General features: G+C 45.3%; 4 protein-coding genes and 1 long non-coding RNA gene across 14 annotated transcripts in view; 2 read left to right on the forward strand and 3 right to left on the reverse strand.

The window, feature by feature from the left end:
* Positions 1 to 1,201, reverse strand: part of LOC103162142 — a 15,130-nt gene extending 13,929 nt beyond the window's left edge. The window contains exon 1 of the long non-coding RNA XR_004770979.1: positions 1,050 to 1,201. This is a non-coding gene — a long non-coding RNA (uncharacterized LOC103162142). The remainder of the gene's footprint in view (positions 1 to 1,049) is intronic.
* A 497-nt stretch (positions 1,202 to 1,698) lies between these two features.
* On the forward strand, positions 1,699 to 27,310 carry Bid (BH3 interacting domain death agonist). Its single transcript, XM_027429326.2, has 6 exons — positions 1,699 to 1,836; positions 16,638 to 16,703; positions 18,302 to 18,509; positions 21,701 to 21,840; positions 23,257 to 23,469; positions 25,282 to 27,310. Exons 2-6 carry the CDS (start codon positions 16,692 to 16,694, stop codon positions 25,291 to 25,293), a joined length of 585 nt encoding a protein of 194 aa, XP_027285127.1. The 5' UTR covers positions 1,699 to 1,836; positions 16,638 to 16,691; the 3' UTR covers positions 25,294 to 27,310.
* Positions 27,311 to 31,114: 3,804 nt separating this feature from the next.
* Positions 31,115 to 79,762, reverse strand: Bcl2l13 (BCL2 like 13). Of its 7 annotated transcripts, XM_035448579.1 has the most exons (8): positions 79,623 to 79,758; positions 78,437 to 78,478; positions 71,794 to 71,955; positions 57,726 to 57,833; positions 55,759 to 55,915; positions 51,742 to 51,811; positions 45,931 to 46,074; positions 31,115 to 33,464 (listed from the first exon to the last, which is right to left on the reverse strand). In XM_035448579.1, the coding sequence occupies exons 3-8, from the start codon at positions 71,903 to 71,905 to the stop codon at positions 32,754 to 32,756; spliced, it is 1,302 nt and encodes a 433-aa protein (XP_035304470.1). In that variant the 5' UTR covers positions 71,906 to 71,955; positions 78,437 to 78,478; positions 79,623 to 79,758; the 3' UTR covers positions 31,115 to 32,753. The 7 variants fall into 7 exon arrangements, 5 of the variants coding, with proteins under 5 accessions (XP_035304470.1, XP_027285118.1, XP_027285120.1 ...); XM_027429317.2 differs by lacking the exon at positions 78,437 to 78,478 and having other exon boundaries at positions 79,623 to 79,762; XM_035448580.1 differs by lacking the exon at positions 78,437 to 78,478 and having other exon boundaries at positions 33,319 to 33,464; positions 45,939 to 46,074; positions 79,623 to 79,762.
* On the forward strand, positions 79,137 to 108,921 carry Atp6v1e1 (ATPase H+ transporting V1 subunit E1). 4 transcript variants are annotated; one of them, XM_027429325.2, is made up of 10 exons: positions 79,910 to 80,041; positions 84,163 to 84,340; positions 95,019 to 95,084; positions 97,894 to 98,003; positions 99,133 to 99,199; positions 100,211 to 100,300; positions 100,936 to 101,004; positions 103,064 to 103,158; positions 105,889 to 105,976; positions 108,433 to 108,921. In XM_027429325.2, the coding sequence occupies exons 3-10, from the start codon at positions 95,028 to 95,030 to the stop codon at positions 108,493 to 108,495; spliced, it is 639 nt and encodes a 212-aa protein (XP_027285126.1). In that variant the 5' UTR covers positions 79,910 to 80,041; positions 84,163 to 84,340; positions 95,019 to 95,027; the 3' UTR covers positions 108,496 to 108,921. The 4 variants fall into 4 exon arrangements, 2 of the variants coding, with proteins under 2 accessions (XP_027285126.1, XP_027285125.1); XM_027429324.2 differs by lacking the exons at positions 79,910 to 80,041; positions 84,163 to 84,340 and adding an exon at positions 90,395 to 90,553; XR_004770996.1 differs by lacking the exons at positions 95,019 to 95,084; positions 97,894 to 98,003; positions 99,133 to 99,199; ... (3 more) ...; positions 105,889 to 105,976; positions 108,433 to 108,921 and adding an exon at positions 90,368 to 90,512 and having other exon boundaries at positions 79,137 to 80,041.
* A 68-nt stretch (positions 108,922 to 108,989) lies between these two features.
* Positions 108,990 to 117,681, reverse strand: Slc25a18 (solute carrier family 25 member 18). The gene is made up of 9 exons (XM_035448581.1): positions 117,653 to 117,681; positions 116,098 to 116,220; positions 115,884 to 115,939; positions 114,102 to 114,192; positions 113,097 to 113,215; positions 112,260 to 112,425; positions 111,851 to 112,005; positions 111,330 to 111,405; positions 108,990 to 110,833 (listed from the first exon to the last, which is right to left on the reverse strand). Exons 1-9 carry the CDS (start codon positions 117,670 to 117,672, stop codon positions 110,692 to 110,694), a joined length of 948 nt encoding a protein of 315 aa, XP_035304472.1. The 5' UTR covers positions 117,673 to 117,681; the 3' UTR covers positions 108,990 to 110,691.
* Between the last annotated feature and the right edge of the window lie 4,215 nt (positions 117,682 to 121,896).

Here is a 121,896-nt window from a genome sequence, read left to right on the forward strand (position 1 = left end):
TCTTAAGCACTCTACCCCTATCCTAAAATGTCAGTGATCTGAAGTGGGAGTGAGAGCCAAGCAGTGCTAAGGTTCAAAGTTTTCCTAGTTACAGGAATTTGTTAGAATTTAAACTCCTCCAAGCAAGGATATGCATCCAGAGCCTGCAAACAACTTCTGGAATACGGTTGGGTCTGTGTGATCCTAGAAATATTTAGGGACAAAGAACATTTTAGCTTGTGTGAACCAACCTCTGATGGCTGGGTGGATAGCGTGGACCAGACAGCATAGAGCCTTCCCCCTCTCCCACCCCAGCCCATCCCTACCCCTTTCCGCCATAGAAAGTATGGAGCTGGAACCACCAAGGTAATTGTTCTGTGATCTTAAACATCCAGGAGAGAAATTCCCCCTTCACACCAGTCCCCTCTGGAGGAAATATATTTATTTTAAGGAAGCTGCTTCTGTTCAAAGTTTCTCTAGCATCCATGTAAAAAGTCTACAATCCCATCATTGGAGAGGCAGAACAGATGATTCCTGAACCTACTGGCTAGCCAGCCTGGGGAAATCAGTGAGCACTATGTACAGGGGGAGATCCTGTTTCAAAAAAAATAAGGTGGAGAGTGATTGAGGAAGACACTGATCTCTTGCTTACACACACACACACACACTTGCTTACACACACACTCTTGCTTCACACACTCTTACACACACTTGCTTACACACACACTCTTTTATTTTATTTTTATTTTTTTTGGTTTTTCGAGACAGGGTTTCTCTGTGTAGCTTTGGAGCCTATCCTGGCACTCGCTCTGGAGACCAGGCCGGCTTCGAACTCACAGAGATACTCCTGCCTCTGCCTCCTGAGTGCTGGGATTAAAGGCGTGCGCCACCAATGCCTGGCTACACACACACTCTTACTCACACATACACACACACACACACACACACACACACAAACAGGCACGGGAATTGGCACTTACATGCACAAGCAAACATTTGTACACACACCACACACCCAAAAGAACACCCCTGTATTATGCTAATATAACCACGTGATTTTTGTTGCTAACCTCCTTTTTTGTCTTCTTAGATCCAGTTTATCTGCTCAAAAACAGCAATTCTCTTGGTCCTGTTTACTTCTTCATACTTCCCAGAAATTCACTTTCTTGTTTCTCTTTCTCTTTTGTCAATGTCACGTGTCTGTCCTTTGGGGCAGTCGCTGGCACTTAAGCATAGCACTGGGGCTTCTCTGGACATGGGGACTAGCTAGCAGTTTGAGATTATCTGCTATCCTCCTGACTCTTTTCACATTTTCATCTTTGCTGGCCCTTTACATGACTGAGGAAACAAGCCCCAACTCCCCCAACAGTTTATGGGTCTTGAAAGCGGCTGCCTAACGATTCTGACAGGGCCACTAGCCTGGGTGTGACAACCGTGCTATGTATTGAACCAAGACAATGCCATTTTTCCTTTGACTGCCATGTGCGAGAGGCCAGGATCCAATATGACACCCATCATCGCGGAGACAGGGAACCCAGGCTTTGGTGACTAGGGGGCGCGCGCGGGCTCTGGGTGAACCTCCCTTCCTTCCTGTCTGTCCCCCGCGGCGAGGGGTTGGACCCTCAGGTTTCCGCAGGCTGCGGCCAGGCAGAGGGCGGAGCATCCGGAGGCCGGGCGGGGCTGCAGGGGGCGGGGCGGGGCTGCAGAGGGCGGGGCAGGGCGGAGTGAGGCGGGGCGAGGCGAGCGCCCGGCGGGCACGAGGAAAGGAAGGAGGCGTGCAGGGCGCGTCGAGTGTCGTTCGGCCAACCCTGCCTCAGCCTGAACGCGGCCGGCTCCCCGCGTCGCAGCGTCTGCGTGGTGAGTCCGCCCACCCTGTTGGGCGCACCCCGGCCCCGCGTTCCCCTCCGGGGGTCCGCGCCGAGCTCAGTTTGGTATCCGTTCGGTCCTTCGCGGTGGCGGGGCGCCTGCGCCTTGGTGCAGGCGGGGTGGGGGCGCCGGCCGCCCGGTGCCACCGCGGAGCTGGGGGCCAGGCACGGGAGGGCCTGGGGCGCGTGCTTGGTCCTGGTCTGCTCCGGGGGCAGGCTTCCTGCTGGACCCCGCGCTCCACTCGGCAGGTGCGCGCGGAGTGGGCAAGGCGGGCCCGAGGTCCCAGTGCGCTCGGCTAGCCTCTCTGCCGTGGCCACCCGCAAAGATGAACAAGGGACGGCTGCAGCCCACACAAGGGGCCACTCGACAAGCTCGGAACCCCAACCCGGACACAAATCTTGGACTCCAGCGAAGGGCACCTTCCCTACACCTGTGGACGCCACTGAGCCCCACAGCTCACACTCGCGCCTCAACTGGAAAAGTGGCCGCCCCCTGCCGCATCTCCAGTACACAAGTGGTTTGAAAATATTGATAGAGAGTGGCTTGTATGTTTGTTTGTTTAAAGTTTGTTGAATGGTTAGCCAGATAACCCTGTAGGATTCTGGAAGAAATGTGCAGCCCTCAGCCACCAAGTGGCTGAGCCAACAAGGATTCACTCATTCATTCGTTTATATCCTCAACAAACGAATATGCACAAGGGGCGGCTCCGGGTGGAACTGTTGTGAGCGGTGAGAGGTCGGACTAAAAGGCCAGGTATCGTCGGTTCTAGGATGGGATTGGCCCTCGTCTGATAAGCCTTAGATAAGCAAAGAAGACCAGTCTAAGTACCCAACCCAGGCCTCCCCGACTTTCCCAGGCTACTGCCCGGTGCCAGCCCAGGCTTGCTTGCCCTTCCTGGAAGTCTGCCTTGAGGCCAGATCTAGGGTGACCTAACTATGGAAGGGAGTTGGGGGAAAACTGCAAGGGTGATGTAGATTTTCACATGCCATCTCCACCCAGCCATGACACTGCCAAGTCCAGAGTGCTCCCCTGAGCGTTGGGCAGCGCTATCCTGGACAAACCCTGGCAGTCAGCTTTGACTGTTCCCTCAGGGGAGTCGGTCTCCTCCTGGGACAACATTCCAGAAGCTTCAACTCCTGAGTGGGTTGAGCTCTTGTAAAGTTTTGTAGGTAGGGAGAATCGTGTGTAGGTAGGAATTGTGTGTATCCTCGCCTCTGCTGGCCCTCTTGCCTAGAAAAGGAGTGGCAGTGGGGTTGGCTTGTCACAGCTGGGGTTAGCAGACATGTCACCCACTGGGTGCAGGTTCCTGAGGTGCTATCTCCTGGCTACTGGTGTAATGTAGTATTGGGTACCAGCTTTGGTGATGGCCGATGCAGAGAGCCACCAGGATGTGGCATGTACTCAGTTCTAAAGAGATTTGGGTAGGTCTGAAGTGAGTGGGGGCTCTGAAGGATGAGTTGAGGGTATACCTGAAAAGGGAGTGATTAAGCCAGCTGCAGAGGATGCTGGGGTAGAGGAGGCAAGGTTCACAGCTTGAGGTCACCTGGTTCCTCTTATTTACAAGGAAGAATAGCCTACTCTAAGGCTCAGCAGTGCTGGGTGCCTGGACTCCGGAAGTAAGGCTCGATGACACAGCCTTTTAGAGCTCTTGAAGGGTAGTACAGGCTGTGGCAGCTGTCCCTTTTCTCTCTAGTGAGAGATTGAGGATTGGTGACCCAAGGCCATACAGCCATTCTCATCAGGGATACAGTGAATCTGGTGGTTCCCAGATGTTAGCTTGAGACTGCTGGTCTGTGAGAAACTTCTGCTGTGGGTCTGTGGTCATTGGACATTTGTTCTGTAGCTGCATCTCTGGCCACCATTTGCCAGGCTGTGGCCGTGGACGGCAGCTAGTGTTTCTGGTTCGGGCCACTCTGCCTGGCTGGGCACCCTCATAACCCACTTGTATCCTTCCCCATGGTCACAGACCTGAAGAAGACAGCTGCAGGGTGGGGGATGGCAGTGGTCAAATACCACACAGAGCTTTCCATGCCTGATAAGCACATGGATGCACTTTGTTTTCTTCACAATGTTTTTGGTTTTTGTTTTTTTGTTTTGTTTTGTTTTTTGAGACAGGGTTTCTCTGTGGCTTTAGAGGCTATCCTGGAACTACTTCTTGTAGACCAGGCTCTTTACAATTTTTAAAAATTTATTTTATAGTTTTTCAGGACAGGGTTTCTCTGTATAGCCTTGGCTGGCCCTAGAGCTTGAACTCATAGATATCTGCCTGCCTTTGCCTCACAAGTGCTGGAATTAAAGGCATTCATCACCAACACCTGGCTGCAAATTTATTTTATTTTTTTTTTAAGACAGTAGGCTGCCCAGACTTGTCTCTAACTCCTACTCAAGAGTACTTCCTTGCTGGGCAGTGGTTGCACTCAGGAGGCAGAAACAGGTGGATCTCTGAGCTCCAGCCAGGGCTATACAGAGAAAACCTGTCTCAAAAAACAAACAAACAGGATATTTGCTGCCTCAGCCTCCTAAGTCCTGGGACTATAGTGTGCACCATTTATATTAATTAGCTCATTTCATATTACCGTAATTAAAGACTAGATTATTACTCCCTTCCTCAGATGGATAAACTGGGCAGAGAGAGGCTGATTAACTTGCCCAGGGTCTCAAAATCAGATTCAGAACTCCCAGCTCTAACCACACTACATGCTTTCCCAGGCCATGCTCCACATTCCCAAGGGGGTGCGTTTTGGGGCCTGCACGACCTCAAGGGGAAAGGAACAGAGAGAATGGCCCTAGACTCGTTGTTTTTCAGGACTAGGACAAACCCAGGGCTGGGTGGGTGCCAGATGTGCTCTCTGCCACTGAGTCAGACCCCGCATCTCCCTTCATGCAGACTCCTCTTCCCTTCCAGCAGCCAGAGGGAGCCAGGGCAGCTAATGATATGAACAGAGAAGCTGAAGCCTCAGTGCTAGGAACCTTCGCGGTGGGGCTTCCCCCCAAGAACCATCCTGGCAGATGGCCACAAAACACCAGGGAAACCACACTCTAAAGTCCTTACTGGGCTGATCATGGGGAGCATGTCCCTCCAGGAACATATCTCATTAGGCAAGGCGATTGTGCTGGCATCTTACCCGTTGTCCATCCTGTTGTAGGCTATTGTCCCTGATGTAGGCTATTGTCCCCTTAACAAGTGAGGAACGGTCACTTTCTAGTAGGGTGTGGGAGACAGGAAGCTGCTGTGCAGTGCAGGCCCACTGCCAACTCTGGCCCCTGAGTGTGGTGCAAGCAATCCAGTCATCTTTTCATTGTATTTTCTGCTGGCCTGGGTACCCCCATTTCCTCCATGACCAAGCTCAAAAAAAAAAAAAAAAAAAAAAAAAAAAAAAAAAAAAAAAAAAACAGTGAATCATGGGGGTAGGGAGCAGAAGGCAGAGGTCAAAGACAAGACAGACACTGCAGAGTGGCCTCTGGGGCATCTGCCTATCTCCTGCTGGCTCACCCATGGGACATCTGACTCCCTTTCTAGACATCTTGCCCCACCCAGTGCTTAGATCTTTCACAAGCCCAGATCCTGGGCAGGGAGGGAAAGCCGGGGACTATATCTGAGAGGCTTCAAGTATCCAGAATGGCCAACTTCTAAGGGCCTAGTGGAGCCAGAGCCACAAGCGATGGGAAGCTCAAGTTACATGGTATACAGGCCCCTCTCTCATACCACCCTTCAGCTACATGTACTTTTTTTTTTTTTTTTTTTTTTGGGCAATGCTTGTGGTTAAATGCAGAATCTTGCCGGGCATTGGTGGCGCACGCCTTTAATCCCAGCACTCGGGAGGCAGAGGCAGGCGGATCTCTGTGAGTTCGAGGCCAGCCTGGTCTCCAGAGCGAGTGCCAGGATAGGCTCCAAAGCTACACAGAGAAACCCAGTCTCAAAAAACCAAAATAAATAAATAAATAAAAATAAAAATAAATGCAGAATCTTTTTCCTGATAAGCAGTGGCTCTACCACTGAGTTACAGTCTTTTTCTTTTTCTTTTTTCTTTTTTTTTTTTAAGACTTTATGTATTTATTATGTATACAACATTCTGCTTCCATGTATATATCTGCACACCAGAAGAGGGCACCAGATCTCATTACGGATGGTTGTGAGCCACCATGTGGTTTCTGGGAATTGAACTCAGGGCCTCTTAACCTCTGAGCCATCTCTCCAGCCGTTCTTTTTCTTTTTTAATATTTATTTAGTTAATGTACATTGGGCTTTGTCTGAATGTATGTCTGTATTATGGTGTCTGATCAGGAACTGGAGTTACAGTTGTGAACTGCCATGTGGATACTGGGAATTGAACCCCTGTCATTTGGAAGAACAGCCAGTGCGCTTAACCTCTGAGCCATGTCTCCAGCTCTATACTCTTGTTCTTCTTTTTTGTTTTGTTTTTTTGAGGCGGGGTTTCTCTGTGTAGCTTTGGAGCCTGTCCTGGCACTCACTCTGTAGACCAGGCTGGTCTCAGACTCACAGAGATCTGCTGGCCTCTGCTTCCTGAGTGCTGGATTTAAAGGTGTGCACCACTGCCCAGCTACACTCTTGTTTTTAAAATCATTATGTTGCTGGTGTGATGGTTTATGTCTATAATGCCAGCACATGGGAATCCAAGGCAGGAAGCTGAGAACAAGTTCCAAAGCGAGCCTGCGCTTGTCTCAAAAACCCAAATAAGGGGCTGAAGATAAAGTACAACTGGCAGAGTAGTTAGTTCAATCCCCCCAGCACAGCATAAACCAGGCAGAATGGTGCACATCTGTAATCCCAGCACTTGGGAAGTGGAGACAGGAGGATCAGAAGGTTACATCCTTCTCACCTGTATACCCAGGCCAACCTGAGGTCCACGCTAGGCAAGCATTCTACCAACTGAGCTGTGTTCCCAGTCTGTATGTGGGTGTTTTGCTTGCACCACTTTCATGCCTGGTGCCCATGGAGGCCAGAAGAGGGTGTCAGATCCCAGAAGAGGGTGTCTGAACAAACCATTGTGAGCTGTCATGTGGGTTCTGGGAACTGAACCCAGGTCCTCTGGAAGAGCAGCTAATGCTTTTTAATAGTTGAGTCATCTTTTAGGCCCCTACTCTTTTTTGTTATGGGACACACCACAGCATGAATATAGAGAGAAGATGACAACTTGCTGGAGTCTTTCCACTGTGTGAGTCCTAAGGTTAAATTCAGGTCTACAGACTTGGTACTCGAGTCATCTTACCAGCCACTTCCATATTCTTGCTACCTGTCCCTTGTCAAGTGCTTTGTAAAACATTTCTCCCTAGGCTGGCTTTGAACTCACTATGCAGATCAAGCTGTCCTCAAACTTGAAGAAATCCTCCTGTTTTAGTTTCCTGTGTATTTCGATTATGCTTTATTTTCTTACACATTTTATCTTCCCAGTAGTATCTTTTGAATCATAAAAGGTTCCAATTTTGAAGACTAATTTATATGATTTTCTCTTTTGTTACTTGCTTCTGGGCTGTGTCTAAGATATTGCCTAGTACAAGGGAATTGAGATTTCCTCCCATGCTCTCTCTTTAATTTTATTTTAAAAATTATATGTGGGTGTTTTGATTGTATGTATGTCTGTATACCATCTGTGTGTCTGGTGACCTCGGAGGCCAGAAAGGGGCATTGGATCCTCAGAGACTGGCACTACAGTTGTGAGCCACCATTCACATGCCATGAGTCAAACCCAGGTTCTTTGGAAGAGCAGCCAGTACTCTACCTGCTGAGCCACCTCTCCAGTCCTTTGTGTTCTCTTTAAAGTGTTATAGATTAGCTCTTACACTTAGGCCTATCCCTATTTTTTTTTTCATTTTCTTTTAAGAATTTGTTATTCAAAGCCAGGTGTGGTGGTGCACACCTTTAATCCCAGCACTCAAGAGGCAGAGTCAGGCAGATCTCCAATGGAGGCCAGCCTGGTCAACATAGTAAGTTTGAGGACAGCCAGAGCTACATAGTAAGACAGTCCTAAAAAAAGCTTATTTGGCCGGCGGTGGTTGCACATGCCTTTAATCCCAGCACTCAGGAGGCAGAGGCAGGTAGATCTCTGTGAGTTCGAGGCCAGCCTGGTCTACAAAGCTACACAGAGAAACTCTGCCTTGAAAACAAAACAAAACAAAAAACTATTATTTGAGCTGGAGAGATGATGTTCCAGCAGTTAAAGGCACTGGCTGCTCTTCCAGAGGACCCAGGTCTGATTCCTGGCATCCACATGGTGGATCACCACTTTCCATAACTCCAATTCTAGGGGATCTGACACCCTCTTCTGGCCTCTATGAGTACCAGGCACACGTGTAGTACATAGAGATACATGCAGGCAAAACACCATATACACACAAAAATATAATTTGTTATCGTTTAATGAACCTTTCTGTGTAGCTTCAAGTCGTCTCCTGGGACCTCCAACATCCCAAGTCATCTTAGCTCTTCTGAGCTTGGCTTTCACCGAAACAGACTGCCTAGGGGGTGTGTCAGGGGGCCAGAGACACCCAGTTTGCCACCTCCTGATGGGAGGAGCAGCTGCAATCTTGTTTGTGGCATCATTTGACCATGTCTGCTCACTGACAGTTGGGCTCAGTTCCTCTTGTCTTCGGAAGTGGATCCTCTGGTGATGCCCTGACCCCATGTGCCCTGTGCTTGCAGATGCTGTCCCGGCCCAAAGTTTCCCTGTCTTCCTCAGTCTGGACAGTATGTCTGATAGGGAAAACCTCTATCATCTATTTTTTTTCAAATTTATTTATTTAAAAAAATTTAAACTTATTTACTTTTATGTGTATATTTCCCCTATATGCATGTCTGTGTATCACATGGGTGCCTGGTGCCTGTGGAGGCCAGGAGTCAGATCCCCTGGAACTGGTGTTGAAGACAGTTGTGAGCCACCATATGGGTGCTGGGTATCAAACCCAGGTCCTCTGGAATAACAGCCAGTGCTCTAACTACTGAACCATGTCTACAGCCCTCTAGCATCCATTTGGAGATCTTTTGTATGGACCCTAGGCAGAGGTACAGATTCATGCCTTTGCTGGTGGATAATCGGTTGTCTCAGGACGGTGGCTCCACAGTCAGCAGTTGATGTACGGTCGAGAGATGAGTGATCTTGGGGTTGTTCACTGCTCTCCGTTTCTCTTTAACCAGGCCCACACTGTCATGACTCTCTAGTGTTAGAGTAAGTTTTGAAATCAGGAAGTAAACGTCTATCTATTTTGTAAAGATCGGCTATTTCTGAAAATGTCCTCTGCATTCCCTTATGAGTTTAGGAACTGCTCGTCACTTTCTGCAGAAAAGGCCAACTGGGGTTTCTATAGGAACTGCACTGAATGTGCCGGTGATGGGGGAATACTGTGGTCTGCAGCATTGTGTCTTCCCACCCCACCCCTGGACAGATGCTAGCCTCCCATTTTTTATCTCTCAACAATGTTTGTAGTTTTCGTTTACTGTCCAGGCCTGACACTTGTATTAAATTTATTTGTAAGTATTTTAAATGCTTTGTGTGTGTGTATTCTTTTTTTTTTTTTTTCACAGAACTAGGGTTGATCTCAGGCTCCTGGTAGACATGTGTTCTCTACTGTGGAGCTACAGGCCCAGGTCTTGGTATTTTCTATTTCTTTTTTTTTTTTCCATATTGGAAGTTTTATTGAGGAGGAGGTAAGAAAATAAGGTAAAGAGACACAGAGACAGGACAGAAGTGGGGGTGGGGAGTGGTGCAGAGAGACAGAAGTACTGTCTGCCCTCCAGAAGATCAGTGAGGAAAAAGAAAGCAGTGTTTTTGTATTTCTTGGTGCCATAATAACCATCTAATTTTATTTTTAGTTTATCAGTAGTGTGTAGAAAAACAGCCCTAACAGGTGCTTTCTTCTTTGCTGCCTCGCTTTCCTAGAGAATTAGTTCTGGTAGCTTTTTTAGTGGATTCCTTGGTTGCCGTGTGTTTGTGTGTGTGTGGGGGGGGGGGGGTCAAGTCAGATCGTTATGTTCAAGGGCATCCCTGTAGACTCCAGCATGCAGCCAGGCTTGCAAATCACCAACTGGGTTGGGCACCTCATCATCTGCCGGACATCCCAGTACCTGGGAGGTAGAGGCAGGAGTGGAACTTGCTGACCAGTGTGCCTGGCACCCCTGCCTTCCATTTTGGAATTTGTCTTGGTCCATGACTGGGACATGACAGGTGAGGCGGTCTCCTTGTTGGCACATCAAAGATTCAGTTTTATGTCTTAACATTTGTTCATCCTTAGAATGGGTGACGCGTCTGTTCTCTGCTGAGAGAGAGCACCTGTCGCAGGACTTGAGCTCAGTTGAACTCAGTTTTTTGTCTAGTGGGAAGAACAGCATTTGTTATCTGGCATGTGAGTAAGGGTTAGGGGTAGGTTAGTGTGTGCGCCCCTTGAATTCCTGCCCTGACTTCGCTCAGTGATGGGGTGTGACCTCAGAGGTATAAGCCAAAATATGTACTTTTGTCCCCAACTTGGTTTTGGTCACGTGTTTTATTACAATAGAAAGTAAACTAAAACACACCCTCCCCTACCCTCCATGGTGAACCATGGTACTGGGATTAAACCCAGGGCCTTGAGCAATCTAGGCAGCCTTGTTTTATATTTGTGTTAAGACAAGGTCTCATTAAGTAGCCCAGGCCAGCCCTGAACTTGTGATCCTCCTGCCTCAGCCTTTTGAGTAGCTGCTGCTTGAGTCTGTGTCTGTAGTGGAGAAGGGCCTTTGCTCTCATGATCGAAGAGTTGCTTTGATCATTGGGGTTTCAGCCAGGGCATGAGTGCCTCCACTGGAGTAGCACTATCTGCAGTTATTTGTATAATTCACGCAGGATTATTTTAAAAATTGGGCTTCTACATTTGGAGTATGAATGAAAAATAGGAATCATGTCAATGTGCTAGAAAGTTTAGATTTTTTTCTTTTTGAGGCAGAGTTGTGAACTGGGGATCTTGCTCGTACTGAACAGGTACACAGGTGCTCTGTCGCCCAATCCCACCCACCGCCCAAAAAAACCTCCAATAGAAACAAATTCAGGAAAGTTTGAAGGTTCTAAACTCACATAGTTAAGATATTACAAGAATTACCCATACATTTTATTCTGCCTGCCTTCCCCTCTTACATTTTTGCAGGTTTGTTTATGAAAATAGCTAACATTTTTCTTACATAATATTTACCTCTAGGAAAGATTGTAAGTTTGTGTTTAGATAAATCACTATTCTTTTTTGTCTTTTTGTTTGTTTGTTTTGGGTTTGTTTTTTTGTTTTGTTTTGTTTTTTCCAGACAGGGTTTCTCTGTGAAACAGTCCTGGTTGTCCTGGAACTCACTTTGTAGATCAGGCTGGCCTCGAATTAACTTGGCTCTTGAAAAAATTTTAAACAATTTATATATTTTTTATTTTATTTATTTATGGCCAGGTATGGTGGTGCACACCTTTACTCTCAGCACTCAGGAGGCAGAGGCAGGTGAATCTCTGTGAGTTTGAGGCCAGTTCCAGGCCATTCAAGGCTATACAGTAAGATTCTGTCTCAAAAAAAAAAAAAAAAAAAAAAAATTGATAACTTCATGCGCGCGTGCGCGCACATACACACACACACACATAAATAACATCTTTTGATCGTTTGCTATGTTTTGCCCTATGTTCCCCCATGCTGGTGTAACTCAAGTGATTCTCCTGTTTCAGCCTCCCCAGTCCCTGGGGCTGTGAGTCTGCACCACCGTACCAGGCTTAGGGAGTCAGTTAGGCCTCACTGTTTCTTTGAATAGGGTCTCTCCACTGTCTGGGATTTCCTGAACCTAAAAGTGATCTCAGTGGATAAAGACATTTGCCTGGCAAGCCTCCTGACCCGCAGTTTGATACTTGGAGCTTATATAGAGATATAAAAAGATTACTACCTCCACAGAATTGGCCTCTGACCTCCACACATGCTGCGGCATCTGCCACCCCTGTCATGTTTACTTGTGAGCTCTTGCAGGAAGTGGACCTGTGTGTGCGTTCTTGTGAGCACAGACACACACGCGCGCGCACGCACACACACACACACACACACACACACACACACACACACACACACACACACACACACACACACATCGATAATAAATTTTTAAGGTGATTTTCTTTTCTAGTTTGCACCAGAATTTGAAAAGAAAGTGGAATCCAGAGGTTAGAAAAAGGATTTTACTGTTGTGGTTTATAATGCCTTGGTCTTGCTGAGCCTGCTGCTGACATAGAGTTGTCTCTCAGAGGCTCCTCTTCACTGCCGTGTAACGCGCCCGATTGCAGTGACTCTGGATAGATAAGTGCCTTTTGCTGCTGCATGTTGATTGACTTTAGACCTCGATGGGGCAGGGTGGGAGGGGACAGAACAAAGCTTGCTGCTTATGAGAGTAAAGGTTTGTGTCATTAATGGATAACCAAATCTGTTCTCAGGTCATGAGGGCCTGTTTTAATCACCCAGCCCTCCTGCTGCTTTATGCTTCTGACCACACTTGATGTTTGTCCTTTTCTAAAGTTAGACCCTAGATTTAGAACAAAATAACTGTATTTACTTATTTGTATTTTGCCTGCTGGGGATGGAATTCTCGGGGTCTTGCTCATGTAGGCAGGTGTTCTACCATCAAGCTTTGTTCCCAGCCCTTTCAGGATCTTTACACCTAAAGCTATGCTGGTAACCCTGGAAAATCTCAGATTTGGTCATTTGTCTTGGAAAAGAGAAAAAGAAGGGAGGGCTGGGGAGATGAGTACTGAGAACTGAACCCAGGTCTCTGGTGGGGCAGCCAGAGCTCTTAACACTGAGCCATCTCTCCAGTCCCCTTTACTCTCTCTCTCTCTCTCTCTCTTTCTCTCTGTCTTTCTTTCTGTGTGTGCACGTGCGTGCGTGCGTGCGTGCGTGCGTGCGTGCGTGCGTGCGTGCGTGCGTGCGTGCGTGCGTGTGTGTGTGTGTGTGTGTGTGTTGTGTGTCTGTCTCTCTTGCCCATGGAGACCTGAATAGGAAGGACATCAGATTCCCCTGGAGCTGGAGTTACAAGTGATATATGAACCATCTGACCTAGGTTATGGGTTCTGGGAGCCAAACTTGGGTCCTCTGGAAGAGCAAGAAGGACTCCTAACGGCCAAACCATCCCTCCAGTTTCCAACCAGTCCCTTAAAACATACTTTGTTTTCGGGTTGTCCAGGGTCTAGCCCAGGCCCACAGGCATGCTAGGCACTGCTGAACCTCTGAGCCACACAGCCACAGTTTGGTGTTTTAGCCGTCGTACCCTTTAGGTTACTGCTACTCTGTAAAACACAGATATCGATGCAGGCATCCCACAGACCTGGACAGGAACTTAGTCCAGTGGAATGCAGCTGTTACCTTACAGCTACAGCCAACCTTGCAGATGTCTACAAGTCCTTCTATTTCCCATCCTCTGTGAACGCGGTTCTTTGACTCTTGAATGGTTTTTATTTATTTGTTTACTTATTTTTATGGAGACATGGTATCATGTAGCCCAGCCTTACCCAGCATACAGTGTAGAGAGGATGACCTTAAACAACTTCTTCTTTTTCATTAATTTATTTTATGTTCATTGGTGTTTTGCCTACATGTATGTCTGTGTGAGGGTGTGAGGGTGTCAGATCTTGGAGTTACAGACAGTTGTGAGATGCCATGTGGATGCTGAGAATTGAACCTGGGTCCTCTGGAAGATCAGTCAGTGCTCTTAACCATTGAGTTCTCTCTCCAGCCCAGAGTTTTCCATCTTTTTAAATGAACAAATGTTAAATATTTAACTCATTACCCAATAGGAAAAAAAGCCACACAGTACCGTGTTAAAGCTGCTCACAGGCTGGAGATGTAGCTCGGTTGGCAGAGTACTTGCCTCACTTTCGAGAAGCCCTGGGTTACAAGGTGTGATGACACACACATAACCCCAGCACTCAAGAAGTAGAACAGAAGACGGGGTCTTCAAGGTTGGCGGCTGGAGAAATGGCTCAGCGGTTAAGAGCACTGAGTGCTCCTCCAGAGGACCCAGGTTCAATTCCCAGCACCCACATGGCATCTCACAACTGTCTGTAACTCCAAGATCTGACACCCTCATACAGACATATATGTAGACGAAACACCAATGTATATAAAATTTTTAATTTTTTTAAAAAGATGGAAAACTCATTATGTTTTTCTGGTCATTTCTTGGGCATTCATCAGCCCTAAATAGATCTTATCTTGGTGGCATTCTGTGTTCTGCTTTGCCCCTGGCACCTTGGACACTTGGTGAGTGACTGAGTGAGTGTTTACAGTAGGATGTGACTTTCTCTGTAGTGTTACCACATTTCTGTTTGTTAGTTGTGTAGATAAACTTCAGCGGGACGGACACACACACACACACACACACACACACAGCGTTGTACGTAACTGCACTTACGTGCCTTGCTGTCTTCCCTCCTTGTGTGGCGTGTGTCTACACTCTGCGCATGTAGAAGAGGGCTGAAGTTCAGGGTGTTCAGCTACTTCAGGACATTTGGCTTCCATGGTACAAGAGAAACTCTTGGGGCACCAGGAAAGTGAGGTGGTGTCTGAGTAGACGCATGTTTGTTCATCTTTCTCATGACACATCTGGCCCAGAAACAGCTCTCCTGCCCAGAACTCCACCTGGTGGCTTCTGGAGGAAGTGGCCTCTGCTGTTCAGTGACTGACAGCCATACCACCGTGAGGCGCTTGTAGAGTGTTTTCACACCTGTGTCTAATAACACTTCTGAGTGCAATGGGAAATGCCAAACAAGGTGGGTTTTTTTTAAATAAATTTGTTATTTATTAGTGTGTGTGTATGGTGGAGGCAGGGCACTTGGGTGTAGAGGTCAGAGGAACCTGGAATCGGCTCTGCTCTGACCTGTCACACCCTTCCAGGCTGAAACTCAGGTCAGCTGCCCTGCTGGCAAGCACATCTGGCCTGCCCCTGGTTTTAGCTGATTGAGGAACCTCCATACCACTTTCCATAGTAGCCATACTAATTTGCATTCTCAGTAGTAGTGTATATACAGTGGATGGACATATTTTTCTTTTATTAATCCTGCACCAGAACCTTTATTAACATTGTAAACAGAGATTCAGCTATTGCTGAAACTTTTTTTTTTTTTTTTGTGTGTGTGTGTGTGTGTGTGTGTGTGTGTGTGTGTGTGTGTGTGTGGTGTGCTTTTTTGAAACAGGGTTTCTCTGTATAGCTCTGGCTGGCTGTCCAGGAACTTGCTTTGTACACCAGGTAGGCCTTGAACTTAGGGATCCACCTATCTCTGCCTCCCAGATGTTTGAATTAAAGGCATACATTGGCACACCTGCCTATTACTGAAACTCGTAATTTCTAAACTTAAATGGGGGCAGATGGCTTTAGTGTGCAGCAATGCCATCAGTGCCCACTGGAAATCCAGGCTGAAGAAGTGCCAGCCACCCCTCAGTTGGAAGACCAGGTGCAGTCTTGACTCTTTCTGGATCAGAAAGAGTGGTCAGGTGCTTGCCTGCAGAGATGGGCCTCTGCTGTCATTGGGAGGTGCTTCCTTATCCTGGACCTTTGACCTTCACATTCTCTGTGGTATCAGTGGGCTCCATCTCTAGGGTGACAGTCTTGCTGATCAGAATCTTCACAGAGATTTGCATCTTAACCTGATAATAAAGGTGCAAACTGCAAAACACATCAAAACACCTAGTCATAAGAACCTCCACCCTGGACAAAGCCGCTGGTCTGGATATGCTCCTTTTTTTTCCTTTCCTTCCTTCTCTTCCTTCCTTCCTTCCTTCCTTCCTTTATTTCTTTATTTCTTTTTCAAGACAGGGTTTCTCTGTGTAGCCTTAGCTGTCCTGGGACTCACTCTGTAGACCAAGCTGGCCTCAAACTCAGGTCTGCCTGCCTCTGCCTCGCGAGTGCTGGGACTAAAGGTGTGCTCCATCACCCATCACTGCCTGGCTGGACATACTTCTTAAATTCACCTCTCCTTCTCCTTCTCCTTCTCCTTCTCCTTCTCCTTCTCCTTCTCCTTCTCCTTCTCCTTCTCCTTCTTCTTCTTCTTCTTCTTTTTGGTTTTTCGAGACAGGGTTTCTCTGTGTAGCTTTGGAGCCTGTCCTGGCACTCACTCTGTAACTCTGTAGACCAGGCTGGCCTCGAACTCACAGAGATCAGCCTACCTCTGCCTCCCAAGTGCTGGAATTAAAGGCATGAGCCACCATAAATTCAGTTCTTAAGTGGCTTTGGTCCAGTCAGTGTGTGGTGGGCCAGAGGCTTGAGTGACAGACACATTTTACCAGCCAAGCTGTCTTGTCGGGTCCAAACTGTATTTTCTTCTCATTAAGATGGAACGCACACTGTCTCCTCTGCCTCATTGTGTGGGTGCAAAGAGGAAATGAGTTGATGATGTTGAAAGGCCCTGATCCTGTAATGTAGATGACCTGCAATCTTGTAGGTGTCTGTGACTAACTGGGAAACTCACTAACTGGTGTGAGGATTAGCTATAGGAATTCATGTGGGTTGCGCTGATTGGCCTGATCAGTCTCCTGAGTGTGGGTAGCAAGGCTGAATTCTGGGGAACTGGCTTGGGGGTTCCCATTGGAGAACCACCTGAGGCTGCAAGGAGGAAGATTGCAGACCTGACTGACTAGATTGCTGCTCTGGTTCTGTGTGGAAGCAAACAAAAGAGCAGGCTGAGAGCCAGTGGTGGCGGATGGGCGTGACCTCGGCTGCAGCTGTAGGAGCGTCCTGATGGGGGCCCCACAGGGGCATCGCTTCAAGGAACAGCCACCTATACCATCTTTGTGTCCTCTTTCAGGTTGTTTCCTGGACTCTGTGAGCCAGCAGTGTCTGGAGCTGCATTGCTTGTACCATGGACTCTCAGGTTAGATTCTGGCATCTTTTCATTTTGTTCTTCCTGAATGTCCCTGTTAATGATGCAACCTGACCCCTCATTTGACAGGTCTGCAGAGATGCACCATGGGTATCCAACAGAATTGCTCTCTATTGTCACCTGATAGGAATTGGTGTGCAATGGAGAATGACCTTCCAGAAGGATGGACTGGCATGATTGTCAGCCTGGTAGACATGGCGGGGGCAGCACAGAGGCTAGTTGTATGAACAGAAAAGACCTGGGCTCCCACCTGCCCCGGTGAGGGGATGAACAGGCTGTGGGCAGTAGTGGTCTCTGAGCCTCCCGAAGTCTCCCCTTCCAGTGGCCACAGTCTGCAAGTCAGGGCTGTTGTCTCCTGCTGTCCTGTAGGGCCCCTAGAGAGTGGCCCTCTCCTGCCATCCCTCCTGCTGTTGTCCCTTCCTTTTTACCTTTGGGCTGGAAAGCTGAGGCACAGAAGTTGGGTAGCTTGCCCACAGGGTTGACGCCACAGTGAAATGTTGACATTTTCTCCTTGTCTGGGCATTTGACCCCACCCTCATTGGAACTTGTATTTTTTTTTTTGTAATGTTTCTGACTTTCTGAATTTTTTAGTACAACTTTTTATAGTAAAATAACATAAAGTTAGCTTTTTTTTTTTTCAAGACAGATTGTCTCTGTATAGCTTTGGAGCCTGTCCTGGCACTCGATCTGGAGACCAGGCTGGCCTCGAACTCACAGAGATCCACCTGCCTCTGCCTCCCGAGGGCTGGGATTAAAGGCATGCACCACCAAAGCCCGGCAAAGTTAGCATTTATTGCATCTGTTAAATGCACAATTGAGGGACGTTAAGTAACCTCAAGTGTCATTTGTAAGCTTTCTTGTACTGCAGGGCCTCATTGCAGTCTGAGAGCTCCTCCCCAGTGCTCCTCCCCACTGCTGCTTCCCAGGGCTGCTTCCCAATGCTCCTCTGTAGTGATCCTCCCCAGTGTTGCTCCCAGTGTTGCTCCCAGTGCTTCTCCCAGTGCTCCTCCCCGGGTGCTGCTTTTGGATACACTGTAGGTCTGCAGTGAGGAGCAGAGAGGCCTGTGAGCAAGACCCCCCCACACCAGCTCTGGGGGTTTTTGATTATGCACACATCCCCCTGAAGTGGAGTGGGGGGGCAAGCAAACGTAGAGTCTGACCTGGGTCAGCATTCCCCAGTGTTTATTGAGCATCCTCTGCCTGCCAGGACCACCATGGGCTCCTGAAGGGAATGTGGAGAAGAAGTACTTGTTGGTGGGAACAGAGCCAGTGCAGTCAGGCCCAGCTCTGTGTGTCAATACGGATGGAATTGAAATGATGACATTTGCCTGCTTCCCCGAGAAGGCGTGCAGGCTTTACCCTCGAAGTGGCTTCCTCAGCAGATGTTTTCAGGAGTTCTATAGATCACCCTTTGGTGTCTATGGGCGACGTTAGTTGGAGAGGGTGCTGCAGAATATGCCTCCACTTCCGGCCTCTTACTAGAGCTTTTAGATCCTCAGAGTTATTGGTTCTTACAGGTAGTGAGCCTCAGGTCCAGCTGTACCCTGACCCAGCTTCCATGAGCCCTCCTGACTCCCTTTTCATCCTAGGTCAGCAACGGCTCGGGCCTGGATACTGAGCACATCACAAACCTGCTGGTGTTTGGCTTCCTCCAAAACTCTAAGTATCATTTCCACCGAGAGCTGGAGGTACTGGGTCAGGAACTGCCCGTGCCAGTTTACCTGGATGCGGACGAGGACGAGCTGCAGACCGACGGCAGCCGGGCCAGCCGTTCCTACCATGGAAGAATACAGCCAGGTAGGCCCTGGCCGTGTCCCCTTAACCCCATATCTAGGCTTTACTGCCCCCCTCCCCCAGAAGTTACAGGACTCAGTCTCTAACCCTGCATTGTCAGGTTCTTCCATGTGTGCATGTCATGTGACTTGTCTTGTGATCTGTGCTTGATTTCGTCCAGTCACATCCAATTCATTATCCGTTTGGGGACTGACTGGAAAGTTCCTCCTTATGATGAGCCCTGAGTTCTCTTCAGGTCGGGACTCCGGTCTCCTCTCTGGACCAATAATGGAATGTGTTTTTAACCATAAGTACCAAGCAGTTACATACAGTGTTGCCAAGAGGAAGCTGGTGGAAATTTTATAACCCAGAGGTGCCACTAGCTTCAGCTTGGGAATTTCAAAGACCTGGAGAGGGCTGGAGAGATGGCTCAGAGGTTAAGAGCACTGACTGCTCTTCCAGAGGTCCTGAGTTCAATTCCCAGCAACCACATGGTGGCTCACAACCATCTGTTATGAGATCTGGTGCCCTCTTCTGGTGTGCAGATATACATGGAAGCAGAATGTTGTATACATAATAAATAATAAAATCTTTAAAAAAAAAAAAAAAAAAAAGACCTGGAGCGTCATTCCTCCTGCCATTCATCAGATCTGGGAGGTCTGGGACATTGCTAGTCCGGTCCCAGCCCCCAATCGACTCTAACACAGCCCCACAGCACCTTGTGTTGTAGGCTAGTTGAACTCTAAATCCAATGAAAACCCCTACCTTTATGGTCATTTTTGCACCCTTTATGGAACCGTAACATATATGACTTGCTGTTACCTTAAGAGATAACCAGAGCACTGAAGAATTCTGACCCTCATTTCTGGGTAAGGAAACCGAGGCACAGCAGAGGGAGATGATTAGCCTCAGATCTAACTGCCCAGGCTGCAGGAACATGGCTCAGCCCCCTGCTGACCTGTGTCACTCTGCCATCTAGACTTTGTCTTTCCCTGACCTGAGCTCTCTTCCCAGCTTCTGTCTTAACTTCTCTCTGTTCTACTGTGTCTACTGTGTTTGCAGTAGAGGGAGGAGACTTTCCTAAAGGCTGGGATATGTCACTTGCTCAGAGCACTTGTGGGTAGCGTGCACTTTGGCGTTATGTGGGAAGTTCTTCAAAGTGTGCAGACCTGGGGCTCTGCTCACCAGTGTGTTCCTGGGCTGGAGACTGCTGGGTGGTTTTTTTGGTTTTTTTCTTTTAATTCATGTCTGTCTAGGTATGGGGGTATGCACATGCCATAACATACCCCCATATATAGTTTAGAGTCAGAGTTGGTTCCTTCCTTCCACCATGTGTGACCTGGGCGGGGGTCGAACTCAGGTTGTCAGGCTTGGTAGCAAGCGCCTATGAGCCAACTCACTGGCCCTCAGCTGATTTTTGATCCTTGTTGGAGTCACTGCTCTATAGGCCTCCGGGACCTCCAAGCCCTAGACCAAGGCCTTCCAAACCTGCAGGCCAGGGGCTGGAGGTGTGGGTTAGAGGTAGAGAGTACCTAGCCTTTCTAAGGCCCTGGGTTTGCTGCTAGCAAGCAAGCAATCAAGCAAACAAAAGACAGCCACCCTCTCAAGCTAGACTTGGTACCTGTTGCTAAGCCCAGCTTCCCTGACCTTGGCATCTTGGGCACAGAGGCTGCACTGCCCTTGATTGGTTGTAAGGGAGACTAGCAACTGCTTTAGCCTCTTCCACCACACCACCCCTGCCCCAGTTAATTAAATTTTTTTGAGACAGGGTCTCACTGTATTACCCTGACTATCCTGAAACTTGCTGTGTAAGTCTTTCCCCTGCTCCTTTCTACTTCTGACGTCAGAGCCTGGCTAAACTCACAGGGTGTCAGTGAAGGCGACTGTGGGGCTGACACTTGATCTCGCTGAGGCTTTGGAGAAGTCTGGTCTGATAGGACTTGGAAGAGGGGCAGAGTAGAAGCCTCAGCAAGTGAATGAGCAGGAGGAGAGGTAACATTAAGTCACGGGGAACCAGAAGCCAAGTAGTGACATGTCACTTCAGCAGAAGTGAGAAGCACTGGAAAGGCCTCGAGGAGAGCAGTGTGGTGGTTGTGTGACATGCATCAGCTGAGCGAGGGCCAGGTGTACATAGGCTGAGTGCTAGAGTCGCTCCCTTGTGAGAGCAGCAGGGACACGGAAGCGCACAGGACAGACAGAAGCCGTCTTTCCCTCACTCCTGTTGAGTACCTTGGGCCTCTAGCCACTTCCTTAAAGTGAGTCCTCTTAGAACCAGCTCACTGTAGCCTCTTCCTGGTTCTGAGACACAGGGTGAGTCTGCATCGTGAGGTCCAGTTTGACAGCTGACCGAGGGAGGGAGCACGTCCCTGTCGGGATAAGTGGAAAGCCACGGGGTTCAAACAAAACTGCAGTGATATTTACCGAGCACTTTTTAGGTTACATACAAGTCTGTAATTCATTCATTCGCTTACTCATAAAATCACTTAACTGAGCACCAACTATATGTCACTCATGTATTGTTCTTAAGTGTTGGCTATCTGACAGTAAACCAAAGGATTTTAAAATTAGTTTTTTGGGAACTAGAGAGACAGATTGTGACTAAGAGCATGTTACTACTCTTGCAGAGGACACAGGTTCAATTCCTCCATGCACATGGTGGCTCTCAGCCCTAGTTCCAGGAGATCCAATCCCCTCTTCTAACCCCCATGGATACCAGACACATAGGAGTTACACAGACGTGCAGGCAGGCAAGACACTCATACACATAAATAAACAGAATTACAGTTTTCAGAAGCTTAGGTTTAAGCAGCTGTGTCAGACAACAGACATGGATAAAAGCGCATAGTGCCTAAAAAAAGAAAGAAAGGGAGCAGCCTGGGACAGAGACCACACAGTAGGGCTAGGCAGTAGAGAGGCAGGGCAACATCAGAAACCACAGAAGGGGCAGCTTGAGAGGAAACAGGGCCGGCCAGACTGGCCCCAGGCTCATCTCAGCGGTGCCTTTGGGGATGCTGCAGCTCTGGGCCTTTTCCCAGCAGCAGCAAGTGTATAGTCTTGGACAGGCCTGCTTCTCCAGCCAGCCTCAGGCCTTCCCTGGACTCAGGCCATCGGTGGCCAGTCCCCACTAGGGCACGTGTGGTGATAGGAAGTGGCATGAAGCTGTTGACCCGGACCATTGCTGAGTCTTGTTTGTGTATTGCTGCCTGAATGTTCAGATTCTGAAAGCCAGGAAGATGTCATCCAAAGAATTGCCCATCATCTCGCTCAAGTAGGCGATGAGTTGAACCACAGCATCCAGCCCACACTGGTGAGACAGCTGGCGGCCCAGTTCATGAACGTCAGCCTGTCGGAGGAAGTAAGTATGTGACTCCAGCCCTCTAGCTTCTCTTCAAGGGCACTTGGGATGTGTGGGGACATTTCCCTTTGTAGAACCACTCTGTCAGGAAGTGAGTCCTGTCCTTGACTGCCACCAGCATGGTCTCTCCAAAGAATTCAGTCGGTTGAGATGTAGGATCTGGTAAGTCAGAGTCCAGGACTTAGAGGATCAAAGTGCCTGATCCTTATAAGAAGACTTGGTCTTCACTTTGGAGAGTCAGGTAAAGATACCAGTAAAGACCTCGATGTCATTTTCCCCAGGGCGGCAGTGTAGCCTGCTCCTCTGCTTGGCTTTGCAATTATATCAGCACATAGAAACTGACAAGACTCTGCCAAAGCTTGTTTCTCAGTACTGTGTCCTTCCGGAAGGGAAGAGAGAGAGAACACCAAACCCCGAGCTGTGATGTCCCTGCCTCTGGAAAGGATAGAGGAGGGAGACTATTCTTTCAGCTTCCACCAGCTGAATCCTGGGTGCCCTCCCCATCTAGATTCCTTGTGCCTCCATGCAGCCTGTCTTTATGCTGGCTCACTCACTCTCAACACCCGCCATTCTCCTGCCGCTGTCATAGGACATAGAGCCATCTGTCTGGGACTCCTCCTAGGGGGGAGATTTTGAATGTGAGCCACAGAACCTGAAGATCTCTACTCCCCACCCCACCCTTTTCTTTCTTTCTTTCTTTCTTTCTTTCTTTCTTTTTTTTTTTTTTTTTTTTTTTTTGAGACCGGGTTTCTCTGTGTAGTCCTGGCTGTCCTGGCACTCGCTCTGTAGACCAGGCTGGCCTCAGACTCACTGAGATCCACCTGCCTCTGCCTCCCGAGTGCTGGGATTAAAGATGTGTGCCGCCACCGCTCCATCCCCTTTCTGAAAACATTTAAAGTTAATTACAAGTCTCTCTGTGTGTGCCTTGTGTGTGAGTACATGCACATGCTTGTGATGCAGGCAGAGACATCAGGTCCTCTAGAGCTGGCCTTACAGGCCATCGTGAACTCACCGTGCCTATGGCTGCTGAGAACTGAATCGGGTCCTCTGGAAGAGCAGTACATGCTCTTAACCTCTGAGCCATCTCTCCAGGTCTCGTGGTCTAGTGTCTGCCTTTCCCACTTAAGGAAAGATAACGTAGTCCCCAAAGCCAAGCACACCAGTAAGATGAGCCCCAGACACCCTCCTGAACAGCCAGATCTATAAGAGCTGATTGCAGGGAGCACTCAGTAGTGTGCACAGGCTGCTCGGTAAACTCGCCTTGGTGGGTGAGTGCCCCGTGGCCTCCCCACCATTCCCTCTGCCCGATGCTCTTAGCTGTGTAATCACCACTCCCTCTAAAAGGCTTCTCTCCTTCCCCTGGTTCAGTCCCTCTGAGGGAAGAGCATCAGTAAACAGTCTTTTTCTCACGTGCAGGACAGACGGAACTGCCTGGCCAAAGCCCTCGATGAGGTGAAGACGGCCTTCCCTAGAGACATGGAGAATGAAAAGGCCATGCTGATAATGACCTTGCTGCTGGCCAAAAGCGTGGCCAGTCATGAGCCGTCCTTGCTCCGTGATGTCTTCCGAACGACAGTGAACTTTATTAACCAGAATTTATTCACCTCTGTGAGGAACTTACTTAGGAATGTAAGGACCAGTGACAGCAGCTCCTGGCTTCTCGTGGAGGCTCATGGTCCCTGCCTGCTTTCCTACCCTATTCCCTTGACTGTTGAGAGTCCAGCAGAGCCCCCTGCTGAAGTCCTCTCTCCCCGTCTCATCTCCTTTCTCACTGACCACAGGCTGTGTTCAGATGAGAGGCAAAGGCTGTTTCACACACGGTGGGACCCGAGCAGAGTGGGGAGACATGGAGTGAGAAGAATGATGGCCAAGGGCCCAGCTCCCTTGGGCTACTCTGTACTGTCACAAACCTAAGCTTAAGTATGCGTGTGGTGTGCGCATGAGTGTCAGCATGTGTGGAGGTGCTTGTGGAAGCCAGAGCACATTACCAGGTGTCTTCTTTTGTCTTGTTCAACCTGTCTTTCTGAGGTAGGGTCTCAGTGAAGCTAAACTAGCTGGCCAGCGAGCCCTGGGCTTCCCCCTGCCTCCCTTCCCTCCCCAGCACTGGGTTACAGATGAGTGCCACCACTTGCTTCTGGTTTCTATGTATTGGTGCCTTACCTATGTGCCGTGTGTGTGCCTGATGTCGGCAGAGGCCAGAAGAAGGTGTTGGAGCCTCTAGGACTGGAGTTGCAGTGGTTGTGAGCTACAATATTGGTGCTGGGAATTAAGCTAGAGTCCTCTGGAAGAGCAGCCAGTGCTCTTAAGGACAGGTCCATCTCTCCAGCCTCCAGGTCTGGTTTTCACGTGAGTGCTAGCAATTTGAACTCAGCTCTTCATGCCTGCATAGCGGCTCACTGCCCCATCTCCACAGCCCCAGGCATAATAGAAGTAATCAAAAAGTTCCTACATTAATTTGTATGTGTATGTAGTTTGTGTGGGGGCATGCCTGCCACAGCACATGTGATCAGAAGACAACTTGTGGGCACCGTTCTCTTCCTCTTTGTGGTCCCAGGAATTGAATTCAGGTCATCAGGCTTGGTGATATACGCCTTTATCCACTGAACCATCTCACTGGCTATAATTTAAATTCTTTAAAAGTGTGCTTCCCAACTGGGCAGTGGGCCTTTCATCCAAGAACTTGGGAGGCAGAGGCAGGCGGATCTCTGTGAGTTCGAGACCAGCCTGGTCTACAAGAGCTAGTTCCAGGACAGCCTCCAAAGCCACAGAGAAACCTCTCTCGAAAAAACAACAACAACAACAACAAAAAAGTATGCTACCCAAGGATGATGGAGAGAAGCTAATAGGGATAATAAATGATTGTGAGAAAGGCTACCCGAGCTCTCCAGTGACCTGAAGACACATCCATTGCAAGGGTAGCCATGCGTTTTTATTTTGGTGGCACTGGGAATGCACTCTGGGACCTTGTGCATGCTAGGAATAGTACTTACATCAGGCTAAGCCCAAACTCAGTCTTTCTGCTGCTCAGAAAGGGCCAAGTGTCCTTAAAGTCCCATGCTCTACTTCCTCAAACCCAAGTGGAAGCTAGATGGATAGATGTAACCTGTAATAATATTTGCAAATGTTTGGAATTTTAGAACATGTCAGAAACACTACCCAGGAGTCCCTTTTTGGGGGAGGAGGTTGTTTGTTCAAGGCAGAGTCCACACTCCGTCTTGAGAAGACATGTGAGGCAAAACAATCTTCCTGCCTCAGTTCTCGAGTGCTGGAACTTCAGGCATGCACCACCCACCACACATGGGCAGGGAGCTGGGGATTGAGCCCCGGTCTCTGCGTGGACAGCCATCAGTTTGATGAGCACAGCCAGGGCTGGGCGGGCGGCACTTGTGTTGTAGAGCACTGAATCCTAGAATGTGACTGACTCCACTGCTCTCTTGTCAGGGGATGGACTGAAGGAGGCCTGCAGAAGCTTGACTGCCTGAGACCCAACATGGCAAGAACAGTGAAGCTTCCTCCAAAGGAACGTGGCCATGTAAACACATGTTGGAGTGAAGACAGCTCCCAGATAATGGCTGTCTCCCTGTTTTCAGGACAATGTTTTGAGCTGGTGACTTACTTAAAATTTAGTCTAATGAAGATGCCAGTATGCGTGTATCTGAAGGGCTCATGCCAGTTCCTGCACCCACACCTTGTACCTTTATCTGATCAGCTGTACAGGTTCCCTCTTGGAAATTAAACGTAAAAGCAGGTTGTAAGGCAGAAAAACTTACTTGTAATGTGACGTTACTGTTCACAAGAGGCTAGCTCTGGGATGTTGTCTTCATCATGCAGACGGGCTTCTGTTTCAGAACAGTGCTAGGAGCGGTGCACTGGCCCAAGAGTGAGAATTCTACCCAGTGCTCAGAAGGCCACAGCCTTCCTTTGTAAAAAGCCGAATGGCAATGAGGTTTGAGACTATGATTCTGTTCTCAAAACCATGAGCAGCACTGACCACCCTCCGCACCCACCCATACATAAGGGTTTAGCTGTTTCAGGGGACTGTTTGCTAAAGATTTCCATCCCAGTGGGAACAAACAGTTGTGCACACAACTCGTCTGTGTGTGTAATTTACAACCAGTTCCTTGCTAGGGAACACATTTACACAAGGAACAAGTGTAGTAGCAGAGTCAACCAGAATGAATAGGAGAGAGACCTAAAACAGCCAGTAATCCAAACAGTAGCATCGTCACCTCCCACTGGGCTTGCAGTGCAGCAGGCCACCGTCTTAGTCAAGCTCACAGAGGTGATTTCCAGTCACGGCTGATACACTTCCTTGGTGGTAAAGCAAAATTGTGTTCTTTCTCCCCAGGCCAACATTCTCGAAAGATTCCATGTATCAAAGCCAAATGTCCCTTCTTTGCTTTTGTATTTGAAAGACAAGGTCTAACCATGTATCCTCAAATGCAGGTTGACTTTTCTGTTAACTTTCCTAATGCTGGGATTGCAGGCATGAGCCACCACTACCTGCTAAGTGTTCCCATGTTTTTAATTCATCCCAGCCATGACGGTTTGGTGTATCGTGGGAACGGGTAGATTTTTCTTTAAACATGATCCTTGTATGGGTATAATTGAGGGATGATTTTAATTCAGAGATATTTTTCATTCTGTTCTAAAAATATGTGAATTGGTTTAAGTGATAGAAATTTGCTTCTTCAAAATAAAGGCTTTCTTCTCTAAAGGATGCTGGCATAGCGACATCTCCTAAATGATGGAGTGCATCAGGTTACACCGCTCCTGACCTGACCTTCAGGATCCAGCATAAACACCAGTGTTTGGGGTCACAGTTCCTAAGGCTGCCTTTACTCCAGCGACTTCACTAACTGTGCTCACCGGCAACTGAGACGTGATTTTGAATGCCAGGGTTGTGTTTTCAGAACTGAGCGGCAAACCAAGAATGCACACACTTTAAGTATGGAAGACTACAAAATCAAGAGTAGTGGACAAAGATGAGTCACCGGATACCATAAAAATCTCATTTTATTGTCACCTCCAGGGTGATTGCTCCAGACATTGCTTCTGACTGAAAGCAGTTTGTAGACTTTTGTCACTTCCCATAAAAAACAGATTGGGCACAAAGTAGACAGCAGGATGGGAAAGGAGCCAAAACAATTCACAATAATGAGTTGAGCAAGTCCGACAATTGCGGTCAGAGCTGACAAGCACACTGGAAGTGATTGCTGCCTGAGTCAAACGCTTAACGATAATTTTTGTTTTTGGCTTTTTGTTTTTTCCGAGACTGGGTTCCTCTGTATAACAGCTCTGGATGTCCTGGAACTAACTCTGTAGACCAGGCTGGCCTTGAACTCACAGAGATCCTCTGCCTCCCGAGTGCTGGGACTAAAGACCTATGCCACCATGCTCCATGGTAATTTTAATTAATTTATTTTTAAAAATAGGATCCCATGTATTAAAAGCTGACCTTTAGCTCTTAGCCAAGTTTGGCCTTGAACATCATCTTCCTTCCTTTACCTGAGTGCTGGGATTACAGGTATGTATGCCATGCCCAGTTAATGTGGTGCTTGGATTGAACCCAGAACTTCATGTACCCTGGGCAAACATCTTAACAGCTATATTTGCCTGACTCCGCTATGTTAATAATACCATTCCAGTACTTTGGGGAGGGTGGACAACTAGGTACTAGAACCAGTAACAAACAGTGTAACCAAGGAGTTAAGAGAAAGAGGCACTTTTAATCTGAAGGGAGAAAGATTACAAGAGCAGGGAAAACACAGGTTGAGGAAAAAAAAATTTCTTTTCCTTCCGTGCTGGCCAACAAATGGCCCATGTACACGGGGACCAGACAGACCTTTGTAGCCTCACTAAGGGAAGATGTAGCTCACCTTCCTGGGTGAGGAAGGCCTCCACAAACCTTTCATCTCAAAATGACAAAATGCAGTGCTGGCAAGATGGCTCCATGAGTAAAGGTGTCTCCCACCAGGTGTCGGGACCCACATGACCAAAGGAGAGAACAAACTGACCTCCAGGTCATCCTCTGACTCACAAACACACACACACCTAGATAAATTAATAGCTTTTCATGTCAAAATGTTCCCTGGAGGAATGTGTCCAGCAACCAGGTCCTTCTGTGATGCAAAAACCAGGTCTGTAGAAGCAGTGTCTAAAATACCCTCTTAGAGAACAGGAGAATCCCAAGCTGGCTGCTCTGACTTGGGTCACGGCCTTGCAAGTATCCCTGAGACAGTTCTGACCTGAGCAATACTGAAGCAGCCGAGGGGCTGGGCCTTGTGTAAACATGGGCATGGGAAGGGCCCTAACTGGCAAATGGGACATGGCAAGCCAAGATGGGGCTTAGGGAAGGCTGTGTGAAGAAGACAGTGTGTTCATCTTCAACAACAGCTTCTAGCTCTCCATGCAACTCTACTTAAAGATTACATAGCTGTAAAACCAGAGTGGATTCTGATGGACGCAGCACTGTTCTGTGGTAGGATTTCACTGGAAAGCACTCTTGTCAAATGAGTAAGATGGAAGACTATCTGGTCATCCCTGAGTCAGAGTGCCAAGAATCCAAAATCCTCTAGGTGTCCCTATGTACCTCCATATGCCTACCCTGGACTGATTGATGGCCACCACAAGGGATCAAAAAGGATCTGGGCAGTAGTGGCACATGCTTTAATCCCAATACTTGGGAGGTAGAGGCAGTCGGATCTCAACTTTGAGGCCAGCCTGGTCTACAGCGGGAGTTCCAGGACTAGCTCCATAGCTACTGAGAAATCCTGTCTCAAAAAAAAAAAAAAAAAAAAAAAAAAAAAAAAAAAAAAAAAAAAAAAAAAAAAAAAAACAACCAAAAAACCTGCCAAAAGGGAGAGATGTGTCAAGTGGCTGCCTTCACCTGTCATAGTGCATGTCTGGTGATGGCAGCTGTGTCAGATAGCCTGACCTTGTTCTTGGCAAGGAGACAGCACATTAAATAAAAATGCTACTGAATAATCATATGTGGTAGGGTAGCCCTGAGGCACCTCACCCAATGGCTAAAGGGACAACGGTGCAATCCGAAGTCTGTGTGTATATATATATTCTTTAGATTTCTGTATTCAGTGAGTTCAGTATAGACTAGCCTATATGGGAGCATAGGCTGCACCTTGCCTGCTGTGTGCAATAAACTGAGACAGCTATTGATGGGGACTCCCCAAAACTAGTGCAGTCACTAGGAAAAGCACATGGCCTGGAATCAGGAATTTTCACTCACTGCCTTGCACCTGATAAGCTAGGCAACTGGATAAACCGGGGGTTCTAGGTAGATTCCTACTCAGTGAAGGATGAACGGCTCCTAGGACCTGAAGGAGCTGTAGGTATGAAAGTCCTCCAGCCTCTGGCATGTATTCCTAAGCACTCAATATCAGCAAAAGGGGCAAAGGCCCCCACAAAGCTCACTTAGAAGGTATACTACTGAGGCACACTACAGTCACCTCACAAATGGAGGTTCTCAGTGCTGTACCGTTGCTAAGTGTGTGTGGGGGGGGGGCAGGGCTGATCATACTACTGAGCAGAGCTCGAGGAATTAATGAAGACCTAAAATAAAGGACTTTTTTCTTAGCTAGAAAGTGTAGTCTCTATAAAGTAGCTCTTAAAATGTCAAATGCCCACGTCACCTTGGGAACAAAAGCCAGAAGGGGCACTGTGTTCTGACTGACTTCACACAGAGGTGAAGAGGAGCAGTGGCAGCTGGGGTTTCAAGGGCGAGGCTCTGAGGACTTCACTCCCCCTAGGACAAATGATCCCTTCAGGGACTGGAACACAGGCAAGAGGGCCAGGACGATTTGGGTGAGGTTTACATGAACCAGGCCAAATGAGTGTGCGAATCTAGAGCAGGGTTCTCAACCTTCCATGTTGTGAGGTGACCTCCAACCATAAAATTATGCCCATTGCTACTTCATAACTGCAATTTTACTACTGCTATGAATTGTAATGTAAATACCCGATATGCTGGCTGATATTGGGCACTCACACACCCCAAGGGGTCTTGGCCCCCCAAGTTGAGAACCGCTGATCTAGATAATCTTCTAGAAGGCAGTGATGATCAGGCTAAGGCACTCTGGACTCAGATTTGTCACTTCGGTACGGAAGATTAAGTTGGTATCCTTTAGTTGTGGTGTTTCTGTCAGGAAAACCCCTCTGGCTTTTGGCTAAGTGAGCATCAGTCGTTTCACTGAGTGGAGCAGTTAAGATTTCTATGAAGGGTTGCGGTGTAGGAGGGACAGAGCACTTGGTTGGTATGCAGCAGTCCCAGCACGAAGTACGCACAGAGGTGACAATCTGTCTCTACAGAACTAGTCAAATGTCCCTCTAGTTCACAAAGACCAAAGGAGCTGTGTTGACTGGATTCTGATGCTGTGTGTTCCCTAATCAAGTTGAATATATTCTGAATCGGTAGTCTGGGGCAAGAACAGCCTCCCACTATCAGTCCCCCTGAAGAAAAGGACTTGACAACTAATTTTAAAGTAACAGCAAGACCAGGTGTGGTGACACATGCTTGTAATCTCAGTCCTGAGGCTAGACTACAAGTTCAAGACCAACCTAGGCTACATAGGGAGCCTGCCTATTTAATTTATTTAAAGTAATGGCAAACCTAGCAACTGTGGTGACAGAACCACCCTGTGGTGGCTACTCCGTCCCACTGCCAAGCACAGGGCAATGAAATACCACATGCCTATCTCCCAGGGATAACATTCCTTGTGGAGAGAGCCATTGGGAAGTTACCTACTTACCATCACCCAGAAAAATACACCTGGGTAAATTAGGCTAGTGTTCACAGGGAGTAAGACACAGCAACAAGCCGTTAGCTCAGAATCACATTTGCCCTGTTCCTGACTTCTTAGTCACTCCACATGAACGAGGCTGTTAGCCCTTAAATGGGCCACACCAGTGGGTGTGAGAAGCCAAAGCTGCAAAGGGCTAACAATAGAAGAAAAATCTTCAACAAAAAAAATCAAGCTCACCCACCAGTCTCTGACCCATGAGACAGAATACAGGGCCATGTCACCTATGAGAACTGAAGAAACTACTCCCATCATCTCCACTTTCACTAAAGTCCTTATACCCATCACTCCCTACATGGGACACAAACTCGCAACAAGGCATCACTGTGGGACACATGGACAGGACACACATGCTGTAATCTCATCTTCATCAACTCTTTGAAATACTTTAGGGATAGTTTTTTAAAAAAAATAATTTAAAAAAAATCAAGCACATTTAAAACATCAGCTCTCGGTGATCAGAGTAGTTAAAAGTATTTTTATTATAAATTTCAGGATCTAAGAAGTAATGTTACATGACTAAGTTAAATCTGAGGAGACTTCACACCAAGCACGAGTACCTTGCAGGTGGCACTGTGGCCCGCAGGCATGAGAGGGGCTGGTTCCACCCCTCCTTGAGGGATGGGATCAGCCAAGTGACAGAAGGTCCTGCCGAGTCCCACTAGCTAGAGTGAGTGAGTGCATGGATCCTCTTGGTCGGTCACCCTGGCATCAGGCTGACGAGAGTTCAGACCAAGAGGTCTCCTCTTGAACTCAGAAGACCAAACCAGTGCCTCAGCAACAGTTTTGGTCTTAAATTCAAGTTTCTGTCCCACTTTTCATTAAGTGATACCTAATAATAAATGATAAAGTTTTATCATTTATCTGAATGATTTACACTGAATAAAGGTTATGATCCAATTTGTTCTGTAAGCCAAAGGATGACACTGCTTCCTTCATGGCAGGAGACCCACATAGAAGCTGATGATGCCCCAATGTCCAAGGTCAGGTACTGGGAAGCACACTAACCCAGGGTTCCAGATGGTGCACATGCCATCAGAGGTGTCACTGCTAAGTCATAGGCACGTGGGGTGGCTGGCTACACCTGTAAGAGGTCGAAGCGACCTTGACAGGTGTGTAGACCACCTTCATGCCTCTGTGAACAATGTCTGCAGCCTGTAATCTGCGCTGGCAATCAGACTAGGAAACCCTAGGTCTCCTACACAGCCTCAGTGTATTTATCTTTTCTTGGGACAAGGTTTCACCATGCAGTCCTGGCTGGTTTCAAACTCAGTATGTACACCAGGCTAGCTTTGAACTTGTGATAATCGCCTTGCCTCCACTTCCTAAATGCTGGGATTACAGATGGTGCCACCAAACCTGGCCTGAGTATTTATCTTTTAAAAGGTTCCTACAGGCAGTATCTTTGAAAGATGGAGCTGTGGGAAGCTTGGGGCTTTGTTGGGTGTGAAGGGGGTACAGGATGAGACGCACTGCTGCGGTACCTGAGAGGTGGTGCAATGGGGGAGAGCCTCACTCTACAGAATCGGGGACCAGGAAAAAAGGAGCTGCAGACAGAGCACAGCAAGTTCACCTGTTACGAGAAAGTGCAACAGGATGAACAGCTGGCTGTCCCCAGCTGCGGCTTCCTCCCCCAGATTCTCTTAATTAAACCCTATCCCTTAAAGCAGTGGCCCTCAACAGGGGATGACTTTGTCCATAGGGGACATTTGGCAATGTAGGAGACATTTCTGGCTGCGCTCACTGGTAGTGGGGTGCCACTGGCATTTAGTGGGTAGAAGCCAGAGATGTTGCCTGTCATTACGTAATGCACAAGGCAGCCTCCTACAGAGAATTACTGAAGGTCCAGGGTGCCCAAGTTGACAGGCCTGCTCTAGATGGGAACTTCACTCTTACCCTTCCGAATCTAGCAGGAGCCAAGGCCCTCAGGATGACAACCAGGCCAATGTGAACAATCTATCTCAAGCCACTGCCACGCTGAATAGAAAGCCCAATTCCCCCAGTGTCCTGTAAATGTCCACTCAGCTGTTGGCAGTCTATGTTCCAGTGAATACAACTAAAGCCGTAGGTCCTTTTGTCTTCTTTCTGAAAAAGCTGTTACTTCTTTCTTAGAGCCAACGCAACTCCAACTGCCACTGCCAGGATGGCCACTGCAGCAGCCCCTCCAAATAGCAGTACAGCCTTGCCCTCAGAGGGCATGGCACCCTTGGCTGCCCCAGCAGTGGTGGGCTCCCCGGTGTGGCTCTCTTTCCTGCTCCCAGCCCCCTCCGCACTCAGCTGGACGGCCTGCTCCGCCCCCTCCAAGGCAGCAGGTCTCACGGCCGCTGCTTCCAGCTCCTCCTCCCCAAACTCGGCAAACACAGATGGAGTGGGACTGCCTTTCTCCACTCTCATTTCTGTGGCCTCCTTGGCAGTGGTCTGTGGGAGCAGGGGAGCAGCGGCTCCTGGGAACGCCTCCTCTGGCACCTCTTCCTTCTCCACGTGCACAATGTCAGAGTTAGAAGAGTTGTTCTCACTCTTCTCCCCAGCCCCACTGCTGTCCAAGCTCTTCACTTCTTCAGGGTCCATGGCAATCTGCTGCCAGGACTCAGGCCCAAGGGACACCGGGAGGCTTTCTGTGTGCCAACTCTGGCTAGCAGACAGTGAGACAGGTAGGCTCTCAGACTGCCAAGATGTTGTCACCGTTGGGGACTCCGGGGGACTAACTTGTCCGGAGTTGTCACTGGGCAGGATATAAATGTCATTACTATCTTCTGCAATGATTCCAGGGTATTCTTCTTCCTCGGACTCAAGACTAAAGACAGTACCCTAAAAAAGAAGAGGGAGAATCCACAAACAGACTCATTAATATTAAAAACTGTGTCAACCTAGGGAACAATTCTTGTCTAACATCAAGTTTCCAGAGTAAATACACGGCCTCAACCTACAGCTTCTGAACACAGCACACTTTTGCACGTCAGGTAAGAGCCAAGAACTTTAATTTTTCCTCTTTTTGGAAAAGGTGCACTTCTTCCCAGGCTTCTCCCCCTCATATATGTTTTGGGTTTTCTTGTTTAATTTTTAATTGAAAGAATTTTCCTGTACACTATGAGCACCCCTTTCCTTTCCTCCCAGTCAAAAAGCTTTTAGAATCCTGCTTTGGCCTCCTGAGTGCTGGCATCACAGACCTGCACCACCATACCTTGCTAAAAGGGAGAGTTTTTGTTTTGTTTTGAGACAGGGTTGAAGGGGTAAGTCCTTCTGTATATATGTTTGTCTTATTGGTTGATAAATAAAGCACTGTTGGCCAATAGAGAAGCAAGTTAGGCGGGACTAGGAGTCGAGGAGGATTCTGGGAAATGTAGTAAAAAGAGGAGTCGCAATGTAAGCCCACAAAGAGGACACATGCTGCCGGTGTCCTCGATCAGGTAAGTTTTTATAAAATATATCGATTAATGATTATGGTTGATAATTAATACTCAGCTAGCATATAAGAAACCCTAGTCATTGGCCAGCAGCACTGTACCTAATATAAGTCTCTGTGTTATTTTGGCCACCCATGTGGTGGCGGGGCTTGGGCGGCTTGGCAATAAGATTTATCGTTACATAGGGTTTCTCTGTGTATCAGTCCTGGCTGTCCTGGAACTCACTCTGTAGACCAGGCTGGACTCAAACTCAGAGATCCACCTGCCTCTGCCTCCTGAGTGCTCGAATTAAAGGCACGTGCCACCACTGCCTGGCTAAAAGCTGGAATTTTTGACAGCCCCACTGTACATTATATACAGCCGATTAACTCAGAACAGCAGAGAAAATGAAGACAAGATCTTGCACTCTGGGAATCTGTTAGTAAGTACAGAAACACTGCCATGGGTCAAAGGCTAGTGAGTTTAGAGCAGAATGGTTCTTTGGGTGTGAGAAGGCAGGGAGGGTGATGGCAGAAAAATCATAGAATTCTGGCAATCAGGAAGACACAGTAAAAGGCAGGCAGGACAAGCAAACTGTTTACTCTGCACTGTGTACATGAGGAGTGCAAAGTTCAGCCATGACTGACAGACTAACACTAGGGACTTTATTCCATAGCTACTGGTTAGTCACTGAAAAGTACAGTCAGAGCACTGCTTTAAATATTACTCTGGGCCAACTTGATGGCCAAGCAAAGTAAAGGTGCTTGCTGTGAAACCTCATGACCTGAGTTCAATCCCCTGAGGCCATACGGTGGAAGGAGAGAACTAATTCCTGCAAGTTGTCCCTTACCTCTACACACACACACACACACACACACACACACACACACACACACACACACACACACTCACTCAATCAATCAAATTTTGGTGTTGGTGACATAACACTTGCATTGTCTTTAGTGGGGTGCAGTGGTATGTGTCTGTAACCCCAGCTCTCCAAGAAGCTGAGTTAAAGGATCGCTAAATCTGGAAGCTCAGGCCAACCTGGACCATGAGGAAGAGACACTAGAGACCCAGGAGCTCCTGCATCTTTCCTTCAGGGATCAATAAAGACCAGCAGTGTGGGCCTTCATCCATGTTCAGCAGAACCGCCTAGCAGGTGCTATTTTAGGGACTGGGGCTGTAAGAAGGCAAAAATTAAGACATGGTAAGAAAGGCAGGAAGAGAACCAATGGGATGCAGGGTTACAGAGATGCAGGGAAATTTCACACAAAAAAGATAGCCAACACTCAAATGCAGCAGAAAGTTTGAACAGAATATATAAAGCAGATTAACTGACTGCCTGTTTATGATTACTGCAGTTCATAGTCATCTGGGCTATAATAATTTTCTTCTAACAAACAAAGTTGTGCACACCAAGGATCCATTATATCAGGGACTCCTTGATCAGCCCCACCAAAAAGGAAATCCAGAAATACAAATAAACGAATCCCACGAGTCAACATTCTACCACTGACTTCTAGCTCAGCCCTTGCCCCAGCCTCCACAGGGAGACAGATGCCTGTGGCTGTGGAGTAAGCAGAGGGGAAATGTGCAGTCTTTAAAACAAAATCTGTAAGTAAGAAAGAACCAGTTTGAATCCCAGCTCTGAGGGCACCAGCTGTGCACTTGGAAAACGGATGCATTGCCCATCTTTCAGACTTCAGTTTCCTCATAAATAAAATGGGAATGACAACCAAGGTAGCTTTGAGACCTAAGTATAAAGGTGGGCATGGTGGTGCAGTCTTTAACCCCAGCACTCGGGAGGCAGAGGCAGGAGGATCTCTGCAAGTGCTCTGTGAGTGTGAGAACAGCCTGGTCTACAGAGTGAGTAATAGGCCAGCCAGGGTTACATAATGAGACCCTGTCTCCACAAGACCAGAAATCAGACATTACATTAGTAGGGTAGTGAGATGGCTCAGTGGGTGGAAACACTGTATTCAAGCCAGCTAACCTGAGCGGACTTCAGAACCCACGCAGAAGGAGAGAACCTTCTTGGTTCTTGAGTCCCGTGTGCATGCTGTGGCATGGCACATAGGAGGCGTATATGTGCATGCACACAAAATTTTTTAAAGTTACAATGGTATGTAGAGAAATATGTAATATATATTAACATGATATATTAACATATAATAAACAACTATATTATTTTATAACACAGTACACAATACTATACAGGAAAACTGGAGGGGCTTTAAAGACAGGCTTCTAGGAAGCAGGCTGTGATGGTACACCTATGACCTATGACCTATGGCCCATGACTCAGTGGCTAAAGGAGTAATGTGATCTGGACTGCACTGTGAGGCTTTCTGCCTCTCAAAAACAAACATGGAACAATAATGATGTTAAAGGGGGAGGTGCTTCTAAGCCTCAGTGCTTCTGAGGATGAGCCTAGCCTTTGCAAGGTCCCTTTGAATCTAAACTGCTCAGGTATCCGGAAGAGAAGTACTAGGTGGGAAAGAAAAGACAGGAGAGGGGTGGAGAAAGGGAACACACTCAGAATAGGGGGTAGTTGGTTCAGTTCAGGAAGAAAGGAAATGAAGGCCTTAACGAGTCACTATAGGACATGGAAACTAAGAAAAGGGGCTAGAGAAGATGCCTTAGTGGTTAAGAGCACTGCCTGCTCTGCCAGAGGACCCAGGTTCAATTCCCAGCACCCACATGGCAGCTCACAATGCCATCTTGTGGCCTCCACAGGCACCAGGCACAAAAGTAATGCACAGACATGCATGCCGATACAATTAAAGTGAAAAAATGTAAAATCTGGGCTGAAGACATGGCTCGTGTTAAGAGCATTTGCTACCCTTGTAGACAACCCAGGTTCAATTCCCAGCACCCACACGATGGCTCACAATCATCTGTAACTCCAGTTCCAGGGACGTTGACATCCTCTTCTTGAAGGCATACATGTGATATGTAGACAAAATACCCATACACATGAAATAAAAAAAAACATTTTTACATGAAATAAAAACATTATTTTAAAAAGGTGTAAAAACTAAGCAAGGAGCCGGGCAGTAGTGGCACCTGATGTTAATCCCAGCACTCGGAAACTGATCTGAATTTGAGGCCAGCCTGGGCTACAGAGTGAGTTCCAGAACAGCCAGAGCCACAGAGAAACCCTGTCCCAAAAAAACAAACAAACTGAGCAAGTATTTTCATATGCAATTTTTTCTTCTTTCTTTTTTATTGAAAATAGATTCTTCTCTCATACAATATATCCCAACCAGTTTCCCTCTGCTCTTCCTAGCTCCCCCTCCCATTCTTTTCTTCCTTCCTTCCTTCCTTCCTTCCTTCCTTCCTTCCTTCCTTCCTTTCTTTTTTTTCTTTTTTATGCTAGGGATGGAATCCAGGGATGGAATCCAGAGACTCATAAATGTCAAGCAGGCCCATGGGACAACTGAGTTCACCTCGGCCCATTTGAAAGTTTTTGTTGTTGTTGTTGTTTGTTTTTGTTTTTAATGTGAATGTATGTCTGTACATTGCCTGCAGAGGTCAGAAGACGGCATCAGATGCCCCCAAAGTGGAGGTAGAGCCGGTTGTGAGCCACCATGCAGGTGCTCGAAATCGAACCCAGGCCCTCAGCAAAAGCAGCCAGGGCTCTTAACCACTGAGCTCTCCATTAGAATTATTCTTAGTATGACAGGGTTTGAAAGAAAATTTAATACCTTTCAGAAAGGTCAAACACATACAATCTGAGGGCTGGAGAGATGGCTCAGCGGTTAAGAGCACTGGCTGCTCTTCTAGAGGACCTGGGTTCAATTCCCAGCAACCACATGGTAGCTCCCAACTGTCCGTAACTCCAGTTCCAAGGGATCTGACAAACATACACACCGGCAAAACACCAATGCACATGAAATAAAAATAAATAAGATTAAAAAAATACAGTTCATCCTACTTAGTTATTAAAAAGCCAAGTCTGCTGTAAGAAGACCATACTGTACAGCATACATATGCTATACAAAACTACAGTATTATCGAGCAAAACTAAAGCAGTCTAAGTAAATAAAGGGCTATATAGTTTGTTCACAGGCAGAACATGAAGGGTGTTTTAAAATGTTAATTACTTCCCAGACTGGCATGATGGGGCCTGATGGAGCACATCTTTAATTCCAGTACTCAGAAGACAGAGGCAGGTGGATCTGAGTTCAAGCCTAGCCTTATCTACAGAGCAAGTTCTAGGACAGCCAGGGATACACAGAGAAACCCTATCTCAAAAATAAATAAAAATGTTAATTATTCCCCCAATGAAACTACTATAAATGTAGTTTCAAGTATACAATCCCACCAGGCTTTTTCTTACAGAAATTGACAGCCTGAGTCTGAAATTTATGCTATAGGATGATATCAAGACTCACTAGGGCCAAGTGTAGTGGTGCCCCTTTAATCCCAGTACCCAGGAGGCAAAGCTAGAAGGGTCTTCGTGAGTTTGAGGCCTGCCTAGTCTACACAGCAAATTCCAGGACAGCCAGGGCTATAGAGACCCTGTCTCAAGACAAACAACAAGGCCAGTATGAAGGTAGACCGACAGCATGAGAGCTTCGCCTTGGGCATGCCTTCTCCCTCTCTGGGTGAGCTCTACTTCTATCACTAAGCAGAGGACTCTGATCCAATAGGTTGCTCCAGGAAAAATAAGCTGAAAATCTCCACGTGTGCTCCCCAGACTTATCTGCACCTGTAACACAACACTCAATATAGGCTAGGAAATTTGAACTATGTGCAAAGAATTAGTGGGATGTCTAAATTTTGCAAGTCTCAAACAAAGGGCAAGGCATATGGAAATACTATCATAAACTGGTATTCTTTTAAGTTTTTAATTCATTTAAAAATGTCTTATCACGCCGGGCGTTGGTGGCGCACGCCTTTAATCCCAGCACTCGGGAGGCAGAGGCAGGCGAATCGCTGTGAGTTCGAGGCCAGCCTGGTCTCCAGAGCGAGTGCCAGGATAGGCTCCAAAGCTACACAGAGAAACCCTGTCTTGAAAAAACCAAAAAAAAAAAAAAAAAAAAAAAAAAAAAAAAAAAAAAACCAAAAATGTCTTATCACAATGTATATGTGTGAGCATGCGTGTGCTTGCACACGTGCACAGATGAGACTTCATATGACACAGTCAGAGGATAGTGACAGGAGGAGATTTTTCTTTCCACCATGGAGGTTCTAGGGATCAAATTCAAGTCATCAAGCTTCACGTCAAATGCTTTTCCCCACTGAGCCATCTCACTAGTTTTTAACCCTTTTTTAAGAATTCAGATTCATAGTGTCTTATAAATCCATATAACATAAAATTCATCATTTTCAGTATACGGTTCAATGGATTATAATATGCTTGAAATGATGTATACGATCAAAAGCATTTATGCTAATTGTAAGGATCTCCTCTTTTCTTCTTAAACAAGACTGCCATGTAGGTATTCAAACAACTAGTTTGCTTATAATTAGGTTGAGCCTGAAGAAACCAGGGATAACCAAGTTCCTGAAAATCTGTACTGTGATAATTTTTTGCAGTACTAAAAATAGAATTTTTTAGCTGTGATGAGTATGGAACCCAGGACTTCATAGAGACAACACATGTACTCGGCCAGAGCTGCATGCACCCCAGACCCAATCGTGCTGTATATCTTTTAGCTTCAGATCATGTCTCCCCTTAATGCCGTTCCTTATATGGATCCTTGTCCCAGGCGAAGATCCACTCCTGTGGGAACTTTTCAAACTCATTATGCCTCCATTAGCATGAAGGTAATGTAAAACTAAGCAACAGTTCCAACCTTCATCAATAATGAATGTTACAAAAGGCCCTTTAAAATCAAGAAAACTACCATCAGTGGCAGAACTCATGAATTATGGGCAGCCAGAAAGGCTAAACGCTGAGAGAGAGCACCAAGTCTACCTCAACTCTCTCCTCTCTCATTTTATCATCTTGCTGCCCCTTAAGTGTGTCTCTCTTGTTTTGTTGTTGCTTTTGAGACAAGAGCTCATGTAGTCTAGGCCAGCTGTGAATTCAATGTGAGAAAGATGGGTCAGTGGTTAGAACGCTTGCTGTTCTTTGTAGCACCAGGGATTGAGTCCCAGTACCCACATGGCAGTTCAAAACCAACCACAGTTACAGAAGATCCTACACCCTCTTCTGGCCTCTTCAGACACCAGACACACATGATACACAAACACATATGTAGGCAAAACAGACATGCACATGTAAACAAACAAAATATGCAGCATTTGTTTGTTTATTTGTGTCAGTGTCTATGTGACCCGGCTGGCCTCAAACTCACAGAGATCCACCTGCCTCTGCCTCCCAAGTGCTGGGATTAAAGGCACAAAACTTAATGTTTCTACATCTTTTTAATTATGTGTGTGTGTGGGGGGGGTGATGGGGAAAGTCCGTCTGTGTATATGCTTGTCTTATTGGTTGATAAATAAAGTACTGTTGGCCAATAGGAAAGCAAGACAGGTGGGACTAGGAGTCGAGGAGGATTCTGGGAAATGTAGTAAAGTCTTGTGATCCAGGCAGGAAGTGACATAGCAGGCAGACTCAGAATATAAGCAGGGACAAGCAGAAAGTCGTTCTTTTCCTCTTTCTTCTGCTTTCTGCTCTGGAGTCACTATGTGATTCCAGCAAGAGAAGACGCTTGCTGCTGGCATCCATTAAGATAAGTCTTATAAAATATATAGACTAATAATTATGGTTGATAATTAAGACTGAGCTAGCAAGTAAGAAATCCTAGTCATTGGCCAACAGCATTGTACCTAATATAAGTCTCTGTGTGTTATTTTGGCCTCCCATGTGGTGGGCGGAACTTGGGTGGCTGACAGAAAGACTTATCATTACAGGGGGCATTTTGTGTCACGGAGCATGTGTGAGTGTGAGGTCAGAGGATAATCTGCATAAGTACAGGAGTTAGCTCTCTCCCCGCACCATGTGAGTTCCAGGGACTGAACTCAGGTCACTGACAGCAAGCACCTTTACCCACTGAGTTGTCTCTCTAGCCCTGAACTCATGATCCTCCTTCTTCTGTCTCCTGAGTGCTGGAAATACAGAAGTGTGCCACAAAGTCTGGCTCTGTTTTGTAGCCTGAAATGGCCTTGAACACATAGCCCAGGCTGACTCTGAACTTAAGATCCTCCTGCCTCAGCCTCCTGAATATTATAGGTATTGTACAATCTCATACATATACATATACATATACATATACATATACATATATATATATATATTCTCTTTTCTTTGAAACAGTCTCACAATGTAGCCCTGGCTGGCCTGGAACTGGCTATGCAGACCAGGCTAGCCTTGAACTCACAGAGCTCTGCCTGCTCTGTATCCCATGTGTTGGATTAAAGGTGTAAAACACCAGGCACAGTTTCTAAGTGTAAGTATTGTATTCTAAGTATTGTAATGTATCTAAATACAAGTTTTTCTTTCTCTGAACATTTTCTGCTATTTTCTTAAAATGTTTATATTTATTTACTAACTGGATTTGCATACCACAGCATGTGCATGGAGCTCAGAGGACACACTACGTGGGTTCGAGGGATTGAACTTGAGTCATCAGGCCTTGTAGCAAGTGCCCTTAGCAGCTGAGCCATCTTGGGGGCCCCCAACTGCTTCTTCTCTGTCAACAAAACTAATGCAGGAACTACTGCCTGCCTATCAACTAATCCGGAAATGAAAAAGCATCATCTTGCCCAGTGTGGTGGCATAGACTCATCCCAGCCACAAGCTAAGGCAAGAGGATTAAGAATTTAAGAATAGCCAGTTGTCTTTTGAGACCCCTGTCTCCAAAGAGAAAGGGGGGCAGGCTGCAGTAATGGGAGCCTTTCTACAAACAAAGGCCCTGAGTTTCATGCCCAGCGCCACCAAACAAAAAAGGAAAGATGCCAATAAATGGAAAGCAAAATGTCATGTCTGTTTGGATATCATTTTGTCAGCTCATAACTAATATATTAGCCTTCACTGTTATCAGTCTAACAAAGACCATAGCTCTCTTGGGAAATCAGTTCAACTCCCTGCCTCCACTCCAACCCCTCTTACAGTCAGTCCATCAATACCTCAGAGCAGAAACCTGACTCTAACGTATTATCTAGCCATCAGATAAAGGCACCGTTCAAACAGAGTACTGCTAATTACCTGACTCTTCCAGTTAAAAGCCAAGAGGGCAAGGCCATACAATATTCAGAAGACACATCATCCTTCCTGAGCACAGCTATGCTTTACTCTCAAACCAAACACAAAATTTTTAAAGGCACAGTACTATTAAATGAAGTGAACAGAGATTTCCTCCCTATTCTTAGGGTCATTTTTTTCCTTTTCTCTTTCTTTTGCAGCACTATGGACGGAAGCCAGGGCCTTGTGCATCTCAACCAACCATTCTGTCCTTAAACTACATCCTGAGCCCCCTAGAGCCATCTTGTAACCCCATTTTTTCTTACCCATGTTCTAGGTGCTCTGTGAGGAGCTTACGTAGGCCCTATAGCTCTGTACTCACGGTCCCCTGTGAGCACTGTGCTAAACTGTCAAGCCTCGCTGCCCAGGGCTTTAAGGATATGGACTCTCAAGCTGGGCACAGTGGCACACAAACTTAGACTTGTCTGGGAGGAGAGGATCTCACTGAAGAACCGCCTCCATCAGACTGTCCCCTGTAGGCAAGCCTGCAGGGCATTTTCTTGATTAATGTGGGAGGACCCAGCCGACTGTGGACAGTGCCCCCCTTGGGCAATGGCCTTGAGTAATGTAAGAAAGCAGGCTGAGCAAGCCACAGAGTAAGCCAGTAAGCATCTTTCCTCCATGGCCTCTGCTTCAATTCCTGCCCTGACTTCTGCTGCTTTGGGCCATGGTGTTTATCACAGCAATAGAAGCGCTAAACAACTGTAATAGAAGAATCTGGGTAAAGACTACAGGGGAATTCATTATTTTTGCAACTTTTCTAAAAGCTTAAAATTAGCCAAGCAGTGGTGGTCCACGCCTTTAATCCCAGTACTCGGGAGGCAGAGGCAGGCGGCTCTCTGTGAGTTCCAGGATCGCCAGGGCTGTTTTATACAGAGAAACCCTGCCTCAAAGAAAAAAGAAAAGAAGAATGCTTAGAACAGCAATGATTCTAATAGCAAAATAGAAATATCCACTGTCAAGACTGTAAGTGAACACACTGTGGTACATTTACACAATGAAAACAAAATCAGACTCGATGTGGATAACATCAAGGGCGAAAACTATTTCAGAGACAGGGGACATCTCAAAGGGCCATAGCACATAAACATATTATAATTTGATAAGGGTAATTAATGACTCTCTTGAGAGGTCTGCACCCCTCACACTTGGGTATGTACTGACCTTTTCCTAAGTTAACTTTCTCCTTTAAACTTATATTAAAATCCCCCCATCCCTCTCCCTCTGTGTGCACACTCAAGTGATCACTGGGGCATGCGTGTGTATGTGCACATGAGAGGTCAACCTCCAGTGCTGATCCTGAGGACAGCTATCCATCTTGCTTTTTGAGACAGGGTCTGTCTGTCACTGGTACTTACAGTTTGCTGATTTGGCTGGGCTAGCTGGCCAAAGAACTCAGGGACCATCCTGGCTCCGCCTCTCCAATGCTGAGAGTATAAGTGTGTACCCCCATGCCTGATTTTATTACGTGGGTTCCAGGGGTCAAATCTGGGTCTTCATACTTGCTTAGCAAGCACTACACTGGCTGAGCTATCTCCAGCCTCTAAAACTTTTTTTTTTTTTTTTTTTTGGTGTGGATTTTGAAACAGAGCTCCTCTGTGTAGCTGTGTATGTAGCTGTGTAGCTCTGGTGTCACTCTGTAGAAAACTGCCTGCTTCTGCCTCCTGAATGTTGGGATCAAAGGCATGCACCACTATGCTTAACTGTATAAACTTCTCTGAATAAACTTCAACTGCGCTTGAAAACTTTTTCTTTCTTTCTTTCTTTTTTTTTTACTTTTATTTGAGATTTTATTTATTTATTATGTATACAGTCTTCTGCCTGCATGCCAGCAGAGGACACCAGATCTCATTCTAGGTGGTTGTGAGCCTCCATGTGGTTGCTGTGAATTGAACTCAGGACCTCTGGAAGAGTGCTCTTAACCGCTGAGCCATCTCTCCAGCCCTTTTTTTTTCTTTTTTTCTATGTAGCTTCAGAGTCTGTCCTGGAACTTGCTTTGTAAACCAGGCTGGGCTTGAACTCACAGAGATCCACCTGCCTCTGTCTCTGCCTCATGAGTGCTGGGGTTAAAGGCGTGCCCCACCATCACCCGGCCAAAACTTTTTTTTCTCCATGGTGGGAGAAAGCTGACTAAAAAGGATCCTTGGCAAAATGATAATGAAAAAAGGCTAAGAAACAATGAGCATAACATTGAATGGAACATGCAAGTCACAGGAAAACACACAAAGTATGATACTGCACACAAAATTCAAGGCAAAACAATTACTGTCCTTAGGCAGTATACACACATGCAAATTATGATTTTTAAAAGTTGAGAAAATCTGGCTGGAGAGATAGGCCAGGGGTAAAAAGCATGCACTGCTCTTCCAGAGGATCAGAGTCCATTTCCTAGCACATCAGGTGGCTGGCTCACAGGCACCTATAACTCCAGCTCCAGAGGGACCCAAGCCCTCTAGCCCCTGTGGGCACCAGCATGCACGCGCACACACTCGCGCACACACTCGCGCACACAGGCGCACACAGACACACACACACACACACACACACACACACACACACACACACACCAACTTAAAAATAACAAAAATGGGGCTGGAGAGATGGCTCTGGCCATAAGAGCACTGCTCTTCCAGAGGTCCTAAGTTCCAATTCCCAGCAACCACATGGAAGCTCACAACCATCCATAAGGAGATCTGATGTCCTCTTCTGGCCTTCAGACAAACATGCAGACAGAACACAGTATACATAATGAACAAATAAATCTTTAACAACAACCACAAAAAGTTCAGAAAATCTGTTACCCTTAAGAGGTAATAGATAATAGGAACATATCAAAATCCAGCAGAGGAATATAAGGAAAATCCAAAATGGCAACCATGTGGGCTGGGGATATAGACAAATGTTACAGAACTTGCCAAGCACACGTGGTCGGACTTCAACCCCTAGCAGCTCTCATCCCCTCCCCCTAGAGCATTAGCTGTGTTCTTTATTAGGGGCGACAGACACACGCACATGGGTGTTCACAATACTGTTCTTCAGCTCTTAGTTATTCTGATTTTTTGTTAGCATTTAATGTTTCGTGACTAACAACTATTTAAAAGTACCACATATCAATTTATTTAAAATCTAGTAACTTAAAATTGTATGAACAGCTTTTCTGCTTGTCATCCACTACCAACAGAATGGTTTCAACACCGTTGAAACCATGAAAGGCATGGGCTAGGGATGTAGCTCAGCACTAGAGTACTTGACTACTGTGGCGATATCTTGCTTGTACAAACAAAGGTGCCAAAATGTAAATGGAGTTCTTAATTGATCTAAATAATAAAAACCCAGAGTCAGAAATAGAAGAAAACACTGAGAGATCAGAGAGAAGGAACAAGCCAAAGCCACCTTTACCTCCTTTGCTTCCCAGCAGACAAGAGAGCCAGTTCCTGCTTGTTCCCACTTATACTCTCTCTCCACCCAGCCATCTCACTTCCTGTCTGTCTGTAAAGACCTCCTGACTTCTACGGTTAGCTAGAGGCAAGCTCCATCCCCTGATCTTCAGACAAGCTTTATTTGTATGAGCAAGATATCACCACAGACTACCATGAACAATACCATGAACCCCAGAAAATAAAAAATTATTTAAAACTTATAAAAACAGGCTTAATTATTTTAAAGACAAACAATACTAAGTAGTTCATACCCAGCCACCTTGTTGAATGATAAACTCTGCTGCATGGTCCTCCAGATACGTCACACCAAACTGCAGCAGGGTACTGAGGGGCTCTTGACCACGCCGTGTCAATTCCAAAAGCATTTGTTGCAGCAAAACGAGAGGCACCAAAATCTTCGATGCAAAGATGAAACCATAAAAAGACATAAAACTTGAAATTCTTATAACAAATATTATGTTCAACCATTGAAACTTTTAGCCAGGCAGTAGTAGTGCACACCTTTAGTCCCAGCACTCGGGAGGCAGAGGCAGGTGGATCTCAGAGAATTCAAGGCCAGCCTGGTCTCCAGAGTGAGTTCCAGGACAGCCAGGGCTGCTACACAGAAAAGCCCTGTCTCAAAAAAAAAAAAAAAAAAAAAAAAAAAAATTAATGCAGACACGATTGTGGTTATCTCATTCTTACTATGATAAAACAGCAACTGCTAGAAATGTTCAGGCCACTGCATGTGCAGTTCACAGAAGAGGGGGAGAAAAAGGTATTATGTAAAAATAACCATGTATGAAACATACATAAACATAAATTCATAAATAATTATAATGAAAGAATGCTGAAAACAATTCAACAAAGACTAAAAACTGCAGCCACCCTAGCTGTTAAAAAAACTAGACTGCTCACACACCAATTACCAAAATGTAAGTCAACACTCATACATATATGCACACATATACCTATGACTTACAGTGTCTCTGAAAAAAAAAATATACAAGAAACTAGTAATAGCAGTCACTTAAGGGAGCTTAGTGACTAAGGGCAGGGCGAGGGAAAAGTATTATCTTTGACTCTAGTATTTTCTTTGTTTTGTTTTGTTTTTTTTGAGTTTTCGAGACAGGGTTTCTCTGTGTTGCGCTGGCTATCCTGTAACTCGCTCTATCTGCCTGCCTCCGCCTCCCAAGCGCTGAGATTAAAGGTGTGTGCCACCAGCCTTATTTCTGTACTTTTCACATTTTGTACCAAATGCTTTTTTTATCTATTTGAAAACAAATTTTCATTGTTGCTTTTTTGAGACAGGATCTCATGCTATCACCCAGGCTGGCTTCACATCTTGGCAATTCTCTTGCCTCAGTCCCCCAAGTGTTGAAATTATGGGCGTGAGTAGTCACACCTGGAAAAAAATAGCTTAAAAATTATGAACTACCTTATGAAAGTCATCAAAAATCAAATACAAAAAGAGGCATTATAAACTATATCTAATAATCCTGTGGCTCAATATCTAAAATAATCATAATTTACAACAGAAACAAACTAGTTTATTGCCTTCCTTTCAAAAACAAACAAAAAATGCATTTAGACAAAAACCAAAAACAAAACCTAAAAGGCAGAGGACACCTGCAGAGTACCAGAGGCACTGGTTCTCTCCCTGACATCTTAAAAAGCTAGAGATGGGGAGGAGGAGAGGGAAGAAGAAAAGAAAAAGAGGGAAAATTAATGTCAGGTAGCCATCTGCATGCAGGCTCTTCTGTCTAAAACATCAAAGTCTCTCCATGACCTAAGAAAGAATGCAAAAGGAAATAAGCCAATTTCAGTTCCTTATTTCTGGACTACCAAGGAAATAACAAATGACAAAGTATTTCCTCAAAAGAAAACGAACCTTAAAAAAATGAATGCTTCATACTAATATTCTTTGGCTTTTACTTCAGTAAAAGCAGCCTAGAGGGAATCCACTTTGAAGTCTGAATGGAAGAACACAACACACATCTTCATCTTTCAACATTCTCAAAGAACTCCAGCTCAAAATATACTAAAAACCTTTTCTTACCACTAATGGAAACAGGGCTATGAAGAATAAGAAGATAGGCCTTTTCCATAAGAAAACACATCAAGCTGTTTACAACAAAAACAAAATGATTGTTTATCTTGCCCCAGTACTGTGCCTTGGGCAGGAACAGGTAAAAGATGGCTTGAGATTCCATCTCGCAAATTCATATCGCAGCAACTTCAAAGGCCTGGGATGTCCTGTACTACAAAGCACCCTAATTTCCTATAATAATCCATAACTGTGTCACATTTTTTTGTTTTTGGCTTTGGTTTTTTTCGAGACAGGGTTTCTCTGTAGCTTTGGAGCCTGTCCTGGAACTCGCTCTGTAGATCAGGCTGGCCTCTGCCTCCTGAGAGCACCACCACTGCCGGGCGAACAGTGTAACATTTTAAGGCTAGGCATGCTTAATCTCCTATTATTAATTGGGGAAATGAATTACAAACATTTTATGAGCCACTGCATAAAATAAACATTTTCTTTCATTTGTTACAAATTACCTCTTCCATATTTTCAGAAAGTAGCTATCTCACTTTATATATAACAAATGAGTAATAAATATGAGAAGCTTTCTTCCCCATGGCTTTTAGCTTTGATTAGTCTTCCTGTCCATCACAGATGCTTCAGTCTGTCATTCAACCTGTCTCTTCTTCACCTCGCACTGGTCCAGTGCTTCCATAATCTGAGTTTTTCTTTCCATTCTAATTAATCTTGGATGGCAGTAACCAGAATCTAAACCCTTCAATTTATGGGACTGTAGCATTTTCTCTTTGTCTGGTAATGTTCTTGTTGATACATGTCCTAGCAGATATGATTCATTTCTTCCCCTTTCGTTCCTCACACTATTTTGATTTTTTTAAAATAACATGTATGTGTTTATGGGAAGGGGTTAACCTGAGAGTGCACCATGGGGTGTGTGTGAAAGTTAGAGAACAATACTGGGGAGTCCATTCTCTCTTTCCACCACATGAGCCCCAGGGATCAAACTCAGGTCATCAGGCTTGGCGGCAAGCACCTTTACATGCTGAGTCTTTCTGCCAGTCCTGTTTTGTTTTGCTCGAGAGAGGGTCTCCTGTAGCTGAGGCTGGCCTTGAACTACGGCTCCTCCTATTTCCATCTCAAGTGGAAATGCATATGTACCACCACACCCAGCTCATAGTAATTATCAAATGACTACCACACCAGGCTTACTTTTCTGGCAGACCTTTCCTAATGGACCATCAGGCCCACTCACTTCTGTTTGTACTTTATTTATATGTTTTGTTTTGTTTGAGATAAAGTCTCCTGTAGCCCAGGGTAGGCTGGAGATCATCACATAGCCAAGGATGGTCCTGAACTCCTGATTCCTTGCCTCTACCTCCCACTGCTAGCATCACAGACACAGCACCAAGTCCAGTTTAGGAGCACTAGTGTAGATTATCTTTACTTTCCTGCATATGAAACATCAAGATTTACTCTAAAGAGGGCTAAGGATGTAGCTCAGTTGGTACAATGCTTGCTTAGCAACCATGAAGCAACATATAAAACTAAGCAGTGGTGGGATTGCATGTTAATAACAGGAAGTTTAGAAGATCCAGCTCATCCCTGACCACATAGTTACCCTGAGGTTAGCTTGGGCTAAAATGAAACACTGTTTCAAAAAGCAAAAACAAGAAAAGTTAAGTTACCTTTACAACTCATTTATACCAACTGTATTATCCACAAGTATTCTATACAATCTAAAACCCAATTATTATTTTTAGTGTTCTGTATTTTTATATTTTTTAACGTTAAAAGAATTCAGAGCCTAGCCATTCCAAGAAACTCTCATTCACATTTCTAGTTTTAAAAATTAAGGGAGGAGTAGAAATATAGTTTAGCTGGTAGACTAGCGTATGAGTGAAGTCCTGGGTTTGACCCTGAGCACTATATACACCAGCCATGTGGTACATGCCTGTAACCCTAACCCGGAGAAGGAAGAGCCAGCAAGATCAGCAGTTGAAGATCATTCTCATTTACACAGTGAGTCCCAAGGCAGCCTAAAGAACATGAAGCCCTATCTCAAAAACTAAATAAAATTATACAATAAAGATGAAGCAAATAAGGCTGGGTGGTGGTGGCACACTACTTTAGTCCCAGCCCTCGGGAGACAGAGGCAGGTGGATCTCTGTGAGCTCGAGACCAGCCTGGCCTACAACACAGGTTCCAGGACAGGCTCCAAAACTACAGAGAAACCCTGTCTCAAAAAACCAAACTAACAAATAATAAATAAATGGATGAAGCAAATAGTCTTGTCTTCTTATTATTATTCTAAGTGATTTCCTCACAAGACAACAGCATTCTGCACAGGAACATTTCCCTTAGAAATTTCTGCAGTGGAATGTTTAGGAGCCTTTCCCCATCACAGAGGACGACGTCTACTGGCTCACCTTTATTCACATATTTATCTAACTCCCTGAGGAAGAATGGGGAAGAAAGACATAAAAATGTGCAGTGAGGAGTATAAACAAATATAAAGTTCACCAAAGCGTGTGTGCAAGAGAGGTTTTATTTTTTTTAAATTTTTAAAAACTTTACTACAATTTATAAGTGCTCTATATGTACACCTGCAGGCCAGAAGAGGGTATCAGACCCCATTATAGATGGCTGTGAGCCACCATGTGGTTGCTGGGAATTGAACTCATGACCTCTGGAAGAGCAGACAGTGCTCTTAACCACTGAGCCATCTCTGCAGCCTCAAGGTTGTAATTCAGAATGACAAACTTCCTGCTCTGCCCTAGATGACAACAGAGGCATTCCGAGGGCAAGCAAGATCCCTTCAGTTCAAGGCACCAATTTGTAAAAAAGCTTATCTGTTTGAAAGCAGACAGCTTGAACTAAGAATACAGATTAAGGAGTTCCTTGCTCAAAAACAATGACCTTGGCACACACAAACTATTGCAGCTGTGATCCAAAGGGCCAGTGGGCTCCATCTGGAGTTGGCAGCAGAACTTGGCAGCATCATCCACATAATACTGGTTTTGCACGCAAGAAAGATGCAAGATTGAGAGACTTGCATCGTGGAATCTTGTCCATGGTTCCAGAATGTTGCTGAAGCCAGACAACTGCAGTAGATCAGAGGTTCTGAGAGGCTATTGTGTGAAGATGTAAAAATGAAGCCTAAGTTGCAATAGAGCCCCTGGGACATTGGAGACCATTAAACAGCCACCAAGGAAAGATGCAGGCATGAGTGCAGCTTGCCCATGAGACAGACCATGTGTGCTGTAGACAGTAGGGCTGCCCATGCTATACTTCTTCACAGTCCTCTCTCACACTCTCCTTTGCAAGGAAACAGGCAGGCGACACAGTGTAAGACGATGGTTAACAACATGACACAGTGGAAGGGCCAGAACCAACAAATCTGAACTGGTTGTCAGTCAAGAGAGCCTACACAAGTTATTTAACCCTTCCCTGAATAGCCGTCAACCTAAAAACACAACAAAAGCTCATTATGCTAGAAATGCAGTTCACCAGGAGAGTGCGTGCCTGGCCTGTGCAGAATCCAGGGTTCCATACTAGATCAGCAGGATCCCACCCCTTTCCAGCCCCAAAACAGGGCAATAAAATCCACTGTCCATTCTTCAAAGAGTTTGGAATGATCAGATGAGACTCCACATGAAATACACTACTATATAAACTATAAAAACACAAAGGGCATTAATCTTCAAAAGAACCAGAAGAGGTTATCTATTAACTAAACATCTATCTCATTCTTCTCCAAGACATGTTAACTCACATGGTAACAAGTAACTATCCAGAGACAAATGTCTAACACAGAGAAATCAAGAAATGACAGGAAACTCAAAAAGAAGGGCAACATACTACAGGGCACATACTTCTGAGGTACATTGTAGAACCTTGCAGCATTAATTAAAAAGACATTAAAGTAGAAATATCTACTTCACATAGTTTGGAATTACACATTAATTAGTGCTAACAGTTCTATGCTGTGTGATGCTAACAAGTCTTTCTATACGTTATATAAGAGCAAAGATAATTTGGTTAATACCTTATTCCATCCGCTGGCATGAACTGCAGTCTCCACTGTACATTCACGGTATGCCTGATATGTCACTGGCCTGTAGAGATTTTTTTTAAAAGTATGTGTCACAAAAAAAAGGGCTTCAATTTCAGATGAATAAATATACAGAAATTACTATGTTTTTTTGTTTGTTTGTTTTTTTCGAGACAGGGTTTCTCTGTGGCTTTGGAGGCTGTCCTGGAACTAGCTCTTATAGACCAGGGTTGTCTTGAACTCATAGAGTGAGTTCCCCAAGTGCCAGGATTAAAGGCATGCGCCGCCAGAAACTACTATGTTGCTGAACTTTTTGCTAACATGACTACAATTGTTCAACATATTGGTTTTGTTCCCCCCCCCCCCAAGATACGGCTTTTAATATTCGGCATCTGTTTTTTCCCAAAACATTCTCTATATTGCTGGGGAGGTTGTTATAGTTTATCAAGATATATTCTACTCGTTATTTTTAATTACTTGGAATTTATATTCTATGTTGCAGATAAATGCCTGACTTACAGATACAGAATCAGAGTACAGATACAGATATAGAATTGAATAGTAACATGTAAAACTTAACTCAGTTAAATGAAAACACAATCTACCTTTTTTTTTAAAGGCAAAAATCTAAACCAGGCAGTGGTGGCAACACCTTTAATCCCAGCACTTGGGAGGCAGAGGCAAGTGGATCTCTGAATTTGAGACCAGCCTGGTCTACATAGTGAGTTCCAGGACAGCCAGGGTTATGTAGAGACCCTGTCTCAAAAAAACATAAATATATAGATAAATAAAACAAGAAAATAAGAAGTGGGAGGAGTCTTTCATTTATAGGTTTTAAAAATTCAATTCCAGCCAGGTGTAGTAATGCACACCTTTAATCCCAGCACTTAGGAGGCAGAGGCAGGCAGATCTCTGTGAGTTCAAGGCCAGCCTGGTCTATAGAGTGAGTTTCAGGACAGCCTCCAAAGCTACAGAGAAACTCTGTCTCCAAAAACAAAAGCAAAAAATCCAATTTCAGAAGCATTTTCTGTTCTGACTACTCTAGTCTGTATTTCTTAGCTGATGAATATAGAAAAACAATTAACAACTAATACTTATTAGTGCCTAGTATATCAGGTTTTATATTTTTCATATTTATATTTTACCTTACATCATATATCATCACTACACATCAGGAAGGCAAAGTTAGAAAAAGCTAAGAGACTACATATCCCAAAACCATGCCTGGCAAACACCCAATTGGATCTGGCTCCAACAGCACACTATTTCTATTTCAAGTTAGAATTGTTGTTTTGTTTTCAGACAGGGTTTCTCTGTGCAGCCTTTGCTGTCCTGGAGCTCTCTCTGTAGATCAGGCTGGCCTCGAACTCAGAGCTCCATCTGCATTTGCCTCTGCCTCCCGAGTACTGTGATTAAAGACCACCACCAGGCTCAAGTTAGGATTTTGATGTATGCCACAAAAATATCTATATGTCTTATGTAGCTAAAAAGAATTTGAAATGTGGCTATTGTGTTTAAAATATTAACACACTCTGTATTTCAAAGAGTCAGTAAGGAAAAAAAAGAATGCAGAATATCTCACTAATAATTTTTGAGTTTTTACAATATTTTGACTATAGTGATTTAAATATATTAAAATTTTCATTAATGCCATGTCTTATGTGTTTGCCAGATGTTTTTACCCTCCCCATAGCTACTGAAGAGCACCAGACTAAAGATGTCAGGAACAGCTCTGATGGCGCAGCTATACAAATCAGAATCCACTGCCTCCTGCAGTGCCGCCAAGGGTGACCTTCTAAGCATGACGTACACAAGACCGCTCCCTTGCTGACGTCACACTCCTGTTAGTGCTTAGGACTCCGTTACAAGTACTGGGCTGCAAACTAGAACCCTGTCAAACTGAAATTTCACCAGATACTACACCATCCACCTACCTATAGCTCCCTGAATCTTCACTTTCGGCTATCATCCCTTCACTTCCTTTCCTGAACTGATGCTGGTGTGGGTCACTGAAGTCCTTATAGGTAGTTTGGCTATCAGGCTAAGGACTTTACCATCCTTCAGAATGAAACATGTTTTAAACATTATATGTACACACACACACGCACATGAAAGATGTAGCAGGTTAAAGCACTCGTGTTTTAGTACACAGAAGAGCAAGTAGCTGAATAGGCAGCCTTCCTTAATAAAGCAGAGAAGAAAGGGGCTACCTTTAGAAATCAAAGGTATTTCATATAAACAGCTCAAGATTAACCTCCCACTTCAGCAAAACCATTTGGAGTAGGAGATATTTCCACCTTAAGACACTATCTTCAATCTGTACAATAACTGCATTGCTTCCAAATGTATTAGTAACATCTTAAAACTTTTCAAAGTAAGACTTTTGAACAAATTCTATTTGCTATACAACCAACTTCAGAAATAATTGTATCACAATTTAAGGTTTGGGGGAATATTCATCTAAACCAGCTTTCTCTTAAAGAAAAAAGAAGCTCAGGGATTGGCAGCACAACCTGTCTCTTGAAAAGTGGAGGCAAGGTGAATCTCTGTGAGTTCCCAGGTCATCTAAGACTACATAATAAAAGACCCTGTCTCAAAAAGCAAAATTATGCCATTCTGTTCATTAAAGAGTTGGTAATACCCCAGCCAAGTTACAAGTAATAAGTGGAGAGACTGACATACGAAGAATGAAATGACTGGAGAGATGACTCAGCAGTTAAGATTAGGAGCACTCCCCAGCCTGTTCAGTTCCAAGTACCCACAATGGGGCCTCTAATTCCTCCTGGCCCAGGGGACTCAACTCCTTTTCCTGGCCTCCTGGGCTTCAACATACATATAAATAAAAATTAAAATTAAAAAAAAAAAAATCTTGAGAGCCAGGCATCATGGTGGCGTGTGCCTTTAATTGGCACTTCAGAGGCAAAGGCAGTGGATTTCTGTGAATTCAGGCCACGCCTGGGCTACAGTGAGACCCTGTCTCAAAAAAGACAAAGAAAAGAAAACAGAATTTTTTAAGGTTGTAATCTCGGCATATACAATATATGAACATAAGGACAGAGAGTCTTAATGAACCTTGCTCAATCCTCCTTAGGCCCTCAGTGCTCAGGGCAGCAGCAGCAGCTCTTCGAACACTCTTAGAAAGCCGTTCTGTGAACCCTCATCTCCTGCTTAGGTTTACGTCCTGGCCTCTTACACTGTCCTTTCCACATTTCTTTATGCTTGTGTCTGAGGGAGAAAATCCAACTATGGTTTCATTTCACTGAGTGTAATTAAGGATTTTATATATGCTCCTTTCACCAGAATACAGAGAAACTTCAATTACTTCCTGATAAAAACACAGCAAACTGTAAACCCTGACTACAAAACAGTAAGGAAATTCCTTACTGTAACAGCGATTTGCCATCTGAATTTTAAACTTTTGGTGAGGAATACATTTCCTCCTAAGTGATCCATCTTCATCAATTCATACTAATGCTGTAATTCATATTAATTCCTCAATGATTCTCATCATAAGTGAATTGCTTCTATTTTGGCATGCTTGAATTTTCACTAGCTTCTCAGTTTTAGCTTTACTATGGTGAGGGCCATAGCTGGAAAGGAGTTCATTGCAGGAATACAGAAGTAGCTTCACAGACAGATGTGCAACCCCAAAAGATACAGATAAAATACTAAATACAGACACCTAAAATACAAAGATAATGCTAATCACACATTACAGTGCACAAACCCCCAGCAACTACAGCTATAACTACACATGGCCACTAAATGGAACAGAGAAAAGGAGTGATTAGGACAAGGGCAATAACTTGTGTTTATAACACAGTAAATGCATCTGCTGAAACCTGACAGCTCAACAGGTAAATAAAAACCATCAGATCTCTGTTGGAATGGTTAAACCCCTGCTTTGAGGCAGATCTGGCACTCAAAACAAGCCTCAGCCAACCCAGCACCACATGCCACCCAGACACTGCTCAGAGAAGAAGAGCACTCCACTCGGTAGCTGCAACTCACTGGCTGAGAATCACTTGCAATGCTTTATTCAAAGGCTCTTTCAGATCCCGGGATACTCTTTCTCCAAGATGGGCCAGGCAGTCTTCTATTGAGCTTTCCGGGTTAGCAGGGCTAAACACAGGTGAGGTGTGACAGTCAAAGCCTGTGCTGGTGAAGGCTGAAGACAAGATAAAAGAAAGACCAAAATTCATAAATGGTGCTGGGGCTAGAGAGATTGCCAGTGGTTAAGAGCACTTGCTGCTCTTCCAGAGGACCAGGGTTTGATTCCTAGCCCCCAGGCCCGGGGGTGTGGGAGTGTGGGGGTGGGGGAGTGGGTCCAAAGCCCTCTTCTGGCACTCCATGGGCACAGCATGCACATGGCACAAAGACATACATTCAGACAAAACACCCATACACATTAAATAAACAAATAAAAATTAAAAGAATAACAACACAGTGAGTTCAAGGTCAGTTGGGTTACACAGCCGGAGACTGTTTTTTTTTTTTTAAAAAAAAAAAAAAAGCTGGGCATGGGAACACACTAAGGAGATGGAGGGATGACTGGGAGTTCAAGACCAGCCTTGGCTACATAGTGAATCTGAGGCCAACCTGGGTCCTGGGATCCATGTGCCTCAACTCCCCCCCCCAAAAAAAACAAAAAAAAAGAAAGGGAGTATCTTTATGAGAGTCCATGAAACTAAGGTATTTACTGTTAGGAACAAGAGTTTTAAGGTACTTGGAAAGACCATTATACATATTAATCTTGACTGGAACACAAAATTGACAGATCCTAAATTTTGAGGTTTTATTGTTTTGTTTTTCAGATGGAAGTCTCCCTAAACAGCCCAGGTTGACTTTGAACTCATGATTCGCCTAGCTCAGTCTCTCAAATGCTGGGAAAACAGGCATAAACCACCATGAATTGTTTATTTGTAAACTTACTTCTCTCTCTCTCTCTCCCTCCCTCCCTTCCTCCCCCTCTCTCTTTATCTCCCCCCCACCCAGTGTTTGTCTCATTGTAACCTAACTTCACATAGTGTTTACTTTGTAGCCCAAGATGAACTCAAACTTATAAGGATCTTTGTCCTTCAGTCTCCCAAGTGCTAGGACTACAAGCACAAAGCAGCATGCCCAGTTTGTTCATCAATTTTTATTCATTCTCTTTCCCACCTAACAAGGAACTTATTTAAAACACAATCTATCGGTTATTATTGAAAGTTATTAGGCTTTATATATTTAGGAATACACACAAACAGGTGACATGAATTTGAAGAGAGAGCATGGTACATGAGAGGACCCGGAAGAAGAAAAGGAAAGAAAGGGGGAAATGATGTAATTACGATGTTTTCAAAATAAAATATAATTTAGGGGCTGGAGAGATGGCTCAGAGGTTAAGAGCACCGACTGCTCTTCCAAAGGTCCTGAGTTCAATTCCCAGCAACCACATGGTGGCTCACAACCATCCGTTATGAGATCTGGTGCCCTCTTCTGATGTGCAGATAATCATGGAAGCAGAATGTTGTATACATAATAAATAAAGAAAATCTTAAAATATATATATATATAATTTAAAATGTATATGGAGGGGGCATGCAAATCATTTTCTGATGGGAGGTGAGGTCTGCTCCATGAACACTGAACACACAAATACATACATCTTTGGAGAAGGCAACAGTGGCAGCTGCTGCCAGATGTGGGGGTACACATGTTTAATCTTAACACTGGAGGCAGAGGCGGTGAGATTTCTGAGGGTTCAAGGCCAGCCTTGTCTACATAGTCAAGTATCAGGCCAGCCAGAGTTACATGGTGAAACCCTATCTCAAAAATGAAAACAGAAACAACAAGGAAGGAAAGAAGGAAGGAAGGAAGGAAGGAAGGAAGGAAGGAAGGAAGGAAGGAAGGAGAGAAAAAAAAAAAAAACAAGTAAATCCACAATAACCACAGCTGACAGAATCTGCTCATTGCTCAGGAAAAAAGAGGGAACAAACCTTCAGAGACTTCTTTGTCCAAGGATTTCAGTTCTTCTTCAATCTCAGATTTAACTTTTAATAAAACTTCTGGGTCCAAAGACTGTGGAGGAACATCTAGTTGAACTCCTGAAACAAACAAGAGAAAACAAGAGAGGTTACTACAGAGAGGGGCAGATGAGCCATTAGACAGCCAGTGGTGGTACCACATGTGGAGGCTGTGGTAGGAGGGTCACTTTAGATCAGTACAGAGCCAGTCTGGGCAACACAGTGGTACACTATCCCGAAAAAGCAACCAAAAACCAGAAATTAAGTATTAAGTCAGAAAATAAGAACTCAGATTTTATTATCAAGGCTAGAAGGTATTTTTTTGCAACAATAAATAACCAAGCTGAGGTGTATGTAGATCAGTAAAGAGCACATGCGCAGTGGAAAACACCCTGACTTTGATCCCAGAACTGAAAGGAAAAGAAAAAGCAAGGAAGAAACAACAATTAGAAGTGGGCCTAACTACTGAGAGTAAATTCTAACACAGAAGAGAAGCCTCTGTACATTTCTGGCTCCAGAAGCATACACCAGGAGACGGGAAGAGAACAGTATCAACATGCGTAGGTTCCCTCTTCCTGCATTCAACAGTCTGCAAAATAGAATGTGTGAGCCAGGCTTTACCGTCCTGAGATACTCTCAGTGCTAAGAAAAACTGGGCACACTGGTTTATGCCCATAATTCCAGCATTTGGGAGGCAAAGGCTGCCAAGTTTGATGCCAGCCTGGTCTGATTGCAAATTCTAGGCCAGTCAAGACTACGTATGTAGACAGGCAGTGGTTACACACAACTTTTTAATCCCAGCATTCAGAGGCAGAGACAGGCAGATCTCTGTGAGTTCAAGACCAGCCTGCCTACAGAGTAAGTTCTAGGAAAGCCAGGACTACACAGAGAAACCCTCTCTGGGGGTGGGGTGGGGAGTGGGATGGAGGAGTGACAGAGTGAGCACCTGTGTCAGGAGTAAATGAATAGAAGTAAACAAGAACTTCTGAAGAACTGTGCTCAGCCCAGATAAAAGCCTTAAGAGCTTCCAGTGACAGATAATAAGTATCTCTCTGTTCTTGGCTTTGACTAAGAATCAAATTCACTAAGCAAACTGCAAGTGCGACCATCTAGGACGTTATGGATAACACAGCTTTGATGTCATTCTCACTGTGGAAATCGACAATGCTCCTACTTCTCGTTTTATTCCTTGGATTTTTCCATTTTTCCATGGTGTGCGTGTATGTGTGTGTGCGTAGGGGCGTCTACAAGCATGAACACAATCATACATGTTAAGTGAAACATAGGGTTCCTTTCTCAATTGCCTTCTAGCTTACTTTGTTTGTTTGTATGCATATGAGTGTTTCACCTGAATGAATTTCTGTATACCACAGGCACACCTGGTGTTCATGGAGGCCAGAAGAAGACACTGTGTTCCCTAGAACTGGAGTTGTTGTGAGCTGCCACATGGGTGCTGGGAATTGAACCCAGGTCCTTTAGAAGACCAACCAAGCGTTCTTACTTGCTGAGTCATCTCTCCAGCTCCTCCACCTTATTTTTTGAAACAGGGTCTTTGCGGAACCTAGAGCACACTACTAGCCATTGAGTTCTAAGGATTCACCTATCTCTGCCTCCCCTATATTGGGTTACAGACCAGTGACACTGCATCCAGCTTTTACCATGTGGGTGCTGGGGACCCAACCTCAGCACCTATGTTTGCACAGTAGGCACTTTACTAACTGAGCTATCTCCTCACTCCCATTACACACTCTTTTGAGAGGAAAGGGGTTGAAACAATGTCTTACTAAATAGCCCTGGCTGGCATCCAACTCATGATCTTTCTGATCCACATTCTGGGTGCTGAGATTTCAAGCATGTGCCATGATGCCTGGCTCCATTGGGCATACAGTTAAGCAACACTGAATTATGTATAATGAATTTTTTTTTTTAAAGCAACCCACGCCGGGTTGTAGTGGTACACATCTTTAACCCCAGCTCTCAGGAGGCAGAGGCAGATGGATCTCTGTGAGTTCGAGGCCAGCCTGGTCTACAGAGCAAGTTCTAGGACAGCCAGAGCAACACAAAGAAACCCTGTCTCAAAAAACCAAAAGGGAAAAAAAAAAAAAAAAACCAGCAACCCTGTATGAATTCACTGCCAGTTTCTTTACTATTCAATAAATAAAACACACCATACTTCATTTTTACCTTATTGCCCTTCTTTTTCTTAATTATTCCTCCGAGGACCAATTTAAGTCTGTTTCTCTACCACATCTTCAGTCTTTAGTGATTCTTTTTCTTGAGATAGGGTCTCAAGTTTCTCAGGTTGGACTTAAGCTCACTATTATGGCCGAGGGTGACCTTGAACTTCTGACTGGGTGCTGCCGCCCAGCTTTAGGTAGTGCTGGAGATGGAACCCAGGGTTTTATGCATGCTAGGTATACACTCTGTCAACTGTGCTATATTCCTACTCTTAAGTGACACTTACCTATGCTGGAGATCAGTAGAAGACTTTCAGCATAGACCTTTCTGACCTCATTACCAATACTGTGAGACACTTTCTTTGTCTAAGACTATGTCAAACAGGACTAAAGGAACACAAATACTTGACAGTGGTGGCTGTTACTATCTACTGTGGTATGGACCTAAAGGATCACAGTGGGTACAAGAGTGTACATAAAACAACCTTACTGCATTCAATAGGTACACAGGACAAACCGCTGGGGGAAAAGACCCACACAAAAAGAAACTCGACTGATTTCTGTAACTTACACAGAAAAAAAAAAACAGTTCACATAGGCCAGACGCCTTTAATACCAGCACTCAGGAGGCAGAAGCAGGTAGATCTCTGTGAGTTCAAGGCCAGCCTGGTCTCCACATCGAGTGCCAGGACAGGCTCCAAAGCAACACAGAGAAACCCTGTCTCGAAAAACAAAAAAACAAAAACAAAACAAACAAAAAAAAAAAATAGTTCATATATAAATGTAGAGAAATAAAAAGCTATTTGCTACTGCTTTGAAACTACTAAAATGGCAAAAGTTAAAGAAGTAAGGAAATTGAGAAGTGATTTTTCTACAGGAGAATATGAAAACTGACTAACCACAATCTACAAGGCAATAAATACATCATTTATTTATGTCAATGAATGGAGACAGAGAATACAAAAAAAGGAAAACAGAATCAGACCTCAACTACTACCTCTACACTAGAGAACTGTACTCAATAACCAAGGCATAAGATCTGTAATCAACCAGTCCTCATCATTACTTGCCCACACACTAATAATCCATGAAGAAACAATAGTTGAAAACAGATCTTCCACCTGGAGTGAATCATGCCTGTAATCCCAGAATTTGGGAGATTGAAGCAGAAGAGTTACAGGTTCAAGGACAGAAGGGCGGGGGAATATCATACTGTTAAGTGACTTACTAGTGAACCCTAGTAAGTCACGTAATTTTTGATGCACAGTCTCAAATAGAAAATAAACAACGCCATCTGTCATCAGCCTCTTTCTAGAAGACAAGCACATCCAAAACATACACAGCCCCTAGCACCACCACCAACCCACACAGTAAATGACAATGTCTTGGTTACCATATGCCTCATACCCCACCAGATTAAAGAGAAATAGCTGATTAGAGGAGTGCTGTTCCCATGAAACTGACATGATGCTGATTACACATGACAAGTTGTCATACTTGATAATAAGCCATGTGGAAAGCCTAAACTATAAAAAGGCTACTCTGTTAGGATACAAAAGGCTATCTAGCTAGCTACCCAAGGACAGACAGATTCAGTGATCTTCATCTAATTAATCCTCTCCACCCAGACATTCAAAATCACAGAACTACACAGCAGGGCCAATGTAGCATAAATCCTGTTCAATGAACCCAGGGGAAGTATTTCAAAGATAAACAGACGTGAGCACACTAAAGTGCACCCACTTCAATCCAAATGAGGAGTTAAGTGAGTCGGCAATCAGCGTATCTCAGCTCTGAAATTTATCCAGTGCTTTCAAACTGAATATGACTAACACATTTTGGCCAACTGAATGCGCTAAATCAAAACCAAGTAAATCGAATGTCTAAAAATCTCCAAATAGAGGCATATTAAAATTACCTATAAGAGAGAGAGTGCTGGAAAAATGGCCTTTTGCTGCTCTTGCAGAGGGCCCAGTGCCCACATGGTGGTTTACCATTCATGACTACAGCTCTCTCTCTCTCTGATACACTCTTTTGATCTTTGCAGGCACCAGGTGTACTACAGTACTCATACATATATCAAGGAAAACACTCAGATGCGTTATATAAAATACATAAATCTAAAAAATAAATTTTTAGGCTGGGCATGGTGGTACACACCTTTAACCCCAACACTCAAGAGGCAGCAGGAAACAGATCTCTATGAACTTGAGGCTAGAGTCTATATAGTAAATTACAGGATAGCAAAAGCTAGACTGCCTCTAATTAATTAATTAATTTTGAATTAAGTGGCTGGGTGTGGTGGTACACTCCTCTAATTGCAGCATTTCAGAAGCAGAGACAGGTGACTCTCCTGTGAGCTCCAGGCCACTAAAGCACAGTGAGACCCCAGGGCTGGTTAGTTTTTTTGTCAACTTGATACAAGCTAGGGTCATCTGAGGACAGCCTGTCTCAAAAACAAAGAAACAAAAAACCCACAGGCTGAGCAAGCAGGAGCAGCAAGCCAGTAAGCAACATTCCTCTATGGCCGCTGCATCAGTTCCTACGTCTAGTTTTCTGCCCTGCTTGAGTTCATACTTTGGCTTTCCTGAATGATGGACTGTGTCCAAAACATATAATCCAAATAAACCCTTTCCTCCCCAAGCTGCTTTTGGTCATGGTGGTTATTTATCGAAGCAATACCAAGTAAATTACGATTAAAAAACAAAACAAACATGAACCTGAACTAACATCAACTACCAATTTTGTAAGTTTTAAAGAGTTACAGCAAGAAGTCCTCTGTACTGGACTCTCGTTGTCTAGAGGACGAGGGTACTTACTACATGAAACTGTCTCAGAAACAAGAAAGATAGATTATAATAAAACATCCAGAATTTTATTAAAAACTAGAACTATATACACTTATGATTAAAGATTTGACATTTTTGTAGTCTTTAAATTTTCTTTAATGATTTATTTATTCTTGTTTTATGTACACTGGGGTGTTTTGCTTGCATATGTCTGTGTGAGGGTGTCAGATCCCCTAGAACTAGAGTTATAGACAGTTTTGAACTGCCTATGACTCTGGGAATTGAACCCAGGTCCTCTGGAAGAGCAACCAGTGCTCTTAATCACTGAGCCATCCCGTAGTTATTTCTTAAGACCAAATCTCACTATGTTGAAGCCTGGTTGGCTTCAAACTCACCATCTTTCTGCTTTGGACTCCTAAAATTCATATGGAATTACAGGTGTGTGCCACATCTCATCCTGTCAACCGACTTTTGAAAAGGGTATCAATAATGTTCTCAATACATGGTCTAGAACAACTAAATATTCTAATGCAAAGGAATCAATCAACTATTACTTCAAACACACACACACACACACACACACACACACACACACACACCAACCAACCGGAGTCCTAATGTAAAAGACAAAGCAATGAAACTCTAGGCAATGCTTTCTGAAGTAGCATCAAAGCACAAGAAATAAAAGAAAACAAACACTGAGCCTCATCGAAATGAAAATTTAGGAGCAGGAAGGAAACCACAAAAGTAAAAAGAACAAATCATAAAATGGAAGAAAGTACCTAGAAACAACATATCTGCTAAAAGTTTGGTCCCTGAAGCCAAGAACAAAACGATAAATAACCTACTCAAAAATGGAAAAAGGATAATGTGATGGCTACTCTTGGTTGTCAATTTGACTGTATCTGGAATGAACTATAATCTAGAAATGGAGGGCACATGTGTGATCTGGATCTTGAGGCAAAAAGACAACAGGCCTTTAACCCAGACATTGAGGTGGAAAGACACAAGCCTTTAATCCAGACCTAAATGCTGGAAGGGACACCTTTAATCTGGACCACACCTTCTGCTGGTAGACTGAATAAGGACAATGAGAAGGCAGGGTTTGTTGTTCACCTGCTTGCCCCGCCTTGTCAATACATCCATTCCTTCACTGGCACTGGAGACCACTTCAGGGTTCCAGCTTATGCACAAGATCAGCTGAAACACCTCGCCTGGTTCGTGGGACTGAGTTCCATTCACAACTAGCCATTTTTGGACTGCAGTTATGCATACATACATACATACATAGAGAGAGGGGGAGAGAGAGAGAGAGAGAGAGAGAGAGAGAGAGAGAGAGAGAGAGAGAGAGAGATTCCCTCTAAAACCTCTAAAAACCCTGACTAATACAGACAGGAAGCAGCTATTTCTCCAAAGATACACAAATAGCCAGTAAAGTACAGACTAAAACATACTACAAGGGCTGAGGGCTAGGGATCTATGAGATGACTCAGCAGGTAAACGCTATTGATGCACAAGTTTGGTGACCTGAGTTCAATCCTCAGAACCCACACGAAAATGGAGAGAACCAACTCCAGAACATTGTCCTGTGACCTCCATGTGCCCGCACACGTGTACACACACACACACACACACACACACACACACACACACACACACACACACATGAAGTATGGTGGTTTGCACTTATAATAAGAGGACTGCCATGAGTTTGAGGCTAAATTAGGCTACATAGTGAGTTCCAGACCAGCCTGAGCAATTGAGACCCAATTTCAAAATTTCTAAATAAATAAATAAAATTTAAATATATAATTACATATGACAAAGCAATCCTACATCTGGATATATGCCAGACAGAATTCAAAGCAAGAACCAGGATATGGCTCAGTTGGTTGAATACTTGCCTGGCAAACAAAGTCCTAGGCTCCATTCCTAGTGTCACAGAAACCAGGCATGATGGCATACACCTACAATTCTAACACTCAGGAGGCAGAAGCTGCAGAGGACTTCAAGATCATCTTCAGCTACACGGAGAGTTCAAGGCTAGCCTGGGCTACATGAGAACTAGTCTCAAAACAACTAAAAGAATTCAAAGCAGGAACATAAGCAGATATTTGTACATCCATGTTCAAGGTAGAATTACGATAGCCAAAATATAGGGAAATTGAAGCTCCATAAACAGACGAATAGATAAACAAAACGTGGTATATACATATTTTCAGCCTTAAGAAAGAAAAGAGATTTACACACACCACTGTTGCAATTTAAGAAAAGTAGCTCTCAGCCAGGCATTGGTGGTGCACACCTTAAGTCCCAACGCTCGGGAGGCAGAGGCAGGTGGATCTCTGTAAGTATGAGACCAGCCTGGTCTACACAGCAAGTTCCAGGACAGGCTCCAAAGCCACAGAGAAACTCTATCTCAAAAAACCAAAACAGAAAAGTAGCACTTGAGAGAAAGATGCCATGAAACAGGATTCAAGCAGAGGGGTTTTTTATTAGGGAAAGATATCACAAAAAGGGGAAAGTGATGGGGAATGTCCTCCTGTGTATGTTTATCTTAGTGGTTGATAAATAAAGTACTACGGGCCAATAGGAAAACAAGATAGGTGGGACTAGGAGTCGAGGAGGATTCTGGGAAATGTAGTAAAGAAGTCTGTGACCTAGGCAGGAAGTGACATATATAAGCAAGGGCAAGAAGGAAGTTGTCCTGCCAGGCATTGGTAGTGCACGCCTTTAATCCCAGAACTCAGGAGGCAGAGGCAGGTGGATCTCTGTGAGTTCGAGGCCAGCCTGGTCTCCAGAACAAGTGCCAGGATAGGCTCCAAAGCTACACAGAGAAACCCTGTCTCAAAAAACCAAAAAAAAAAAAAAAAAAGAAGGAAGTCATTCCTTTCTCTCTTCCTCTTCCTCTCTGTGGAGTTGCCATGTGACCCGGGAAGGGAGAGAGAGAGAGGGAAAGAGAGTGAAACAGAGAGAGGGCGAGAAAGAGAGAAAGAATGGGAGGTGGGCAGGGCCCTTTTAAAAGGGAGCATAGTGAATATGCACAGGTGGTACTCTTAGTGGCTGCAGCTGAGGGCGCATCCTGTCAGAACCTCAAGGACAGACAGTACAGATGCCTGAATACTAACAACCACAATATGAAACACCAGCCACAAAATGACTAATACTTTATATGAAGTACCAAAAAGAATCAAATTCATAGAAAATTAGAAAAATAGTTAGCAGGCACTAGTAGTTTAAGAGGGAATAATAAACCAGTTATATACAAATGTATTTTACTGCCACATTACTATTGGCAATGTAACTATCATTCCAAAAAAGAACTATATGAAGCTGGGGCTGTAGCTCAGAAACAGGATGCACAATTCATACTCATGAGGCCACGGGTTCAACCCGCAGTACTGCACGCACACACAATGAAATAGAAATGCCTCCTTATTAAATTCCTACTAATGTCACAGCAACAAGGGGGTCTGTGTTAATATATGCCAGGTTAAATGTAACAAAAATTATCACTTGTTATAAAATATGCAAGCCAGAAGGATTTTAACCAAGTATGGTAACTGGCACTGGTAATCCCAGCCTTGATCAGAAGCGGCCAAGCGACATGAAATCCTGTGTCAAAGGGGAAAAAACACAGAAGAGGGGAGGGGAGGGGAGGGGAGGGGAAGGGAAGGGAGGGAGGGGAGTGATTCAAAAACTAGCACAGTACAGAAGACTTAACTAGTTCAGAAAAAGTGTGAAAGAATTAACCACTCACGGAAAAGTCTACTCGCAGAGTATGACTCATTTAGGAAACAATGAAAAATGTATAATGTGACAGAAAATCCTCAGTCATGAAGAGAATGACTTACTTAGCCACTTCTCACATTTATTGTTCCACCAACTTGAAACTAAACTCTCATTGGTGCTATAATAAATTCTATCCATAGACAATGACAAAGGAGTGAGTTCTACATCACATTTCAGAGAACAAACAAGATAACAAGATAGCAATAAGAGTCTGCCGGGCGTTGGTGGCGCACACCTTTAATCCCAGCACTTGGGAGGCAGAAGCAGGCAGATCTCTGAGTTCGAGATCAGCCTGGTCTAAAAGAGCTAGTTCCAGGACAGTCTCCAAAGCCAGAGAGAAACCCTGTCTCAAAAAACAAAACAAAACAAACAAACAAAAAACAGAAAAAAAAAAAAAGATAGCAATGAGAAACTAGTGCTTTCCTTTAGGAAGGCTACCCTAAACCCTACTTGATGATACAAACCTGTAATCACAGCGCACAGAAGTCTGGGGCAGAGGGATCACACACTTGAGGCCAATGGTGGTAGCCTCCAACTCCACTCCTAGACTCCAAAAATATAGCTTCCTGAGGCTAGAGGTGAAGCTCAGTGGTAGAGTATTTAGCTAGCATAGCAAAGTCCTCAATTTGATCCCAACTACTGTGATCCACTGCTGGGATTAAAGCTGTGCGCCACCACCACTCAGCATGAAGGGTTAAATTTTAAAAACAAAGAACTGGGGCATGTATGCAAAATCAGTTATGAAGGTGGGAATATCAAGAATCTAGAAAAAGAAGTTAACAGAGCTTTAAAAAATTATGAGACCCTGACCAACACACCTGACTTCTGTTTTTATTAGACAGGTGATAAAGGGGGCACAGTTGTCATTTTAGTATTTGTTTGTTCCTAACATTATGGGTTTAGTCTCAGTACTATCAAAATGAAAGGAAAGAAGGAATAAACAAACAAATGAACAGGAAATCCAAGGCCCAAAGTAAAACTGAACTGGAGCCGGGCGTTGGTGGCACATGCCTTTAATCCCAGCACAAGGGAGGCAGGGGCAGGCAGATCTCTGAGTTCGAGGCCAGCATGGTCTCCTGGAACACAGCCACACTCATACATGTGCAGTCCGGGGCTATTTCAGGCCAGCAGAGATGACAGCTGCAACCCAGACTTCCTGTGTTTTCTGGCTTCACACTGCTGCCCATCACAAACTGCAGTGATACAACTGTAGCTACCCACCATCCAGCCGCTATGCCAGCTAACATACGCCAGCTAATATAGTACAGCTTTCCCACTATTTCACCTGTAAATACCAATGTGTCAGAGAAGAGAAGAAGAAAAGGAGTTTCAATATTCTGGCTTTATGGCACAATGGTGTAGATTATTTTGTTATCAGAAGGAGCAAAGTGTAGTGTTTACTACCCTGAAATAATAGAAAAATCATAAATATCACCAGACTATAATAAATACTCCCAATTTACACAGAATCAATGATAAGAAAAGTGAGAATACTAAAATGTGACGTTCAATATCAGCAGTATTTCTTTTCTTTTCTTTTCTTTTTTCCTGAGACAGGGTTTCTCTGTACAGCTTTGGCTATCCTGGATCTCACTCTGTAGACAAGACTGGCCTCAAACTCACTGAGATCCACCTGCCTCTGCCTCCCTAGTGCTGGGAATAAAGGCCAGGCTCAGCAGTATATCTTCAAAAAGAAAAAAATATAGAGAAGCCCTGTCTCAAAAACCAAAATAAAGAAAACCAGCCGGGTAGTGGTGGCTCACCTTTAATCCCAGCACTAGGGAGGTAGAGGCAGGTGGATCTCTGTGAGTTCGAGGCCAGGGTGATCTACAGAGCGAGTGTCAGGACAGAGCCACACAGAGAAACCTTGTATTGAAAAAATAAATAAATAACAACAAAAAAATGAAAACAAGACAAAGAAAGTAAGCTTCAAAGTGGTTCAGTTGGGAGCCAAGCAAGAATGATTAATGATGTTAATTAATCAGGCTGCATGCATTTAATAAGAACACAATAGAATTAAACTAGGAATCAGTAATTAAAAGACTAATGAAAAGAAAATCCCTGAGTGCCTGGAGATTAGTTAGTACACCTGTAAGTGACACAAAAGTCAAAGAGAAAAATCTGAAGAAAAAGAAAGCACTATTTTGATCCAAATAAAAATACAAGCCATATGTGGTGACAGAGGCAAGCGATTTTAGGCAGTGGAAGGCAATGGCATAAGTAAGCAAATCTAATCAACCAAGAACAGCTTGATAACCTGAGCACTTCTGACTACCCACGTGGCATTCAGTGTGTAGAACCTGTAAACTCCAAAGTTCCAGCAGTCTATCCACAACTGCATCCCTCCAGAAGGACTTAGGAAGTCTTAAAAGTACAAAGAGAAAGTTGGGAATGCTGGCCTAGGCCTTCAATCCCAGCATTCAAGAGATAGAGGCAGCTGGGCGGTGGTAGCATCGGGAGGCAGAGGCAGGTAGTTCTCTGTGAGTTTGATGCCAGCGTGGTCTCCAGAGTGAGTCCAAGGACAGCCAGAGTACACAGAGAAACCCTGTCTTGAAAAGAGACAGAGAGGGAATGGGGTGGGGGGTGAGTCTCTGCATTTGAAGCCAGCCTGTTCCTGCCAGGGCTACATAGACAGACTTTGTCTCAAAAAAAAAAAAGAAAGAAAGAAAGAAAGAAAGAAAGAATGAAGAAAAGAAAAAAGGGGGTGGGGGTGGGGGTACGACAGGTAGGACAAGAGCAAGACAGGTTTTGGGTTACTTTTGGTATTTTTCATTTGATGTTTTTACTTATTGTGTATGTGCACGTGTGTATACGTAGATATGTATATCTCAGCTCACATGCAGAAGTGGATGTTTTTCAGAGATCAGTTCTCAGGTCACCAGACTTGCACCACAAGCATCTTTATCCTCTGAGCCATCTTCCATCTTGTTAGCCCCAAATAATGTTACTAACAAACCCACTCTCACAATAACTAATCTATTCCCATGACAACCACCTGAGTTCCATCCCTGGTACCCATGGAAGGAGAGAACCAACTCCCACAAAACTGTCCTCTCTCTCTCACAGACACAGACACAGACACACACAGACACAGACACACACACACACACACACAAAATGTAATTATTTTTATATAAAGATGGGCACATACATTATACTACAAAGATTTATACTAAAAATAGCTTCTACCAGACATCGGATTTTTTTATATAAATTTAATATTCAATAGTCAATTAAAACTTGTTTTTTTTAACATAGTATGTCTGTGTGTAAGAACAGCATGTCACATGTCTGGAGTGTAGAGGACACTGGTTTTCTTTCTACCTGTGGGTTCCAAGGACAGAACTCAGACTGGCAAGCACCTTTCACCTACTGAGCCATTCCTCAAGTGTCTTGTTGACAGGATTGATTGCAGCTGCCAGGCTTCCAATTCTCTATGGAGATAAAACTGGACTTGAACTCCTGATCTTCCTGTTCCCACCTCCCAAGTGGGATTATACGTTTGTGCCACTACATTAAGACCAGTTACAACAACAACAATAAAAAAACAGGACCAGGCATTTGGACACAAACACACTGAATCCCAGCTTTCAAGCAGCACAGGCAAGTGTATGTCTGTAAGTTCAAGACCAGCATGGTCTTCATATTGAACTGAGCTCTGCCAAGGATACACACTGAGACCCTCTTACAAACAAAGGTGGAAGGAGAGAATCAACTACCAAAAATACTGTCCCCAACCTCCACATGTGTTTGCATACATGCACATACGCACACATGGTAAGAGCACTTGATGCTCTTGTAGAGATCTAGGTTCCATTTCCAGCATCCACACGGCAGTTCACAACCATCCATAACTCTAGTTCCAGGGATCCATTGCTCTCTTCTGACATCCACATGCACGAGACATGCACACGGTATACATACATGCACTCAAGCAAAGCACTCATACACATAAATCTTTAAAAGAAAAGAAAAAAAAGCCAGGCGTTGGTGATGCACACCTTTAATCCCAGCACTCAGAAGGCAGAGGCAGGTGGATCTCTGTGAGTTCAAGGCCAACCTGGTCTACAAGAGCTAGTTCCAGGACAGCCTCCAAAGCCACAGAGAAACCCTGCCTCAAAACCCCACCACCACCAAGCAAGCAAACAAACAAGCAAACAAAAGTCTGATGAAATGGCTAAGTAGGTAAAGATGCTTGCTGTGGTGGTCTGAAAGAAAATGGCCCTTGTAGGGAGCGGCACTATTAGGAGATATGGCTATGTTGGAGTAGGTAGGGCCTTGTTGAAAGAAGTGTGTCCCATGAGGGTGGAGTTTGAGGTCTCCTGCTCAAGCTATGCTCAGTGTGACACAGAGTTCCTTTGCTGCCTGCAGACCATGATGTAGGACTCTCAGCTCCTCCTCCAGACCATGTCTGCCTGCACACTGCCATGACCCACCATGATACTGGACTAAACACTGAGGCTATAAGCTAGTCACAATTAAATGTTTTCTTTTATAAGAGTAGCTGTGGTTGTGGTGTTTCTTCACAGCAATAGAAACCCTAAGACATTTGCCAAAAAGCCTGATGATCAGAGTTGGATTTCCAGTACCCACAGAGTCAATAGAAAGCATTGACTCCCAAACGTTGTCTTCTGACCACCACACACACACATCTTGGAATGTACACACCTGCACAAATACACACTTGTAGTGGCTTCTTGCTTTGCCAGTGAACTTGTGGTGGTGGCCACACCCTCTGAGCATGGTTTCAGGTTTAGACGTGACCCATTATAAGGTAGAGGAGGAGCTGGCTCAAGCTCTCCTGGGTTGCAGTGAGAGCATCAGAAGGGCAGAGGCGGCATCTTCTGGAGCAGTAAGACTGAGGCAGTTATTTCCTCTGTGCAATGCTTCGCTAATAAATACCTATTTATCATTTAGCTTGGGTCTGGTGGACTCATTTAAACCCTGCCTTCAATTTTTCTCTAAATCCAAGCATGTTGTTAACAGAAAAAGTCAGAGTTCCTGTCTCATATCAGCTGCCAGTAGGGTTTGCTGATGGAGGTGATGCCACTGCACACATACTTCAAGTAAATAAAATAAAAGTTTTAAAATGAAACAAGCCAAAATCAAAACAAACACCATTAAAAGAAGTTGCAACTAGAAGTAGGGTGGGATGGGATGATTAATTATTTCTATAATTAAAACTGCTTGATCTTATACATATAAATTACTTAGATGCAAATACTTCTACAGATCAAATCCTTATCATGAGCCAACATAACCACCATAAACCAAAGACGGTACCTTGGGATGAGGGACCTTCTTGTTTCCCCTGAGAGAGAAGTCCCAAGTAGCTGAGAACAACATACTTTGTTTCATAGTGAAATCCTAGAGGCACTGTAGTAGAGGACGCCATTGAACTGGCTGAAGGAGCTCCAAAGAGGTCTATTTATGGATGTTGGAAATCTAAAAACAAAAGGTTTCTTTCAGTTTAAAGTTGACTACAAACCAAGCAAGTTCCCCATTGATCCCAATTATTCATCTAACTCCCAAAGTAAATGTCACAACAGTTTTCTTTCCAATAACCTTTAAAAACTTAACTTTAATTTCTATACAAACAGTAACGTATTCAAATAAAAGATAAATTTTCCTTTGCTAGTTTTTTTTTCTATTTATTTGCTTTTGTACTGTCTTATAGGTGTCCATGTGGAGGTTAGAGGACAACTCTGTGGAGTCAGTACTCTACTCCCACCCTTACCTGGTTCTGGGAATGAAACTCAGGTTGCCAGGCCTGCATGGCGAGCACTTTACCTACTGAGTCATATCACTGGCTCTTCCTAATTATTTCTACACAACTGGCAAACACATAGGAAACATCCTGAACCCCATCACCACATGTGTTTCCTCATTTCTTTTAATAATAAATCACATAGCCGTGGCCTTTAATCTCAGCACTCAGGAGGCAGGGAGCTCAAGACCAGCCTGGTCTACAATATGAATTCCAGGACAGTCAGAGCTGTTACACAGAGAAACTCTGTCTCAAAAAAATCAATCAAATGCATCTTCTTAAAACATTAGCTGGACCCATGCTACACTGGAGAAGCCAGCTTCCAGCCCTCTGTTCCACTTGATGTGCTGTGCAGCTCGTCTGAGCAAGAGGGGCAGCTGTGTGTACAATTTGTGTATTTAGTTATTGGGTTTTTTTTTTTTTTTTTTTTTTTTTTTTTTTTTTTTTTTAAGACAACAGCTCATGCAGCCCAGGTTGGCCTAGAACTTCCTATGTAGTCAAGTACTGGGACTATAGGCAGCTGTCACCATGCCCAGCTAAAATTTAGTTTTTGGTTCTTGTGAGGTATGTGCAATTTGTGAATCTTTTCTTTTGGGAGATGGGGATGTTTTGTTTTGTGTTTTTCCAGACAGGGTTTCTCTGTATAGTCCTGGCTGTCCTGGCACTCACTTTGTAGACCAGGCTATCCTCAAACTCACAGAGATCCATCTGCCTCTGCCTCCCAGGTGCCAGAATTAAGCTATGTGTGTTGTAGTATTCCCCAGGACTCAGGAGGCAGAGGCAGGAAAACTAAGAGTTCTAGATCACTCTCAAGCCAGGAGTTGGTGGTGCACACCTTTGATCCCAGGGTAGGCTCCAAAGCCACAGAGAAACCCTGTCTTGAAAAAAACCAAAAAACCAAAAAACCAAAAAAAAAAAAAAAAGATCACTCTCAACTATATATTGAGTTTGAAGTCAGTCTTGGATACATAAGACCCTGTTTCAAAAAAACAAGTTGTTAATGGCCACGCTGGCAGCACACATTTTTAATCACAGTACTTAGAAGTAGAAGACAGATCTCTGTGAGTTGAAGGCCAGCTTGGTCTACATAGCAACTTCCAGGCTGGCCAGAGGTACACAGTGAGATCCTGTCTCAGACAAACAAAAAACAAATGTTTAAATATACAGATGGCTTTCTGAGTGTAGTGGGAGGTTGTTCTGAGGATCAAACAGAACCTCACATATGCCAGGTGCTCTATCCCAAGCTCATGTATGATCTTCTGTTTGGGTGTTTTTCTTTTGGACACGGGGGTCCTGCAATGTCACAGTCCTGGGACTTGTCGTGTTGCCTAAGCTGGTCTTGAACTTGCAGTAACACTCCTGCCTCTGTCTCACAAGACCTAGCATTACAATCTTGTGCTACCACACTCAAATTTTCCAGATATGATCTTAAATTCAAACAAATGGCAAATTCTAGGATCAGTAGAGGCTGGAGAGAGTAAAGGTATTGTCTTAACACAGCTAATACCTGTGTTAAGGATTTGAATACCCAGAACCCACATGAATGTGCACACACAAAACACACATACACATGAACACACAAACGAAAACAATCCTCCTGAAAAACACCTGAGGTTGAGCTCTGGCCTCCACATGCATGTGCACACACATGCAAAGATACTCATATGCATACATACATACATACATACACCCACAGACATACACACAAAATTAAATTTGTAAGATTGCAAAAACTATTCCAGTCAGCTGCATTGCTACAGTGAGGTGTCAAGTTAAAAATGCAGCAGACACCACTATTATCCTAGTGTTGATTGTCCCTTTCCAGTTAAAACATGCCTAATGGAACACTCTGGTTCAATCCTCTGTTAACAACTGCCCCAAATATCTGTACTCAGCAGTTGGCATTCACAGATAAAGCACTCACGGGGGAATTCCTAATATGAAACCCTACCCCGTACACACAGATTCTGACTTTCACAATAAGTATTTTAATCTTCCCATATAACAGCAAAACAAAATTCAGATACAGACTGCTTCATTCTAGGTACATGCTAGAGAAATGTAAACATGTCTACCCAAAATTTGTACTTGAATGTTCAAGGTCACTTTATACATAATAGCCACAAAGGAAACAGCATTTTTGTTGTTGTTCTTTTGGTTTTTTGAGACTGGGTTTATCTATGTAGCCCTGGCAGTCCTGGAACTCACTTCTTATAATCAGGCTGGCCTCGAATTCATAGAGATCCAACTGCTTCTGCCTCCCGAGCGCTGGAATTAAAGGTGTATGCCACCACTGCCATCTGGCAGGAAACAACTTTCAATTTATTTAAAAAATAAGGGTAGGTAGGTGTCTCAAGAGGTGACTTAATGTTTAAGAGCATGTATTATTTTGCAGAGGATCTAAGTTCAATTCCCAGCACTATGTCTAGCAGCTCACAGTGCAACACTGTGCATATTCCAATCCCAGGAAATTCAACACCTCTGCCTCCTCAGGTGGATACACACACTCACAGAGACACTATAATTAAAAGTAATATTCAGAATATAAGTCACATAAACTAGATACTGAGGTATAAACCTCTATGTCTAGATACTTGGAGAAGATGAAGTATGAGGGTCACCTGATATAAGTTTAAGGTATTGTCCAGCCAGGCAGTGGTGGTACACACCTTTAATCTCAGTACTCAGGGGAGACAGAGGTAGATGGATCTCTGAGTTCAAGGCCAGCCTGGTCTATACAGACTAAGTCCCAGGACAGCCAGGGCTACACAGAGAAATCCTGTCTTGAAAAATCAAAGCAAAACAAAAAAAGACTGTCTGAAAAATAGAAAATATTGGCTAGAATTGGGGAACACGCCTGTATTAGCAGCACATGGGGAGAAGGAAACAGGAAAATCTCAGGTTTGAGGTCAATGTAATCTACACATCAAGGTTCCATCTCAAATCTTTTCCCTGGAAAAAAAAACAAAACACAGTAACAAATGGTATAGTGGTGTATACCTTTTAAACCTAGCACTCAGGAGGCAAAAGCAGGCTGTTTCTGTGAGTTCCGAGCCAGCCAGGGCTACATAGTTAAGTCCCTGCCTTAAAAGGCATAGTGAAGAACTGAAAATGAAGGGGAAGCTAAAAAGAAAAGAAAAGTTCCCTAAAATGTCATATGTCCACACACTGCCAAATTCTACACACTGGAACATCATTTAGCTTTGAAAAGGAATAGCCAGGTGGTGGTGGCGCAAGCCTTTAATCCCAGCACTGGGGAGGCAGAGGCAGGCAGATCTATGTGAGTTCGAGGCCAGCCTGGTCTACAAAGCAAGTTCCAGGACAGCCTCCAAGCCACAGAGAAACCTGTCTTGAAAAACCATAAATAAATAAAGAAATAAAGTAGATGGCTTGAGAGTTGTTAGGAGCACTGGTTATTCTTCCAAAGGACTCAGGTTCAATTCCCAGCACCTACAAGGCAGCTCACAACTGTGTGTTGTTCCAGTCCCAGGGGATCAGACACCCTCACAAAGACATGAAGGCAGGCAAAACACCAACACATATAAAATAAAATAAATCATTTTTTAAAAAAGGAATAAAGTAATGGCTCACATTTACAATCTCAGTACTTTGGAGGCTGAGGCAAGAGGACTGCTAAGAGTTCAAGGCCAGCCATCAGTACAAAATGAGAGCCTGCCTTAAAAAGCAGAAAAGAAAATCAGTGGTTGTATGTGGTAAAGAAGTGAGAGGAGCAGGAATAAAAAAATGGCTACCGCCAAGCATGGTAGCATACACCTATAACCCTAGCAATGAAACTGTGGCAAATGTATCCAAAGTTCAAGCCTGGGCCACACAGAGATTTTTGTCTCAAAAAATAACAGAAGAACCATTGCCAAGTGGTATGGGGTTTCTTTTAGAAGTGATGAAAACTCCAATAATGGTTGCACAACTCTGAATGTGCTAAAAGTCATTACATTACACAACTGTAAATAGTATAGTAAATTAATTATATCTCAGTGAAGCTGCTAGACAATGAGCTGCTCTCAGCCAGCCATAGTGGATCACAACTGTAATCCTATCACTCAGAAGGCTAAGCAATATCGCCACCAATTTGAAGTCAGACTGAGCCTCACAGTGAGTTCCAGACCAGCCTGAGCTACATACAGTATGAGATGCTCTCTCATAAAAACAACACAAAAATTTCAGTTACTATTGGATTAAGTGTGTAGCTCAGAAGTAGAGCACATAAAAACCTGAAGACCTGTATTCTATGACCAGCACCACAAAAACAAAAAGCAGGTAACAACAAAAGGGGCTGGAGTGTATCTCCATGAGCTCTCAGCATGTAAAAGGACAGTGGTTTGATCCCTAATATAAAAACCCAACTTCTGAAAATATTACTCTTGACCCAGATTTGGGTGGTTCGGGTCTGTAATTCTAGCCACTTAGGCTGAGACAGGAGGATCACAGTTCAAGACCAGACAAGGACTATATAGGGGCACCCTATCTAAAAAATTCTTGGTGTTGGAGCTGAAGAGAAGGCTCGGAGGTTAAGAGTATCTGCTGTTCTTGCAGAGGACCTGGGTTTGGTTCCCAGCACCCACATGGTGATTCACAGCCGTCCGACCTCCGGTTCCTGTAGGTGTTCCCTATTCTGACCTCTGCTGGCACCAGGCACGCAGAGTGCGCATAGACACAGGCAAAACACTCACATAGAATAATTTTATGTCTAAAATATTTCATAAGAAACAATGCAGAAAAACATTTGATAGTGTGACAAGATGGCTCCATTGTAAGTAAAGCTGCTTGCTGCCAAGTCTGACCAATTCCCAGAATCCACACGGTAGAAACAGAGAACCAACTCACCCCTACATCAGCTTGTGATACATAAAACCCTGTCACACACACCCAAAAAAAAATAAAGGAAGAAAAAAATTTTAAAGTGTGTTAAAGGACATGAATACAAGTGCCCACAAAGGTCAGAGGTGTGAGACCCCCTGGAGTGAGGGTTACAGGCAGTTGTAAGCTGTCTGATGTGGGTACTGGGAATCAAACCCAGGTCCTCAGGAAAAGCAGTATGTGCTCCTAACCACTGAGCCATCTCTCCAGCCCTGTTTTTTTTTTTTTTTCTTACGACAGGGTCTAACTTTTAGCCCAGGGTGGTCTCCCAGCAATCTCACCCAGCCTCCCCAGTATTTACATTCCCAGGAGTGCCTGCCTTTTATAAGATGAAAAAGCTGTTTAGTGAGAGCAGTACAAGAATGAGAAGTTAAAAGGAGTGAGGGTAGGAATGACAAAAACAAACTACATACTTATGCAAAATTGTCAAATAATAACACTTTTTAAGATGGTTAGATTTGCCATATGGTGGTGGCATACACCTTTAATCCCAGCACTCAGGAGGCAGACCTCTGTGAGTTTGAGGCCAGCCTGGTCTACAGAGAGAGTTCCAGAACAGGCTCCAAAGCTACAGAGAAACCCTGTCTCAAAAAGAAAAAAAAAAAAAGATGGCTGGATTTAACCTTACACATTATTTGGCTGAATTCAATTTCCAGGGCACACTTGAAGATACAGGCCATTTAAGGTAGGTGTGGCAGCCTCCCCTGGAATTCCAGCACTAGGGAGGGTGATTTAGGAGGACTACTAAAAGTTCAAGGCTAGCCTGAAGCACAGACTGAAACAGTCTCAAAACAAACCAAGGGCTAATGAAATGATTCAGCGTTAAAAGCAACTTGAGTTTAATCTCCAGAACCCATATATAAAGATGGAAAGAGAAAAAGAACTACCAAAGTTGCCTACTGGCTGTGGATGGTGGCACAGGCCTTGAAAGGTAGAGGCAGGCAGATGTCTGTGACTTTGAGGCCATCCTGGTCTATACAGGAAGCTCCAGGAAAACCAGGACTATATAGAAAACTTTCCTGCATCCCCCCACTCCCCCAAAAACAATGTTACCCACTGCCCTACACACGTGTATCCAAACATACATCTACATCCACAATAATAATACGTTTAATTCAATTTTTTAAAGGGACAGACATGGTTGGGTACTCCTGGATCTCAATACAAGGGAGGAAGGGAGGAGGATGAGTTCAGCTGGGATACATAAGATCAAAAAACAAAACAAAACAAATGATATTTTAAGGACTATGAGCTATCTGGAAAAAATATTTAGAATAGTACCTGATTATTCAGAGCAGGGGAACCTGCGAAGTCCTCATCTGCCTATTATATACAGAACAATAGTTTAAGCATTTTCAATTCACTGTTATAAACATGAAGGATACATTAATCTAATTGCATGTATGAAATATAAGTGGTTCCCTACCCACAAACTTGCTTAACTTTCCCGTGTGTTAAAAAAAAAAGGTGGAGGGGGAGGCATCTCAAGGGTGTGGCAATTCATGTAAGGTCACACAAGTTAGGGCAGAGAGCGTCAACATTCTGGTTTATGCCAAGCCTCCAAGGGAAATATTAGAAATTTTGCAAAGCGTTTTTTTTTTTTAAACATCAGAAAGAAGAGGGGCCTGTCATCATAGTTCAAAACTTTTAAACACTGAGTGTAAGACAGATCTTTGAGATAAACACTTGTTCATGGGAATGGTGAATTGCTTAACAAAGCTATCAGCAAAGAGCATATGAATTGCTGGGCAGAGTCGTCCAATTTTTACCCCTTAAAGTAAAAGCCCGGGCTTAAAAAGTCCAGGCTTCCTCCTGCACGGCGCTATACTATAAAGGCAAGAAATGAGGGATCCCGTGGGGATATGGGGAGGACTTTTAAGAAGGCAAAGAAGAATGAGCGTGAACGGTTATCCATCGCCTCCACGGGGTTAAGAAAGCCTGTTGGTTGTGGTGTCCTGGGGTTGGGGGTGGAGTGGGAACGGGTGTCAAAACTGCAGCGCTAACCCTGAGAAACAGGACTCGGAGCGCTGTGGCAAGAAAGCACTAGCGAAGCTAATCTATAATCGTCCTAAGTGAACGGCACACACTTCCCTCCTCCAAGAACGAAGGCACGTCTCCCAGTCCAGACCCCCAAACGGACCCCGGTCCTCCGAGCGAAGGTCTGGGTGAGGGGCAGAATGGAGAGCAAGGGTGAGTCCCTGGCGCCGCAGGCAGCCAGCCACACAGCCCGTCCAAAAGCCACCCACCGTGGGGGCACGCTGGACAGGTCCACCAGCCCCGAGCAGTGCCCACAAGCCCCGACAAGCCCCGGCAGAGCAGCTCGGTCCTCGCTCCCTCCCGCCTGCTCTCCCCGCGTCCGGGGCAGCACCGGGCGGTCGGCTCGGGGGGTCTCTAGACCCCCTTCCTCCGCGGGCGAAAACCCGCTCCGCCACCCAGCAGGACCTTCCCGGAATCCCACTCCCCTCACCTGGCGCCAGCCCTGCCCCAGAAGGGATGAAGGAGACGGCGGCCGCAGCAGGTGCTTCCCACAGGGTCCGGGAGCGGCGGTGGCTGCTTCGAACCGCGGCCCTAATCTACCGCCACCGCCATGTTGGACGGTGAGGTCACCCCTGCGCGCTTCCGTCACGGCCCGCGTGGGGGAGCGGGGCTGGGGCGCGGAGCCGAGCCGGAAGTCCGAGGCTCGGTCCGCTGGAGCGGAAGCGGTGACCCTGCTGCCCGCTGGTCAGTCCGCGCAGGCGTGACCTGCGTACGGAGCTGTCCCTCGGCCTCTCTTTGCAGGAGCCGGGGGAGAAATAGATTCCTGGACTTCAGAAATGCCTTCGCTAAGTCATTTCCGGTGCCGAGTAGCGCTAAGATGAGGTAGACACCGCCCGCCTGCTCAGCCCGGTGTGGAACGAGCGGCTGGTGGCGTCGCAGACCTGTGCATTCCGGGAGTGCCCAAGCCCGCGCGGGTTGCCTGTCAGTACAGCAATCGCGGGCGCTGCCGGGTTCGGGCTCTCAGCCACCTACCTGCCAGGAGGTTGTCCTGAAAGTTGGAAAAGCAACTTAAAAGACAGGACTGACAGACGGGTCTAGAGCCCAGACACCGTGGTGGTAAAGGGCTCTTTTAGTAATAATACATTTCTACTTACAAGGCCTAGCAAAGCTGCCTGGGATGAAGTTCGTGCTGATGAATGCTTGTTTTCTGGGCTTCGTGAAAGCATGTAGCAGTCCAACCTGTGCTCCGAGATAAGCTGTGAATGCTTCCCACCCCCCCCCCAAAAAAAAAAAACATAATAGATTTACGTAAAAGATGAGGGGGTATGTGTAACCTGATTATCTAGTTTTCAGAGTATGAACTTTGCAGAAAGCATCTGTGTCTCAATGTGAAAAGATCAAGATATCTAGGTTAAAAGACGAGCATCCTGCTTTTGTTCTTAAGATGAAGTAACAAAGACAGCATGGAAGATTAGGAGTTAGGAAAAAGGCGGTTGTAACCAATCAGATCAGAAAGTGATAAATGTGCCCAGCTGCTTGTACAGGCCTGTAATCCCAACACTCAGAAGGCGAGGTAGGAGGATTGCCATAAATTACAGGTTGATGGGGTCTCCAAAGCTATTTCCAAGCGGTCAAGACTACATAGTGTAGCCGTGAGGTGGTGGCGCCCGCCTTTAATCCCATCACTTTGAAGACAGATGCAGACAGATCTCTGTGAGTTCAAGGCCATCCTGGTCTACAGAGCAAGTTCCAGGACAGCCAGGACCACACAGAGAAGCCCTGTCTCAAAAGAAAAAAACAAAAATCACAGTAACAATGGCAGCACAATTACAAGCATACTGAATTCTATTTAGTGGTATGCTTTTGTTGTTGGTTTTCTGGGACTGTGTCCTATGCTGACCTCAAACTTGTTCTGTAGCCTAGCATGACTTTGAATCTCATCCTGCCTCTGTCTCCTATGTGCTGGAAACTCAGGTTTATACTAGCATGTGGGTGCCTAGTGTCAGAAGAGGGCGTTAGATCACCTAGATCTGGATTTGTCAATGTTTGTGAGCTGTCATGTGGGTTCGAAGAAATCAAGCCTGGATCCTTAGGAAGAACAGCACTTAGAAGAGGGCAGGAGGGCCAAAAGTTCAAGATCATCTGCAGCTGCATACCGAGTTTTAGGCCAGCCTACACTACCTTGTCGTTAACAGAAATGGATTTGCCTGTTTTGCTGACTTGCTCCTGTCCACCAGCTTGGGAATAGGTGAGAACAGTGAGCATGCAGATCCATCGTTTGTGAGTAACCTGACAGGAATTTAGGCCAGCAGTTTTCATAGACGAAAGCAAATACAATTACACAAGAATAGACTTGTTTCTTAAAATTCATTTGAAAATTTGTTTTAAATAGTTTCTCTACGAGAACCAAGATAAGACTGGGTTTAGGAAAATATGAATTGGTTAATACTTGCAGGTTTAGTATGCTCTTAGATTTAAACAAAACACTTTTTTTGAGACAGTCTTACTGCTTAAACCAGGCTGGTATGGAACTTTACAAATCGCTGCCTCTACTTTCCCAAGTGTTAGGATTATAAGAGTATACACCTGTTCTGTACTGTCTGAAGAACGAACGATCTGTGCTAGCGGTGCTGTCAGTTTAGAATCAGATATTAAAATATCATTGAATAAGTAGTTTTCAACATCCAGCAAGGGACAACTGAGATAGCATGATTGAGAAAGTAAAAGGTAACTCACAAGCATCCAGCAAGAATTGACTGGGGAAGTTGAGGCAGTCAGCAGGAATTCCCAGTTAAAATTTCTCTCCATAGGTGAATTGTCTATGGAACACATAGCTGAGCGTCCAGCTTCCAGGTCCTACTGAAGGTATTTTTATATGATGGGAAACAGTAACCTCTGTTGGAAATTATTTACCTTCCAAATGTTCTCAAAGGACATGATGTTTTAATTCAGTTGCTTTAATGGTAACTTACCTCATTGTCAGAGCTAGGGGGCCAGCCTGCTGAAGAAAGAGGTGTTTTGGAGAACAGTTGAAATAAACACGCTGCACCCCGAGAGGATGGCCTCTTTAAAGCCCCCTTTCCATAAGTACATTTCAGTCACTGTACCTGAATTATGTGGACTTTTTCATAGCATTGTTCTCAAAACAAAGTAACACAAAAACTACTTACTTAGCACTTACATTGTAATTGGCATTAAAAGTAGTATAGAGGGGGCTGAAAAAAATATTTACTAACCCAGAGATTATCTCTACAAAGGTACCACATCCTTATCAGGCAAGACTTGGCTTGCTCCTTGATAAATCAGCAAATGACTGCCCAACTAGTTGTTTACAAGCCTTAACACTGGGGAGAAGGAAGCTACACAAAGGGAAGAGATATCACATCTGCAATTCCATTTAATTTTATGTAGCTCAGATGCTTGGAACTCACCATCTTCTTACTTCAATCTTCCAAGTGCCAGGATTAGTATGTGCTACTGTGCCAACATTCTATTCTGTTGGTTTATTTTGGTTTGTTTAAGTTTGTTAATATCCTCCAGCTTCAACCCCTCAATGTTGAGATTACAGGTGAACAACACCATGCCTGGCTATTTATTTATTTAGGGTATGTTCCCTGAAGCCCAGGCTGGCCTTGAACTTGCTATGTAGATGAGAATGACTTTGAACTGTTGGTTCTCCTGCCTTTGCCTCCTAAATGCTGGGATTACAGATATAAGGATACTACCCTAACTTAATTTGCTTCTTTTTTTTTTTTTTTGCACCCCCCCCCTCCTACCAGATAGGGTTTCTCTCTGTGACTTCTCTGGCTGTTCTGAAACTCACTCTGTGGAATAGGCTGGCCTTGAACTCTCAGAGATCATCAGCCTGTCTCTGCCTCCTGAGTGCTGGGATTAAAAGTGTGTGACACCACCAGGCAGCTGACTTAATTTACTTTTAAAATAAAGTGGTGAGTGTCAGATCTCAGTGCATATGTTCAGAAAGGGCAGTCTTGGCTCCACCCAGGCTAGACTATAGGATTTCTTGGCAGTTAGATACAAAGTCTGCCGAAAGGGGTCGTTTCCCTTGCCTCTGGCAGAAGGGACTTGTGACTGTCGTTGGCAAACTCCTGTGGTTACATGTCAAAGCCCATGCTGCCTAAACCTCCAGGCTCCCTAAACCCTTGTTTAAACTTGTTACACATCTCAGAGTCTTGGCCTTTCTCACCTCCTACCCATCCTCCTTATATGTCCCATGATTTTGCCATGTCAGATTCCCTAGTCCTGGCCGTGTCCAGTCTGCTTCTTTTTCTCTCAGCTCTGGACTCTTCCAGATGCCCTTACCCTTAAGCGTGGAGTAACCACTCTCTGGGGTTTCTTTACCATCCCCTCACTTAAAGTGAGCACAGTGGTATGTGCAGGAAGATCATTTCAGCCCAGGAGTTCAGAGGCAGAAAGACCTCCTCTCTAAACTAAGGGATAAACAAGAAGTCTTAGGCTGACAAGATGGCTAAGATGGAAAAGAAGCATTTGCAACCAAACTTGACAACTGAGTCAGTCTCTTCTTGAGACTTTATGCATGGCAGGCATGAATCATTAGGGGGTCAAGTTTCTGATGGTTTGAGCCTGTTCCTTAAAAAGAGGAACTTTCAAAAGGCACTAGGTTGCATGCAGCCAGGGTTTGTTAAGCAGTTTGAGGTCCTGCTCAGAGGCAGCAGGGGGCTACTGTGAGGCTAAAGCAGCCTTAAAATAGATTACCACAGCCGTCCATCTCAGAATAGCATCTCCAGTCTCCAGTTTGAGGCCAGCCTGAGCTATACAGAGAGATCTTGTCACCAGTAGAGTAATCCAGAATCTAAATTTTAGACAATTGTGTACCATGTTCTGCCATTCCAAAACTGAGCATTAACACGGGTCACATTTACCTAAAGTTTCTTTCATTTCATTTATTTATTTGTGTGTGTATGGTGGTGATTGCCTGTACACTATGACTTTCATGTGGTGGTCAGAGGTAAACTTTCAAGAGTTGATGGTTCTCTCCTTCCACCACACAGGTCCCAGAGAGAAAAAAAATGTATTCTTCATCAAAATGAGTTATCTGCCTAACCATAAGGATATGAACCCACACGGTATCTATCAGTATCAGGTGAAACCACCCGATAACACATAAGAACTATCCTTTCGCTGGGCGTGGTGGCACATGCTTTTATTTCCAGTACTCAGGAGGAAGAGGTAAGTAGAACAGTTTGAGTTCTAGGCCAGCCTGGTCTATAGACTGAGTTCCAGGACAGCCAGGGCCACACATAAAGAAACCCTGTCTCCAAAACAAAACCACCACCAACAAAATATTTCCTCTTAACTACTGTCTTAGTTAGGGTTTCTATTGCTGCAACAAAACACCATGGACCAAAAAGCAAGTTGAGGAAAAGAGGGTTTATTTGGCTTCCACTTTCACTCTGCTGTTCTCCACCAAAGGAAGACAGGACAGGAACTCAACAGGGCAGAAATCTGGAAGCAGGCAGAGGCCACGGAGGAGTGCTGCTTACTGGCTTGCTCCCTGAGGCTTGCTCAACCTGCTTTCTTATGGAACCCAGGACCACCAGCCCAGGGATGGCACCATCCACTATGAGCTGGGCTCTCCTCCATTGATCACTAATTGAGAAAAATGCTTTACAGCTGGATCTCATGTAGGCTCCTTCCTCTCTGATAACTCTAGCTTATGTCATGTTGACACAAAACCAACCAATACATTAAAAAGAGCTTTCTTGCCAGGCATTGGTGGCTCACACCTTTAATCCCAGCACTCGGGAGGCAGAAGCAGGCAGATTTCTGTGAGTTCGAGGCCAGCCTGGTCTATAGAACGAGTTGCAGGACAACCTCCAAAGCAATACAGAGAAACCCTGTCTTAAAAAACAAAAACAAAAAGAGCTTTCTCTTCCCCCCCCCCCCCCAACTCCCAGGCAGAGCAAACCCTTCCTGGTGAACTTGCCTGTTTGTTTTTTGTTGTTGTTGTTTTTTGAATAGGCTTTGGAGCCTATCCTGGCACTCACTCTGTAGACCAGGCTGGCCTCGAACTCACAGAGATCCGCCTGCCACCAATGCCTGGCTAAACTTGTCTGTTTTTGCAGTATCTCTTTAAATCCCTCTTTTCTGTCAGTCTGGTCTTAATTCATTCTCAGCTTGCACAGCACTGGCCTGTCAGTGTTATTCCTGTGGCAAAGATCTCCATAGCTGAGCTTCCTGAATGCAGGGGATGTAGGAGTCAGAGACAGGCCTAGACAACATAGAGATGTCTCATCTAAAAAAATAAAACTTGATGGTATACCTGGCAGCACTCCTTAAAAATCAGAAGATACTCAGAAACAGAGGTCTGCTGTTCCAGCCCAGTTGGTTAGAGCACTTGCTTTGCATGCTCAGGGCATATGTTTAATTCCTAATGCCACATAAATATTGAACAGAGCCGTATCTGAAATCCCAGCATTGGGGAGATGGAGGCGGGAAGGTAAAGTCAATGTTATCCTTGGCAACATTGCTAGTTCCAAGGCCAGCCTGAGATACGTTATACCCTGTCTTAAACAAACAAAAAACCTTTCTGGATTGAGGGTGTAGTGTAGTACTATAAAAAGTTTTAAGGAAAATTTCTTAGTCCAATTATAATTTGTAACTTTAACATACCAAAACCAGAACAACTGGTGTAGTGATATATTATTTATGATCCATTAAAGCAAAGTCAGCCACAAACCATAGCAGCCAGGCACACACCTTTAATCCCAGCAGCCAAAAGCTAGGATGTGGTGGTACACACATTTAATCCTAGGACTCTGGATTAAGAGGTAGATGGATCTTTCTGAGTTCAAGGCCACCCAGAGATACATGAGATTGAATCTGTCTAAAAGAGTAACAGATCACACATCTTTTATCCCAGCACTAGAGGGCTATAAAAGATAGAAGCAGGGTCTTCAGTATTGAGGTATTCATTCTCTAGCCACACTGAGAGGCAGCAGAATCAGCCCATTCAGCCTGAGGTAGTGGCAAGATCTAGTGGCCTGCTGCTTTGCTTTTCTGATCTTCAACTTGAAGTTTGAAGCCCAATATCAGTCTCTGGATGTTTTGTTTTTTTATGTTACAACTGGGAAATCCCCCAGATCCCAGATACAGAGCGGGTTCTGAGACTCCAACCAACAGTGTCATCAATAGCACATAGAAAAAGGGAAGTGAAGCTGGGCATGATGGTGCGGACATCTAACCCTAGCATTTTTTAATGTTTTGTTGGTGTTTTGAGACAGGGTCTCGTGCAGCCCAGTCTGGTCTCAGGCTCACCCTGTAGCTGAAGGTGACCTTGAACTTGTGATGGGATTGGACAGGTTCAGTGTGATATGACTGTAGACAGATCTTAGATTTGATTCTCCTGCCTCCCCCTCCTGAGTGCTGGGACTACTGGCATGAGCCACCAGATCCAGTTTACTAGGTGCTGGGGATTGAACCCATAGCTTGTTCAAGGTCATCTTCAACTATAGTGTGTTTAAGGACAGTGTGGACTACATGAGATTCTGTCTCAAAAAGGAAGGGCCGGGGAGATAGATGGTTCAGTGGGTAAAGACGCTTGCCACCAAGCCTGATGACTTTAGCTCAATTCCTAGAACCCACACGGTGGAAAGAGAGAACCAGCTCCCCCAAGTTGTCCTCTGACCTCCACACTCGAGCTGCAGAACACCAGTGATGACACACATACACACCACAACTATACACATATAAATAAATAGATGTTAAACAACAACAAAATATATTGAAAGTTTATGGGCTACAGCTTAGTTTACACATTTTTAATTGTTAGCCTTTGTGTGAGAGAGAGAGAGAAAGAGAAGGGGGAGCTCTTGAATGCTGCAGTGCATGTATGGCTGTCAGAAGACAACTTTGTGGAGTCAGTGTTTTCCTTTTACCTTTCTGTGGATCGAGGAATTGAACTCAGGTCACCAGGCTCATACCTCAAGTACATTTACCTGCTAAGGCATCTCACTAGCTTCTGGTTTCTTTTTCTTTCCTTTTTAAAAGATTGATTCATTTACTTTTACTTATATGAGTTTATGTGCAGCATGTATGCAGGGGCCTACAGAGGCCAGAGAGTGTGGGATCCTTTGGAGCTGAGTTATAAGCAGTTGTGAGCCACCTGATGTGGGTGCTGGGAACTGAACCTGCGTCCTCTGGAAGAGCAGCAAGTGCTCTTAACTAACCACTGAGCCAACTCTCTATTGTATGCTCAAGTGCGCACACCCACCCCACCCACCAAGTTTCTTAAAATGTTGTGACTCTATTTGGGGTCTTATAACTAAAAGTGTGGGTCACAAAAATTTTGGCAATGGTAAAAGTTTTTTGAACATATAATGCTCAAAACTTTTTTTTGGCGGGGGGTGGGGGGTGAGACAGGGTTTCTCTTTGGCTTTGGAGGCTGTCCTGGAACTAGCTCTTGTAGACCAGGCTGATCTCGAACTCGCTTGCCTCTGCCACCGAGTGCTGGGATTAAAGGCGTGCGCCGCCGCCGCCACCACTGGACCAAAGCTCAAAACTTAATCCAAGTCAAACAGGAATAAATCCAAAGTTTTTCTGGCAGAGCTTTCCTGTATTGCTTTGCACAGGACCTCACTACAGCCTTGGTTCTGAACACATAACAAGGGGCATTTTGCTTTGTGATGTCTTCGTACTGTGTTATACCATGGAACACTGCCCAAGACACCTTAGCTTAGATTCAAGACTTGTATATTATGAATTGCAGTGCTCTTATTATACATACGTGGCTTTCTTTTACAGAATTGTAATGATTTAGTTATGGAAGACAATTTTTTTAAAAAAACTTTCCTGCTGGGGCTGGAGAGATTGCTTAGTGGTTAAGAGCACTGACTTCTTTTTCCAGAGGTCCTGAATTCAATTCCCAGCAACCACATAGTGGCTCACAGCCATCTATGTGGGACCTGATGCCCTCTTCTGGCGTGTAGGCATACATACAAAAAATAAATAAATCAAAAACAGCAACAACAACAAAAAGAACCTGTCCTACTCTCCCTCCTCACTCAGGATCCCATCATCTGAGGGGTGGAGAAGTGGTTAAGAGCACTTGTTACTCCTACAGAGAAGCTGGGTCAGTTTCCCAGCACCCATATGGTAACTCATAACCATGTGGGACACCAGTCCCAGGACATCCAACACCCCTTCTGGCCTTAGTGGGCACCAGCATGCACAGGTGTCCACAAGCATACATGTAGATGAAACATAAAATAAATAATTAAAATATAGTATATTTAGCCAGTCATAGTGGTGCACACCTTTAATGACCTGCTGGCAGGGAGTATAGTTAGAACATTTTGAAATTGTATTATAATCTTAAAAAAATACCATTTGAGTTGCTAACTTGAATTTCATAGACTACTAAATGAATTCAGTCTTGGGATTAGGATAGAATTTCCAAGAATTTCTGAACTGACCCTAGCACTTTTGCCATTTTATAGTACTTGTCTATTGAAGTGACCATTCTCAGCATTGGCAGTATAAAAATCAAAACATAGGAGCTGGAGAGATGGCTCAGAGGTTAAGAGCACTGACTGCTCTTCCAGAGGTCCTGAGTTCAATTCCCAGCATCCACATGGTGGCTCACAACCATCCGTTATGAGATCTGGTGCCCTCTTCTGGTGTGTAGATATACATGGAAGCAGAATGTTGTTATACATAATAAATAAAATCTTAAAAAAAAAAATCAAAACATAAATCTGCTCTGAAAATGTTTTAGATGCTGTGTATCTTTAGGTATCAAATATTCAGCCATGATTTAATTTTTACATAAAATTAAACAAACATACCCATTCATTAGTACGAAAATTTGCTTCAGACTTTAATAAATTACATAAAACATTTTTGTGTGTATTTTTCAAGAGAGGGTTTCTTTGTGTAATAGTCCTGACTGTCCTGGAACTCACTCTGTAGACGAGGCTGGCCTCGAACTCACTGAGTTCCACCTGCCTCTGCCTCCCAAGTGCTGGGATTAAAGGCATGCACCACCACTGCCCGGCTCAAAACAATAGTTTTTTTAATTTATGATTTATTATCGGTATTTGATTTGTATACCTATTTTGTATCCATGTAATTCCAAGGGTAATGTAAAACTTGATGGGTTAGGAATGGAAATGTTTTCTCCCTATCGTAGTACATTGGCTGCAAGTCCTCCTGAACCAAACAACATCAGTACTGCACTGAAGCTGCATATTGGTACATTGAAAGGCTAATTTATTTAACGATTTATTTATTTTTTCGAGACAGGATTTCTCTGTGTAATAGCTCTGGCTGTCCTGAGACATACTTTATTTTTATTAATGCTAAATCTGGTTTGGATTTTGTTTTGTTCTTTTAAAATGTGTTATAGGTGTTTTGCCTTTATGCCCGGTACCCAGGAAGCCATTGGATCTCTTGAATTGGAGTTACAATAGTGAGCTGCCATAGGGCTGCTGGGAATTAAACCCGAGGCCTTTGGAAGAGGAGCCAGTGCGCTTAAGCACTGAGCCTTGTCTGTAGCCCCATGGTTTGGTTTAAATAAAAACACTTGTTCAATCTCTAGCCCGGGCACCCTCAAATTTCCAATGTCAAGGAATGATGTGCAATTTAGGGCTGGAATGATTTCCCAGCCTCTGACTGAGTGTTGGGATTGTGATTAGTCCTCACCTCACAGAAATCCAAGTCTTTGTGTGTGCTAGGCAAGCATTCTGCAAACTGAGCTCCATTTCAAGCTCTGGGTAAACTTTTGTTTATTTGCTTGTTTGAGACAGGGTTTCTCTGTGTAGCCCAAGCTGTCCTGGAACTTACTCTGTAGACCCCGCTGGCCTGTCTGCCTCTGCTTCCTGTGGGCTGGGATTAAAGGTGTGACCCTTCACAACAGGCTTTTTTTTTTCCCCCTTGAGCTCTGAGTAAATTATCTAAACTTTTTACAGTGGTGCGTATCCATAATTCTAGCACTTGGCAGGTGGAGGCCAGCCTGAAAAAAATAAAACAAAAAATTGTTTTACAAAAGCGACCACTGAAGAAGTATTCTGATTAATATCTGATACAAAAATCTCTAAAGCTCTGTCCGTTCTCTAATGAAGTATTTTGTCCTTGACAAGCAATCACGAGTCAACTGGGAAAAAAAAAAAAAGACCCCCTGGTGGACAGTCCTCGCATGCGCATGGGAGGAAGGGCGGAACTTCCGAGGGTACAGTTCTCGTTCTATTGGTTGGAAAGGTTCGGGCCGCCTGGTCACCTGACAGGAACCGGAAACTGGGGTTATAAAGTAAAGGAAGCTGAGCCTGACCCTGGGTTTTCGTCTCTGGTTTGCTCCGCCGCCGCTAGAAGCCCAGACTCGAGGCGGTCCCGTGGCCGAGCTTCGCCCTCGCCATGGCCCTCAGCGATGCAGACGTGCAGAAGCAGGTGAGGGCTGGGGGCCGCGCGGCCGCGGGACGCCCTGAGGGCTGCGCTGGCGTTTGGCTCCGGCACAGCCGGGGCTTAGGACGGCCGGAGCTCTGCCGAGGAGCCCCCCTCGGACCGCCGCCTCTCTGGGTGCCGGCAGTTCGCTCGGGGAAGCGGGGTTGCACCGCATCTCACGTGACCGCTGTCACGGAGCCTCCAACCGACTCTCCTCCCTTCTCGGCAGCCCCTTTTTTCCTGGGGTTCTCACCGATTAATCCGGCAGAGTTTTTATTTATTTATTTTTTTCGAGACAGGGTTTCTCTGTGTAGCTTTGGAGCCTATCCTGGCAATCGCTCTGGAGACCAGGCTGGCCTCGAACTCACAGAGATCTGCCTGCCTCTGCCTCCCGAGTGCTGGGATTAAAGGTGTGCGCCACCAACGCTCGGCTTCCGGCAGAATTTTATGCAAAGGCTGAAAGCTGTTTGATTATGTTTTCCAACTCGAAGGAATGTCCCACAGTATATATTAGGAAAGACACTGTTGGGAAAGACCAGCTTGCCTTTTGAGGACCTTCGTGGTGTGAACCGGGGCTTTTCGTCTCAGGAAGTCAGAATCGTGAACCTAAAGTGTACATTAATATTTATCCAATGAGAAAGCCTTTTCTCATTGCACTTATAATCCACAAATTAGGTGCTGTAGGGTTTATGGAAAGGGTTAAACAAAACACGAGTTCAGGTCACTTCCTCCACCCTCTTTTTGAGGCAGGGTCTCCTGTAGCCCAGGCTGGTGTCCAATTCTGTGTAACCGAGAATGTACTTGGCCTCTTGGTTCTCATACCTTGCCTCTTGAGTGCATACCTGGCTTAAGGAATTTCTGGGGTTTTTCAGTGCATATAATCAGTTTGGGGAAATTTACTTAATATTTTTAAATGTGCTGTACATTTTAGTTTTTAAATATATGAAGTTTTAGGAATATTATGATTCTAGTAGTCCTAGATGCATCAGAAACAGACAGCATAGGCCAGCTGGGCTTCACAGCTCGACTTCACAATCTAAATTCAGTCAACAGAAAGGATCATTATAAAGTACAGCCTAGGGTCTGCGGACAGGCGTGTGACAACAAACAAGTGCTCAAGGACTCTGCATTTAGCAGTCCATTACCAGTGGGTTTTCTTGTCTCTTATTTATTTGTTCATTTATTGGGGGTGGTTTCCCTTGGTATTCGAAATAAGTTCTTGCTTTGTAGTGCTGGCTAGCCCCATTTGTGTAGACCAGGTAGCCCCCTGCCTCTGCCTCCCAAGGGCTAGGATTACCGATATGGACCTCCCCACCCTAGCTGCATATGGGTTTCCAGAAAAGGGAGTTTAAAGCTGCAGTCTAATGTCTGCATAGTTTAGAAAACTTAAGTATTTTTTTTTCTCCAAGTACTAGGAAACTCGTGACTAAAGCACACTAAATGGCTTGTGAATCTTCTAGATGAGCAGTTTTTTTTGTCTTTGATGTTTCCATCCCTTTGGTAAAAATATCTTTTCATTTCATCCTTAACCAAATATTCATTAAGAACAGTAAGTTTTGTCTTCCTTTTGGGAGTGGGGTAGAGAAGAGGGTGCCGTGGTGATAACAGGAGGGAAGGGGGTGACATCCATGATGAAGGTTAAGAATTCCTACAGTGTTTTCACAGAAAACAGGGCTTTGGAACATTTATCACTGCTTCAGGGTTTTAGCATAGGAAAAACTTGATGCAATGGAAAAGCAGAGCACCCACCACATGTTCTTAGCAGGCACAATCCAGTTCCCTTTTTTTTTTTTTTTTTTTTGGTTTTTGGTTTTTGGTTTTTCAAGACAGGGTTTCTCTGTGTAGCTTTTGGAGCCTATCCTACACTCGCTATGGAGACCACGCTGGCCTCGAACTCACAGAAATCCACCTGCCTCTGCCTCCTGAGTGCTAGGATTAAAGGTGTGCGCCACCAACGCCCGACTTCCCTTTTTGTTCTTAAACACCCCTCCTCAGTTCCCTTCTTACTCCTTGTTAGAACTGTGTGTGGAGACCACCACAGGAAAACTAGAGTATAAAAACAAAGTATGTGTTCATTGGGTTCTAGAACAAAATCATTTTTCTATATATAAAATGAAATTCCTGTTTACAGTCTGCACTCCTGTGAGGACAGAGGTCTTTTGTTTGTCTTTTGAGGGACTTGTCTTTTTGTGGTGATAGGGCTCCAACCCAGGTCTTGGTGGGCAAGTAGTCTGCCAGTGAGCTACACTCTCAGGCCAAGGATAATGTGTTTTATTCAATATATTCTCAGCAGTATATAGACCAAGTGCCAAGCATACAGTAGGTGCATAAGAAATCCTAGATTCCAGCTGGGCATGGTGGCTCCCACCTTTAAACCCAGCACTCAAGAGGCAGAGGTAGGTGGAGCTCTGTGAGTTCGAGGCCAGCCTGGTCTACAGAGTGAATTTCAGGACAGCCAGGGTTGTTTCACAGAGAAACCCTGTCATGAAAAACTAGAAAAGGTAAAGAAAAAAAAAAAAAAAAAAAAACCAACAAATCCTAGAACTCTTTCTCCAAACATGGTTTGGGGCAGCCTGGTGCTGGACTCAAGGTATCACACATGGTGGGCAAGCACTGAACCAAATATCCCTTTCCGTTCACAAATGCTTGCTTTTTTTTGTCTAGAGATCTTAGTTATTTATTACATCAGATTTTCTAAGGGACCAAACTCCAGAGACCTATTAGTGGGATAGCAGAGAGAAAAAAACCCACATTTTGAAAGGTCTGTTTTTTTCCGGCTCAGGGGTGGAGTTAGGTGTCCTTAAGGGGTTGACTCATTTTCTTGGGATCTTGGTTGACTGTAAATAGGCTTCTGTGGCCTGAGTTTAAATGAATGCCTTTGCTTTATGATAGGCTGATCAAGGCAGATCTGTAGCCAAGAGGTCCAGCACAACTAAGGAAGGCAGGTAATACAGGTTTGAATTGGTTTCACCCAGGAAACCAAATGGATCTTGGAGCATTTATCAACACTGATCAACTGATCACTTTATTAAAGTATGTTTATGTTTTTGAGCCTGGGTCTGATTATGTAGTCAGGCTGGTTCATAAGAGATCCACCTGCCTCTGTTTCCCAAGTGCAGGGATTACAGGCGTGTGTTGCCATGCCCAACTTTTAAAATACTTTTTTAAAAAACATTTATTTCTGTCTTAGTTATGCTTCGTTCCTTCCTTCCTTCCTTCCTTCCTTCCTTCCTTCCTTCCTTCCGTCCGTCCGTCCTTCCTTCCTTCCTTCCTTCCTCCCTCCCTTCCTTCCTTTTCTTGCTATTCATTAGTATTTTCATGCATGTATGAGTGAGGGTGTCCGATCCCCTAGAACTGGAGTTACAGACATTTATGAACTGCCATTTGGGTGCTGGGAATTGAACCCAGGTCCTCAGTGCTCTTAACCAATGAGCCATCTCTCATTAGTTAAGATTTCTATTGCTGTGATAAAACATGATCAAAAGTAACTTGGAGAGGAAAGAGTTTATTTTCAATTACACTTACATATCACAGTCCATCCCAAAAGAAGGCAGGAACCACTAGTTCCAGGATAGCCTCCAAAGCCACAGAGAAACCCTGTCTCAAAAAAAAAAAAAAAGAAGAAGAAGAAGTAGGGACTGAAACAGAGGCTATGAAGAAACTACTTAAGGGTTTGTTTTTCATGGCTTGCTCAGCCTGCTGCTCTATGCATCCCAGGACCACCTCCCCAAAGGTAGCATAGCCCACAGTGGACTAGGCCCTCCCACGTCAATCACTAAGAAATGCCATTCATCCAGGCTTGCCTACTGATCCTTCTCATGGAGACAGTTTTCTCAATTGTGCTTCCTTCCCTCTTCTCAGACAACTAACTCTAGCCAGGATAGCTGGCTTATTAGGAAAAGCACCAAGCCAAGACTGATGATGTGTTTAATCCCTGGGACTTGCCTACGTGGCGCTAACTTCTACAGCTGACTCACCTCTGCAGCCTATGCACACCTACACGCCAGCACACACACAGTAAGAAAAAATGGAGAGAAAAAAACCCTAGATGCTTAGGTGCTTGGTGGAGGAGGTACAAAGTGCCCTAGGAACACAGCAGTGGGAGCTTCAGGGGAAGGCAGCTAAGCTGGGGCCAGAGGTGTTAGCCATGTGAAGGCTGGTGCAAGTGGATGGTGGAGCATATTTAGACACCCTGAAAGTGAGAACCAGCAGTAAACCTAAGGAACTGGTTACAGCTTCATGTGAAGTGTCCTTGGTTGTTCGGTTTGTTCTGGGTGTACTTGAGAGGAGCAGCCGCAGTCTTGTGCCTTCTGAAGTCTTTGCTCTGGCTTTGTAACCCTGGCTGCCATGAAAAGTGCCCCGTAGACAAAGCAAGCTTGATTACCTTGTAAGAAGGTAATCCTCTCGTGTCTCTGAAGTTAGATGCCATTGTCTTCTCTCACTGACTTAAAGCATGTCTTTTCCCACATAGATTAAGCACATGATGGCTTTCATTGAACAAGAAGCCAATGAGAAAGCAGAAGAAATTGATGCAAAGGTGAGATTTTGAGTTTTACTTATCTAAAGGTTCATGCTGTTTTTGGTTTTCCTAAGCAATACTACTGCTAAAATTGTTTAGTTTCATATAACATATGATTATCTCTGTGTGTAGCCCTGCCTGTCCAGGAACTGGCTCTGTAGACCAGGCTGGCCTCAAACTCACAGAGATCCACCTGCCTCTGCCTCCTGAGTGCTGGGATTAAAGGTATGAGCCATCAGTGCCTGGTGAGCTAGGTCTTTTTCTAGCATTAATTTTTGGTTGTTGTTGCCATTGTTTGGTTTTGTTATTGTTGAGATAGGGTCTCACTGTGTAGACCAGGATGGACTCACAAAAATCTGCCTGCTTCGGCCCTGAGTTTTGTGATTAAAAGTGTGCACCACCCTGTTCATTTATGGAGTCTCATTGCTTGAAAATCATCAACATTTGATATACTACTAAGAGCATTTTTTTAAAAATTTATTCAGTATGTATATGGCGTTCTGCCTGCATGTGTGCCTGTAGACCAGAAGAGAGCACCGGGTCTCATTGCACATGGCTGTTAGCCACCATGTTGTTGCTGGGAATTGAACTAAGGACCTCTGGAAGAGCAGCAAGTACTCTTAACCTCAGAGCCATCTCTCCAGCCCTCCTAAGAGCATTTTTTATAGGTATCTGGGTGTACATTCCTGGAATCCCAGCATGTAGAAGGTAGAATCAAGAGAACTCAAGGTCACCTTGGCTCCATTAGTCTTAGTTTCAAAATGATAATCCAAGCACCTGAAGGTAGAGCCAGGAGTATATCTCACATGTTGAAGACCAGAAAAAGAAAATAACTTGCTGGGTGGTGGTGGTGGTGGTGGTGGTGGTGGTGGTGGTGGTGGTGGTGCATGCCTTTAATTCCAGCATTTGGGAGGCAGAAGCAGGCAATCTCCGTGAGTTCGAGGCCAGCCTGGACTATAGAGCCAGTTCCAGGAGAGGCTCCAAAGCTCCACAGAGAAACTCTGTCTCAAATGAAAAAAAGACAAGCATATATAATTTCTCACTTTAAAAAAAGGCAGGCAGACTTCTGTGAATTTGAGGCCAGCCTGGTCTACAGAATGAGTCCCAGGACAGCCAAGGCTACACAGAGAAACCCTGTCTCAAAAAAACAAACAAACACAAAAAGACTGGGGATGAGAGGGCTGGTGACAGGATCCAGCAGTTAAGAGCACTAGCTAGTCTTCCGGAGATCCCAGTCACATGGTGACTCACAACCATCTATAGTGGGGTCTGATACCCTCTTCTGGCCTGCAGGTGTACAGGAAGAGAGAACACTCATGTAAATGAAGAAATTAAACAACAACAACAACAAAAGACTGTTGGGGTTAGAGAGAGAGCTCATTGGTCAAGAGCATCACAGCTGCTACATAAGACCAGAGTTTGGTTCCTAGCACCTATATGAGGTGGCTCATAGCCACCTTTAAATTCAGGTCCAGGGGAATCTAATACTCTCTCTCTCTCTCTCTCTCTCTCTCTCTCTCTCTCTTTTTCTCTCTCTTTCTCTTTCTCTTTTTTTTTTTTAAGATTTATTTATTTATTATGTCTTCTGCCTGCATGCCAGCAGAGGGCACCAGATCTCATTCAAGGTGGTTGTGAGCCACCATGTGGTTGCTGGAAGTTGAACTCAGGACTTTTGGAAAAAACAGTCAGAGCTCTTAACCGCTGAGCCATCTCTCCGGCCCTCTAATACTCTCTTCTGACCTCCAGAAGCACCTGCATACATATGGCAGACACATTTAAATAAACAACAACAAGACCAAACTAGACTCCCTTAATACAGGTGACAATGGTGTGACTGGGACAATATATGAAGCCACTGGCAGTGGGTCCAAGATCTACCACTAATGCACAAACTGACATAGTGGAGCCCATTCTATATGGAGAGATATCTTGCCCAGCCTAGACCCAAGGGTATGGGGGTTGGTGAGGTACCTTGGTCCTGTCTCTGATAAGACGACAGACTTAGTTGGCTTCCTAGGGGAGGCCTTACCCTCTCCGAGGAACAGATGGGAGGTGGGAAGAGAGGAGGGAGGGGGAACTGGGATTGGAATGTAAATAATAAATTAACAACAACAACAACAAAAATTTAGGGGCTGGAGAGATGGCTCAGAGGTTAAGAGCATCGACTACTCTTCCAGAGATCCTGAGTTCAGTTCCCAGCAACCACATGGTGGCTCACAACCATCTGTTATGAGATCTGGTGCCCTTTTCTGGTTTGTAGTCAGAACACTGTATACATAATAAATAAATCTTAAAAAACAAAACAAAACAAAAAACAGCGGGCTGGAGAGATGGCTCAGCACTTAAGAGCACTGCCTGCTCTTCCAAAGGTCAATTCCCAGCAACCACGTGGTGGCTCACAACCATCTGTAATGAGATTTGGTGCCCTCTTCTGACCTGCAGAGATAAATGCAGGCCAAACACTGTACACATAATAAATAAATCTTAAAACAAAACAGCAACAACAACAAAGAAATCTTTTTTTTTTTTTCCTGAGACAGGGTTTCTCTGTATAACAACCTTGGCTGGCCTGGAACTCACTCTGTAGACCAGGCTGGCCTCAAACTCACAGACATCCTCCTGCCTCTGCCTCCTGAGTGCTGGAATTAAAGGCATGCATCACCACTACCTGACCAACAAGTAATCTTTTAGTGGAGTGTTATAATAGATTTTCTGTTTCACATAGGGAATAAGTGAACATATGAAAGTATTCCTGGTTCCTGGGTGCTTAAAATAAAATCATCAGCCAAATCCAATGTACTAAATTAATGTATATAATTCTTTCTAGGCAGAAGAAGAGTTCAACATTGAGAAAGGTCGCCTTGTGCAAACCCAAAGGCTGAAGATTATGGAATACTATGAAAAGAAAGAAAAGCAAATTGAGCAGCAGAAGAAAATGTAAGGAGATGGTGGTAAATGCACTAAACTAAAGAAATCATATGTCTTTAGCCCAGGTTGGCCTGAGTCTGTTGACCTCCCCTGCCTCTACTTCCCAAGTGGGACAGCGGGCATGTGCCACCATATGGGATTTCTGCACTGCTGGAGAGCGATTCCAGGGCCTTGTATTGTCCACACGCTCCCCCAACCAGCTGAGCCATGTCCTCAGCCATTAAGAAGATTTGAAAGTTAGTAAAACAAGGTCACAGGGCAGCTTAGGTGTTCAATGCTTGCTTATCCTGTGCAGGGCCCAAAACTCCATCCCTGAGATCTATTCTTCATCCAAAAAAAATTCAGAACTAATGAGACAAAACAGAGCAGTTTGAGTCACTATTTTCTTTCTTTCTCTTTTTTCCAACCCCCCCTCCCCCAGAGGCAGGGTTTCTCTGTGTAGCCTTGGTTGTCCTGAAACTCACTTTGTAGACCAAGCTGGCCTTGAACTGGGATTCTAGTTCTTGACTTTAGCAGAGTAGTAGTTCTGTCGCTGTGGAACAGAAGAAACCTTAGCTGGGGTAGTAGCTAGTGCCTGAGACAGTAGGGTCACAAGTTCAAAGATGGCAAAGGATAAACAGGGTCTGCAGTTGACCTATCACCAAAGCAAACAGATGAAAGAAGAGTTGGGCAAGGGGTACATTCCCATAATCCCAGCAGAGGCGGAGGAGGAGCTCTAGGTTCCAGGCCAGCCTGGTCTACATAGAGAACTGAGACTAGCCAGAGCTACCCAGTCAGACCTTGTCTCAGAAACCAAGAACAAGGGGCTGGAGAGATGGCTCAGAGGTTAAGAACACTGGCTGCTCTTCCAGAGGTCTTGAGTTCAATTCCTCAACAACCATCTATAATGAGATCTGGTGACCTCTTCTGGCATGCAAGCAGAACACTGTATATATAATAAATAAATCTTAAAAAAAAAAAAAAAAAAACAACAAAAAACAAGAGCAGAAGTGGTGAAAGAACATGGAAACTCACAGGTTTACTACTATAGGTTGCTTACTGTTTATCAAGTGTCCTTTGCTCTTATATGGAAAGTTGTGTATTTTTCTGTAGTCATTGTTTTTGATGTTGTTTTGATATTCTCCCATCCCTTTTGTAGTCAAATGTCCAATCTGATGAATCAAGCAAGGCTCAAAGTCCTCAGAGCAAGAGATGACCTCATCACTGTGAGTACTTAGCTCTAGAGTTATGGAGCTATGAATGATAATCATTAGTTAACATTTAGAAATGATGGTTTTTGTTGCAGTTGTGTTTGGTTGGGTTGGTGCTTTTTGTTTGCTTGCTTTTGTGATAGTGTATCTCAATATGCAGTTGGCCTAATTGATCCTCTAGTCTGAGTCTTTTTGTTTCTTTGTTCTGTTTTTCAAGCCAGGGTTTCTCTGTGTAGCTCTGGCTGTTCTGAAACTCACTCTGTAGACCAGGCTGGCCTCTGTCTCCCAAGTGCTAGGCTTAAAGGCATGGGCCACCACTACCCAACCAGTCTGAGTCTTATGAGTGTAGAGTTAACAAGCATGCACCACCATGCTCAGATTTGTGAGCAGTTTTTTGGAGAGAAATGATTTGTTTAGCAAATCATTATACTAGATATTAATAATAAATGTAGGTAAGATAATAGTCTGGCCTTGAGTTTGGTGACCTTTTGAGCTAATGGCATATAAGACAGCCTTAGATCATGAAGCAGCAAGAAGCAAGCCATGGGGTGCGTGAAGGAGGGGCTGAATATAGGGCCATGAATGTAAAAGGAACACCACCCCTGATTTCAGTTTTGGAGGTGCGCACATTTAATCCCAGCACCAGGGAGGCAGAGGCAGGTGGATTCTGAGTTTGAGGCCAGCCTGGTTGGTCTCCAGAGCTCCAGAACAGCTGGGGCTTTACAGAGAAACCCTGTCTCAAAACAAACAAAAAATTAGGTTCTTTTGTTCTTTTATAGAGTGGACAATATCATAAAGAGTATACATAGTTTGAGAGAGAGTCTCTCCAGCCTCCTCCTGTGTGTGCGTGTGCATGCATGTGTGCCTGTGTGTGTACTTCTGATGACAGTTTGATGTCAGATTTGACATGTATATTATCATGTGTCTAGGGATGCGTGTTTAGTGAAAACCCAGCAGTGGGATGTGAGCAATGGGCATGAGCTATGATGGGGTAGATACAGTGCTCTTTCTTTGCATTCCTTGTAGGAGCTGCTAAATGAGGCAAAACAGAGACTCAGCAAGGTGGTAAAAGATACAACCAGATACCAAGTGCTGCTGGATGGGCTGGTCCTCCAGGTATGCTTCTATGCCAAGTTGGCTGTGCACAGCTGCAGTCCTGAGAGCCTTTAAGGTCTGTCAGGGGCCAGCTCAATTTTCCCACCTCAACTTCTTTTTCTTTCCTCCTCCCTGTGTCTGCTGTGTGCTGCACAAGGTGGTGACTTCTGTTTGTCTGTCTGAGACTTGAAGGTGTTGTTACTATTTCTTATGATTGTACAAGTCGTTTCTAACTCTCCAGTCAAATCTGCCTGTTGTCTGCAGCTTTACATGTCCCTACTTTTATTTGACCTTTAAAGTACTTGACTTTAAACCCACATTTAGTGCTAAGAACATAGCTTGGTGGTTAAGGCAGAATACTTGCATAGCTTGTGGATAACGCTCATGTTCAATGCCTAGTGCTGCAAAAAAGAAAAAAGTTCAAACAGTTGTTTGCTTCTGGGTTATGAATCTGTTATTTTACTCTTGTTTATCCACAGTATTTGTCCTCAGTCCGACTATTAGGATTCCATAGGAATTTAGTTGTGTTACTATGGGGCTGTGCTGTCTGTTCTCAGTCTGCATGTCGTCTTTGCAGAGCTTACTGGGTGACACTGAGAGGAACTACAGGACACTGCTGAGCTGTTTTCCGCTATAAACTCTGGTTGCTTTTACAGGGCTTGTACCAGCTGTTGGAGCCTCGGATGATTGTGCGTTGCAGAAAACAAGATTTTCCTTTGGTGAAGGTAAAGAACTTAGATTAGTTGTTGAAAAAAAGGGGGTGAAGTGTCAGAGATGTGACTGAATTGGTAGAATGCTATCACTGAGGGAAGCCAGGGCAGGAGCCTGGAGGCAGGAACTGATGCAGGGGCTGTGGAGGAACGCCGCTTACTGACTAGCTCACCCTGCTTTTTTGTTTGTTTTTTGTTTTAAAATGGGGTCTCATTATGAATCTGTGCCTGACTAACCTGGAACTTGCTATGTAGAACAGGCTGGCATTGAACTCATAGATCCTCTTGCCTGGAATTGAAGGCATATGTCACCACACCCTGCTTTCACCCTGCTTGCTTAGAGCATTCAGGACCACCAGCCCATGGATGTCACCACTCACAATGGGCTGAGCCCTCCCACATCTACCACTAATTAAGAAAATGCCAGACCTATGGAGCCATGAACAATAGACAGGGCACAGGCAAGTTGGCTCGTAAGGCAGGTTCCCCAGCCTCTGTGCACAGAGGTAAATGCTGTAGGAAGAAAGCGTTTAAGGCAGTCTACATTTTACTTATCCATTCTCTGTGACAGTTACTTCTTCTGAATTTTGGTTTCTGGCTGGCCTGGGACTTGTGTAGATCAGGCTGGCCTTGAATTCACGGAGATTTGGCTCTCAAATGCTGAGACTAAAAGTTTGTCACCAAGCCTGGCCCTCCATTTTTTACTTAGATTTTTTTTTTTTAAATATTTATTATGTGTACAGTGTTGGGCTTGCATGTGTGCCTGCAGGCCAGAAGAGGGCACCAAATCTCATTACAGATGGTCGTGAGCCACCATGTGGTTGCTGGGAATTGAACTCAGGACCTTTGGAAGAGCAGGCAGTGCTCTTAACCACTGAGCCATCTCTCCAGCCTGTTACTTAGATTTTTGAAAATGGAAGTTTGCTTTTATTGTTCCAATAGAGCAGTCCCAGTTGAGAAGTAGTGATATGCCAGGGCAGTGCTTACCCTTGAGATATACAGCCAGGGGCCTCTGAAGTGGCTGCAGTGACCAAATGCCTAAGTAAGTTCAGTGCTGGATTTTTTACGAAGACCCATACAGTTTCTTAGGTAATTGTGTTTTACTTTTTTCTTTTTCCTTTCCAGGATTTTTTGAGACAGGGTTTCTATGTGTAGCAGTCCTGGCTATTCTAGAACTCACTCTGTAGACCAGGCTGGCCTCGAACTCAGAGATCCACCTGCCTTTGCTTCCTGCTTTACATTTCTGCCCCCAAATGCACAAAGGTTCTCGTATCTCTTCATACTTGATAATACTTCCTTTATTTTAATTAAAACTTCCTTTTTTAAGATTTATTTACTTATTATGTATACAGTGTTCTGTCTGCATGTATTCCTGCAGGCCAGAAGACAGCACCAGATCTTATTATAGATGGTTGTGAGCCACCATGTAGTCCTGGGAAGTGAACTCGGGACCTCTGGAAGAGTAGACAGTGCTCTTATCCTCCGAGCCATCTCTCCAGCCCCCTAATTAAAACATTTTTATGTGTATGGATGTTTTGCCTGCATGTATGTTTGTGTGCTACCTTTGTGTGTGGTGTCCTTCTAGGCCAGAAGAGGGGGTGGGTCCCTTGAGTTACAGATGGTGGTGAGCTGCCTTGTGGGTAATGGGATTCACATTCCAGCCTCTGGAAGTGCAGACTTTGTTCTTAACTCCAACCAGGTTTCCAGCCCTGTACTTCCTTTTTAGTAGCTGTCATAAGGGGTATGGTACATACCTCTCTTAGTTAGCGGTGCTGTCCCACTTGTACAGCTGCCAGTTAAGGTCAGGCCAACTGCCAACCCCCACTCCCACCACACTCCTGAAACACACCGTCTGCTGCCCCATAGCTCACACCCAGGCTCTGTGGGGTTGTCCCTGGTGTGTCCATTCAGTTGCCAGACCCATCGAGTACTCACAGATGAGCCTGTCTCTTCCTCCTGTGTGCAGCCTCTCCTTTTCTCATTCTTTCTCAGGAATGGCACCGTTATAAGTCCTCAGCAGCAAAGTTGGCTTTTACTTGAAAATGTCTCATTGTTTTCTGTTCTTTTCCCTCAGGCTGCAGTGCAAAAAGCAATTCCTATGTATAAAATCGCCACCAAAAAAGATGTTGATGTTCAAATTGACCAGGAGGCCTACCTGCCTGAGGAAATGTAAGGAGGCTTCCTGTTGTTGAATCTGCTTCTTGCTGTGGGAAGAAAGTGTGGTGGTGTTGTTTTGTAGGGGGTAGGAGTAGTCTGGCTCAGTGGTAAAGCCCATACCTGGGTTTACTTCTCAACTAAATAAGTGTTTTCTTGGGTGCGGTCTTTGCTGTAGGACAGAGGTGTGGTTGTGTTCCCTGGGTTCCTGTGGCTGTTTTCCCGTCAGGAATCCGTTTCTCCCTCATCACTGCAGGCTCCTCTGTGGTCAGAGAGGTAGCACTTCTGCTGCTCAGAGCTAGGTGGAGGTTTCTGTGTGGGAAGTGCAGAAGGTTACCCTAGGGAAATGAGTGTCCATGCCCATAACAGCCTTCTGTCCAAGTTGCTACAAAGTTTCTTCCAACTGAGGAAGTGACAATGGAGATGGGGTACACTTTGGGAGAGCTTGTCTGGTGTCACACTGCCTCCACTGCCTAACCTGGGACAGAATCTTGGAACACAATTTGAACTTAATTGGAAAGAATGAGGCTTCGGAATGTAAAATGGGTTGGACATTGTCATCAAAATCAGATCTGGGGCTTTGGGGTTTTGTTTCTTGCTACACCGGGGAGAACTCAGGAGGTCATAAACATCTAAATGATTCAGATATGGGTTTCCTTCCCCACTTTGCCACATACTATCTAAGCGGTGTTGGACCCTTACTTAACCTCACTGAGCCTTGACCTCTTTCTGTTGTTTTTCTGGTGGTGACCTGATGAGACTGGTTTCACTCTGTAGACCAGGTTGGTCTTGTTTCCAGCAATCTGAAATCAGGAGGCTGGCTTACCATGCCAGCTGACTTCAGTAAATTCAAGTATAGCCACCTTGCACTCTTACAACATTCAAATGAGGTAATGTCTAGGCAGCACTCATTGGTGCCTGGTGCCAGTGTGCTGTGGAAACTGAGCAGACAGTGCAAAAGCCATCAGGCCTGGAGCCTCTCATCATTTGTGGGTTTTTTATTTTGTTTTGTTTTAGTGGGTTATTTTTTCTTTTTTTTTTTTTCTTTTTTTTTTTTCTAGGCAGGGTTTGTCTCTGCATCCTTGGCTGTCCTAGGACTCACTCTGTAGACCAGGCTGGCCTTGAACTTAGAAACCTGCCTGTCTCTGTCTCCCAAGTGTGCCACCACCTCCTGGCAATCGTGTGAGTTTTGAATTTTAGATATAAATGTAGTTCCAGAAGAAAATGGGCTGGGCTGTAGCTCAGTAGTGGAGGGTCTGCTTAGTGGATGGGAGACCCTGGGTCCATCCCCAGCACCAAAGAGTTTTCTGAATAAGCACACACAGGAAAAGCTGGCATGGTGGCACTTGAAGTAATTGAAGTACTTGGGAAGCTGAAGCCAGGGATTGTCAAGAGTTCATGACCAGCCTACGGTTTTTTTTTGTTTTGTTTTGTTTTGTTTTTTTGATGCAGCCAGAACCAAGCATTAGTGGCACTAGCCTTTACTCCCTGTACTCAGGAGCCAGAGGCAGGCAGATCTTTGAGTACAAGGCCAGCCTAGTCTACAGAGCAAAGTTCCAGGACAACCAGTGTTGCACAGAGAAACCCTGTCTTAGAAAACCAAAAAAATAAAAAAATAAAAAAAAAAACAACAACAAAAAACAAAGCAAAAGCTGTAGGCTCAGCCAGGCATGGTAGGTCACACTCAGGAGGCTGAGTCAGAATACAGCTAGAGTGTTAGAGGCCAGTTTGGACTGTATAGGGAGACCTTGTCTCAAAACACCAAAGGAGAGGGAAACCTAAGCTGATGTTCAGGGCTTGCCTAGAACATTTTTGCTTATTCTTCCCTGCTGCTCTCCTCATGTTCCCCCAAAACAAGCAACCACAGGAGTCAGGGTTACAGCAAAGCAACATCTGGCCATCACCATGCGTTAAAGGGGGAAGTGGGGACCAGGCGTTGGTGGCTCACACCTTTAATCTCAGCACTAGGGAGGCAGAGGCAGGTGGATCTCTGGGAGTTTGAGGCCAGCCTCAAACTACTATTACTAGAGCTAGTTCCAGGACAGCCTCCAAAGCCACAGAGAAACACTGTCTCGAAAAAAAAAGGGGCGGGGGGGGGGGGTGTCTGTGGCCATCATCTGCCGAAATGTCCCAAGAGAAAGTGTACAACCTTTGCCAGCCTTGCACACAGGCACATGTAATCTCAGCAGAGGCAGGAACATTGTTAGATGGTGAGTCCCGTCCTAGCTTGGACTACCTAGTGAGCTGTTGTCTCAAACATCATTCAGGCCTTTGCTAGTAACTGACAGAACTGGTCACAAGGGAATCTTATTCCTCGTGGTTCCTTGTAGTATGGTTGACCTGTGTATACTTGAGTGCCGAGAGGCATTGAGGAGGGCTGACAAGTGAGGTGGGTAACAGGCTGTTGAGCGTGTGGAGTCATCTGTCCCCCCTGTCTGTCAGCAGCATCCAGGTGCCACCTCTCCAGGAGGCTGCCTGTTGATTCATAGCTATGATCATTGAAACCAGTTTCCACCTTGCTGGGAAGGCCTGGCTACAATTGAATAGCGTGATGTAACCACATGATGACTGTGCTCAGCGGTCACTTGGTGTTGTGTGTTAAGTTCTCACTGTAGCTGTTGAATTAATATCAAGCCTGTTGCCCTATGTGCACTTCACATGCCTAGGCCACCTGTGCCAAGGGAGTGGTGTCAGCATCATGGATGCACACCTTGTTAAGCCTGTTACTTGCTGTTTTTTCTGTAGAGCTGGTGGAGTTGAAATCTATAATGGGGATCGAAAGATAAAGGTTTCCAACACCCTGGAGAGCCGGCTGGACCTCATAGCCCAACAGGTGAGTGTGGAAGGCTTCTGGTTACCTTTTTTTTGGGCTGTCGAAGTTGGGCTTTTTCTGTCCCACCTGCCAGCTCCCAAATAACCACTTGGAGACTTCTTACTAATTATGAAAGCCTGGATAATAGCTTAGGCTTGTTTCTAACTAGCTCTTACAGCTGAAATTAGCTCATTTTCTATTAATTTACTTTTTGCTTCGTGGCTTTTTTACCTTTACTCTGCCCATGTTTTCTCTGTGTCTGGCTGGTGACTCCTTTTGCCTCTGCCCTGAAAAATCCTGCCTAGCTATTGGCCATTTAGCTTTTTATTAAACCAATCACAGTAAAATATCTTCACACAGTGTAAAAGAATATCCCACAGCAGGCTGGCACTTGCTCTCAGGTGCTGCAAGAACATAGGCCCTTTGAAAGTGAGTGCAAGGCTGCTGGTTCTCTTGTCTCCATACTTGTGGGTCATCTTCCAGGCATGGTTAACAGCTGCACTGCTGACTTGCTTACCCCTTGATTTAGTGGTGTGGTTAGGCCAGGTGTGGTAATGCATGCCTCCAGGCAGCCAGAGCTCTGTGAATTCTGAGGCTAACCTGGTCTACAAAGTGAGTTCCAGCACAGCCAGGGCTATACAGAGAGACCCTGTCTCAAAAAAGAGTAGTTTAGGGGCTGGAGCGATGGCCCAGAGGTTAAGAGCATCGGCTGCTCTTCCAGAGGTCCTGAGTTCAATTCCCAGCAACCACATGGTGGCTCACAACCATCCAATATGAGATCTGGTGCCCTCTTCTGTTGTGCTGATATACATGGAAACAGAATGTTGTGTACAAAATAACTAACTAACTAAATAAATAAATAAAATATTAAAAAAAAAAAAAAGAAGAAGAAGAATAAGAGTAGTTTAGCCAAACAGGGTAGGGTTGCCACTTTGGAAGCTGAGGTAGGAGGATTACTGTGTTTGAGTCCAGTCTGAGCTACAAACTGAGACCTTGTTTCCAAGAACGTGCAATATGCTGAAAATGAAAATGGTGGTCTTGTAGCCATAGCACTTAGCTGTATCATCTTTGGGTAACCTAGAGTTACTATAGCATCCAGTGATACAGATGAGTAATTAAATGGACATGAAAGCTTCAAGCCTGGCCCAAGTAGATAAATAGCTCAGTGGGTAAAGTACAAGCTTGAGGACCTGAGTTCAATATCAAGAAACTACATAAAAAGCCAGGCATGGTGGCATGTTTGTAATTCCAGTGATAGGGAAGTAGGTGCAGGAGGGTTCCTGGGCTTGCTGAGTCAGTAAACCCCAGGCCAATGAAAGGTGGCTCCAGAGGGATACATCTGAGGTTGTTGCCCTGTGGCCTCCACAGCATGTAGGCATGGTGTCTCCCTCCCTCTTCTCCCCACCCCCTCTGTCTCCTAAAGAGACAAAACTTCAGGCCAGATACAGTGATGCACACCTATATAATCCCAATATTAGGAAGCAGGATGGTTGACAGTTCCAGGCCAGCCTGGGCTAGACAGTAAAACCTTGTTCCATCTCTAGTCACACCCACACAGCTCTCTCTCTCTCTCTCCCTCCCTCCCCCCTCCTCTTCCCTCCCTTCCTCTCTCAACACACACACACACACACACACACACACACACACACACAAACCTCTTTCAGTTCTTTGCCAGTACTCGAGGAGGCACAGTAAAGAAACTGCCAGCATGAATCATTCCGTGATATGGTTAAGGCTTTATTGTAGTTACCAGAGAAAGAACAGCCAGAGGCATCTGGAAGGGTCCAGAGCAGAGAGAGAAGGAAGTAGACCAGCCATGGCAGCAGACTGGGAATGGAGGGCTGGTGGGGAGGGGAGAATAGTGGAGCTAGTGATCAGATCAGAGAGAACAGAGTGAAGTGAGGGAAACTGACACCTTGGGCAGGTGAGAGAGGCTAGGATGCCAGCTGCGGACTTTGAAATGCGTGACAGGTCCTTGTGACAGATACTGAGGCAGCCTGCATTGGGATCTGCAGGAGTTTTGGTACACAACCACAGATAGCCATATGTCCTTTCTGCCAGAGGTAAGGGAAATGACTCCTTTTGACAGGTGGGAACCAGTTTACAAGTTCCCGAGGAATGCTGGCTTTTATTTAACTGCTAAGGGTTTATTTGACCCCTAAAATTTGTCACAGCCTTAGACATTTGAGGCAAAGTCCTTGGAACTATCTGTTTTAACGAGGGCTTCAGCGTGGTCACTCCCGGCAGGTTGTAGGCATTCAGAAAGAACGTATCTGATCCCTGTATGATGCAGTGGTGCTGTTGACACCAGCTCCTGTGTCACTTTCTTCTCCCTGTCCCTTTTGTGAACAGTTGGTGTTAGTCCACATGTGACTGCTTAAGTGCCCCTTGCACAGTGCAGCGGACAGGACGGATCTGGTGTGCTTAGCTCTGACTTTCCCCAAGAGGTCCTTATTTACTGACTGGCTTCTTTACAGATGATGCCGGAAGTCCGGGGAGCCTTGTTTGGTGCAAACGCCAATAGGAAGTTTCTGGACTGAGCCTGGGGAGGTGCAGTTCACCTGAGGCTGTACTCTCTACTCCTGGGGCAGCAGATATCTGTGTGGCTTCATCTTTCTGTTCTGATAATCAGTGGATCCCCTCTGCAACCAATGCCCTCAGCCCAATGTCAACAGAAGGGAGGGCCACTTGGTGTGGGCAAGAGCCCAGCCCAGCCCAGCTCAGCTCGTCTGACACCACAGCTACATTGGTTCTGCAGCAGGACTCAAGGGGTCAGATGGTACTGCGTGGCCCTCACCAAGGACCCATCCTCCCTGCTCCTCCTCTAGTCTAGAGTGAGTGTGCATGCTGCCCCCACTCTCTGGGTGTCAAGTGCATGTGGGGCTTGCATTCCTCCAGCTACACTGGCTTTACTGTTACTCCCTGGGTCTAGTTTTCCTTATCTGTAAATGTGATTTAAAATCTAAGCCACAACTACTCTTTATTTATTAAAAGAAAAGGTTTATGTGGATTTGGTTGTCCTTTCTTTTGTAAGGCAGTATGAGTCTGGCCACAGTGGCACACATCTGTAGTTCCAGCTGTGGTAGCAGGATTGTTTGGGGCTAGCCTAGGCAACAAAGAAGACCCTATCCACCACTACCAAAGGGGGATGGGGGAATAAAAAGGAATCCCAAGAGGAACTACTTCTGAATCCCTGTGGGATTGATAGTTTACTAGACCTTTCTGCAACCCTGTGACCAAATGGACACCATACACAGGTGTTCACTATATCTGCTCCAGAGTCTGGACAGCTTTGTATGTGCACACGTGCTAGGAATGCATCCCAGAGCCTCACACGGTAAGCATAAGCTGTACCGAGTCACACTCCCCAACCTATGGTCCATGCATCTTTGTTAAAACAGCTTTATCCAGACAAAATGAAAAAAGCCCAAGTTTGGGAGGGAGGGAGGGAGGGAGCTTTGTATTAATTAGTAAGACCCTTTCTGGACACCATGTGTGCTTGTGTTTGTCTTAGGTGAATGTGTAGAGTCGTTGGGCCTGCAGTAGGGTCTTGGCTGTGGAGTCTTACAGAGTGAAGCCATTCAGATGACTGTGATGGTTGTTTGCATGCACATCTGACCCCAGAACCAGATTTGTTAGATTTTTCTCAGTGTGGATGTTTTGGTTTTGTTGGTAATTTTATGTGGTGGAGGCTGGCCTAGAACTTGCTTATTGGCAGACGATGCCCTTCACTTTGCTATCCTCCTGCCTCTACCTCCTAAGATTAGGATTATAGGCACATGCCACCATATCCAGTTTATAAGGTGCTATTGGTGGAACCCAGGGCTTGAGCAATGTACGCAAACACTCTACCAACTAAACTGTGTCCCCAGCCTGGTTTCTGTACATTCACCTAAGGACAAAGAGCACGGATTGTGCACGCCTTTAATCCTAGCACTCAGGAGGCAGAGGCAGGCAGATGTTAGGCCAGCCTGGTCTACAAAGTGAGTTCTAGGACAGCCACGGCTGTTACACAGAAAAACCCTGTCTTGGGAGGGGGTGGGGGACAGGATTGTTTTCTTAGGGCCTGATGACATCTCTGTGATATTATCCCACCTCTCTATAGCAGGCTATGGAGGAAGGAAGCTATGGGAACCTAGAAGCCACAGCTCGGTTCTTCAGGAGACATCTCCTTGTAGTCATCTGCTGTGCTGATTACTGGACAAGGATTTAGCCGACTTTATCATTGCTCGTGTCCCACAGGCACCCACTAAGGAGGGATCTGGGCCCATACTTGACAAGAGTGGGCATCTGGGCAGGACAGCTGCCCATTTGGGTTCATTTGACCATTAGTGATGTTCAGGAGGGCACATGGTCAAGGCCAGGTGCACTTTTGATGTCACAGCATCAGTGCTAGGATTAACACTAAGTCCTCACACTGATGGAGCTGTGCTGGGCTTACCTACAGTGACTATGTTAGTGTAGAACTCCCATCCTTACTGCGCCTGGTCCTGCCATTACACACCAAGGCTGTTTGTATTGTTAAAACAGTGGTTGGGGCTTCTGAGTGCCCCTGGTAAGCCTAGCTTTCATAAAGGGAAGTGAGGGCTCTACTCACTTAGTAACATGGGTCATTTCTTCTGAGGTAGCGCTACAAGTTAGAGACCACGTACCACAGGGTGGGCATCTTATGCTTCCAGCACCACCACCTAGTCCCAAATGTAGGGCCAGCAGTGGCAGCAAGTGAGGGACACAGATTACTCAAGGCACTTTAAGATGCGTTCTCCGATACCAATGAAGTAGATGCCCTGGGCGATCCCAAAGAGGGGGGCTATGACCAGGGCCCGGCAGCCTGCTCCCTTCATGAAGGCAGCCGCTCCCTCCTGTGTCCACAGTTTCCTGTGAAGAAAGGAGAACCTTGGTAGTTGAAGGCTAAGAGCATACTTACTCATGACTTTTCTCTAAGCTTTACTTGGTTTTTGTTGTTGAATTTGGGGAGTAGATCTCCAGAGGTAACCCAAACTGGCCCTGGGCTGCCCTCAACCTCCTGAGTGCTAGGATTCTAGGATTACAAATGAGCCATCACTTACTTCATACCTCTTTTGAGACAAGACCTCACCAGAGTTAGGCTTACCTGTGGTCCTACCTTCACCCCAAAGACTGGAGCCATTAAATAAATTCTCCTTGGAGATTATCCAGTGCTGCAGTGTGAGAGGGGAGCTACTTAGCAACTCTGGTTGGAGGAGTGGGGAGAAGCACAGATTCATGGAAGAATGAGAAAACTCCCAATACTGCATTCCCTGAGAAGTGAGGGGCCAACAGGTTCCAAAGCAGCTCCAAGCCCTGCCATGGATGGGGTCTTGAGCTGGCATGGTGTCCGGGGTGCGAGGCTCACCTGGCACAGTCAGTGACCCCACTGTAGCTGGCCTCACCCAGGCCTTTCTTGAGAGTCTGGATTCGAGTCTTCAGAACTGAATGAAACAGAAGTTAAAGCAAGTAACAAACACCGAGTTTGTCCTTTCTGCAAACAGAGTGGGTGTTCCCTGCAGGACCAGTTCTGAGGCTGTGAGAAGCAGCTCTCTCATCTCCCCTGCAGTGGGGGAACGGTTGCTGCTTGCCTGTGAGGGGGCTGTGTGTGACTCTGAGAACCCGGAGCATCTTACAGTTCCCCCAATGCCAGCTTTCAGACTCAGAACTACGGGGAAGAAAAAGTAGTCTGTGGAGGGTGAGGGGCTGTGAGGACACCTTGCCTTCTGTGAGGGCCTCTGGTGAGTTTATGCCAGTGACTGACCACAAGGGTGTTGAGGATTGGGGATGTTTCACAAGCAAGTGCAAGCTCTGTCCTTAGCTGTATGAGCCTGATGGGAAAAGCAGGGTGACCTTTAAACCCCAAACCCCAGCCCTCTCCACACCTACCGTCCAGAGGGGTGACAGCTACTGCGGCCACGGAACCTGCTGCGCAGCCTGCCACGAAGGAGTGTGCGAAGGGGGCCTTGCCTGTGACCTCGCTGACCCCAAGCTGGTTCAGGTTTGCAAACAAGGGGAAGTAGATGATGGAGAAGGGAATGTCTCTGCAGAAGAGAAAGGCGACCCTCTGGGTGCCTCTCTCAGCAGCTTCCCCAGGAGCAGGGGTGGGCAGCAGATGGGAGAAATGCCCCCATTAGGCAGAGAAGTTTTTCCCCTGTCCAGCGCCCCCATCCCCACCTCTGTAACCTGCAGAGGAACCAACTGGAGGGAGAAAGTTTGGTGCCATGAGTAAGGTAGGCAGGTCCCTAGATAAGACTCTTGAGGGCCTCAGGGCCCAGGCTCGGGAAGAGGTGCTCACCTGAGAAGAGTGGCACCCAGGCCCCTGTAGAGCCCCCACAGACCCTGAGTGCGGAGCAGCTCCCGGGCAATGAGGGTGGCAGATGGGCGCCTGTGAGTGGAAGCTGAGCCAGTGCTGTAGGGCCGGGAGGTGGGTGCTGCTGAGGCGGAGCCCTGATGACTGACAGCTGGAGAGGAAAGAGGTGTTCTTGGTGGTGGATCTCTCCCAATCCACCCAGCCTGATTAAAATCCTTGCATGGCCTGCCATTTTCAGCAATTTGAGCCTTTTCAGGTAGTTGCATCCTGCTATCGCTTTGAGACAGAAACACCGTGTATGTTCTGTTTACTGTTAAAAGCCACCAGCGAATGCTTTTGTCTGAAATAACCTCTGCAGTCTCCCTTACTCCAAGACCAGCTACCACCACCAGCTTTATACTAGAATTTCTTATGTTGAAAAGGTGACATGGCAGGCAATTTCTCTTGGCAGACAGGGACACATGGGCTTCCTAAAGCTGTTTAAGCTGCTATAACCCAGTCTGGAACTTGACTAGACTCCAACACAAGTGTGCACAATGGAGCGGAGGGTGATGGTGTTGAGTGTATTACACAGCTTATTTAACCAGACACTGTGGCTTTCCCTGTGGAGGCCCCTGTCTCTTCCTCAGTTGCTTAATTCTTGCTCTTACTGAATGTGAGGCACTCTCAGCACTCTTACTTGGTTTTTGAGACAGGGTTTCTCTGCTGTGTAGCCCTGGCTGTCATGGGACTCTCTCTGTAGAGCCTGGTGCTGGGTGTGTAGTGCAGTGCACCCTGTGCAGATCCTGCCTTGCTGATGCCATGAGTTGGGATGTGTCTCACCTAAGCGACCAGCATCCTGCAGCTGAATCTTGAGCATTTCCATGGGACAGGTAACCACCACCTGGCATATCCCAGCCCCACACCCGGCCAGCATCTCCATCTTCAGGTTCCGCTGCGTCCTGTGGGTCCAGAAGTAAGGTTCTTAGTCTCAGGCCAGCCCTGCCCCACTCTGCCCATTCTTTGGTGGTTGGGACTGTTTGTTTTGTTTTGTTTTTTAAGTCAGGGTTTCTCTATATAGTCCTGTCTGTCCTGGCACTCCCTCTGTAGATCAGGCTGGCCTCAAACTCACAGAGATCCTCCTACCTCTGCCTCATATTGGTGTTTACTGGTTTCATCTCAGGTGTACACCCTGCCAGTATAGCCTCTGCTGGAAATGGAGCTGCAGTGTGCAGGGGCACTGTCTGCACTTGTAGGGGGTGGGCAGCAGCAGAGGCTGCAGTAAAACTGAGGACAACTTGGTTTACATACAGTTTCAAAAACACCAATGTGATGTCAGAGTTTTACTCCAGCCTCTTAAGTACCATCCCTAGGACAAGTGGGGACACAGAAGAAGAGAGGGTTTGGGGGATAATGTTTAAAATTTGTCGGCTTAAAGGGTGTGACCACACAAGGTATGATTCTTAGCACTCAAGAGGTAGAGGCTGGAGGATCACTGTAAGTTCCAGGCCAGACAGAGCTAAATAGGAAAACCCTGTCTCAAAACAAACAAACAAAAAGAGCCAGGTGGTGGTGGTGCAGGCCTTTAATCCCAGCATGCAGGAGGCAGAAGCAGGTGGATCTCTGTGAGTTGAAGACCAGCCTGGTCTACAAAGAGAGTTCCAGAACAGCCAGGACCGTTGCACAGAGAAATCCTGTTTCGGAAACAACAACAACAAACAAACAAACAAAAGACCCCGAAAAACAAATAAAACAAAAAATTTACCAGCTAGTTACTAAACACATCTCTAGATATTCTGTTCCGAGACAGTAACATTGAAGGTCTGAGCCACCGTCATCTGTCCTTACCCATCTTGCATGAGCAGCTGCCGCAAGAAGTCATTGGCCGCCAGCTTGATCGCCTTCTCTGGAGTGACCAGGGTGAGGTTTACTGCAGCCCCTGGAGGTGAGAGACGGAGAGAAGCAGCTATGGCTGCTGCAGAAGTGACGGTTCCTGGAGCCTGCCACTGACAGACAAAGCCCTAAGAGGAAGGGATCTGCAGAAGAGACCACGCCTGCTCTGGAGTGAATGGGTCTGCAGAAGCCAAGCAAGGGAACAGTCTATCATACTGAAAGATGAGCACATCGTTTTCCTTTTATTTTTAATATATTTGTTATTATTGTGTGTGGGCCTGCATATGCCCCTGCACACGTGGAGGTCAGAGGACAATTTTGTGGAGTCGGTTCTCTCCTTCCACCCTTACTTAAATGGTTCTGGAATTAAAGTCAGGTTGCCTGGCTTGTGTGCCAGCACTTCAGCTGTTGGGCTAGCATGCCTGACCCCTATTATTTTTGGAGTTGGAGGTCTTAGTACATAGCCCAGAATGGCATGGAATTCACAATCCCCCTGCCTCCTGTGTGCAAGCGTGACAGGTGTGCCACTGTGAAGCACGCTGTCCTATGCAATCGGCAAACTGCAAGCTCTCTTAGGTGCATCCCCAGCTCCTTCCATCCCTCCCTCCCTTTCTTCCTTTTTTTTTTTTAGGTTTGAGACAGGATTTTACTATGTAGCTCTGACTGGCCTTGAACTCACAGGAACCTACCTGTCGCTGCCTCCTGAGTTCTGGGATTAAAAGTGGGGACTACCACTCCCACCTGGTTTGTTGTTTTAGATTTTATTTTGTAAGATTATTTTATGTATGTAAGTGTTTGCCTGCATGTATGTAAATGCACCCATGTATGTCTGGTGCCTGCAAGTTCAGAAGACACATCTGATTCCTTGGAATCAGAATTACAAGTGGCTGTGAGCTGCCATGTGGGTGCTTAGGAACTGAACCCACGACCCCTGGAAGAGCATCAGTGCTCTTAGCTGTTGAGCCGTCTTTCCAGGCCCCAAATTTTTTATTTTATTTGCTTGGTGTGCCTGAGTGTGTGCGTGGTGTGTGTGTGTGTGTGTGTGTGTGTGTGTGTGTGTGTGTGGTGTGTGTATTTTGTGTGTGTGTGGTGTGTGTGTGTGTGTGTGTGTGTGTGTGTGTGTGTGTGTGTGTGGTCCCAGCATATCAGTGCTTTCCTAGCACCGACCTATGGCCCCATAATGCCAGGTCTCATTATGGATGTGGAAACTGCAGACAGCAGTAGCATGGTGTCATGTGGGGTTGAACTCACAGCTCTGTGGGTCATTCTATGTCAGGGAGAGGAAGAGGGGAGGGAGACAGGGGAAGGCTGGAGGCACTTGCTTTAAACACAGCACCACCAAGCACCTCCAAGGAGGCCTTAGCTAGAAGCAGCTGTCTCCACACTGAAGGCTCTTGAAATCTGGGGTAGTCAGCTGGGTGGTGGTGGTGCACACCTTTAGTCCCAACACTCAGGAGGCAGAGGCAGGTGGATCTCTGTTTGAGATCAGCCTGATCTACAAGAGCTAGTTCCCAGACAGCCTCCAAAGCCACAGAGAAACCCTGTCTCGAAAAAAACGGAAAAAAAAATCTGGGCTGGTCAAGAGCCACCAAGTAGTCCAGGCCCCAACCCAGCAGCTCCCTGGGTGGAATGAACACCCATATCATTGTGCTACAAGTTCACAAAGTGTGGATTGCACAACCACCCCATCATCTTAGATAGAGGAGCCCAAACTCGTTTGGGAGTTCAGAAGCCCACCTCGGTACATGCCCAGGAAGCCCTCGGCGCGAGCGGTTTTCATCAGGCAATCTGTCCTAGAAGCCGGGGCCAGAAAGGAAGTTAGTAACTCTTCCCCTTCCTGGGCACACCTCAGGAGGCCTGCCCCCCCCCCCCATCCTTCCCTGAAGAAGCAAATGGAACCTCAGCCCCTTCCCAGGGTCCTCCTGCCTTCGCTTCTCCCACCAATACCTACATTCCTTTATACACATCCTTCCCCTGCTGGTTCTGCAGGCGGGTCTTGGCAAGGTCAATGGGAAACACGCAGGTCACCCCCACGAGTCCTGCCACACCTCCATTGATGAGTTTTGCAGTGATGCTAGGCCATGAGGAGGAGAGGAAGAGAAGTGGTGAGAGAGGGTACTTGGCCATAGCCTGCTAGGGTAGGGGACATGAGAGCAGGACCAGGCTGAGAAAAAATCAGGAATGGCAGCTTCCAGCTGACAGTGCTTGTCCCCTCCCTCCCTCCACACAGTTTAGGAGCCTCTTTCCAGGAAGCAGCCTGATTGTCTCCCAATAACACACAGTGAAGAGTTCACCACACTAAGACACTGCAGGCCTGCTGGGAAGGGGGCCCACCAGGGAGTTGGCAGGCCTCAGCTTGGCCTTCAAAGATGCCTTCCAGCCTCTCACCCTTGGAGGCCTGTGAGAAAGTGTTCAAACCAGTCCCAGTTGAAGGTCAAGAGAATGTGGTACAACTGAAGCCTGGCTGAGCTGTTCACTTGGGCGAGTTGCCTCAGTTGTCAGAAACCTCATTTCCCTCAGGTAAATGGCAGGCTGGAGACATGGCTCATCAGGTAAGAGCACTTGTTGCTTTTGCAGAGGGCCCAGGTTTGCATCTTAGCACCCACATGGCAGGCAGCTCACAACCATGTGTGACTCTAATTCCAGGGGATCTGACACCCTCTTCTGACCTCTGTAGGCACCAAGCATGCACATAAATTATGCAGGCAAAACATTCACACGAAACAAATCCAAAATTTTTTTCAAGGTAAGATGCCCTGTCTCTGACCATGTGCGCTTCTTAGCAAGAGAGAACCAAGATTAACAAGCATACATTATCTGTCCTAGCCTCTGTAAACACATGCTTTAGGAAACACGGCTTCCTCTTCCTGGTCAAGGAGAGGAGTCTGGGAATAGAAAACAAAGCTTTCTCAAACCCTTGGAAAAGTAAAACGTTCTTATCTCTCAGGCCATAAGCAGACAGGAGGATAATACTTGCGACAAAATAGCTAAAAGCAGTTAACAGGTTTCTTCACAAAGAAACCGGAATAAGCAAGAGAAGAGGGCCATGGCTTAAACTTCCCTGCAGAGATTTGTTAAAATAACTGAAAACAGATGGAACTCTGTGAGTTCAAAGCTAGGCTGGTCTACGGAGCAAGTTCCAGGACAGGCTCCAAAGCAATACAGAGAAACCCTGTCTCAAAAAAACAAAACAATTTCATTAAATAAAATGATTTTGATTAAGAAAAAAAATAATTGAAAACATTACCGCAGGGCAGGGGAGTTTAAAGAGGGTCTCGTGCAGACCCAGCTGGCCTGAAACCTAACCCTTGAGCCTCTGCCTCATAGAGCTGGGATACAGGCATGCACCATCATGCCCAGCTTGCAAACTGTATTTCAACAATACTGAGTGTGTGTGTCTGCTTGTATATTCGGGGCAACCGAATATACATTTGCTCTTCCCAATCGTTCACTCTGCTTTTCTCATTGTAACCCTTCCTCAAACCAGCTGTTCCCCTCGGACCTACCTCAGGTCCTGGCTGGACATCCTTCCGGCGAACAACCACCGGCAGCTCCCAGGACTCAGGCTGTGGTGTCCTCACAGGCAGCTGCTGTTCAGGCCCGTGGGGAGGGAAGAAGTGTGTCTGTGTCCTTTACTCTAGCCCTCCACAGAGCTGACTGACAGGACACAGGATTCCTCGGGCCCCAGCATGTTCCATGTCCTCCCTTTTGGAAATGTGCATTCAGACAGAATCCTTAACTGTTTCGACATTGACCAGAAAATAAAGGGAGGGGGTGAGAAAGGAGAAGCCCAAATTAAAAGGCTATCCCAAAAGGCTTTGGAGGCGTTCTGGGAGTAGTGGAGACATGGGTTATGAAGAAATTTTACCAGGTCCCCTCTCACAATAGACAAGGACTGTAATACTTGAGATGTTCTCAAAGGTTTCTCTGTGTAACCCCGGCCGTCCTGGAATGTGTTCTGGAGACCAGATTGGCCTCAAATTCACAGAGATCCACCTGCCTCTGCCTCCTGAGTGCTGGCATTAAAGTCATGCAACACCACCACCCAGCTGTAACTTTTAAAAAAAAAAAATTTTTTTTCTGAGACAGGATTTCTCTGTAAGTTTGGAGACTGTCCTGGAACTCTCTTCGGAAACCAGGCTAGCGTTTGTGGCGCACGCCTCTAATCCCAGCACTCGGGAAACAGAAGCAGGTGGATCTCTGTGAATTCTAGACCAGCCTGATCTACAAGAGCTAGTTCCAGGACAGCCTCCAAAGCCACAGAGAAACCCTGTCTTGGAAAAAAAAAAAAAAAAGAAAACCAGGCTGGCCTGGAACTCAGAGACCTGCCTGCCTCTTCCTCCCAAGTGCTGGGATTAAAGGCGTGAGCCACCAGTACCCGGCATTTTTTAAAAATTTTAATGTGAGGAAAAAGGGTGACATGAGACAGAGACTTGCTATAGAACCCACAATGACCTCAAACTCCCTATGCAGATGAAGATGGTTTTGAATGCCTGATCCTCTTGCCTTCATCCAGGTGCTCAGATTATAGGTGTTGGCCATCCTGCTTGGGATTATGGGTTTTTGTTTTGTTTTCAAGACAGTTTCTCTGTGTAGCTTTGGCACCTGTCCTGGCACCCAGGACACACTGTAAATTCTGGCCTCGAATTTACAGACATCTATCTGCCTGCCTCTGCCTCCCTAGTGCTGAAATTAAAGACTTGAGCCACCACTGCCAGGCATATTATTATTATTATTTTTTCCCCTCCGAGGTAGGGTTTCTCTGTAGCTTTGTAGGATGTCCTGGAACTAGTTTTTTTTTTTTTTTTTTTTTTTTTAAAGATTATATTTATTATGTATACAACATTTTGCTCCCATGTATATCTGCACACCAGAAGAGGGCACCAGATCTCATAAGGGATGGTTGTGAACCACCATGTGGTTGGTGGGAATTGAACTCAGAACCTCTGGAAGAGCAGTCAGTGCTCTTAACCTCTGAGCCATCTCTCCAGCCCGGAACTAGCTCTTGTAGACCAGGCTGGTCTCGAACTCACAGAGATCTGCCTGCTTCTGCCTCCGGAGTGCTGGGATTAAAGGTGTGCGCCACCAACGCCCGGCCATATTATGGTTCTTAACTATGTTTTCTAAAGTTTCATATGAAACCAAGCTGTGCTTTGTCTATGGATTTACTGAGTTATTTAGGGTTTGTTTTTCTAGACAGGCTTTCTCTGTGCAGCCTTGGCTGTCCTGGAACTAGCTCTGTAGACCAGACTCAAACTAACAGGGATCCTCCTGCCTCTGCCTTCCAAGTGTTTGTTGTTGTTTGGTTGGGGTTTTTTGTTTTGTTTTGTTTTCGGGGGTAGTTTGGGGGTTTTTTGAGACAGGGTTTCTCTGTGGCTTTGGAGGCTGTTCTGGAACTAGCTCTTGTAAACCAGACTGTTCTCGAACTCACAGAGATCTGCCTGCCTCTGCCTACCGAGTGCTAGGATTAAAGTCATGCACCACCACCGTCCAGCTTTTTGTTTGTTTTTGAGATAAGTTCTTCCTTGTAGCCCTGGCTGGGCTGGGACTCACCATGTAGACCAGGTTGGCCAGAAACTCACCGAGATCCACCTGCCTCTACCTCCTGAGTGCTGGGATTGAAGGTGTTCACTACCATGACTGGTGTTTCATTTATGATTGTCACATAAGGAAAACACCAAGACTGGAAATGGAAACTATAGTAATTGGAGGCTGAGGCACAGGATCCAAGTTCAAGGCTGTCCTGTATCACAAAGTACTATAGAGGAAAATAGGTGCTAAGAGGAAAATAGGTGCTAAGGAGAAGGGTTCACATGCTTCTGTGTGTGTGTGTGTGTGTGTGTGTGTGTGTGTGTGTGTGTGTGTGTGTGTGTGCGCGCGCACGCCCCCATGTCTATCTTTAGCTACATAATCAAGTTCAAGGTCAGCTGGAGATACATAAAATCCTGTCTAAAGAACAAGAAACACTGCCTCTTCTGAGTATTTCCTGCCTCCAGCCCAGTGAGAAGCATCAGGAAAGGCTCATCTAGACTGGCCTGAGAGCTGTCTCCACTACAAGCTGCTTTGGGGTCCCCTCCTCCACCTTCCTTGCTTTTCCTGAGGCTGCCAAGCAAGTATTAGTCATCTCTAGGTCTTTTATTTTGGGAAAGGAAAGAGTGGGAGAGTAAGAGGAAAATGACTTTCTTGGAGATATGTTAACCACTCCCGTAAAAGCATATTGTTGAAGAGGCCAAAGAGATGGCTGTTCCTAATCAGGAACACTTGCTCTTCCAAGGGCCGCAGGTTTGATTCTTAGCACCCACATGGCAGCTTACAACCATCTGTAACTTGTTTTAGGAGACTTGATGCAGTCTCTTACCTCTGCAAGCACCAGACAAACATCCCAAAAGTGGTGCACATACATACATACATACATACATACATACATACATACATACACGTAGGCAAAACACCCACAACCAGTTCTGGGGAAGAAATGACTGAGATTTTATCTCTTTTGGACTTAAATTCTAGAAGCAACAGATAATACACAGGAAAGCCTGGAGATCCTAAAGAGTAAGAAATACTGTGAAGAAAACGGTGCCTTATATTTATCATCCAAGCACCTGGGAGCCTTGGTAGGAGGGCCTGGTGTGCAAGGACGGGGAAGGACGCTGGGAGATGACTCTCTCAGTAAACTGCGTAGTTCAGAACAAGCACCGAACTCAGCACTGGGGGGCGGAGACATGTGGCTCCCTGAAGCTCACTGGTCAGCCACCCCTCTTTCCCCCTAAAGATTTATTATGTGCTTGCATGCATATCTGCAGGCCAGAAGTAGGCACCAGATCTCATTATAGATGGTTGTGAGCCACCATGTGGTTGCTGGGAATTGAACTCAGAACCTCTGGAAGAGCAGGCAGTGCTCCTAACCTCTGAGCCACCTCTCCAGCTCCAGCCAGAAATTGTTCCCAAAAATATAAGTGGAGAGTGATGAAGTCTTCTGAGGGTGATCTCAGCCCCCCACCTCTGCCATGCATGAAAGAGGGGTGCTGGTTTAGAGGGCAAGCACTGACTACAAAGTCAGTGAAGTCTGGGCAGGGTTTCACCAGGCAGCCATGCAGGTGTGAGGCCAACGCAAAGCCTACAGGATTTGGCTCATCTACCTGTGCCAGAGTCCTCGATTCCTCTCCAGAACCGCCAAAAAAGAAAAACAGGACCTTAACAGCTGAGTAGTGAGCTGAAGGGGCAGCAAGGTCAGGAAAGGAAAGTTAGAAACAGATGTGTGTGTGGGGAGGGTGCTGAGCAGAAAGGGGTGACATGCTCAAGACAGATCCATGTCAGCTATGGTTAGACAGAGCATATCAGCAGACAGCAGCATAAGGCTTAGTAACTCGGCAAGACACGGGACCATCCCAGAGCACAAACTTCCTGGTGGGCCAGAGCTCAGAGATTAAGGGCGTTGTGGGGAAACATGAGTTGGTGGTGGGAGAAGCTGAAGGAAACTAGCAGCATAGAAATTGAGAAACTGATCTGTTGTCCAAACAGAATTGAAGTCTACAGGAAAGGCAGATGAAAAACAAGCACACTAAGAAGGGATCCAATGCAGCCACTCCTGCTTCAGGAGCGTTCCCGTGGCAAGCTTTTGTTTTTTTTTTGTTTTTTGTTTTTTTTTTTCCTGAGACAGGGTTTCTCTGTGTGGCTTTGGAGCTTATCCTGGCACTCACTCTGGAGACCAGGCTGGCCTCGAACTCACAGAGATCTGCCTGCCTCT

This window comes from Cricetulus griseus, chromosome 8 (assembly GCF_003668045.3).
Source record: "Cricetulus griseus strain 17A/GY chromosome 8, alternate assembly CriGri-PICRH-1.0, whole genome shotgun sequence".
Classification (NCBI taxonomy): domain Eukaryota; kingdom Metazoa; phylum Chordata; class Mammalia; order Rodentia; family Cricetidae; genus Cricetulus; species Cricetulus griseus.

Excerpts from the sequence above, each read along its gene's own strand:
- Atp6v1e1 (XM_027429324.2), top strand. The coding sequence starts at position 90,521 with ATGGCCCTCAGCGATGCAGACGTGCAGAAGCAG. Across the intron at positions 90,554-95,018 it reads ATGCAGACGTGCAGAAGCAG|ATTAAGCACATGATGGCTTT; the intron begins GTGAGGGCTGGG and ends TTTCCCACATAG. Across the intron at positions 100,301-100,935 it reads TGGATGGGCTGGTCCTCCAG|GGCTTGTACCAGCTGTTGGA; the intron begins GTATGCTTCTAT and ends TTGCTTTTACAG.
- Slc25a18 (XM_035448581.1), bottom strand. The coding sequence starts at position 117,672 with ATGTCCAGCCAGGACCTGAG. Across the intron at positions 114,193-115,883 it reads CTTCCTGGGCATGTACCGAG|GGGCTGCAGTAAACCTCACC; the intron begins GTGGGCTTCTGA and ends TCTCACCTCCAG. Across the intron at positions 111,406-111,850 it reads AGCTGTCACCCCTCTGGACG|TTCTGAAGACTCGAATCCAG; the intron begins GTAGGTGTGGAG and ends TGTTTCATTCAG.
- Bid (XM_027429326.2), top strand. Across the intron at positions 18,510-21,700 it reads CCATGGAAGAATACAGCCAG|ATTCTGAAAGCCAGGAAGAT; the intron begins GTAGGCCCTGGC and ends CTGAATGTTCAG. Across the intron at positions 21,841-23,256 it reads ACGTCAGCCTGTCGGAGGAA|GACAGACGGAACTGCCTGGC; the intron begins GTAAGTATGTGA and ends TCTCACGTGCAG.
- Bcl2l13 (XM_027429317.2), bottom strand. The coding sequence starts at position 71,905 with ATGGCGTCCTCTACTACAGTGCCTCTAGGATTTCACTATGAAACAAAG. Across the intron at positions 55,916-57,725 it reads GGACAAAGAAGTCTCTGAAG|CCTTCACCAGCACAGGCTTT; the intron begins GTTTGTTCCCTC and ends TCTTGTCTTCAG. Across the intron at positions 51,812-55,758 it reads TTGCAAGTGATTCTCAGCCA|GCCAGTGACATATCAGGCAT; the intron begins GTGAGTTGCAGC and ends AAATCTCTACAG.